We start from the raw sequence: 144,179 nt of genomic DNA, 5'->3' as shown, positions 1-144,179 counted from the left end.
AATTTGTGCTGTTTGTCCTTTGCCAAAAATGCCAGATGTGTTAGATTCAACCTGATGTTAAATATTTTATGTAAGATTGTCAACTCTGCCCCTCAGTGCTCTTGGGAAGTTCGTAATCTTTCATTTTTAGACTTATAAACTGACCACAAGTAAGAAATAAGAACATAGCTCATTCTTTCTCTCTCTCCAGCCTCTTTTTTCTGGGTGAGCTCCCCAGATGTTCTGGCTTGTCTGCAAGTGCACAATTGTTGTAGGGTCCTATAGAAACCTATGCTTAATAACTAAAAGCAACTAAAAAAAGAGAGAGGGGGAAAGGTAGAAAGGTTTTGTTTAAACTGTTGGGAATGAATTATTTTATGACATCAAAAAACCATCAGTATAACAGTCTAACCAAGGTGATAATGCTGCAGCTTGCAGAACAAGACTTTAGATTGATTCCTAAATTCTGGGAACAAGATAGTTTACTATTTCTGTAGTTTTCTGGACTGCTCCGTACAACTACAGTGAAAACCTAATTAATCATTATGTCACTACAAAGTTATGACTGTTTAACTTCAGTAGTTTCATTGAGTTACTCTGATAAATCAGGACCATGAAGATTAAGTAACTTGCAGGCTACTATGAAGGTCCATTTTTTGGACCAAATCACACCCTCTGCAAAACATGAACAGCTGTTGACTACAGAAAATTAAATTCAGAGGTTTAGGCACTGTACTGGATTGACTACTGCTGAGATGTATAGTTAAGCAAGTCAAGATGACTTTCCTCACTACTGCATTATTGTGTAATTGAAAAAGCATAACAGAACCTCTGAAGAAATGAAGAAATGAAGAGGTTTGAGGATCCTGTTCCAAGACAATCACTAGCACTGAAACTTGCTTGAGAGAAAAGCACAGTTAAAAAAAGAAATTATTTCTTTACTCTCCTAGATGATCTTTAAAGCTCTTTCAAGATGGAATCTTCTGTGGTTCTGTAAGCAGAATAAAATCACTATGCACCAGCATTTTGTTTCTTGGAAGTATGTAACAAGATATAGAATGAATTAAAATAAATTAGACATGTCACAACCTTGAAGTTACATTATTATAGACAGTTATATGAGAAACATACATATGGTAATGTTATGTTTGTGTATGAAATAGAGCATAGGAATCTTCAAAGCAAATTGAAGGTATTATGAGAAATGTTTGTTTACAAAGTAATCACTTGAAATAGCCACAAATAGAAATGTGCTCATTTTAGTTTGGAAAATTCTGGTCACAAAAATGTCAAATATAATCAATGAAAGGAGCAAAAGTCTTTTAGAACACTAAATTCCACTAAAACTTTAAAGTCTAACAAGCGATATATATATTTATATACATATATATATATATATACATATATAAAGCAAAAGTCATTGTTTCCTTGTGCCCTCATGTCATACCAATCTTTTAGTGAGGCATATAACAATTTTTAATAGGCACAAGCTTCATGAAGAAATAGTTATTAAACTTCTGTATTAATTCAGGATTTTTATAATACATACAAGTAGACCAAATCTTGCTTTAGCTAAGTATAGTCACAAACTATAAACCAACTTAACGTCTTCTTAAGTTAATAGGATTTCTGGATTTCTGCAACAGCCATTCTGCCTTTCTTATTATGAGGAAAAATAAGCCTACCTTATTAAAATTTTAATTTAATTACAGCACTATTGGTATCTTTAAGTAAAATCTACAAAAAAAATTGAAATTACCTTAGGAAAAAAATTGCAATAACAACTGTTTTTCATCTCTTTCTCAGCAATTTCATTTCAGTTCCCTCTGATATCTCTCACCAATGTAGTGAAGGAGGGGTGCAGAACAAAATCACTTCTGCCAGAGGATTCTATTATATGTCTGGGGCAAAGAACTATGGATATGTGGAACATTACAATACATAAACCTCATATCAGATCTGCAACAGACGCACCATGAAAAACCAGCAGCACATACATCTATGACATCAAACTCACAGAGAAAACCTAATCTAGTCTTTTTGACTAAGAACAGAGTTACAAATTCAAAATAAACACAAGTCCTGGAAGCAATAACTTTACAGCAAAAGTCAATGAAATCAGAAGTATTTCAGTAAGGACCTACTGTAATAGTCTCCCATGTTTCTTCAAGTTTATTGAGCTTTGTCCTAATCTGTACCCTGTATTTTGTGAGAAAGAAGTGTGAGAAAAAATAAATCAACTCAGAATTTTTGATAGTTAAAGCAGTGCATTCCCAACGGTGTCATCACAAATGCAGCCTCTGTGAAACCAAAGGTCAGGCTGACAGTTGGTGGGAGGAGAATCGCATGGCTGGAGATTCATGATGAGAGTGTCTTCAGGGCTGCAAAAGAGAAGGCTACAGCATTTCCACCTTTATCCCTCTATTTACTGTTCAGTCTTCAGACAAAAATATCCTTGGGCTTTGCCTTGATTTCCAGGGATTTACTGTGATCTTTCATGGACCACAGGAGGATTCTTAGTCTATCATTCTGGAAGATCAGAAAATGCCAAGGTTGGTCAGATTCCTTAACTTGTCCTTCCAGAGTACAAATTCTGTGTGTACAAAGGAAGACTTGCTTTATAATTTTTAAAAGTCTGTGACAACAAAAGATAACCAAAGAACTTCTAATTATTCTTTCATTAGTTTTGAGATGGAATTTCATAATGTCCTTGTTGGGGTTTTTTTGTTGGCATTGCTAGATTGAAGGATATAATGTCCCTGATTTAGTAAACTAGTATTCCCTTCCCTTTCTTATCATATTACACTTAGTATTAAAAATTGAGAAATAATTCGAGTAAAAAAGAAACTAAAAAACATCCCTGACTTCAAGCAGAAACAAAAAAAAAGCAGTTTAAGAGACTTTTCTGGGCAATATTTACTTAAATACCCAGCAATGTCCAATAATGTTCAAGGGTAAGAAAATCATTACTTGAAATCAGGATCAGCCCCCAAGAATAATTTTATTTATAAAGTTATCTGCAAGAGCCACTTTGATTCATACAGGATGAATAAACTTGCAGCAATAAATGTCAGTGATAGCCTTACTAAGAACTTCCCTCCCCCCACATAAATTAAGAGAACACTCCAGCCTCTGAACTACATTGTTTGAAACTCTTAAATATTTTTACAAAACCTTCATTACTCTTTTACAAAGTCTTCAATACTCTTCATTACCCAAAGGCACGTAGTTCTCCAACTTTGTTTGGCTAACTTCTTTTTTTCATGGAAACTAATGCAATTAGGAAATAGATAACTTCCATGCAGAATGACTGAGAAGCCCCTATAAAGAAATAAAACTTTGAAGAAGTAAAAGAAATATTTTCAGAAGTTTTTCCTTTTTTCCTGAGATGACTTTTGCTTTTACACAAGGGACATCTGCACTGACATTTAAGTGAGGAACAAAAAAAAAAAGAGGCAATTAGTTATGATTTGATTGATCATCACTCTCAAAATTGTTGCATATAAAAATAAAAATTTTGGCACTTTATATAAGCAATTTTCCTTACGAGAAAGTTGTCTTGTTAAGACCCAGAACTTTACTATGTCTGAAAATGCAAATGGTGGAAATACAAGCCATGTTAGAAAGAAATATTGCAATCAAAACACAAACAAAAGAAAACAAACAAATAATTAAAAAATCAAGAAAAACCCACAAAAAATCCAACACAAAGAGTATATAAGTTCTATTAAAGTTGAAGTTTTAGCAGCTCTTTCCTACTCTCATCATCAATCTCCTCTTTACCATTTCTTTCTGACTGGAAGAGCAATAATTAGAAAGAAAGAAAGAAAAAGGCACAGTTATACCTGGTGTGTCCATCATAATCTTAAAATAATTTCTGTTCTTTTTCATATAAAAATAAAAGTATTGTTATTGTCACTACTGATATTCTGAAATTTCTTTTTTTTTGTGACTACTTAGTTCCCATATAATTGAGATTTCCTTCTCATGTCTCCTGATTTGCCTCAGTTGATCTTGAGATTTGTGAAAATGACTGCAAATCTACAGGAATCGTGAGGTGATGCAATTAGCTTTTTGCTCAAAAAACATGGAAAAAAAATAGGAAGGCCTTCTTAAGTAACATGGAGAAAACCTAGCCTGTAGGAATGAAGGATGTGAGAAAGGAAAAAAAATCATATCTTGATCTTATTTAACATGAAGCTTGATTTATTTTAAAGACCATCCATAAATAAAGCCTTGTTTTTCCAAATGAAAGGCAGTTGTAGGAGTGTTTGCGGACTTAAAAGCTCATTGTTTTTCAAACTGTGAGCCTATTTACAAAAGACTAAATGATGAGAAGTTATCTGGTTTTAATCTATTGAAGGGATAAACAACATCTCTGACTACTCCTCTGAATGCAATGCACCTTGATTATATAGTCCATGCTAGATGGAACCGTGTAGGCTCTTGGGTTTTGCTGGGGATTATTTAATGCTTTTATCAGAAGCAGAATAACAATTAGTCTTTCATCTTAATTATATTCTTGACGAGACAAAGTACATGTTTGCTATTGAAAGGTACATTTCTTTTAATTCTTAAAGATGCTACAATTTTCCTTATCTCTGTAACCAAAAAGTTGCAATGATATCATACATTCAAAGGGTTAAATAAGTATTTGTTTTTGTCATGACACTACAACAGTGCTAGGCAGTAGGTGAAGCCGCCAGTCTCCAGAGATGTTGCATCTATAGTAAATAGCTGTAATATATGAACACTGGAGAAAAATTAGTTTCACATGCCATTTTCCCAGGTTGTATCATGCCATTGGGTAGGAAGCTATCTTCAGCCAGGTTTGTCATAAGCAAGCCTTGATGGCTATATGTGAAAAATGAAAAAAGTGACATTAGAAAATTTTCACATCAAAACTCTTTACTTTCTGTAATAGTTTTAGAAATTGACATGACTTCAGTGTTTTTCAGTATATTTACAGAAATATATGTGCAAATTCCAGCAATTTAGTTTTATCAATGAGGAAAATTCAAATCCCATTAAGTTATATAACCAAAATATCCAGATTCCTTAAAAGTGTTAAATTTTACCGTAATTTTAAGGTAGCTTGCAAAAAAATGTCTTTTATTGGATTTGATGCTGAATATTTTAGTTTTTTCTTTGCTCTTTTTGTTTTGCACTTCAACTTTTAAATTCTCCACAGTAACTTAAGAAATGCAACATTAATATTTCCGCTAAGTCTGTGGGAATAACTTAAAAAATATCCCTGTGTATCAGACACAACTGATGCATTTGACATAAGTTTATTCACAGTACAGTGTACTCTGAATTTTAATGCTATGAAAAGATATTGCAGTGCTATAATCAGAAACTGTGCAACCACAAGTGGCAATGATAATTATGGTAGGTGTCTGTAAGTCACTACTAATTTCTTTTCTGCTTACCTACACAATTTAACCTTGATGTGACAAGGCCACCATTCTCCAAGTAATGGCAGCACAGGAGGAAGTGACAATGTTTATTACCTTTTATGGTTAAGACATTTGTCAAATGGGAGTTCAGCTGTAATCTTCCCTGTCATTTCATTTAGGTGACCCATTAACCAAGTGAAGCTGGCTGCAATGTCGTTGTACAACCTGTGAGCAGAATATATCCTACACAGTGATTGCAACTAACATTATGTAGTTTCATGAAGGTTGTACTAAGCACAGCTAGACAAGAATTTTTTTATTATCATTCAGCCACAGGTTATAAATATATGCCATTCATCCATATTGATTTAGTTCAGTAGATTTGGCTTTGGAAACCTAAGGGCTACTTCAAGCATTTAAGACTGAGACAGAACAAAGGCTGAAGTTGACCAGACCTTTGAACACAATTTCATCCAAATTCCACTAATCTATAGCAATGAAAGGCATTTCAACATATCCCTGATTTTTCCTGTAGGAGACTGCTTCTTCTCACATCTCAAACTTTCTAATAGCCTAGTAAGGAAAAGGCAGAAGGTTGGTCTGTGTGTCTACATTTAGGTAAGTCTTCATCAAACAGATCTTGGCTTTCCTAAAACAGGAGTCCTTGTGGTCTATGATATGTGGGGGGGAAAAAAAGTGTTAGCCGGTAATAGAGCATAAAACTGAAGATATAATCTCCAGAATTTATTTTTACCCTTCATTATACTACCTGGCACAACACCAAATTTTTAGTGACCAAAACTGAAAGCCTTAACTTAGTCTTCATTAAAGTCATTGGAATATAACAGACAATGTAGAAATAAGCCCTAAGGGTAATATAAAAAAATTCATATACTCCATTTATTTTGTTTTATACTTTAAGCAGCTTGGTGTTCTGCCAAACCAAAAGATATAAATCTTGCTTTGCCTTCCTCTGAAAATGCAATTCATTTGTCAAAGTCAATTCTCCTCAATGAAATTTTTTTATTGTAATGGGTCCAAGATTATTTCTTTCCATTTTTTTCTTATAGAATACTTCAAGAGGCTTACCTTCACTGTTCTGCTCATATATCTAAAATAGTAATTCTGTGCAATTACTGTTAGGGTTTCTGATCAGTCAAACCTCTTTTATTTCTTTCTAGATCAGAAACATACATTTTTGTTCCAAGGGAGGAAAAAAAAGCAACAGAATCTAAAAAGGCACACACAAAAAAGGAAACATACTCCAAAACCAAAAAAACCTGTCACTAAAGAAGATCCTGCTTCTTGTCCAAATGTGTTATGTGTAGATAACCTCAAATATCATGGGGGTTTTTGGCTGTTTTGAAAAACTGAAATAGTATCAATCCTTCCAACTACATTTAGTTAGTTTATTTGTTAAACTATAGGCAGAAAACAGAAGGTGTATATATGAATATATATTTATGTAGAAATAAATAAATAAATAAACAATATATATTTGTATATAGTCTATTAGTATATTTCTGCTACCCTTAATTATTATGAAAGGGAAGTTAACCACAACAATTTCAAGATACTGGTTCAGTTTGTTTATATTCCAACAGTAGTAATAAATCTTAACAACCTCTCTGAAATCCTAGGGCAGCTTAAGCATGTAGCATTTACTATGTAATTGTTATGAAGAGCAGTATTAAAAGTGTGGACAAGCTTGAAATGCTTTTAAACCTATGTCATTTTTGATAAACTCCAACTCTGCCCTTTTTATGAGGAAGCTACAAAAATCACTATGGTAATAGACTTCTGCATCACAGGACAGTAATTTCAGCTTCACTCCTTGCCATGAGTATCCCTGAAATTTTGTTACATTTCTAATCTTTCTCTTGGTTTTGTGTGTTTCACTGATAGCTGGCATGCCTATTTAAAGACAATCTATCTGAATTTTGTTAAGAAAACACATATTATGTATTACAGGATGTGTAATCCCTGTTGTTAGGCAGTTGCAGCAAATATGGAAGAAACTGGGGGCAGCAGAGCTTTAAAATGATTGTTATGCTGAAGGACATTGACCTGTTCAACGTGATAAATACTCAGGAAGAGGTGGAAAACATGACTGCTGCATACCTTTACCTGTATTTTAACTTGTGTTGACAGTCATGGAGTTTGCAAACCACACATATAAATCTGGGAAGCATTAGAACATAATGAATAATGATTGCTTAACACAAAGAACTTACTGGGTCACAACTAGATATTTAACAAGATTTCTGTAAGTGAAGTAGGAAGAGCTGTGATATGAAGTGATCATTGAGAGGCATTGAGAGTTTGGTATCAATTCTGTTGGTACGAAGAAAAAGAGTCAAAGGTGAACAATTGCATGAGAAATTGCTTTCTTTTATTCTGCATCTGGTGCAGAATTTCAAGGTTTAAGAGCTTTCCAAACATGATTGACTGCTAACTGAATTCAGAAGGTTTATTACAGTTCTGTTTTGTATGTACTTGACAGTTGTCAGCCAAGCTCAAAATTGATATTCTTCATTTTAATTCTCAATAATGGCCGAGAAAAATAAGCAATCTGTTGTTTTCACCCTCTCAAATTCTTCTGAACTACTTTTTTAAAAGTTTGCTAATGAACTGCAGCTGACTATACTCAAAGATATTCTCTCTGCTCTCCTCCCGCTTTGATCACTGAAGTGTTTTCAGACACTGTAAATTATTTATGGCTTATCTATTACTTCCTTGGGCTCTCAGGGTTTTGTGCTCCAGTGGTTTTCCTGTTACCTAAGCCTTACTTCAGTAGCTCTTGTCATATCCTTCCAGCAAGACCCCAAAATTTTATTTATGTTTACTTCTCTCTGCCCCGCTTGCGCAGAGGTTTCTGTGCTGCCATGCCTCCAATGACTAAGGTCAGTTTCCAGTGCAACTCTCAACTTTAATATATCCAGCTTTTCCCCTACTAAATTTTCAGTTGGATTCTGGCTTCTCTTAGATATTTTAACTATAGGTTTTACTAAAAATATTTGTATTTGCTATGTGTTTAACTGTCTGCTTTTCCAACTGTGAAAAAGAATTTTTCAAATTATAGGCAAGTTAGTATTAGTTATTGTTTTTCCTCAATATGCTCAGCATCCTTGATTTTGTATTTATTCCTACTGGCAATATTTTTGTATTTAATCTAGACTTTTCAGCACTTCATACAGGTTGTTTGTTGAACTCGTGCCACTTTTTATGAACTGCTGTGTACATCCACCTTATGAATGTTTGGTTGTCTTCAAAGTATTCTAGAAAAACTGTGCTGCATGTGGTTGCATCTGTTCCTTTCATGATTTCCTGAATTAATTATACATTTTGAAGAACATACATGCATACAAGAGGCACATATATACATCATACCTTTGTAAGTATAACAGGTTTTCTCTCTTTCATATTCATCCCCAAAATAGTTTCTCTATTTTGTTTAGCATGTATTTCTGTCCTCTGATTGGGTACTACTTTCCCTTCTAAGAAACAAACAAGACATATATCAGCTGCAATGTTTAAAAAAATGACCTGAATTGATAGGTAAGATTATGTTTAACATGAAATCTTTTCAGTGCAATAAATTTCACTTTTCCTGTCAGCTGCCCTACTTATCTTTGTAGTCATGTTGCTTGTCATACCTAATATAAAACTGAAAAGAAAAAAAAAAAAAAAAAAGAAAAAAGAAAGAAAAAAACACCAACAAAACAAACAAAAAAGGAAACAAAAAAAAAAACCAAAAAACCCAACCACACAAAGAGCGCAACAAACCAAGAGCTCAACATAAAAATTCAAATATCTCCTCACATCATACTATATGCCTAAGGAAGACATTTTTCCTGTCACTGTGGTTCTAGCCTCCCACTGTTGAATTAAGCTGGATTATTGCCATTGATTCATCTGGAATAGGTACTGAGTCACTTTAAGGCAATGGGGGAGGTAAAAGAGCTGTGCAGTCTGTCAGATGGATTATATTTAAAGAAGATAAACAGCTGTACACATTTTAGTTATAGCTATTATTAGAAGTTGATGTTGAGGTGATAATGTAATTAGTAGTGTTGTGAAATATTAAACTTAACATGCTGCATATTGATGTTTCTTCCCAGGAAATCCTTGATGCTTACTGTTTCTGTCAGACAAGGTAACATGCCTTAATATTTCATCTGACAGAAACAGCAACTCTGCATAAGCAGCTCTGGAAAACATCCAAACAGTGAAAAGGGACAGCTAAATATTTTTAATGGTGCTCATAAAGTAAATCCATTTTGTCCAGGAACTGTAAGACTCTCTGTGAAGGCAGTCTATACTCACTTGAGACAAAATTTATGGATATAGACAGACAATATACGGAAAGGGTTCATACTTGTTTCCAAAGACTGCTAAACTTCAAACTTCTCTGTGGGAAACAAATAAGCTCTTTAATGATGCTGCTACTAAATAAATGTACAAAATGAAAACTGCATTGTTTGCCATGACTTGTAATAATTAGATTAATAATATCTTTTCAGTGCTATGTTTATGAACTATGTTATGTTAATTTCCTTGCCATGGGAAAAATCAAATGTGGTCTAAACTTAACTTTGTACTAGGTAGACTATGTGCTGTCACAGTCAGTAGGTACAATTACAAAAATACAGCAGTATTTTGTGTACTGGAAGACTTTGGTGTGCTGCAGAAACATATTTACCTACAAGAAATAAAAAGCCTTGCCTCAGTGCAGCAAACATAACTTTTCAGTTAGGTGTTTATGAGTCCAGCAAATGGACAACTCCTTTTCAGTCAACTTCCCACTGCCTGTGGAGGCCAAGACTAAAGAATATCCTGCTGGCCACAAATTGCATAACAGTGAAATAATGGGGAGATTACATTTATTCCCTTACACTGCACATCAAATTGTGAAGACGAATCCATTGAGCACCTACAAGCCTGTCTGCAATGAATTTTAGCTTTTGCAGGAAATTCCACATTTGCATTTAGTTGAGTTTTTTCTTCAAGAACTCAATACTACTCACTAATATTACCAGAAAACATGATTATGGGAAGGCAAGTATTTTTATCTTACTACCCCAGGGGGGCAGAGGGAGGAAATGGAGTTCCCAAGTAGCTGGAACAACAGACCTAGTTCCAGTGTCTTGCAATTGTTCAAGCAAGGTTCTGACGCATATATAGAAGCAAAATATCTCTTTGAGAAAGAGGATTTCAATATATAATAACATCCAGAAGTTATGGGAAACTAAAAATGCTAATACATTTTTTAAGATTAAAGAATTATGAAATAGTGTCTAGTAAGATTAAAGATTATAACACCTCAACAGAAATATTACGCTATTATAAAACACATATTCAAGAAGAATAATTTGATTAATTTCTTACTTATATTCGATTAATGGTTCATTTAGATAGCTAGAGAACTTTGACAGAGCCCATTACAAGATATCAGACAGCGACCAGAATCACAGAAGAGATTTCAGCACCAGATAAAGTAAGGAAAGTCTATTCATCTCTGTCAAACTGGAAAAGAAAAAAATAAATTCATCCATGTCTAGAAAGCAGGCAATTTGTAGCTGTGCTCTGCAGACTGACCATCAGGAAATCGGAAGTTAATAACACAAGTGGAAGAATGAGGAATTGACTCCCTAGAGCAAGCATCTGTTTAAGGAGTTTGAGACCTCTGGTAGGCACTCTCTTCTTTTCCTGCAAATACCATGCAGAACTTCATCAGAAAAGGAATGTTCATAGTTAGCTAAATCCTTCCTCTACCAATACAATTTAGTTGGATATTTGGAATCCCGCTATGCTAAAGTGTTATGTGGAGATCAGAGCAGCACAAATGCAAGTAGGCAGTTGAACATTTTATGTGGAAGAATTTCTAGAGACCAGATATGCAAAAATTAGTTGCCATTTTCTATATTCATTAACTTTTGTGTATTTTATAAATAAATATGTGTGACCATTCTAGACATATCTTATGGTGTAAACCCAAAACTTTTCTGCTACTGAGTGCTTTATCTCTTTTGATAGCTTTGGTGACTGGACTGGAAAGATTCCAGGTTGTGTGGGCCTGACAGTGGGGTTCTGTTGCAATTAACCTTATGTTTCAATGTCAGTATAGCAGAAATTACTGATACATAAAGTTTAATACCCAGAGTAAAGACTGTCTGTAGCAATAAAAAATTATATGCTTGGTCAGAGATTTAGCATATGTAAACTTCCTAGACATTCAGAAGGATGTTAGATATCCATATTACCAGCGAACTTGATTTTGATTGTTTCTGCCATTTGTTTTTCTTGTGTCTTTTTTCAGTCTGTTTTCTCATGCCTTTCATACTGATATCTAAAGGTCATCAGCTTGTTTCAAGTTATCAGGAAATGCTTATCAAATGAAATTTCTATAATTTTAACACTAATATGATCCCAATGTACTATGTATGATTTTATTATGGGACTATTCCATTTTTAGCAATTTCTGTATCGTCCCTAGGAACCACAGTGAGAATCATGTAAACATCTAAACAGAGCTGTCTGCCAGCGCCCTTGCTTCCCATCCCTGACTGCAATTAACAGCAGCACTAAGTGAGGATGGGACACATTAATTCCTCTGCCCAAGAGGGTGCTCTTCACAGCACATCAACACACTGTCTCATGAACCATATGACTCATTGCTCTGTGACAACTGGTACTCTCAAACCCTGACAGATGCTCGCTAACACAACTTGAGAACTGAAACTACATTTTCTTATTGGAAATAGTGAAAATTATGCAGATTTATCATTTCTTCCCAGCTGACAAAGTCAAAAGATCTTTCTGTGTATCTTCTTTATCAATGGTTTTACTAAAGGAAGCCTGAATTTTCTTTCATAGAGAAGAACTTAATAATCCAGGTATGTTGTAATGATGATGTAGCTGAGTCTGATGCGTGATTGAAGTAGCATAAGGATATGTTACTATAGGCTACTGCAGAGTAATTTTTAATCAGGGCAAGAATATTTTAAAGGTTTGACTCATGGCTTTAGTACAATTCCAAAGTCCTTGCTAGCACATGTTATTTTATTCAGGCACACTGAGTGAGTGATGGAAAGTAATATAAAGTTTCCTCAGCACCTTCTGATATCAGGAAGGCATATATTTGAAATCATCGCTGCTGACAATTAAACAGCCAAGACAGAAAGTAGTCTCCAAAGCATGAATATATATTAATGTAGGTAATTATTTGAAAGGGCAATAAGAATTTAAGAACAGGAATGACAAGTCAGTCAAGGCTATTTTTTTTTATAATTAGTGCTTGATATATTTCTCTTCCTTGAATCATCTGTCCAGCTGATTTTAGTGTCTCAAATATCCAATTGACACAATTCTGCTGTTTAAGTGTCCCATTTCAGAAAAAGCAACCTCTAGCTTTTTTAAAACCTCTTGCTGCTATTCTAATTTGGCACTCTATTTATTGGATCAGAAGACATACTGGATAATCTTACTAAGAAATTGCTTTACTTTTTGTAGATCCTTTAAATTCCTGTATCATAAAAAGCATGATTCCTAAAGTTCTGTGTACAGTGAAATACTTTGTCTTAAGGATAGTGAAGAATTTTTTCTCCTTTTTTCATCAGAGGATATAGTTAGGTTGGTCAAAAAGGTGTTTAGCTTCAAAATTTGAAAGTTGATTTTTACACTGTACATTGCACCACATAATACAATACTTTTTGTACTCTCTCATGATAGAAATATCTGCATTTGCTTTTATAATTTACAGCAAGAGAATTCAATAATGTCCATTTTTAAACAAGAAATACCACACACCTCATTTATAAGAAATAAACATTTTTTAGAAATATGAAATGGACGTCATTTCTACAGACAGGGTTAAACAGCAAATAAGATTTAGTTACATTGACAAAAGTGTCAATTTAGATACCAATTTTTCCTCCCTTTTGAAACCAAACCAAACCTTAGTTCAAATATTTTGATATAAACATTAAAGAGCAGCTGCAAGTCTAAGGACAACAAATTTATTGAGTCCAAAGTATGGGTAGGGCAATGTCTCATCTATTAGACAGCTCAACACTTTGAGGTGACAAAGGATGTAAGTGGAAACCTAATTCAGCAAGTGGGATCCTTGCCATGTGGTTTTCTGATTGTTATTGCCTATTACACTAAAATATGTCCAGAAGATCTTATGGATATTGTAACCTTGTTTTACCTGTTTGGAGCATTACCATAATTCGAGTTTCCTCAAAAACATTTAAGGTCCTAAAATAACAGTTTGCATATCATGATCTCTGGATACCAAAAGTCTATTGAGGGAGAAAAGGACCCTCTGTCCTGTCCAATAGGATACTATAGGATACTCATTTTGAGACAGAAGGAAGTATTTTTAGCAATGGAGAAAATGGGCAGCCTCGGGGGATATTGCATTTGCTGAAAAAGGGAGCACATTTGATGACATTAGATAAGATTTTGCAGAAGAGCAGCAGGAATTAAATAGGATTGACCAGACTTTTCAGTCATCTGTTGGAAAGCAGTGTTCTAGAAATGCATTTAATTAACTGAAGGTTTCTAAATAAAACAGCAAAAAAAGCTCTTGGGAATTAGTGATACAAAAGGACAACAAACATCTAACAAAATTCAGTTTTTGGCTGCTAGTCATATTTTGATTCCCTGTGGAAACAAGACAGAAGACAAAAGAACTGTACTGTTTAAAAAGCTAATATCCTCATGTTTGAGGTACTGCTTTCTTTCTGTGTCTTTCACATAATCCAAAATATTTTATTACTATCAAGTAAAATTTTCTTTTCTTGTGATAGCACTGTTTACTACTTCTCTTTGCCATTTTTCAGATCTCCTGGATTGAAAAAATCTTGAACTTCTGAGGGAGCAGCATCTCATCTGAATTACCTCCCTGGTATCTTTTTTTGCTGTTTTAACTAAGTGTGATGCAGTAGGAGATGTAATTAGAGATACCAATGAACTCTTTTACAGCCTACAGATGATTTAGCTATATCACTTTGGCTCCTCTGCCATTTGCATGAAACTCACAATTTCACTCTTTCAAAATATTTCCAACTTTGAGATAAGAAGGTCTTTTTAAGAATCCAGTTGTGTGGGCATGTAAAAAGTCTGAATACAAATTTCCATGTTCTAATTTTTGACTGACTCATCTGGCCACTTTAGTCCTGCATACCTAGATCTCCACCAGTAAGACCAGTCTAATTAATGAAAATTCACTGTGTATATTAAAAATTAAGCCCTACTAGCCAGTGCTATTTAATTGAAATATATCACAACATGTGAGGTGATGACAACTTAATGACAGATGGAATTTAATGAACCACAGAAAAGAAAAATTCAAAAAACAGCTGACTGAATAAGGTGCTGTCAGAAGGAAAAATAAATGTGTGATGTCTTCCTTACATTTGATTAGAGGAAAATTAAAGCACATAAAAGACATCTTCAGAATGTTTTGAGCTCTTAATTAATGTGTTGTTGGGATGGTCAATGAACAGAAAAAGTGAGTCCCAACCTGCATGAGGGACTGGCATTTAAGTTGCACTGAACAAACCTACATGACTTGGATGCAGATTGCAGATGTCCACACACAGCAGAAATCCAGGTGAGTTCAGCCCCTTACAAGGGTACTGTGGGCTGGCACCAGGCAACTGCTGGAAAAATGGCTAGGTGGGCTAAAAGCATAAACTCCCCAACAAACAAACCCTAAAACAGGGAAGCTCCACAGTTAAATTTCTTGGGAATCTGTTATAACAACACTGGTTGTGTTGAGCAGTATCATCACTTTTTAGTATCAACCAAATCAATATCTAGGAACAAGGATTGGATTTGTGAATCCAAATAATTTCTTTCAATTTTAATTAATGTCTAAAGCAAGAACTCTTTCTATTTTTAGTCCTGAATACTTTTTTGTAGTGTGCACAAATGAAAGAGGAGTCTAGCTAGGGTCATAAAAACCTGTGAAATCTTCACTGTTCCTTGAAAGCAGTAATAGATTTAACACACTAAGCAACATTCCAAGTACTGCCCTTGGTAATATAGAGTTAACACCTGTTGGTTTTGACAGAAATTGTACATACAAAATAAAAATCCACTTTCAGTTAGCTCTGCCCTTCAGGGCTGTATTTAATTGACCTTAGGAGAGAGAGCAGGGTTATCTCTCTGATCTCATAGACCAGCTGCAGTGCTGCTTCCAGCAATGAAACATTTCAACCTTCAGGAGAGAAATCCTTCAGTAAAAGAGTGCTGTTAAATGCTCCTGGTAATATTCTGAACAGGATTGTTACTGAATGCCCCATATGACACTGGAATTCTAGCACTGAGGAATAACTGGTGTGAACTAAATTACTTTCACTCCTATCCAGGATATCAGGATCATCTGTAGTAGTTGCCCTTGAGCAAAAGGGCAAAAAAGAAAAAGGGCATTTGATCTTAATAATGACTTAGTAATTCTCATTAATGAGCAGGATATCCTTTGTGAATTATAACAGGAATAATGAAATGAAAGAAAAATGTATTGATAAAAAGAAATTAGAATAAATCCCAAAGAAGACCAACTCATGAGAATATGGAAGTTGGTTTAAGGTTGAGTTGGTAGAAAAATCATATACATATTTTAAATTACTTCACTTTCTTCCCCAGGTTCTAGATTTGTAGATGGTCATGGTATAGTTAATGGGGTCATGCTATATAGTTTTATTTTAAATTTTTGTTTGAAATATCCATATCTGTAGCAGTTTTTCAAATGTTTTGAGAAACTATTATTGCTTTTTTCTTTTAAATAGTCACTACAGGAAGAATTAAAGAATTTCCAGAAAGCCATTCAGATTTTCTTCTGAAAGATTTAAATAGTGGGTAAACAGAACAAGTAATTTTTAACCACATCCCAAGCTACTGAGGTTTGTGCCCACAGCTGCAGACACACACACATTTGTAAATGCTTACAGCAACATTTTATTCTTATAATTCTTTATCCTTATTTAAAGACATTTTAATGTCTTTAAATATTATTTTTGATCCTGTAGTTTTATATTTCCTAATAATTACCCATAAATATTAAACTACATTAAATACTACCTAAATATTAGAACATTAAAAAAAGGGTTATTTGATAATTAGTGAGAAATGGCCAGCTATACAGGAATTAAGAACAGCTAGAACTGTAGTGTAAACAACTTTGCCAAACACATTTGTAAAGACCTGAAGTATTTCTTTTTTCTTTTTCTCTGTCGTTGAATTGGACCATGGTTGTGGTTTAGCTCTGGCAGCCAACAAGCCCCATGCCGCCGCTTGCTCATTGGAAGACAAACAGTGAGAAAAATCATGGGTTGCACTAAAGAAATTTTAGTATATGAAGTTAAATCTGCACATGCAATCAAAGTGAAATAAGGAATTTATTGCCCACTTTTCGTGGGCAGGATGTGTTCAGCCATGCCCAGAAAAACAGGGCCCCATCATTTGTAACAGTGATGGAATAAAAACACCGGTAGACAAACACCAGCAGTCGTCCTTCTGTTTTATCTTTCCTTCCCAAACTTCTGTTGCTGAGCATGATGTCAGGGGGTATTGGATATTCTTTTGCTCAATTGTGATCAACTTTTCTAGCTGTGCCTCCTCTCATGCCTCCATTTGGTAAGCTCCAGTCTGTTTGTCTGGAGGAATAGAGTGAAAAACAAAGACCTCAGTGTTATAAAAGATAGTAAAACAGAGTATAAGAAATAGCAAGTATAAAAAGTATTAAAAAAAATCTGAAAAAATTAAATGGATAAAAAAATGTTGCTAAAAATCCCCTCTATTCCTAACCCTACCCTTTTGAAATCCTAGCTTTCAGTTGTAATCTGTTCTCTTGCTATTACTACTCTAATATCAGAAAAATAGTATTCTAACCATTCTGAAAATAAACCCTTGAAAATGCCTAACCTAATAATGTTGAAAAATTACATTCATTTTTAAAATAATTCTTATTCCAAACCAAAATAATTATATTTTGAAATTGGTCTAAATTGGGAAATAATTTGCATTATGCTTCTGCATCGCACTTCAATATCTAAGCTAATTAGGTAATTTTTTGAGCAGTCAGAAATTTCAGCTATTCACTCTGGCATATCTCAGTCAAATGGGATTCACAAAATTGTGGATGCCAGAGCTGTGATGTCATACTCTTGGTAAGTACCCATGTCCAACATAGTAACTTGCATTTTACATCAGTGCGGGCAGACTTAAGATTTACACAGAATACTTAGTTATCAGGAACTTATTTATCAGGAATAGCTAGGAAAATATCTTTAAGTCATTCCAGTCTAGTAAATCAATTCTGAAAGATCATGCTGATGACTGCCTGATCACAATCAATAATGTAGAAAATAAGAGAATCACAAGGTTCCAAATCAAATCTGGGTGGATACCTAATTTATGTAATATCTATAAGGGACTAAATCTATTAAAATGTTAGAAGCTGTATTTCTAAAGTGCTGCTTCTCTGTTTCAAGGAAGCTTTGAAACTATTGCAAATGATGAAGAAGGAAGGAAATAAGAGGCTTTGTAGAAAACCACAAAATTTTGCAAATAAACAAATTTTATTTCATTTGTTTTTAAAAGTGGCAATTTAGGAGCTCTTCAGTGGTGAAATTCATTGGCAACTCTTAGGCATAAGTTATCTGAAAACTTTGGATAGCTTTGTTTTATTTGCACTATTTTCTCCTAAAAAAATATTTTGGATAAGGCATATTTGAAGTCACATTCATCTGGCTTGGCAAACAAAACTCGTATGTATGTTTTGTTTAGATTATCTTAATTAATTATGCCCATGAAAAAAAAAAAAAGGAGCTTCTGAAAAATAGTTAATGAAAAGCTGCAGATTCTAAATCTTAGCAGAGTTCTGAAATGGCTGTATTACAGAAAACAATTTTAATCAGCTCAGGGTAGATTTATGTGCTATTTATTTGTAAGTCAGCAAACATTCATAACAACCTGGTAGATACTTCTAAAAGAGATTTCAAAATTTAATCACCTTTCAAATTTGATAATGCTGCCATTTAGCTTATCAAAATGACAGATTAAATCCACTTATTGTTGCTTACATAATAACCATTAAAAATAAAAACAACAACAACAAAAAAAATCCCACACAAAAAAGCCCCCAAAACAAAAACTCCAAAGCCTACTCTGAGGGGAAAAAAAAAGGTATTTTTGGATTTAATATTACTAGAATTGTATGCAGATTATTGCAAAAATGTGAAATTTGAACTACTGTTCCAGCTATGGATGCAGAGGGATAGAATACCAGTTTGTTCATCTATTTGAAAGAGCATGCCTGTTTTTTTTTTTACAAATGAGTGAGACTGAATAATTTAAGGAGAAGAGACAAAATTAGAACAGGACTGCATGTGAATAAAAAGAGTGCTGCTGCCAATAGGGAGTGACCTAAACTGGCATCTCGTGTATACCCAAAAGTGTACCAATCTCTTCTTCACTCCTGCTCCTGCACTCAGAGCACCTAGATGTAACCCCTGGTCTTGTGCAGCAAAAAAAATTCCATGCCTTTCTCCTCCACAGCTGATGTGACCAAAAGTCTGTCGAGCTCCCAATTTAGTACAGATTCTTCCCTGGATTAGTAGCTTAATAATTTTACTGCCATGTCATCTGCTTTTCAGAAACTCATTCTAATGCTTCTCAAGCTGGCCTTGAAGCTATCTTCTGGAAAAACTGGTCCTGCAGTACCTGGTTTGAACTTCAGCACTATAATTCCTAACTCCTTGCCAAATCACTTCCTGGTGAATAATATCCATTTACTGTCTGCCCAAAGTCTTCACAGCAGCCCCAACTCTAACTAAAACCACTCTATCTTCATGCTCCGTTCCTTGCGGCTAGAGCAGTGCTTGCCGCCATATTACAATGCTGGAATCCAAGATCTCATTTCTTACAGCCTCAGCCAAACATGGCCAATTTTTAACAGCCCTGAGTAATATAATGCTTTTACATCGAAATTGGAAATATGGCCAGAACTGAGCCTTTCTGGGAACCAAGAACACATAATTTTCTTGCTCTACAGAGAAACTCCATCAATAGCCACAGGAGCCCAACATCAACACAACATGCTAAATTTTCATTAATTGAATGCAGCTGTGAATAGTCACAGTGTGTTTGATCCTGAAACACAGAGTTTTGAAAGGATTCTCAAGGCTGGCATAACCACTGCTTGTTGAATAAAGTAACATTTTGATCAAAATTCACAGTCAAGAAAGAGTTCCTCTATATTTCATTTGATGTAAAAAATTTGAAGTGAATTTGTATTGTTGGTTGTCTATGGGTCAGGTCAGACACCATGGGAAACAATTAACAATGGATGTTGTTTTGACATTCTATTACATTCTGCTAAATAAAGAATATAGAGAATAATTCCAATTGCCGTACTTCAAAAAAACTGTTTAAACAACCAGGTTTCTTTTTCTTTTATATTTACACTTTCCTTGTGCCAGATCATATTGAACTTTGGTTATTAAAGTTTCCAAATAAGTTGCTGTCTGAGCATTTAAAACATTTTTTAATCTTCTGAGCACTGGTAATCTACTTCATTGGCACAAAGCACTCCTAAGCACTGAGAAGCCTGAAGGAAGTTGTAACTGAAGTCTCAAGCTGAAGACATCTGCTCTTCACAAATATTCCCACTCTCCATGATGTTCTTCTGCATACCATTATTCAAACACAGAATTTGATGAGTACTTAGGATGGACTAATAGCAACCATCAAATACCAATAAAGGAAAATACAGTCAGAATTCTAATTTCTTATGACAGTTTATGGCAGAAAGTCTTGAGATAAGGTAAATATTTGCACTCTTTGTTTCCACAACTTTATAACAGATAGAGCAAGGCTTGTATGGATGCAGAATGAATGAAATACATGTTTTCAAGCATCAGAAGAAACAGCACAAAAAGGTTTTCGAAGGTAGCCTGCACTGGGAAGGAAAGGGCACCCTTCCCCAGGCACTGTTCTCTTGCAAGGTACTGAGGAAGATGTTGCTTATGACAAGATGACAAGGCCTGCATTCTGAAAAGGTCACAGCACAGATGACTTCCTAGCTGATGACCACTACCCTCACACAAGGAAGGAAACTAGGTTGCTGCATGCAGTACACACCATCCTGTTTTTTTCCTTGCTCAAAAGAACGGACTATGTGCCTACAAGCAAGTAAAGCATACAATAGGTATCAACATATTCCAAGATTTATGAAAGCATAAATTGGCAAGATTCTGAGATGTGACATCTGGTGACTCCTAAGGGGTGCGAGAGAATTGTCCAGAAACCTTTTTGTCTTCTCCCATCAAGAACTAATGTTTTTCATATTGCATACAAGTATATGAGTGAGAGAGGACGAATGCATAAAATCCCTTGCTTGAGGAATTTGTAAATAGATATCCAGCACTGAGCTTTACTTCATTAATTTTCCCACCATGCTATTGCAGTGTAGACCCACATTATTAAACTAAGCAGGTCATATATTTAAAGACGCTATTGCTCCAAGTGATTACAGCGTATCTCTCATGTTTATTCTCACAATAAAAGAAAGAAGATGCTGTTGCAAGGCTATGTAAAAAATCACCTTACTTAAAATAAATAATACAAAGGCGTCCAGTCATTTTCTTGCCTTAGTTTCAAAAATTGAATTATTTATGTTTATTGCAAATATCCCTTGTTCATATGGAACTTTTAAACTTACCAAGTAAATATTTCACATTTGGTCCGTTTTCTTTAGGTAAAAAATCACCACTTAAATCTGTGCAACTGTATCTTCCAGAAAGCCAATTACTTCACTCTATCTTTGGTGCATCTGAACTCACTTCAGCACTCAAATACACAAATATTAGCAAGAAAAAAGCACAATGAATGAAATAAATTCTCACTTGTGTAATTTCCTGGAAAAGTAGTAATCAAAGTTAACCTTTTCAATAGGATGTGACAGAACATCAATGACAATAGAAATACTGCTGCTTTAGGAAGTTCTCAGGGTTTGCATACCCAATATTCATCATTGCTTTTCAAGAAAGATAAATAGTAGTACGTAGACATCAGCATTTCAAAAGCATCCCTAGGCAAAGCAAAAGAGGTCAACAGTTCCATTTCCTTTATGTTTCTTTAAAGAATGGCTGAGAAATTTATTTCATGCTGCAGAGAATTAGTGTTTTTAATAACTTAATATGCTAAATTTATATATATGTAAAAAAGGCAACAGTCCATCAAACAATAAAGTATTAAGCATTTATAGAATATGCCACCACGTAAGCTAAAGCTAGTAAAACCTACAAGTCAGTTTTGTGTGTGAGCACCGTTTGTTATACAGAAAAGATATCAGCCTAAGGCCCAGACCAGGATCCATTACTGATCAGAATTCCCTTCTATTCCTGTGTAATTTTTTTGGTTACTTAAATATAGATTGACAAGAAACATATGGGTTTTTTAGGTGCTGAAAAAAATCTGAATCTGATTTCTTAAAATCTGAAAATTTCTGAAATACAAAACCAGTTCTAACATGGCAAGGGTTTTGTGCAAAACAGTTGTTTTCATTGCCTAGAAGATATTCAGAAATTATAAACATTGAAATTAAACTGGGACTGCTCTGGGAATAAGTTCATAGCTATTGACTCATTTACTGGTACTTAAATTATTGAATGTTTAGTCTTTCAGGCTACAAATCATGAAAGAGGCTAGATTTACAATAGATCTGGTCCATTAAATCTATTACTCAAAAACTGGTTTTCTGCCTAAAAAAAAAGCCATGCATGTACAGCTCAATATATCATCACCTTCACCAAGGACAGAAGTGGAGTTCAAAAAGACAGGACAGAAAGAGGTGGAAAACTGTTCCAAAAAAAGCAGCTGAAACTACATAGGGATGAATATAAGATTCTGCGCTTAGTCAGAAATCACAAGTTCCAGAGTCACTCAGGACAAAAAAAAAATCTTGAAATATTAAAAGAGGTACAAAATCAGTGCCCTGCTTTGAACATAATGAAATCTCATCTGGAAAAATTTCTTATATTTTGAAAAAATCTCTTTAAAATAGATTTTAAAAAAGAGGCAGCAAATTACCAACTGAGGAAAAGGTAAATAGTGACCACTCTGTAATAGTTTAAAAATAAAAAATAAAAATGTAACCAAACAACAGGATAGATTTTTGGTGAAGATGCAGAACTTCAGTTGCAGTCTGTTTTCATCACTTAAAGCAATGCAATTTCTGCTTTAGAAATAATTTACATCCTTCTCCTTTGCTTGACTATTCTCAAAATGTAAAAGGTTTTCCTTCTATCCAGTGAGAAAGTTTTCTCATTTTAACTCACATTTCTTACTTATACTCCCACCAAATTATCCTTTGTAGGTTTTTTAGGCTGTTATTAAGTTTCCCTGAATTCTTCTCCACGTCTGGTTCCTCAGCCTCTCCTCAAAGGTCATGTGCTGCAACAACAGTGGTCTCTGCTGTGTGATTTCTCCTTCCTGTAGTACATGGCTGGAGGTGGGGGAAGCAAGGCAAAGTCCTAGATGTGATATCCCAAATGCCAGGCAGATGGGCTTAATCTCTTCTCTTGATATACTGGCTCTGTTCCTGGGAATATTGCCTGGGATATTGCTGGAGACCTCTGTAGTCAGGGCTTTATTCAAAGCCATGGAAAGCATATAATCCATTCTTACATCTAAATAGCCGCAATATCTATCTATCCATACATACTAAACTAACACTGAATTTAAAACATGTAGTACTTTTCCTTACATTCTGGCATATCAAAATCAGAGTTCCATATAACTAAGATTAAAACAAATATGTTATAGCCAGAGGCTTATGTACAGCTATAGATTGAATATCAGGACACAGACTTCTCAGTGAGAAATTACTGGTTTTGTTGAAAGTAGAGGCATGAGGCTGTCTATAAAGTCACTCGCTCAGGCTTGTGTGAGGTAAATAAAAGCAGACTGAGTTGCATCACAGTGGAGAAGTCATGCTGCTACAGGGAAGTATTTTCCCTGTAGGAGGGCACTTTGATGCCTGGAGTGTAGAGCTGGAACCTCTTTATCACTTTGAAAACCTTTATGTTACATGTACTTGGTTATGGGGTGGCTACCTAGGTACACAAATACTGTCTAGCAGATGATAACTGGAAAATAGAAATCACTGGGTACTTGCTTTACAAATGTGAGGCGTTCGTGCACAGAAAAGGGAGGGAAGAGTGGAATCAGAAGGAAGCGAAAGACAGTAACCATTATGAGAGAAATTTAATCAGTGTTGCTGAACAGTGTTTGCACCCAAAAGGAAAACTGAGATGAAAAGCAGAAGCTGGAGCTACAAAATTAGACTGAAAATAAAAACCAATTATGATTGCATGTATATCTATACTTATATATACTTATATACACTTATAACTTGCAGTGGAGTGGAGGGTTTCCATCTTGCAGTTAGAGGTTTCAAAATTTTGAAGGAAGGAAACATTGATCTTGTCATCCAGATGTGTAAGAAGGAGGATGTGATGTTGATCCGCCTACATGTTGATCTTTGGGAATGTGATAGATCAAATATTTCTGGAGACCCTTTCCAAATACATTAAGGACAAAAATGTCATCAGAAATCAGCAACATGGATTTACCACAATGAAATTTTTCTTAATCCACCTGATGTGACTGACATGGTTGTTGAGGGGAGGTTGGTAGTTGTTGTTATAAATTAGAGAAAGGCTTTCAAAATTGTCTACTGCTGCATCATCTGAGACAGATGAATGAACAAGAATGGACTGAAAACTGTCTGAACTGCTGGACTGCAGCTGGAGGCCAGTCCCTAGTGATGTGTTCCAGGGACTGACCTTTTAAAATACTTGTTAATGATCTAGAGTATAGGCCAGAGTGTACACTCAGCAAGTTTGCAGGTTGTACCAAACTGAAAGGAGTGACTCACCAGCAGAAAGTTGCTGTCATTCAGAGAGATCTTGACAGATTGTAGAATCAGACAGGGAGGAATCTCATGAAGTTCAGTGGAGGGAAATGCCAAGTCTTGCCTGTGGACAGGAATAACCCTGACAAACAGCATCCAATAGGGCTACACAACTGAGTTCTTAGGTTCAGCATATCCCTATTCATTACCACCCAGAGAAGACTTTTTTGTAATTTTCTGTAAGTAATAATATTTAAAAACTAGGTCTCTAAATTTAAGAACAATTTTAAGGGGCAAGTTGAACTTTCAAAGATGAAAATTTGTGTGCAGTATAGATGAAATTTAAGCTTAGAGATCATAAAAAAAATGCACTCATTTTCCATCAAATCACCATCACCAACATCAAAAATATTTAGGAGACTGTCAATCTTAAAAATATAACTTCAAAAAAGGTCAATCTAAATGGCTTTTTTTGTAAATGCTTAAACACTTTGGAATTAACTCTTGCATTAGTCTAACTTTGACACACATTTTCCCCTAAAAAGCTTTAAAAAATATTAGGGAAAGATATATTTCAAAATGTTCCTTGCCAAGTGTACTGGCTTTGCATGACAAGGCTTTTGGTAGCAAGGGGGTGCTCTAGTGGCCTCTATGAGAAGATGCCAGAAGGTCCCCTCATGTCTGACAGAGCCAATGCCAGCTGGCTCCAAGATGGATCTGCTGCTGGCCAAGGCTGAGCCCATCAGCAGTGGTGGTAACATAAACTGGCATAACACATTTAAGAAGAGGAAAAAAGCTGCTCAGGATCAATTGAAACTGGAGAGAGGAGTGGGAATATATGGGAGAAAGAAATCTGCAGACACCAAGGGCAGTGAAGAAGGAGAGGGGTATGGTGCTCCAGATGTCAGAACAGAGATTCCCCTGCAGCCTGTGAGGAAGAACCTGATGAAGCAAACTGTGCTCCTGCAGCCCAAGGTGGAGCACAGATCCAGCTGCAGCTAAGGCTGGAGCAGGTGGATGCCCAGAGTAGCCTATGACTGTGGGAAATCCATGCTGGAGCAGGCTACTGACGGAACCTGGGACCCCATAGAGAACCTACCTGGAGCAGCTCGGTTCTGAAGGACTGTCCCCCCTGGGAGGGACAGTTTGTGAAGTTTGTGAAGAACTGCAGCCTGTGCAAGGCACTCATGTTGGAGATGTCTCCAGCATGAGAGGGACTCCATGTGTGAGCAGGGGAAGAGTGTGAGGAGTCCTAGCCCTGAGGAAACAGGAGCAGCAGAGACAAAGTGGTGGACTGACCACAGCCCCCATTCCCTGTACCCCTGCATTGCTGTGGGGGCCAGAAGGTAGAGAAAATGGGGAATGAAGTTGAGTCCAGGAAGAAGGGAGGGATAGAAGTTGTTTTAAGATTTAATTTGATTTGTTGTTACCCTGAGAAATTATTTCTTATTACTCTGATTTGTTCAGTAATAAATTGAATTAATTTCCCCAAGTCGAGTCTGTTTTGCTTGAGATGGTAATTGGTGAGTGATCTCTTCCTGTCTGTATCTCAACCCAGAAGCTTTTTGCTATACTTTCTCTCTGTTGTGCACCTGAGGAGGGGAATGATAGAGCAGCTTTAATGAAAGCCTGGACTCCAGCCAGGGTCAATCCACTACACCAACTTTCAGGTATGTTCACGCCATGTTATCACACCATGTAGCAGGCAGCAGAGTATTATTTTTGGTAATTAATAATGTAATACAGCTTTCAAAACTCACCAGTAATATCCCTATTGGTTACATGTGACCATTCTTATACCCTACTGCAGTAGCTCAGGCAAAATAGTGAACTCAAGTCGTTCTGTAGAATACTTTTCACAGAATGCAGGCTAAGGTTTGATCCTGTTTCAGTGGTGCTTTTGGGGCTACCAGGTTGCTAGCAGAGCTCCTGCCTGCAGCTCAGGTAAGACAAAAGATAAAACAGCCACAATACATTGCTTAAGGACTCCTAATAAATGTTGTGGCCCTGACTATTGTATATTGAGGAGTTAGTGCTCCACCAACAGCTGTTCTGAGCGGGTGCTGGGCTGTGCTGGGTTGTACCACGCATATTACTCAGCCTCAAGGACTGTGCTGTGCTGCACACATATTTGATGAAGGATAACTTCAGTTCCCAAAATTTTTTCAGAAGTACATCCTCTTGAAGAAAATGCTAAAAAACTTTAAAGGCAACAGTAGCAGCAAACCTCACCAAAAATATTTTGATTGGAATGCCAGTCCCTAACCATTCCCTAGCCTGTGTCATCACTCCAGGTTTTCATCACCAGGCATATAATGTTTCCAACATACTATCACTTTTTCTGGACTATCAATATGTGGCTTTCTTGCTGGGATCCAAAAAGAACCAGCACATCCTGAGATAGAACAATAAACAAAACTGTTAAGCCTATGTTAAAATGTTGAAGATTGCTTAAAGCTATCCTCTTCCCTTATTCTATTTCCACCACTGTTGTCCCTGCAGATCCCAGTCCCAGGATGCTACTCATTACTAATGTAATATCTTCCACCAAAAGATCTTCTACATCTACCTATTAAGTTAATATCTTTAGTCATGACATGATGATAAAAAGACAAAATTTTTAGTTCTGTGTGACTTTGTTATAACAGCGAAACTCAGAATTGTAACTGATAGTGTTATACAGGACCTAAGTCCTATTGTGAATGCTATAAGAGCAAAAAATGCTTCACAGCATTTTACTATTTCTTTATGTACACATCATGTACCTCTTTGGACTTGCACAAATCCATGTACAAAAGTAATAATTTCATTACCTGAAAAATTCCTAGTTCTCTATTTTATTGACATCCCAGGGCTTCTCTAGATATGCATTTAGTTTCTAACATTTCAGGAAGTTTTTCACTACTAATATGATACGAGATAATTTTCGAAGTCTTTCTGAATATCTAGTTGAATCCTTTTTAATGCAGTGCAGCACTTCCAAAGAGAAATAAAGCAAATTAACTAACACCCCACACATCCCAGTTTATTTCCCAGATTATTAGAAAATAAACAGTTCAGCAAATTTGCAAATAGTTTGATCCTTAACATATCCCTAATGCTATAAGAATAACACAAATAGAATGAGGTATACAAACAGGGAATTAAAGTATGGGAAACAATAAATGGCTCAAGAAAAACACATGGAAAAACCAATTATCCATTTGTTTTTGAAAGGGAAATCTTCAAGCATGAAGTATTGTTTATAGATAAAAACCTCCCAGCAGACTATGAATGTTCTAGTAGAGAGCACTTTTAATGTTTTTGTTTGTTTGGGATTTTTCATAGTCTAGAAAGATCTCCCTTAACTATTCCTACTGGTTCAAAAATTGTGGCAGGAGAAAGCTAGAAACATGTGAGCTGTAGGATGGGCCAGAACTGCAGCTCTGATTATGCTATTAATTCTCAGAGATATTGAGAGATCCCTATGGGTCATATTAAATGCTTATTGCTCTGTTGCTTGCCCTCATGTAGTTTTAATGTAGAGTTCTTTTTCTTGGTAAAAATATCATATAGGTGAGAGAATTTGTCTACTTTGCTGTTCTTCTTTCTTTTGTATCTCTTGTTTCATATAGATTAAATTCACTGCCATTGTGAATTTCTTTTCTCTTAATAGTTAGGTTATAGTATTATTAAATGAATCAACAGTAATTATGGAACATTCAGCAAACAGAAAGCAGGATAAGAAGGTTTAGGTTCATAATGTTATTGGTGACACTGATAGTAGAAGTAATGAAGGGTTTATGGTTTTAGACAATCCAATAAAACTCATGAGACTAACACTTAATTAAAAGATCGTAAAGCAAATGTTCTCTCTTCTTTCAGTATCTGCCTTGAAAACGTTTTAAGTCAACAGACGGAATACTGGTATGAAATATATCAGATATCTGTGGAGGAAAGAGATTCATCCTGGCATATGGGGCTTCACATCACATCAGCAAAATCCATTTCACAATTTTTTTCCCTCAACCAAATTTGTGTAGTATCAGCTCCAAAATGATTGAGAGCTGTTAAAAATGCAAATACATAAAATAAAACCCCGAGACTCAAGGACTAAAAATTTTGAGTAACCTTGCAAAAATACCAACTTTTCCTCATTGTTTTCTGCCAAAATTATATACAATTCTATATAAATTCTTGGTTTTTTTACTTGACTATGTGGTAACTCAAATTCTTATTCAAGACAGCATATTCCCACGATTCTCTGATGTACTGTGGCTTTACCGTATACTTGGGTAACATATCCTCTACTGAGAATTTAGTTGGTTTATTATTTTTTTTTTTCTGACTTAGATGGTCCCAGAAGTAACTAGTGGCCTTGCTGGTTAAGTTACCCAGGCTAATCTCTGAATTTCACTGTATCTAGAGCTGGTTAGCACAGTTTCAGGGGTCACTTCTGTTACAGGGATGTGAAACAGTGATGTTTTGTTCCTTTCTCACTTATATTAAAATATCAGAACACGTCTGGGGATTTTGGCTGCAGTAGAGCTGATTTTCTTCACAGTGGCTATGGGGCTATGTTTTGGATTTGTGCTGAACACAGGGCTGATAATGTAGAGATGTTTTTGTTGATGCTGAGCAATGTCTGCACAGAGCCAGGGCCTTTTCTGCCTTTTGCACTGCAATGCTGGCAAGGAAACTGGGCTGCTTGGGAGGTGGGAAGGAGGAGACTCAGTTGGGACAGGTGATCCCAACTGACCAAAGGGATATTCCAGACTGTGTAACATCATACTCAGTGTATGACGTGGGAGAAAGAAGAAGGAAGTGGGAGAACATTTGGAGTGCTAACGTTTGTCTTCCCAGTCTCTGTAATATCTGATGGGGCCCTGCTGTCCTGGAGATGGCTGAGCACCAACCATGGGAAGCAGTGAATCAATTCCTTGTTTTGCTTTGCTTATGTGGTGGGTTTTGCTTTTTCTTTTAAACTGTATTTATCTCAACCCATATTTTCTTTAGTTTTTTGACATTTTGATTCTTTCCCCTATGTAAGAGTTGACATGAGGGATGTGGGACTCCAGGTGGCTCTCCAAAATGCAGTTTATTCCATCCAAAAGGTTACAGCAGTCCAGGGTCATGGGCGACGGAGCCTGTGCCTACAGCTGTCAGCTCCAGCTGCAGGCAGGCCTGGAGACCCTTTGATTTTGGTTACATTGCATTATATACTTTTCTTTGCTGAGCATCTTAATACAATCTATACCCCAACTATTATCTATAGCCTATCATGCCTACTATAATTACTATATTCATGTTACTATTCTCCAATCACTAAAAGTTATTACATTACAGTTTAAGCTAGAAGTTGTTTTTCAGTTTTCTTGCAGAGGAAAATTCTGAGACCTTTTTTCTACTTGCAATTTTACTGACTTTTTTGCCTGTGCTATCTTTCTGCTTGGTAAAAATATCTTTTTGTTTGAGGTGGGTTTATCCTTTGCTCTGAGTCATAAAAATCCCTTCTAACTAACATACCCTTTGCCTTCTTGGTTATCCAGTAAGAGTGGCTCAGCAATTCTTTTCTTCTATATCAAAACTTGCTTCCATATCTATTTCTTTATCAGACTCTACATTTAAAAATCTTTCTGCTAAGCTTACATATCTGTGAGACTTTCTTGTTAACCCTTCATCTTTCCCAACACCCCTACCCACGGTGAGGAAGTGGGCAAATGGCTGTGTGGGGCCTGGTTACTGGCTGGGCTTAAACTGCGACAGAAGGGGAAATGCTACCCAGAGAAATGTGACCCATCTGCCCCTAACCATGATTCTTTTCCCAGCACCTTTGAACATCACCTGATGACAGAACTGGGTAGTCCAGTCAAGGTCTCATTTTGTCTGATATCCTTTTGGGACGGGTTCACTCGGTAATATTTTAAATCTTAGGTTAGTCCTTCACATTTGTCTACACACATTGCTTTCATGATTGAAGACATTATATACATGTTTTTTGCAAAAACTTCATCTGTTTTCAAATAGGTTTTTGTGACTCAATGAGATTTTAAGGTCTGTATACTATGTACTATATGCAGCTTATATGATTAAATACACAATTATCCTATAGAACATCAAAAGCTTAAACAGTTTAATGGAGTTGAGTCAAAATATATGTACAGTCAGAATATGAACAAATATTTTTGAGAGAAAAACTTTTTAAAAATAGTATTTTCTCTTTCTTCTGAACTAGATCAATATGGTATTTGTTTTACCACACTTGGCAATAAAATACATACAAGTATCCACCTGGTATCATTTCAGTTTGCCATTGAGGTTAGCTGGTTTTTTTTTCCTTTACATTTTTAATCCCAGAAAATTGATCTAATTCAGAGCCTGCAGTGTCCCCACTCATAAAAGAGACTGCTAAAGACTGCCACTTGAATAATATATGATTTATTATATCATGTGATATTCTCCTGCTTTATATTTAAACAACAGAAAGCTTTTAAACATCTCCTCCATGCTCCTATCAGTACAAGAAGTTCTCTGAAGCTTGCTCTATTAGGCTGTGAATATTTCCTCTATTTTTTTTTTTTGTTCTGTAATTCTCATAAACCCCAAAGCCTTCCAGTTATGTTTTTTCCTCTCCAGTTTTAAGGTTCTTAATGTAAAATGGTCAAGCCTCAGTAATGTATTGATATTACTAGAAGAGTTACTTTCCTGGTGTGCAATATTTTATTAGAAAACAAATGTATTTCCAATTTTACACAGACAAAAAATACAAGAGTCAGCCATCTGGATCCTGCTAGCTGTAAACATCCTGATAGCACAGTAAACTAAACACTGGAGTACTTAAATGGTTATGTGGCATATACTACATCCTATTACTTCAATTTGGGGAAGTCAGATTTCACTAGGGAAAGAAAAATTTTCCTATATTTAATAATATGGTTTAGTAAAGAGTAATCACTTCCAAAAGGATATGGTTGGAAATTCCCAAGCTTGCTAGTAAAGAACCAAGAATTCATCTCTTAGACATTCTTTCTTTAATTGAAAATTTCAACTTCTGGAGAATAACACAAGGCTGTAATTTCCTGACTGCAGTTGAGACATTAATTTGGATTCAGTAAATTGTGTTTGTACACTTACCATGTCAGTGAACATCAGCTTCAAATATTAACCATGTACAAATTGTCTACTTTTTAATACCACTGCAATATTTCAGAGGGAAGCTATGGACCACTTACAAACTGCTACCCCATTTGCACTACATGCTTTCATAATGCAGAACTATTTCACTTTCAGTGGTGTCTAAAATTGGTCTAGCTCATGTGTGGTTTGTCATACACCATTTTAGACTTACCTAATTTCTGCATAATACCAAACTAAACAGAGTTAACTAAGCTAACTTTTTCTTGCTTAAAATTCTATTAATTCCCTTTAATTTTGAAATGTAATGTCTTTGCACATTCTGCAGACACATTTTTGTTTCAAATGCAGTTGTTTCCATGACAACCATAATATTAATGTCCAGCATGTGTATCAAGATGGCTGACTACTGACTACCCCTCTCTCTGCAAGACAGTGTCTCCAGGAGGTTATAAGGGGCTGTTTTAGTCTGGTTAAACTCAAGAAACACAGAAGTTAGTCACGTACTGTACACTGTATAACACACCTCATTAGGACACAGTCATAATGAGGTGTATTATAGGACACAGGCACTTACTTCCTTCCCATTAAATGAGTAGGGGTGAAAAATCTGAGAACCTGCCACTATGAGCTACTAGGTTTTGGAATGAAAGGCAAGGCACCCCTGTGTGAAACTCCTGCGTGTCACCAAAGAGAAGTATCAGTCAGAATTCAGGGTTTGTGATGCCTCCTGGCACAGTCTCAGTCTACCTGAATGCTTTTTAGTTTGCAGGAGTTGAGATGCTGCTTAAGCAACTTGTGCATTGTTGGACTGAGTAAGATTACTCACATTACACTACACTCATGGATGTGAGCTCTCCCATATCCTCTAGAAAGACAACCTTTAGGCATAGGTGTATGCTTGATGGACCTTGTCTATACTTACAGGATTTCCTGCACAGTATCACCTACAGGTGTATTGAGCAGCCACACTGGCTAGAGGATGGATGGATGGATGGATGGATGGATGGATGGATGGATGGATGGATGGATGGATGGATGGATGGATGACACTATACATCACTGAGACCCATTACTTTATACTTTCAAAAAAAACCCTACTTTTTTTTTTCAGAAATATCCAGAAGAAATTTGCTCCACTATGCATGTCTAGTAGCCTAATTTCTCCATACAGTGAAAAAAAATGTGCCATTAAAAAAAAAAAACTGCAAAAAACCCCAGTGACTGTATCTGAAGCTTCTTCTTCATACCAAGACTGAGAATTAATATATTCCCTCTCTCCCAGTTCCTCTGATTATGCACCTCTGTTTCACATGAATAGTCAATGTTATTGTTAGCAGGTTCAATTAAACAGCCTTCATTCTGCTTCCTCACTGCCTTAGGCAGTAGGTCTCCACAATATTTCTCAGTTCTGAATAATAACATTTCAATGACGACATCTCAGATAGAACAGAGGGAGCTATCAGCCAACAATATAAGTTAATTTCTTTTTTAGAAGCAATCATCAATCATTCCTTTTTCTCCAAAGAAAAGGAGTCACATTAACAAAGTGCACATACATCTGATATCTACAATTGATTTCCAGGAATAATCTGGGTTAGAAAAAAACATTTTTTAACCCTTCACAATATATCAATTTTTTTAACTAATACTTTCCAATTTTGATTTACAGTGTTCCCCTTATAATCTCATTTAATAGTTTAAATTGTCACCTGATAGATTGTGCATGCAGACATTGAACATAAAATATGTATTCAGGTTTGGGCAGAAGAACATTCTGATTAAAAATGCTAATCCAAATCTATATAGTCATTAGTGAGCGGGGAAGGCCCACAGCTCTAATATCAGGCTACACTTTGATAGAAATAGATTAAGTACTTGTTCAGAAGGTGGCCAGTCAGTGTTTTCAAAGGACATATCCTTTGAAAGGAAATATACATAGTTTCAACTTCTATTAGTGACAAACCAGGTACTAATAAAACCTGCTCACAAAGTAGACCAAAACATTGGCTCATGCCCTGTGGTTTCTTCTTTATCCTGACCTTGTGTAGAAATATTTCATCAGCATATAGACTGTCCATTAACTTTGAGGGCAGTGTTTCTGCAGTATATGACCTTTCTAATTGTCTAATACTTTAAACTAACTCTTCTTACTGTAATACTACCATAAAAGTCATCCTCTTTGTTCTCTTCTTCAACATCTTGACATTTGAATTCATTAAAAAAAATTAAGATTTTGCCCTTGTGAATGCCAGGACTTAAACGGGAAAGCACAATTGTGGAAACCATCCTTTGCTGCTATGTGTGATCTTCTCTTTTCAAGTATCTTGCACATCTGTCACAAAAATGAAATAAACTCTTGTTCTTGTCCCTCTCAACATGCAAACAGTTTGGGATCAAAAGGTCTGTAGCAGGTAGGATGGCACAGAGACCGTCATGCAGATCATCTACCTGTGACTGGTGCATGTCCACAGAATCAGCAAGGCCAAGCACACCTAGTGTGAAGGCATTGCACAATCCCACCTGCACAAGGAATGACTGAGCACACTGCTAAACCCATGGAAAGTCATGCCCTTTCTGTCCTTCTTTGCACCCATAGGCCCCTGCAGAATTTCTGCAGCAGCTGAAAGGTCTTCCAGTCACAAATCCTGAAGGCTGCTGTTAGGCTATCAGTGAAGAATCACACATATTCTGGTTAGTTCTGCCCAAAGCTTGCAGCCGTTCCAACAATAACTACAAGACCTGTTTTTGGATTAGGACCTGGGGTCCTGTAGAATTTCATTGCAGTGTTTGACCTGCTGATTTTGAAACAGAAAATTATGAGGGGCAGGTTGGACTTCAGCATGCCCAGTGGTGCAGAAAACATCTACCTGGAGCATCTTAGTTGTGACTGAGAATGCAGGCAAAGTATTTCATAAGGAGGATTCACTGCAGGATTGGGTCCTTTAGCTCAAGTAAACCTTGCCTGACTTCACTGCCCTCATCTAGTTAAGGGGTTTTTCACCAAAATATTCATGAGGATTGCAGCAGTATTCCATCAGCCACATACCAAAAAGCAGGTTTTAAAAATAGATCTGGGCTCTCTCCCACGCTCTATATGGCACTAACATATTTTCTTGATGTACATCGGTTCTTTTGACTTAAAAAAAAAAAAAAAAAGAAAAAACCCACAACAAAATGAAACGCCAGAAGAAACAGACAAACTAACCAACCCAAAAATCTATAATAGGTACTCCCTCTAGACCCAATCATATAACATTGACCATTTAATTCCAACTGCCTCACTCTCCATTGCCACACCATCTGCTTGGAACACAGATCATCTGATGAGGTGCAAAATTCACTCTGCTAAACCACAGCCCCTCCCCAGCTGTTCTAGCATGTTCTCCACCCACCTTCTCTGTATTCTCACACAGACTTTCTGGATGAGCCCTTTGCACCTACCACCCACACTCACCTAAACAGTTTCTAAATTCCACTGTTTCAACCTGTCTGTACGATACCCTTCAGCTTGTAAGTGTTGAGTTAGACTTTGCTTGCATCTCTATATTAGGAATCTTAAGTGCTATTCTCCTCTGTCTAAACATAGGTGGGCATTCTTATGCAATGTTTACTTTCCTATCATTGTGATACAATGGTGTGTTGGTGTTGCAAAAACCTGGTTTTTGGTAGCAGGGGGCCATGGAGGTGGCTTCTGTGAGAAGCTGCTGGAAGCTTCCAGCATGTGCAGCAGAGCCAGTCCCTGATGGCTCTGAAGATGGACATGCTGCTGGCCAAGGCTGGGCCAATTAGAGATGATGGTAACACCTTTGTGATAACAAATTTAGGAAGAAAATAAAAACAAAGTGGCGCACTGACTTTTTCTAGTCAGAGGAAGAGGGGAAAACACGTGAGAGAAGCAACATGGAGACAAGAAGGTCAGTGGAGAAGGAGGTGGAGGAGGTGCTCCAGGTGCCAGAACCAAGATCCCTCTGCAGTCTGTGGTGAGACCATGGTGAAGCAGGTTGTCCCCCTGCAGCCCATGGGGATCCACCAGGGATGTGGGGATCCACCTGCAGCCTGTGGGGAAGTGGGTGGATGCCTAGAGGAGGCTGTGATCCAGTGGGAGACCCATGGAGACAGAGGGCCCTGCTTCCAGGCTGGAGCCTGGCCTTGGAGGACTGCACCCTGTGGAAGAGTGACACACACAACAGCAGTTTTGGGAGGACTCTGTGCCTGTGGGAGGGACTCATGTTGCAGCAGTTTTGGGAGGATTGCTGCTCATGAGAGTGGACCCACACTGGAGAAGTTCATGCAGAACTGTCTCCTGTGGAAGGGACCCCATGATCTCAGGCGAAGGACTCCTCTCCCAGAGCAGAAGAAGAAAACCTTGGGTGACAAAATGACCAAAACACCCACCCCTTGTCTCCCTGCACTGTCGGTAGGAAGGAGGGATGGGTTAGGGAAAAATGGCGGTCTTAAGGTCTTATTTTACTTCTCATTATCTTCCTCTGACTTTGTGTGGTGGTTTGACCAGGAAGAAGTCGGAATTCTGGGATGTTGTGGTCAAACCAATGGGTGCTTGGATTTTGATATTGGCACCTGGTGTAGCCAGTGGGCCTTTGGACACACCCCCGAGAACACACAGGGGTTTAAAACCAGAGCTTCGGCCCTGGGAGGCTCTCTTGGGACTTGGAGGGACGGAGGTCGGATCTCCCTTCCCCCGTCCAGCCGCTGCTGCTGGGCGGGTGAGGGGCAGCCATGTGGTAGGCCTGGGCCTGGACAGAGATGGGAGTGAGGAGGCCTTGGAGGATGGAAGGGTGGAGGAGCCCCAAGAGACATCGGGCAGCCATTCCCCCCCACTTGGAGACAGACAGAGAGACAGAGAGTGCAGCCTGTGTCATTATCTTGAAACTCAGTAAACATGTGCTGGCAGCAGGCAGCCCGGCTGAGGAGATGGGGGGGGTGCAGCCAGGAGTCCAGCTGCCTGGAGGAGATTTTAACCCTTTTTGGATAATGAAAACCTTACAGAACATTAACCCTTCCTAGATGAGGGATAAGAGTGGAGGAGGATGAAGGAAATGAGCGAGTGATGGAGGTCTGGACCAGAGAGAGAGAGTGAGAGATGTTGAAAGAATGGAGAAGATGGAGTGGCATTTTATGCTGGACTCTTTCATGTAGCCACGGACAGAGCCATGTTTCCGTGTGATACAGAGACTGAGTCCAGGGGGAGAAATGTCCCAGTGCCAAAGAAGATTCAGTGTGGGTACCCCTTGGCCCCAGGGGGTATATAAAATATGGGGGGGACAGATGTCCCAAAGGTGAGAAGGTGAGATACTGTGCTTTTCTGGAACTGGACAAAGCATCCTTAAAAAGACAACCCTGGAAGCAGCCCTGATCCCTGTTTGGTGGTGAGAGCACCGGAACAAGGACGGAAGAGGCCACCACGACACATGGAAGGACTCCCTCTCCTCTTGAGGAACTGAAAGTTTGAGCATTCTAAAGGGTGGTGTTGGACCCAGAACTGGTGATTTTGGAGGATGTATTGTATTGGGAATTTAGGGGGGAGGAGGGGGAGAGTGTTTTTTGTGAGGTTTTCATTTTCCTCGTGTTTTCTTTTTTTTCTTTTGTGTATAGTTTAGTAATTGTTTGTGTGTAGTTTAGTTAATAAACTTTTCTTTATGTTTAAGCTGGAGCCTGCTTTGCTTATTCCTGGTCACATCTCACAGTGGACACCGGGGAGAAGGTGTACTCATGGGGGCTCTGGCTTTGCCAGGCCAAAACCATAACACTTTGCTATTAATAAATTCACTTTTTTTACCTCTAAGTTGAGCCTGTTTTGCATTTGAAGTGTTTTCTCCTAGTCTTCATCTCAACTCATGAAACCTTCCTTAATTTTTTCCTCTCCTCTGCCCAGCTGTAGCCGGGGAGGGCAAGTGGCTTTCATGGGTGCCTGGAATTTGGCCAGAGTTAAACCACAACAAATGGTTTTAGGAAAATTCTGTTTCTCCCCAGTTTACCACATTGACCTCTACTGCATGCATCTGTTACCCAACATACACCATCACAACAATCAAATTGCAACACCCAAATCATGAACTTAGGGAAGAGACAGGAGGGAGGATAAAAGTTGGAAAAGACTCAAGTATGAACTGCCCATCCAGACCTGCAGCCAGTCAGCTCATGGCAAGTCTCACAGACTGCAATTGCAGAGTGCTTTCCTTGAATCTGAAGATCCCTTCCCCTGCAACTCCACCTGGCTGTGAGAACGAAAGCCTTCTCTCTGCTCCAAAGGCTGGAAATACATGGAATGATCTTTAAGTGCTCCTCCAGTGCAACTGTAGAACAACACAAAAGCATGAAGGAGTGCATGGAGTTATAGTTTGGTGGAGCCACAGTGCCTGCTTGGATGTTGTTGAAAGGCAGAAACAGGTCCCAAGAGACATTTTAACCACTGAAATATAGCTGGGAATTATTTGCAAAGATTGGTACCTAGCATGGGCCAAGCTGATGCAAATAGCATCTCTAATAACCTACTTCCATAGACAAACTTATTCTACTTATGGGGATTTTTCTCAGCCAATGTAATTTAATAATGTGGCTATAGTCCTAAGGTATATGCAGAGACAGCGATGATTAAGCTAGCACTTTGATTCTATTTTCCAGCTGTGCTAATTTTATTCTGGTAAGCCACAACCTCTGTGTCTTTGTGAAATGGTTGTAGAAATTACGCTCTGCATCAAAGATTAACCCAGAAAGAAGATCAGTGGGGAAAAATACCATCATAACCACACCACTGTATTTATAGCTCCCTCTCATGGTACCTATTCTAAAAAAGGCTTTTCCAGGAAGAATTAGATCAATGTAACTATAGTAGTAAAAATGATGGCAGTAAATTTTCCATGCAGACAAACTCTAAAGAATTCATATTGAACGAGAAATGTGTAAGAGTTGCAATATTCTTATGACCTTGAATTCTTGAGAAAGGTCATACTACATCTGTGATGATGCGTGTAACCACAGTGTAGTTTTTTTAGTTTTATTGTACTGTTTAGTTCATTAATCCATAACATGTGATTTTCTCAGAGACCTTTTTTTTGTGGCATGACCCTAATATTTACATTGTGGATTAAAAAACAAAAGGCAATCACATGCTTTGTTCAAAACAGATCTTTTTTTTTGGTTTGTTTTCTGACTTATAGTAAAATTTCTTAAGGTTGTTTGAAGTAGGTAAGGGAGATAGAGTAAGAAGAATTTGAATAGGAGTGGTAGTGTGGTGCCTCTTTTAGAGCTACATTTTTTACTTGAAAGACGTGCATAATAACAATTAAGTTACCTCAGCACCAGTATTTTACGGCATAAAAATAAATAGAAGTTGATTCAGGAGAAAGAAGGGAATCTCAAGTGGTCATGAAAGCTCTTTTCCAAAACCTTGCAAATATCTTGCAAATATTTATTTATGTTCCCTTATGCAACATTTGTAATTACCACAAACATGCTTGCAAGTAAATTTATACAACCAAGTGTTTATCAATAAGCAAACAAAAGGGGTCATGAATAGGAATGAAATTATATGGTAGCATCTATTTATAACTATAGTTAAAAGACAGCTTTAACTGCAATATACTTGGTAATTAAGTGGATGTTTACTTCTGTTGTCTATAATCAGACAGCAGGCTGTGGAGAGAAATCTAGATAATGATGGTCCTCATTCTACCACTCCTGCTGGTACTGATTTCAAAGGGAAGCAGCCAAAGGGGTATTTTGAAGAAAAAAATTAAGATTCTGAAGCAAATAAATGTTCCAAATGTTGTATTGTGAAGATTTATTTTACTCTACATTGATTAACAGTAGAGCAAAGTATTACTTCCATATTTGCAGCAGAACATAATCATATACTTCACTCAGAGAAAAAAAAAAGAGGCCATTTAGGTACAGAACAGAACAGAACACAAAAATTCAAAATGTCTACAACTGATCACAAGAAACTAAAACTCAAAGCTTCAGGTGATCAAGTACAAGGAACAAGGTTTTCTTGCACTAAGATCAAGATGCTTAAGCACTGTACAACTATTTCACAATAACCGTGTTCACAGGAAATCACAACAGGAAAAAAACTGAAATTTTGTCAGATGAAAGTGATTTGTGAGGTATGAGATCAGAGATGACAGTGCTGATTGAATAAGCCCAGCTGCTCCCTGCTAGCTTACTCATCTACAGAACTCTCTCAATATGTTTTCAGATTGTCAGGTTTCAACTCCTGTGAACTATTTTCCTTTGAAGTAGAGACACATAGCTGGAGATAAGTATAAAATCCGTGCACTGTGCCATTTAAATTAAACCTTAGGAGCAAACAATTATTCTGTAGCAAAAGTGTTACCCATCAGTAGGAAATTCCATCCAAGAATTAAGGATTTGTCCTGATGCCAAGAGAGGCTACCTGGAACAGAGGGTAGACAGAGTTAAAGAAATAAAGTAGGTATTCATTAAAGGGCTTCAAAGGATACAGTGTGGGCGGTACAAGAGCCTGGCCATGGCTCTACCCAAGATGGACCCAAGATGGACTCAAGGTCACACGTTTTCACACTTTTATATGTTTTGGTTCATTTACATATTGGGGTTAATTGTCCAATTACAGCTTCAGGTTATGAAGTCCCATCCTCCCAGTGCTTTCTTCATCATTGTTTACCGTTGTGTACACTTTTTTGTGTCAGAAGCTGCAACGATGCCCTTGGTTCTCAGGCTGGGAAAGGATTGTTTTGTCCAAGATGTGAAGAGAACTTACTAACACTTTATATGAAGTTCAGAGTTACACACCAAGGCAGTACAGAATCTGAAAAATACGATAGCTAAAACTTAAGGCATCACCCCCACAAAGAAGGTGTCAGGATTAGTAGCCCAGCGGAAATGCATCTACGCTAACACATGTGTATGGGCAACAGACAGGAGGAGCTGGAATCCTGGAAACCATTGTGCAGCAGGAAGACTATGACATAGCTGCCATCACAGAAATACGGTAGGATAACTTGTTCACAGTGTTGAGAATTTACGGGTAAAAATCAGGGAAGGACAATGAAATGGATATCCTGGTGGCAGTGTCCTATAGACCACTCAACCGTAATGAAGAAACAGACGAAATATTCTAATAGCAGCTGGGAGAAACCTCATCATAGGGAACTAGAACTTATAGGATGAGATATCCGCTGGAAATAAAGTACAGCAGAGAGGAAACTGTTTAAGAGTTTCCTGCAGTGCTTGGAAGATAACTTCCTGACACAGCTGGTAAGTGAGGCAGCAAGGGGAGGTGCCCACTTGACTATCTTTGAACAGAGAAAGGACTGGTGGGTGATGTGATGGTGGTGGCTGCCACCTTGGGAATTGTGATAATGAGCTGGTAGCTTTTGGTTCTCAGAGAAGCAGGAAGAGTCACCAGACCTGCTGCCTTGTCCTCTGGAAGGACAGACTTTGGCTGACTGGCTGGGAGAGTCCCTTGGGAGGCAGTCTTGAGGGACAGAGGGATCCAGTAAGGCTGAGCACTCTTCATGAAAGTAATATGAAAAGGACAGAAGCAGGGCATCCCCAGGTACTGAAAAATGAACCAATAGTGAGGAAAATGAGGAAAAGTATCCTGGCTGAACAGGGAGCTGTGGCTGGAACTCAGGAAAAATAAGAGAATTTTTAACCTTTGGAAGAATTGGATGACAACTCAGGAGGACTACTAGGATTTAATTAGGTTATTCAGAGAAAAAAATTAGAAAGCCAAAACCCCAAACAGAAATTTATCTGGCTACTGCTGTAATAATAAAATAAATAAAATTAAGAAAAATAAATAAAATTTAAAATAAATGTTTATATAAATACATGAGTCACAAAAGGAAGTCTAAGGAAAATCTCCATCCTTTTTTGGATGCAGAGGGAAATATAGTGGCAAATAATGAGGAAAATGCTGAGGTGCTTAATGCCTTCCTTGCCTCAGTCTTTAACAGCAAGACCAGTTGTTCTCTATGTAGTAGCCCCCTAAGCTGGAAGACAGGGAGCAGATAAAACTCCTGTAATCCAAGGGCAAAGGGTCAGTGACCTGTTAACACCACTTGGTCTATGGGACCAGATGGGATTTACCCAGGGGTACTCAGGGAGCTGGAAGAAGTGCTCACCGAGACATTTTTTATCATTTGCCAGCAGTCCTGTCTAACTAAGGAGGTCCCAGGTGACTGGAAGTTCACAAATGTGACATCTATCTATACGAGCTGGACAGAGGATCCAGGGAACTACAGTCTGACCTTTGGTTCTAGGGAAAGTCACAGAGCTGATAATTTTGAGCATCATCACACAGCACATGCAGGACACCCTGGGGATCAGGATCATAAACTCAAGGTGAATTTATGAAAGACAGGTCTTGCTTGAAAAACCTGATCCCCTTGTCTAGCGAGATGAACTCATTAGTGGATGTGGGAAAAGCTAAGGGTGTTGTCTACCAGGAATTTAATAAAATCTTTGTTACTGTATCCAATAGCATTTTCGTGGAAACAGTGGCAACTCATGGCCTGGACATATGTACTGTTTGTAAGAAAAAAACTGGCTGGACTGCCGGGCTTAGAGAGTGGTGGTAAATGGAGTTAAATCCAGCTGATAGCATGCCGCAAATGGTTTTCCTTGGAGCTCAGTGTTGGGACCAACCAACATCAATACCTTTATCAATGACCTAGATGAGCAGATGGAGTGGACCCTCTCTCAGTTCACAGATGACACCAAGCTGGGCAGGAGTGCTGATCTGATGGAGGGTAGGAAGGCTCTCTGGAGGGATCTGGACAGGCTGGACCAATGGGCCAAGTCAATGGTACGAGGTTCAAAAGGGCAAGTGCTGGGTCCTGCAGCTGGGTCACAACAACCCCAGGCAGTGTGACAGGCTGGGGCAGAGTGGCTGGAAAGCTACCCAGTGGAAAAGGACCTGGGAGTGCTGGTGATAGGGGCCAAACACGATCCAGTGTGTGCCCAGGTGTCCAAGAAGGCCAAGGACATCCTGGCCTGTATCAGCAATAGTGTGGCCAGCAGGAGCAGGGCAGTGATTGTCCCCTTTACCAGGCCACACCTCGAATCTTGTGTCCAGTTCTGGGCCTCTTGCTACTAAAGAGATATTGAGGTGCTGGAGTGTGTCCAGAGAAGGGAAATAAAGTTGAGGAAGGGTCTGGAGCACAAGACTCAGGAGGAGTGGCTAAGAGATCTGAAATTGTTTAGCCTGGAGAAAAAAAGAATCAAGACAACCTTAATCACCCTCCACAACTATGTGAAACAAGATTGTAGTGAAGTGTCTCTTCTTCTCACTAACAAGCAAGAGGGATGGTCTAGTGTTGCACAAGGGAAGGTTTAGTTTGGATGTTACAAAAAAATTCTTCACCAAAAGGGCTGTCAAGCATTGGAACAGGCTGTCCAGGGAAGTGGTGGAATCACCATTCCTGGAAATATTTAAAAGACAAACATGTGGCACTTGGAATATGGTTTAGTGCTGCACTTGGTTGTGTTGGGTTAATAGTTGGACTCAATTATCATGAAGGTCTTTTCTAACCTAAACAATTTTACAATTCTGTGATTTTGTACAATAAACCAAAACCCAAATGGACAACCCCAAGCACATGAAAACTGAGATCAAGTAGCTCTTGTTGATTGCAGTTATCCTTTAATTTGGATATACTTACACAAATTGAAACTGGAAAGCAAAATTTCTTTCTTTTCCAAAGCAACCCCACACAAGACCCAAACTCACAACTAAACACTGCCACCACACCACCATCCATTCTTTTTAGCCTTGTATACTGTGCAATAATTCAGATTATCCAGGTGACCTCAGAGAAGAAAATATTGTTGAAATAAAATCAACAAACACTTTTTTTTCTTAGCAGTAGGAATCTTCATGTTATGCATGCAAAATAAGTGAGACTTCACAATCCTTTTCAGCAGCATTTCCTGCTGACTGTTGCAGGTGGGAGAGGGAGCTTCACAAAGCACTGCAGCTGAGTCTCTGCAGGTGAAGGTAGCAGGTGAGGGCAGCAGAGCTGGCTGCTGAACCTAGTGGATAAAGGGCATTTGAAAGAGATCAGGAAAGGCAGAAGGGAAGGCAACCCTGGGTGAAGGAGATTTTAAAAGGATTGCTTAAGTTAAAGGCTAAACACAGGGTGGTAAAGATACTGAAACTACGTGTTTGGTATGAGAATTTGCAAGAGCATTTTGTGCTGGAATAGAAATTCAGGTGCTGAAATAGAAATGCTTTATATTGGATTGTGAAAGCGACTTCACAATTTTCCACTCAGTCTTTGTGCACTCACTCAGGCAGGGATTTTGCACACCATAAGATTAATGAATAGAGATTTATTTCTGAAGACACTTTATTTGTACAAATTCACATATCCATTCTATTATGATTGAATTTCAAAGATCACATATTGGAAACAGAAATTTTCCATTTTACAAGACTTCATACCATTGAAAAAAATGTTCTTTCTTCTCTTGATGGGCCTTTAGATTAAGCTCGTGATACTATTTTGGACATAATTTTATAATTTAAATATGCTGATTTAATACGTACTCTTAATAGTAGATTAGAAAAGTCACAAGATAAAGCAATGCCCTAGATATCCAGCATTCTGCCGACATTAATATCTACATGCAATGGATAGATACCTTGTATTTTATTAGCTTCAGCTTTTAGCTTCTAAATTAAATTTGGTATGAAATACCAGAATATGTCAGTGATACTGTGAGAGGAGTCATCATACAGATGGTTACTAAGTGGTATGTCCCATCTAGATAATTTGAAAGTCACAAAGGCTCATTTCTCAGAAAGAAACACAATTATTTTTTCAAAGTATAGATAGTAACTATGTTTCAGGAATAAGGCAAATATTTACAGTGCAGCTCAATGTAAAAAAATATTAGCTGAGCTGAAAGAGATCTCACTCAATAACTTGAAACAAATATGGCAATGCTTTGTTCCAGTGCTCTTAAATCTAACTCCTCTCTGTAACTTTTATTAGGATGCAAAATCTTTCATAGTGATGTCTACAATATTCCAGATTTCTTCTCAGCTCACTACTAAGTCCTTCAAATAAAACAGCATTATAGATTTCACTTATTTTCCAAAAAATATTAATCAATACATATATTTTAAAATCTGTCTATATAAACAGTGATGGTCAGTTATGATTTAATTTCAGTATTTTTTGTACAAGATTAAAAAAAAAATCACATGTCCACTGAGAAGCCTCAAGAAGTAAATTTAATGTCCACTGAGAAGCCTCAAGAAGTAAATTTATCTCCTAAAATGAAGATTGAAAGGTAAATCATCCCAGTGTGTTTGTCTGTAGTTTGTTATGCTCAAGAAGTGGATAAGTACACATCTAAATTGCACATGAATAATGAAAAAAAAAGACGTTTTAGACAGGAGATGGACACAATAAGCTGAAAGCATTATTGTTCACATAGATGATGGAAGATTTTTTCACCTAAAAACAGTTTCAAGAAAATAAACAAATGATTCATTTCAGAGAGTTTTGATTTATGAAAAGATAATTGAAACTTACATCCTAATGCATGGTTGTTAGTGTCTTCTGTTTCTCTTAAAATAAACTTGTTTTCGCACTTCTACAGATATAGCTCTTTGGTCCTTAATATACACAATTTGCCTGCTTTTGTGACATAAGTACACAGCAGCTTGCAGTCCCTACTCAAATTCCAGCTGAAGTGTCTAAGTATTAGGAAAAGAAAAGAAAAAAAATCATAATTTCATTCTGAATTGGGACTTGCAAAGGGCATTCAGAAGTCCAACTGAGTTACAGCAACACTATCGTGCAATTCTGTGGTACCTTTAACAAAAAATCTCTGAGTTCTCTCCAACATAGCACAATTCAAAACGCATTTAAGTAAAGTTTTTCTCAGCAGGTATACTTTGAAACAGCTTTATAAAAGATGCTAAGACAAAGACTTTTGAGTGCGAACGTTGAATTTCTTCTGCAGAACAGCAATACTTGCTAAAATATCCATACCCAAGATGTCCATGGTAGGCTCCAAGCAATGAAAGAAATGTTTCCTTTAACAACAGTTATATATTAAACTGAAGTCATAATAGAGAAAATATCTGTAGGAAGCCATAATAGAGAAAATATCTGTAAGAAAATAGCACCTTTTCCTAAAGAATCAATATAAGATGAACAAAAAAATATATCTAAGAAACACAGAGTACTGTGTACTGTACTGTGTTGGCCCTGATCACCAAGAACAGTATTGTGGTGGAAAAGATAGCAGTAAATGCAGTAAGGAAAACTTAGAGTGCTATGACTGCTGAAGAACCCTCAGTTTTCTTTCTCTGTATTTATTTCCATAAACTGCCAATGTGATGCAGAAAGAATAACAAATAAACCATTTTTATTTGAAAAACTCCTATATCTCAAACAACCTGTGAGCAGTGGTCAGGATCCTTGAGGGGACGTCACCGACCAGTTCCTTTCCTCATCCCACTAGTGATCAGGTTTTCTTGTTCTTAGCTCTCTGTACCTTCCAGACGTCTTCCTCACAATTATCCTTTGGCGCTCAGGTGAAATATTACCCTGCTCCGTTTCAGTTAGTGTCATCACAGCTCTTTGAGACTGCTTTCATCCAGAAGAAGGAGGAGCATAGAAAGATTGGGCTTTTCTCCAGAGTTGTCAGTTCAAGAGTTTCTACATAAAACTCTGCTGCAGTAACACCTTGATAGCAGAGAATTGGGAGGTGAATACCATAATGCCTTTATTCATTTTAAAGAAGACCAGGAGAAATATAGCTGCCAGTCCTGGTTTTATCACTTGATAGGAAACACACAGGAAACTAAAGTCAGCAGCCACATAAAAATAATAATGTGGGAATCAGCTGACACAGTTTTTTGAGAATAAAATGTGCCTCAGTTCCCACTGGCATTTTCTAGCAAAATTATCAGACTGACATTGCCTACTCAGTTATAAAGGGAAATAAATTAATGTATCCATCTTCTTATAAAAGAGTGAAATGTGTCCAAAAAATGAAGAACTGTAATAGAGCTTTTTTTAATATTGAAAAATTAAACAGAGGGGTTTTCAGAACAGATGACTTGGTAATTTCCAAATTTTTCTTATATTCATTTTCTCTGTTTGCTTCTGGATGCAAACCAGGATCAAGTAAGGAAAACTAGGTCCAAAGAAAAACACACTTCTCAATATTCAAGTTGAATGCTAGAAAGAGTCTTCTTAGATTTCATTTTTCTCAAAAGTGTCCTTTTATGCATAAAACACCACATTACAATGGGGAACTTCTAATGGTAAAAAACAAACAAACAAACAAACAAACAAACAAAAAAACCCAACAAACAACCCATGGAATATTTTGGAAGTTTGAATGTTTCATCTTTGAAGCCATCACTGAAAACATGAGAAAACAAATGGCAGTTTCCATTTTACTTCCATTTCAAAGGTCAGAAGACTATCTTCTGTGTCACTTGAAAAATGTGACACAGAAGTTCACAAGACATGCACAACATATTTAGAGACCTCTAAAAACAGATGGCAAGCACCGCTGGCCAACTCAACTGTCATAAAAGAATGAGTGGCATTTTTCTGCAATACATATCAAATGCCACAGAACTGAAAAGTGCTAGGGTGTGCCATGTCCTTGGAAAGTACTATTAAAAAAACTCTAAAGACCTTTTTGTAAAATCAGTAATATGTTTAAAGTTAATAATTCTTAAAATAAATGGGGGAGATTTGCTTTATTCCAAAAAGCAGCAGAATTATCATAACCAATAGACAAAGTCAAAAATCCACACAAATCAAAAATTCAGTTAGCAAAAAAAGATTAAAGCATCTTAGATGCTTGCAGAGTGCTTTCTGACACAAAGGTTAAATTTGTAGTTTATTTGTAAATTTAAGCTGGAGATACCACTTTAAGTAAGAGCAAACAAGGAAACAAAGATTTCATTAAAATTCAGAATTTTTTGTCAAATGCTGAACAAAAGAATACCTTTTACACTAATGGTGAAGAAATAGAAAAAACATCTAAATCCAGCTTTTTATCTTGTATGGAGAACAAAAAGTAACCAAACTTAGGGTTGTTAGCTTTCAAAATAAGTGTCTCTAATATTTGAACCATTTTAGGAATACAAATGTTAAATTTTTTGAACTGAATCTGGAAAGCAAAATTTCTGATAATTTCTATCAAAGACCTTATTGTGTTGTTTTAAGGAAAGTTTTATAACAAATTTACAGCCATTACCAGGAGAAGTATCTCCAGATGTTCATATCAAAACAGTCTCCGTCAACTGTAATTTTTGCACTCAGAAAAAGCTTAGTGTACATTGCAATACAATGATCCAAAGATGGCTGAAGAGTGTCACTGCTTATTTAATCAAAAAGGGTAAGATTTGTCAGTTGCAAGATACTTTTCACTCTTGGTCTTCCAGGTGTTTTGGTATAATCACAGCTACCAACTAATCAACACACAGATGTTTGCTCACTCCTTCCCTCCTACCCTCCCCTCTACCCTCTCCCAGTGGGAAAGGGATGAGAATAAGAAAAAGATAAATCCTATGGGTTGAGATAAAAACAGTTTAACAATTTAAATAAGGAAAAATGTAATAATAGTAATAACAATCATACCAATAATAGAAATAATGATTATGATAAGAAGGGAGATAACAAAAAGAGAGATTCACAATACCATTGCTCACCAGCCTGATGCCCAGCCTGTCCCTGAGAAGTTAATTGCCTCTCCTGGCCAACTTCCCTCAGTTTATATATTGGACATAATGTTCTATGGTGTGGAACATCCTTTTGGCCAGTTTGGGTCAGCTGCCCTGGCCATGCTGTCTTCCAGCTTTTTTTTGCACCTGCTCACTGTCCGAGCAAGGGAAACCAAAAAGCCCCTGACTTAGGGCAAGCACTGCTCAGCAACAACTAAAACATCAGTGTGTTATCAACGTTATTATCAACCTAAATCCAAAACACAGAACCGCACCAGCTGCTAGGAAGAAAATGAACTTTCCCAGCAAAACCCAGGAAAATGGTACTTTTGTTTTTCAAGCAGTGAAGAGTAAAAGGTGTGGTGTCTTCAGTGCTAGGGGGTTTGATTTAAAACAGATACAGTTTGAAAATGATTACTTGGTTATTTTCAGAGAAAATCAAACACATAAATTAAAGCTATTTTTAAGAGATCAGCAAAATTGTAAACATTTCTGGAGTGGGGTACATGATATTTCATAATAAACTGCTGAAAAACTACCCGACCAGAGTGCCAAAAAAATTTCTACTAGTTACATAACTTTTTATTATTTACCAGGATTATAGACTATAGATTATAGTTATAATATACAAACCATATGAAATACAATCCCAACTCTGAAAAGCTTATAGTCTTCAAGCAATCCACATTGCCAAATGCAGGTAATAAATTAGTATAAATATATATATAAATATCTAGCATAAAGGTCCGCATGTTGGTAGTCTGGGTTGGTTTTTTCCTACTTGTATATCTACCCTGAGGCTTCCAATAGATAGTATATACATACTTTGAAAGATAGTTTCTGTCTTCAACAATTTAACAACAAAAACATATTTTCTGCCATTTCTAAGAATTCTTCAGCATGAGGGTAACTATGACTGACTATTTTGTATGAGACTGAACAATGTGTATCCTAACCTCCTTTTCATTTCATATGACAAAGTTGACAGTATGCTGTAGAAATTAGATGAGGCCAAGTTGAAATATATATAAAAATTCAGTAGCTAGAAGATACAAAACATTCCTCATCAGCAAGTTTCTGCTGAGATAGAAGGGCATCTTTATCTGTCCACTTCCTATTTGCTTACTGCCTTCTCCTTAGGAGTCTGAGTTAGACTTCTAAGACTCCTTTTCCTTATCACATAGGAAAAAAAAAAAAGGATTACTTTAAAGAGTTCAATTTTATCCAAGTTTATTCTTGTTAAGCTTGACCACTGTCACGCTCAAGTTTGCTGAATTAAGAAAAATAGGAAAATGTTTTTTCCATCTAATATCACATTCTCATTCCATCTCCTTCTATTCCAAAATGCATTTAGAAAGAAAAGCTACGTATGAAACCGGAAAATTAAGAAGAAAGGTAAATGTAGTAGTGGAGAATCTGCAAGAAGGAGTACTTTTGTTTTTGTGTAAGAATTTCACATTTTTTTGTCTAGTCAATGACTTTAAAGAGAGCAAGAAGCACAGACACCATAGGAAGTGGGGTGGCAATAGACAATATTTCCTGCAGTCCTTATGGTCTTAAACATGAGAAAAAATGTAGATAAAAAAATTTTGTCTCAGCAGATACCGCTGGCAGTCAAAAGTGCTCTTCATTTTCATGATTTTCTTTGATGTCAGCTTATTTTATATGGATCATGCAAAGTGGGAAAGAAATGAAAAATAATGAAGGAAGGAAGAAAATATCAGGGTTTGGCAAATTTTTTTGGAAAAGCCAGTACCAGTATAAGATTTTGTGCACTACAGTTCAATGTTAGTTGCACTGAAAAAATTAAGACAAAATGTGTACAAAACTAAAAAATCCTCTGGCAAAACATCCAGTTTTCTACTTGAATGTTTTCATAGTAAAATTGTGAGAAATCTTTGAAATAATATTTAAAAAGGACTTAAATTCACATGAAGTTTAAGAATTGATTGGAAGAAGGATAGACATTTTTTCTTGGGACATACAGACACTCATATCCTTTTATTCACATGAAAACAATTTTTACACTATTTTGCACTGAACAATACCTTTTCTTAGTTGTCAAAGTGAAAAAATATGAAAGGGCACTCCTCACATCAGTATTTTCCATCAGCAAGATCACAAGTCATAACATATTCACTGAAAATTAGGGGTATCCTTTGATGATAGAAGTTAGATAATTATATTGTCAATACCAAACATATCACTGTACCAAACATATCACCAGTACTTTGAATACTCTCCTGTCAAACTGGCTTAAAATTGAAGTATTTTTTTAATTAATTAGTTTGGGTTAAATTTAAATTACTGTTTCTTTGGATTAAATATGGGTAGTAAAGTGAATGTATGGAAACAGAACAGTCACAAATAAATATGCACAATTTCAGGATGTGGTTTATGGAAGAAGATAGACTGACCTGAAAGCAACTTGAGTTCAAATTAAAGCACATGGTTTGTAACAGAATTTAAACATTAAACAAACATTTCCTATCATGAATAGGAACTCTCGTGCCTAATGAGAGTTTCAATCTAATTTCAAGATAGGGATTTTAATAAATCCTATTTCATGTTATGAACTTTTCCCAACCAATAAAAGCTATCTTTATTTTTGTCAATTATTAATAAATTTTGGTATCCAAACAGCTTCAGAAAATACAACAGCAGCTGAGCAAGAACTTATCATGGATGCCAACCTTTCAGAATAGCGTGTCACAATTTAAAAAAGTTACTTCTACCCTTGAGACCTCAATTATAAAGAATAAAAATTTTCCTATTGTGAATTGAACTAACTTAATTGTTTGAATCTGTAACTTCAGCTTTGTTGTCCTGGTAACTACAAAAGTGGCCTTGTCATGTAACTGTTCCATTTAAAGTGATTATTGTTTATGTGAGTGTATGGAAAATGACTAATTTCCTACAGTTAGTTCTTCTCACAATGAATACCTGAATATTAAAATTAACCCTAAAATTTTGATTTCCATGAATATTTTGCACATACTTAAGTGATTTTACCAGAAAAACTTCACAGAAGTAGTTTGACTAAAAGCATTAAAAACATATGGTATTCAACAGAATATATATTTCAGAGCTGTCACTAAATGACTAATCCTGTAGCCTCCATATTTCAGTAGACATATAATTTATGCAATTTTTATTTTATTTCTGAACTGTGATAGCTCTGTTAGAGATGGATGAATTTGATCCAGGATGAATCCAGATGTGAGTTGGCAGGAAATAAATTTATGTCATGAGGAATTAGATTATTTTTGTTCTGTATTTGACTTGTCATTGATTACTAAATTCTCCCTATTGAGTCCTATCTTCACCTCACATACAGCACAGATTGACATGGCAGCTTTTTAGCCAGGGTATTACTTGAAGTCTAATGTTGTCTTCTTGTTAGGAAAAAAAATGTCAACTTTTCTAATGCTCTTCAGTGAAGAAGCTTACCATTTCTTTTGAAAATTATGTATCCAGAGAAGATGAAATAAAGCAGAGATTTAAGATGAATGTATTGTCCTGTAAATTCTTAAGCATCTAAAAGTTAGTTGTAAGCTAGATAACCCTTTAAAAATATCTTTATTTAGCCAATATTGGGGAAAAATATTTAAACCATACTTGGCTTGTTTTTTGAGATATATCCTCCTTGTGACACTGCAACAGTAATCTGCACTGTTGCTGGTCAAAACCAATTCTTCTTCCATCAGAAAAAGAAAAGAGAAGGTAGGAGAAATATTTGCAATTAGTGTGTTATTTGTACAACAAATACCTTTCTATTCCCAGCCCCTCCTCTATTAAAACAAATTCACATTTGCCTATCTGTAAGGTGTATTATACATATATCTTACATTTCATATGTATTCCATCACAAATGATTTGGCTTATTCCATTGATAGTGTACAGGGGAAAAATAAATTGCAACACTTGACACCGAATAATAGTTGTAAAAACATCTAAGTTTCTGTACCACTGCTATGGAACTCTGATCAGTCATAATTGCCCATCAGACCTTTACATCTCAGCTCCATATCGAATGTCAGAATGCCCAGGCTGAAGTTCCAACACTGAAAAACAAAATCTGGCTGCTGTCAGGGACCCTGTCTACAGTATGATGCTGGACATTGATCAAAATTGATACAAACAAGATGCACAAAAGAAATACATTTGAATGAATACACGAAAGTTATAGAACTCTTTATATCAAGCTGCTAATTAATGCATGGCCACTCTGGTTAAACACTGCTCCTTTGCATGTCTTTGGTGAGTTTCATCAGGTGATTGCAGAAAAACATGCAATGATCTGCCCAGTAGCAAGTACCTAAGGAAAGGGCACTGAGAGTGACACCATAATATCAGTCTTGGCATCCTCTGGAGCTAACAGAAGTGAGTTTGACAGTGCCATATTCTGAGGAATGCAGGAACTCTCAGGGGATAACAGGTGACCCTCACTCTTATCCTGGCAAAGCTAATATTTCAGAATTATTCAATAAAATATATTATTCAATAAAATAAAATATTCAGAATTATTCAATAAAAAATTATGCCAAAATGTTTTTCTGCAATATCTGAAAAAGTTTCGTTTGCACAGACAAACGTTGGAGCGGGGAATTTAGCTAAGATAGACACAAGATTTCAAAACAATCCCTGAAGGTCTTTTAATTCACTTTGATTTTGTTCCAGAAGAACTGTGAAGTTGCTGTAGAATATTTGGTCAGAGTTCCTAAAAGAGGGACTCTGATTTGCTAAAAATTAAGTATAGTAAAAATCCTGGAGCACACAATGAGAAATAAGTAACATTAAATCTAATGCCTTAGTGATTAGGAGAAAGGGATGATTTAGGAAATGTCTAGATGAACAACTGAGCAGGAATTATTTTAAAGTATGGAAATATAACGGTGACCTCTAAAAAAATCCTAATAACATCCAAAAAGATACTTTAGAAGTATTTCCATCAACATTTCATCAACATTTGAGTGACTCTACTCACGCAGAGTTGTAAGTGAAACACATTTACATCTGCATGAGACAACTTGAATCACTGAGTCAATATTCTCATTTTAAGAAAAACAGACAAATCTTCTGAAAAAAAAAGCAACCCTTTCATATTTCTAAATATGAGACACAAAAAGTACAATGAATAATCAGCTGTATTCATATTATCATTACATTACTTGGCTTACAGTGGATTCTATAAAATGCAACTGAATTTTGGGAAAAAAAATCACTTTTAACTTTATAAGAATCTAGATCCAATTCAGACTTCTCAAAAGGTCTTAACATATCAAATCTCAATAGACATTGTATCCTAGAACACTAAATTTCTACTTTTCAAAATTTAGATAGCGTAAGCTTCTCAAATGAAAAAAAATTATCTAAAATTTTACTGGATTTTTTCATTCAGTTAGTTTTTTGGGTTCTTTTCCCTTCCAGGTAAAGAGCAGGTTTTATGATTATAACTACTAGAAAATGGCAAATATTATTTTAAAAAAATATGACAGCAGACATGCATTGAAAGTTCTTTCCATTTTGCAGAAAAAAGCACAAAATAATTCTTATTATGTAAAAGTAAATGCAACTGACAAAGTACATCAGGAACTTGAAAAAAGACTGAGATTTTACTTTGTGTAAATTGGATAAATAGGGGGAGCTCAGCACAGAACTAGAATATCATTTAAAAGCTCTTTATCCTAGTAGTCATCATATATATATATATATATATATATATATATATATGCACACACATATATATATGTATATTTATATACACAAGTTCCACAGCCACACCACTTATTCTAATTTTCTTTCTACTGAAAACTTTACTACTTCTTCCACGTTAATTTCAAAATTTAAGATTTCAGAAGGTGGAAGGTCTGTTTCTTTAAAAGAGATATGGGAAATATGCAAGGTCTGTATATGGTGGTGAAGTGGCAGAAAGAAGTGCTACATTAAATCCAGAATTAACAGAGACTACAAAATGTGGGGTGTATAAAAAGAATGAACAACAGGAATCTCATGTGGAGTTTCTCCCATTCTGTACACAAGTCTGGGATACTGCAGTCTCTGTAAAAAGATGCTGCAATCTCTGTAAAAAAAAGAAAGGTCAGCTTTTAGGTGTTTTGCTGTGCAGTTTCATTGGAAAGGCCAAAATATCTAAACAGGAAGCATCATGAAATTTATTTTCAATGGCTCAATGAGAGCGCACACTAGCAAAAACACTTGAGCAACAGCACTGACAGCTGCCTGCTGAGAGAGAATTCTGCTAACAGAACAGTTGGCTGGGAAAGGTAAAGGAAGAAAATAACTTCAGTGACTGGAAGCCAACCATCTCTCTCTTTCTCAGAATCAATCTCACTCAGAGTTACAGTAAGTTGTCATACTGGGAGACACCACAGAAAAGAAAGAAGTTGAGCAGCAACAGCAAGACTGGAAATCTCTCAACAGACATACTAAAAATGTGCTGTGAAATATGAACAAATTTTCTCTCTGGGAATTGTGGTCTGTATAATCCAAAGCCAAAAAGTTGCATATTTGCAAAAGTTATTGAAGAATTTTACTCTAACCACTAGGGTTTTATGTTTTCAACTGGAATCTTAGAATCATGGGATTGTTTAAGTTGTAAAGGACCTTTAAGATTATCAAGTCCACTGTTAAATTACAGTTATGATTAAGAATTTGTTTTCACTAGAAATTGTTACATCATTTCCTATTAATACATTTGAAGTAGAATATTGAAGTTAATAAAAATAGCAGTACATGATTAATCAAATCAAGTATCTGGGTGGAAAGGAAGTTTATTTATATTAGGACATGAATGAGAAAGAAGTTTGGATGAGTATTTGAAATCAACTAATGAATGTTGTCTCTGGTGACAGTCAAATACCAGAAAATAAGTATGTGTGTTTGTCTTCTTTAGGGTATTCTGTGTATTTGTGATACACTGGTTATAGCATGTAAGAACATATTTTGAACTGTAACATCTTATTGAGTTAAAAAGAATAAGGGAGTTTTAACTTCAATGAGACCAGATGTCTACCAGCTGTTCGTATTCAGGGATGATCCTTACTCTAGAAAAGATACATAAATATCTTTCTAAAAGTAAAGCAATACTTTTTGGCTTTAGCAATATCTGCTGTAAATACCAGTAGATTCAAAGACTACTTAGGATGTTTTAAACGAATATTTCATTACATTTTACTTCACCCTATCTCAAGGCAAATTGAGGCAACTAACTGTTAAAAGCAAAGTCTAAGACACAGCCAATCAAACAACAGAAACACTAAAATACACCATGTGTTTTGGATACCTAACTAATTAGCTACTATATTCAAAGAGAGATACAATGGGCCCTTGTTTGAGTTCTGTAGCCCAGAGAGCTTACCAGAAGAGGATGAGTTTCCCTCACATTCTGATATGTGCTCTGGGATGCATGCTTGAATTCTGAAGGCCACAGAAAGTGTGCCATAGGTAGGAGGAGGGGTGGGAATAAAAGTGGTAAATGAATGATTGTATCTGAGAAAGAAAAAAGTTGTGCTTGCTGAATGTATTTATTTTTCTATGACAACTGTTCCTGGACAAATCTTCTCCCAGACCTATCTGAAATTCATGAAAAACACTTCATACCCCATGGATATTGTACTTGAAAAGAACATATAGCCACATTGGAATAAGATCAAGCACCTCTCTTCTCTTAGTTCTAATGGGACACTTGAAATATTCCATTTTAATTTTTTCTGGCCTGGGAAAATGGAATATTGTCATTTGGAACTTCCTTGGGTACTGTCATTTTTTCTTATATATTATGAGGTTGTACTACCAATCTTACAATTTTAAACCACAAGGAATCTTAAGACAGGAGTCAGTATCACTGCATATGTCATAAGCATTTTCTCCTGGTTTGACTTCTTTTAGATGGGTTGGAAAGCCCCACATGGGCTTGGAAAACTATCTGAGATGTTTCCTATTTGTGGCCTGGATAAAGAGGAGAAGAAGCAATCTTAGTCCAAAGAGAGGGGTGAATTGATAAATAAGAAAATATGCTTACAGTTAAATTTGAAGAACAAGTCTAGTTTAATTAATTGCATTGTCTTATTAAAATAATAAATGTCTCTGTTAAGTGAATACTACACTGACATGATTAATTTTCTGTTAACCTAGATGGTTTTAACATTCCATAGACAGTGCCAATTTATGCCACTCATTCCCCGAGGATTAGATTTCATTACGTTTATTCGTAGCAGTCAGTGATTTGCTATGCATGAAGATTAAATTATGCTAATGAGACCATTCATGAAACAAAGAAAAAACATCATGAGAGAACATGGCAGAATATGACTTCATGGTGATACTTAAATCCAGTACCTAAAGATTTTCCTCTGCTTGCCTTCCTTCCACTGGCAAACTTAGATATCCACTCCCATCTTTAAATAGCACACTACCTTCTACTTTAAGATGTTCAGGCTGCTGTAAACTTTCTTAAACCAGACTAAAACTTAGGTAGAAAAGGAAAGTCTAAGGACATTGGAAGACAGGATACGTGACACAGGAGGGCTACAGAGATTCTGTTTGCCGCTGTAGGAGAAAAGTTCATGAGGCCATAGCTTGAGTAGAGTTCAACCTGTGAAGGCCAAAAAAGGCTTTTTGGCATCTTTTAAAAGCAAAAGGAAGATTAGAAGTAACACTGATCTAGTGTTAGTAACACGAACATCATATTATTAATTTGATGAGGTTAGTCCACCTTAAAATAGGGACAAAGACAAAGCACAAAGGCTAAGTGACTTATTAAAGGAGGTGATTGTCCCACTCTGCTGCTCTGCAGCCTCACCTCAAGGTCTGTGTGCAGTTTTGGGCATGACAATAAGTGAAGCACATGAAAAGCATTTTAGAAAGCATCCAAAGGAGGACTACTCCAAAGGTGGTAAAAGGTCTCAAGGGTTAAACTGCTGAGGAGAGTTTGGGATCACTTCATTCGTTCAGCTTGGAGAAGGCTGAGGGCATCCTCATCACAGTCTACAACTTCTTCAAGGGACCAGCAGAGGAGAAGGTTCTGAGCTCCAGACTCTGATGACTAGTCACAAAGAAATGAAGTGAAGCTGTATCACGAGAAGTTGAGGCTTGGTATTAGAAAACAGTTCTTCACTGAGAGGGTGATCAATCACTGGGACATGGTCTCCAGAAAAGGTTCTGCCAAGCCTGCCCGAGTTCTAGAATATCTAGATAATTTTATTCCCATGGTTTAGGGTTTTTTTCATTGTAGGTCATTTTAAAAGGAGTAGGAAGGTGGACTCAATGATTCTTATGGATGTGTTACAAATTGATGTATTTATTTGATGAGTTTAAAATTTACCTATAACAAATATATTAGACAAATACTAAAAAATCTAGTAAAAAATTAGGATGGAAGATCAGTACAGCTCTAATGTAAACTCAGGACTAAATATTCTGGTATGACAGCTATTTCTACAGCAAAGAAACTTTCACAGTTACGGTAACAAAGCAGCCATCTGCTCTGGGTAGCAGGTTCAAGCTTACAAGTCTTTCCTCTGTGCATGTGTGAAATGTTTGACTCATGCAATGATTTCTTTAGTCCCTGTTCGCATGAAAGGCTCTCAGTCATACCAGTCAAGATATTTTCTGATGCCAGATATTGTATAAGGCAATGGGCAAACTTGGTTTTACTTGTGCAGTTTTCCTTGTAGCTCTCACTGATCCCTTTATAGTTTGCTACATTTAGCTATGACCAACTGAGACTCCATAAGTATAAAAACCAGTTTCATTGTGGCTTTCCTTCTTTTTCTTTTTACAAATACAGAAAATGAGGCTGATATGTTTTACTTCTTTTTGGTTCTCTTGTTATTGATGCAGGGCTTTCTCCTCAATAGAATGTAACTCAGTTTACAGTAGCTAAAACTGTGGCTCCGGGCAGTATATTCTGGGATTGTTTTTTGGCACATGTTGTTTCACCTTCTTTCTACTCAATCATTCTGTCTAATTCCATGTTCAGAACTGACTCTTTCCAGAGTCATAATTGCATCCATGCCTTGAAATAGCTAGTGTTTAAGCTTAGAGTATTCTCCTCATAAACAGACTCAATTCACTCTTGTTAACCCCATCCTTTTTTATTAATAGGTATTAATACATTGACTTCTGTTGGGCTGTATTATCTATAATAGTTGACAAAATGTTTGAAGTGCCATCCATGTTCATCCATGATCTTTCTCATCTGTACTAAGCTATTTTTCTGTAGCACCTTTGGGACTTTCATCACAAAGATAAGTGTTACTTCAGCTATAGAAGCTTTCAAGCATGCTAGAATGAGCAGGACATAATACGCAGCTCAGATTGCTAATACTGCAGCATAGGGATTGTTTTTTTATTTATAGGAAGTAGAAGTGAACTAATAACTCAGGGTTTTTGTAGTGAGGAAACCTTTCTCACATTCCTTTACCTTCCTCCTGATCTTGAACCATATTCTGCACATTTCTGGGCCTTCTGTAAGCTTCTTTAACATTATCTTGACAGGAAACAGTCAGAAAATTTTCCCCTACATAATAGTATTTAAAGTGGCCATGAAAGGATCTAAGATGTGAAAGAGCTGCCAAAAGGTTGCTATTGGAGGAGAAAGGCTGACTGAAACACCTTGTCTAGCAGCGGCGGATTATCATATTACCTGTATAAATTTTCTGGAACTGTGTCATCTTTCAGGTAAGCTTTTTAACAAGTTTTCATAGCAAAATGGCAGATAGAATCTGTTTTATAAATGACAAATGGCCTTGCTGAATGTGTGACAGGGCTGATGCACCCAAATGGCCTTGAGAACCAAAAAGACCTCTACAGGATCAGGAACATCAACAAGTCTTTTTTTCTTTCCACAACTCTACCTTTTTTTTCTTGTGGAAGGACAAAAGTGTAACCTATGCATCAACAGAAGTCACTGTCATATCACTATACAAGGGGAAAAAAAATCTGAACTAAAGAGACAGGCATGCAATTAGATTTTAATGCATCCCAGAAAATGCACTCAGTCTGTCCTTTCTTATGTACAGCTGAGTTTATTGTTTCCCCATGCTTGTATTCTATTATATAGTTATTTTTAAAAAAATCTTTCACACTCAGAATACATTTTCAAAGAACCAAATTACAGCAAGCCTTTTCATCTGAACATGCAATATATATTCATGCAATATATATTAATTCATATTCTTTACATGAACACACATGAAGTCTCAATTTCATGACACATTCTTAGCTAACACTCTGTTTTGCTTAATTATAAAGAAAATTGAACTGATTTTTCTTCACTAAATTCAGGCAATCTCCCATTCTGTTCTTTGTGTACCTCACTCTACAAAGTTCTGCACATCATGTGTTTTACACTAATGGGTTTAGTTTCAATCATTTTTCTATTGTGAATTTATAAGCTGAAAAAGCACTTAATCAAGAGGTCTGTGACCACTCTAACCTGACAAAAAGGGCAAAAAGACAAGTGTTACATCTTGACAATTTTCAATGACTTAAATGGATTTGAAAGTGAGATGGCAAGGTAACCTTTGTTCTCCTAAAGTTATTTGATCAAGTTCTGAGATTAACTTTTGTTAAAGAGCTCTGATCTCCTCATAACATTTTCAAGTTTTAGGTTTATTTTTTTTAAATGTGAAGACAGTTTTGGTTTACCCATCTGAAAGGCTGTGTAACATAGAAGTCTGATATTTAATGTGAATTTAAGGATAAGTTTGAAGATATCAGTTAGGTGATTGGTACCTGCGTTTGTTACTTTTCATTTAGCTGATTGTTTTTCCAGGTTGATCTTTTCTATCTAAAAGTCAGTAAATACCTGGTGTTAAATTGGACTTATTGTTTTCAATTTGAACTTATTGTGTCCAATCAAGTACTGCACCGTGTTATTGAACAGTGTGTTGTTTCTTTTTGCTTTGAGTACTTGGCAGTGTACAGAAATATTTTCTCTCACTGTATGTTTCCAGTATGACTCTTAGAAGAAACTTAAAAATTGCTTGAAGTTTTTTTGGAAAAAATACATTTGATAAAATAAAAAGAGATTGTTCCACCTTGTAAAATCCAACAGTCGAAGGCTTAAGGAGTAAAAGATTAAGAAATTAAGGAGGAAAAGGTGAGAAAATTTATTTATGAGAAGAAATTATAGAAATTAATCCATTTATGAGAAGTTCGAATATTGAAAATCTAGCAATTGCCAGTAAAAACTTTCAATAAAATGACAAGCTGGAATTAAACAGAATTTCTTCCATGTTTTTATCTTCTATAAACAAAAGCTATGAATGAAATTGTTGCACTTGAAAGAGAATATGAGCACTTAGTTCATGGCATTAATTTATGCTTAACATCAGAACACATGGTAGCAATAGGAATGAACTTAGAATAAAAATATTTCACATAAAACATCAAGATTTAAGTTTCCACATTATTTATTTACTTGAACAAAGCCTCCTGCCATTAAAGAAACACATTTATAGTCCTTCAATTTACTTTTTTTTCTCCAAACATTCACAAATGTACTGATCACATGTTACTAGAAATAGTTACATGTTATTAGAAATAGTGTACAGAGTGTCATTAAATTAACGCTGTGCTTAAAAATTTTTCCAATCATGTCTATCATACAAGGAAAAATCTGACTTTTCCTAATAATTATTATCTTTCACTCTTTCCAGGCGAAAGTCTAAAACTATGTAGCAGAGACATTTTTCTGATCTGATGTCTCTCTTCAGTTAATCAGCTGTGCTACATTTTTGTATTAGATTTAAAAGAAAAAGATGTTTTGTTTTATTATGTGGTATGATGTGATTAAAAGGCATAAAAAATCCATGTTTATGCATGTTGTCTAATTACATTTTCTTTTCTCTCTTGGTCTTTCAAAATGTATGAAGAGGGCAAAACTACTGCTTGCTGTCTCCATAGAGACACCATGACAGTATCAGGAGAAAATATTTTTATTTCAGTTCCTAATGGATTTGACTCCTGAGTAAAACCACTCAATAAGGAAAGTGCCAGGAATAGAAAAGCCATTCATTACAGTGCGCAGCTCATTGTGATCTGCATTGGCTTGATCTGTGCTAAGTGCTTTAGCACATTATTTAAAAATGTTGCAGAAGTAGATTTCTTTTCAGACTTGTTTACTGTGCCAGATTCAGGGCTTGTTTAAGTTCACATTCCAGTTTAAATGACACAAAAGAACAGTCTATTTCTCTCAACATAGGAAAATTATTATTTCGCTTGGATCTGGAGCTAAACTTGGTTAAAAAAAGTGATGCATTTATTTCTGGAGAAATTCTGTATAATTTAACTGATAATTATCAGAAGAAGTTTGGTTGGGTTTTTTTTTTAATTCATAATGTAGACCTGGAAATATGTGATGGCTGCCTGCAAGATTACCACTCTAAACCATAGTTTGCATGTGAAGTCAAAATTGTCCACAAGTTAATATGTCAGAGCTGAAACTTTATGCTATGAAAGACAGAAACAATAAAGAATTTTAACTTCTTTTTTACTATTTTGAATACTCAAATGTTTAGAAGAAGTTCATCACCTATGGATTATTAAATATTTCTACTTCCCCTTCAAAATACAGTGTGGCACTACATAGCATATATTAATATACAGCAGAGTTTTATAGTATTGATTATATGAATGAAGTCAATTCATTACATGAACAGGAAAAAAGAGACTAAATCAAATTAACGTATATGTCTTTCCAGGTAATTTAGACATCTTAAAGCAAAACTGATTCAGTAGGAATATGTGATTTGGAATTTTTTAACTTCTTACAATGTTCTAATTGACTAATAATTTTTTTTAAGTGTTTAAAATGGATTTTAGCTCACTGGATGAATTTCAAGTCTTCTGAGGTGTCAATTTCTTGTTGCAAGGAATTTCAGTTGAAAATGTATATCAGACTGATACATTTGTAGTTATGATGTTATAAAAAAAATAAAACACATGAAAAATCTAGAGGTCTCCTCTTTTTGAACTAAATATACAGTGATTTTGGAAGGGAATATTAAATCTGATTCTACTGTTATCATCAAGGTTAGATACCACTCTTTTCATTCCCATTCCCTCTCATGATTATGAACATACTTATATAAACCTTCTGCAAAAAAATACCAAACTCAAACCAGCCCCATTCCTACACCATCATTCATTTCGAAGCACTGAGACGTCTCTTTACATCAAGTTCCACTCCTGTTTAGAACATCATAAAATAAAACAAGTTTGGTCAATACTCCTGAACTGGAAGATGAAAGATGGACAACTACGTTTTCTCACTCTTTTTCCAAATGTTTTAGAATAAAGATGGATGAAAACACCTAAAAAATTAGCAAGAGCACTGAGCATCCCAGCCAGGTTTTCAGTAAGACTGACTACTTGTTGAGATGTGACAGGAGATGAGTAAATGACTCGAGCCATGACTTGCCACTGTATTATGGTTGCACTGGCAGACTCTACTGACTGCAGTACAGTTTTAAGTAGTCTCTGTTATTTTAGTAGTGTAAAGACTCAAAATTTGTTGTGAGATAGTAGTAGAGGAAATAATTAGGTGTGAAGCATTAGGCAGAAGCTGAAATTTTCTCTGGAAGAAGGGAAGAAGTAAATAAAATATATTCCTATTCTATCTGGCTTAAGAGAAAGTATTAGCTATATTAATTTAGTTGTCTAAGGAGGAATAAAGTAATACTAGTATTAGATTGATTCAGATCTTTACAAAATTATAATGTACAAGTGACTGCATTGGACAAAATCCCATAATTTTAAAGTAAAAAATAACAAAAATGTATTATTGTCATCTCCCATGGCTTTCTGATACTCTGCTAAATGAAAAACTGATAAAAAAGTTGCACTTCGAGTCTTTCTGAACAGTGATCAATTTAAGTCAAAGGCCAAATAGACATATTCATTTGGGAAGTACAAAGGAAGATACAGTCTTTGATTGCATTAAAGACAATTTTGCTGTTTGAAAGAGACACTTGAAAATGCAACTATTTTATTTTCTAGTAGCTCACAGATGTACTTTGTTAGTCTGTTTTCCATTAAGTTGCCAAGTCTGTGACAGAGTATTTAATGAGAATTTTTTATTTGAAATTGTGTGCTAAGAATCATATTCTGTGCTAAGAATCACTTTCCTTTTACATAGTGAAATGCAAAATAAAAATGGGAGAAGAGAGTTTTCAAATAGGTGTCATAATCTAGGGAACTTTTGAAATCTCCTTCTGTAGCATCTATAATTTCTCATATTATTTCTATAATAAACAAAAAAAAAATATATTTACAATGGGACTGAAATTACAAAATTTGGCAAGAAAAGATATAGCTTAAAAGAGAAAAATTCTTTTTCAATAAAGAAATATTGTTGTCTTAGCAAACTTTAAAATGAGGCAGATAATTGAGGTTTTATTCATTTTTTCTAGATTTTTCAATTATTTCGCCTTCTTTATTTGCCCTGCAAATACAGATGACAGATGAAGCCTTTTAGTCTCTAAACATACTCATTTGATGTAGGGCTAATTTTTTAAAAGTTGTTATCTTTTTATCTCCTAAAAAACTTATTTTTATCTCCTAAACCCTTTATATCCCCAAATTTTTTACTGTCCAAAGCATCTTGATCACTTCCCTTGCATATTCTTTTGTTCCTTCTGTATATCATTTCATCCTACAATGCTCATAAAGAAAATTATTCTCATAAATATTTTGCTTGATTAAAATTATATGCTTAAAAGTAGGAAGAAGATTTGAGATTCTTACTGTAAATTGTTACTTTTTGGGGCTCTTTTGGAATAATAATTGAGATTGTTCTCTATAGAAACTCCCTTTGCTTTGAAAATGTAGTTTCAGAATACAAATATTTATTAGGTACACTATATAAGTATTTCTATGTCCTTAGTGCTGAACTGCTTACTTTCTAGGTTAAGAAGTTATGCATAAGTAGCAGTGGCTGCAACAATCATGCTGAAGTCATCACTTCATTTTCCCTTTCTAAATTAAAGCAGATAAATGCTTCTTTCTGATGCTTGGGGTATAATTGTGGAAATTATAACAATGGCAAAAAGGATAAAATTTTAGTGAGACAAATTCTGAATAATCTTGATCAGACTAATTTCTTAGCTTTGGATATCCACTTTTATGTGTTATTTTGATGTTCTCTGTTGAGGAAAATTGTGGTTGCAATGAGAATGTTTTCAAAAACACTGGATATGCTGCTTTAAAAAAACCCCAATAGGAAAGTATGCTCTGTTTTTTTCTGGGTGGGAAATAAAATGATCCCAGTAAATTGGATTCCAGACTGAATTTCAAGGACAATGAGAGTGTAAAATATAATGTTTGAAACCTGGAAGTATTTGGAACTCCAACAACAACAAAAAAGGCAGAATTGCAGACCTAAACAAACACAATGTTTTATTGGGAGCATGAAATATTTCGCAAACAGTACAGTTTGCTGGAATATGTGGGATCTCAGCACCTCAGGATGAAGGTGCAGAGTGGCCGAGACCACCCTTGGGGGGCTCGGGAGTCCTGGAATGTTGCCAGAAGTGTCTGGTGGCTGGACTTTGATCCTACACAGGAGATGACACCTGTATGAGGACTGGGAGGATTTCACTGGGGTGAATGGTGAAGGGATAAGTTAATTAAGGTGTAGAACACAGGGTTTAGGATTTCTGTACAGGGGGGTCTAGAGAAGTAAGATGGAGGAATTGGGGCGTGTCCTGTCCTTCTTCTTCTTCTTCTTGACCTCCATCTTCTGTGGTGATGGTGGCACTTTGGGATTGGTCTTTACTAGAAGTGCACCGGTTAATAAGGGGAGAAGGTATTGGGGAAAAATTATAAATATTGTACATGTAACTTCGGGTATAAAGATAAGTGACCGCCCCGGGGGCTCTCAGTGTGCCCATGGCTGACTTGCTGTGCAGACCTCTGTTGGGCTGAAAGAAAATCTTTTAGATAAACAATTAATAAACACCGAGACCGAAACAAGATCAGAAGTCTCTCCTCGTCCTTTGAAGCACCGGGCTGCCCAAGGCCACCCTGGGCCTTTCCAGGCCACCTAAACAGCCGAGAAATCCACAGAATATAATTTCTGTTGTGTCTCTCTAAATCTAGATTTAGTTGTTTGAATTAAGACATCAATATTTAAAATAAAAAATATAATATGTTCTCAAAGAGGTTAAGGTTCCCAGACATAAACAGTCATTGTCTAAAATTAAGGTTTTGTTCCAATACAAATAATCAATTCTAGAAAAAGTTCATGCCAGACTGAAGATTTCTGTGAGAAAAGGTGCTCAATACCTATAACGTGACTGAAGCTCAATCTCTCTGAATAAAAAGATGGGACATTTGAGCTGTGGAGTCCTATTCTGCTCTAAGTGTATCTTACCAGGTTGGGATTTCAGCACCTTTATTAACAATTTTGTAGCCTAAACTCTTCTTTTCCTCAGACTGCATTACAGATATATAAAAAAGGAATGTTCCATTTTGAGTAGAAGAAAAAAAATGTTCATTGAAAGAAAAGAAGCATTGTTTTTCTTCCAAGAACCTTTATATCCCTTAGAAGCTTTTTTTTGCAGTTTTTATGACATTCAAAACTTAGTATAGTTTTTTTTCTTTTTCTGCTTGATGATTTTCCTTTGCAGCCTTAATTTGTAATTTAGCTATTCCAAATATGTTTCATATGAAGATTTAAAACAGGATCTACCAAAAATTTTCTGTATGGCTCTTTCTCTCAGAGGAATGATAGCAAAGGGAGCAAGAAGACATTACATTGGCTGCAATAAATATATAGTAGATAATAAGTAGACTTATAAATCTATAATGACTTATATTACACTCTTCCAATAAGGTAAGAGCTAAGTCAGTACTGCTAAAAGAATACAAATCCATCACTTAGGTCATGAAAATTGGAACCTAAAGGCTTTTAGCAAATACTGATAAAGATAAATGAGTACTTGCTCAGCTGTTGGGATATGCCAATTTTATTCAGTAGCCAGGCAGCAAAACAGCAGCAAAATTATTTTATGTGCCACAGAGCAATGGTGAGATGAACCATGGCTACTCAAACAGACTTGAAGTTATGTGGTCTGCTGTCCATTTTTTGTCTAAAGGTCTTAACACATCCAGAGAAAGACAATAATTAAGGAGAAAGACATAAAGAAAAAAGGGAAACTTTATTCTCTTATTGCATCAGTCCATGCAAAGCAGATGTTTTTTCCAGTTCAGGTTGACATCGCAGAAAGGGTGCAGTAGAACTAGCAGAAATTAGAAAAAAGCCTGTGAGAAATATCAAGTGTAGGAAATGGCTTCTGCTTTAAGACTGACAAAATTTGCTGTAATCATTCAGCTTTGAAAACTGAGAACCAAGAACTTTGAAAACTGAGGACATAACAAAGGCATCTGCTTTTACCTAGGCATCATAGAAATTGACTGTGGTCAATTTTTCACCTTTTACTAGGAGGCCAATGCACTTTTACCTCACAGCCTGGAAAGAAAAGAACATTGATTGTGCAAGGAAAAACAAACTTCTGTTAAAGTGAACTTTACAAAGTGGAAATAAACTTATTCTAAACAGAATCTGAGGTCATCTTAAGATCATGATTTTTACCTGCAGTCAGAGTACCCAAGAGGTTCTAAATGTAAGCATACATTTTTCAATATGAATCTTGGTATTTCAATACCAAATAAATGGTATGGGGAATTTATTATAATAAAATAGAAAAAGGAAAGTAAAGCAGAACTTTTGGCTACATCTGACAACCCTAAAAGACACACTGTTTCATTAAAAAAATGCATATTTTCTAAATTCCATGTTTTTATGGAGACTTTCCTTTTGGAATCCACGACTCTTTTGTTTTGTATCATGATATTTCACTATGTTGAACCAGTCATTAAAATGGGATATGGAATGGAAAAAGTGCTCTGAAAATGTATTATTAAGTATTGAAAAGTTGTAGGATTTCTAAGATGGCATTTTCAGACAATGTTAAATGGAGCAGGCTGGCAAATACTCCTTAGGCTATTACCATTATCAGCCACTGACATGAAATAATCCTGTAAGAGTTATTTCTGCCCTAATATTTTCAATCAATGACCCAAGTTTTTATTTCCAAAGGGAAACAAACAGCATTCTAAGAAAGTTACTGAAAATAACTAGTACTCAGCATTTTCTAACAGTCTTCAAGCAATACAGAATATTCTGAATGTTACTTTAGTCTTCAAACTATAAAAAAATACTTTGCCATTAAAAATTTAAGGCTGTCTATAACCTATAAGCAATCCTTACTTAGTGTCTCTGAAACAGCTACTTATTCAGCAATGTTAGTGAAGAAAAAAACCATCAATCTTTGTGTAATTCAAATGGCAAAGAAAATATCTGGAGGCAAAAAAGTGTGCAAAGCAGACTTGGTCAAAATATATGGACTAAGGGCAGACCTAGAAAACAGAGTTCAGCATATAAGATAGGTGAGTTTTGCTCTGAATTTCAAATAACTCTAAATTTTTAGGGTTGAGACATTATTGTGGGCCACACTTACTGACAGCTGTGCTGGGACTAACTTCAACTTTTTTCCTCTGCTTCTAATACTCTAAATATTACTTTTCATAACTTTTCCCATACAGAAGGTACGGTGTTATGAAGCAAAAAAAAAAAAGTCAGGAAAAAAATGAGCGGTTTAGGACAGTGTATTCCAAATTTTGATTTATTCACTGATTAGGAATAGATAAAGGAAAAAGGTATAGGATTTTAATTTTTCTTTCCTTTTATTTTTAATGGAGCTTACAAACACAGAAAGAAAAAGGTCTTTATTGAAAAATGTCACTTTGAGAAACACTTTTGAACAAAATTAGAAAATATTACTGGTCAAATATGGCATACTCTGCTTACCATACCATTTACTCTGCTAAATGGGAAAAGAAAGGTTGTTTAAACTAACAGTTATAAATATATAGTCTGAAGCTATATATTTATTATGCATATAATATATTTTAATCTCATAGACATTTATCGTTATAGACATATTTATTGTTATTGAGTATATATTTATTAACTATAAATGCATATGCATATTTATGTATAAGTCTCTGTTTTTATATGAATGCATATGCTTTAAATAACTAGAAGCTTTCTGACACTTCTCTATGAGATTTGGGAAAATATCCCCACCTATCTTCCACTTCTTTGAAGAAAGGAGTTATGGAACACAGGACAAGTTTAGGTCCCACTGAAGTTCTATGTTTGAGAGAATAAACACATCAGCAGACTTTAAGAGATCTGAAGCTCAGTGTCTACACTACAGCTGCTTCATTCCCTCGTAAGTGTTCTTATAAATAATATTTTTTTAATGATTCTTACTCTAGTAATTCTCTCTTCTACTAGTATGCTTATATTGATAACATTGGTCTGTTATCAGCATTGGTTCAGTCACAGATATAAAATTTATCAAGTGACTCCATCCAAGCTGGGTCCAGTGCAGATATGAAAGTCTTGCCACTGCATAGTTAATGTTTGAACTGTTACAATCTGAATATTCAAAAAGGTATCTCAGTACTGAAAAGCTTATCTTTTTACTTTAGTTTCTCTCCATGTGAGGTTCATTGTGAAGGTTCAATGAAATCAGATCACCATTTACTTATTTATATATTCACCCAAGATGTTATATTATTTATAATTATGAAATTAATCAATTTAAATAATTTTGTTTGATCTTCTAATACATTGGATCTCCCAGTTGATATTTCAGTCCTCCTCAGAGTACACTAGTAATCAGAAACCAGGAGTGTGGTGTGATCAGTAGGTAACAAAGTCACAGAACAAAGGTCACTTACATACTTATGTAGATGGTAAAAACAGAGAAATGTCCTGACCTTAAAAAAAACAACTCCATCTATGCTATCTCACTATTTCTTAAAGTTATTACTCCAAAACCAGACAACTTCTCTGAAGCATGCTGTGCAGCTAATAAAACAATTTTATAGAACTTTCTCACTTTATGGTTTTGATCCCAACCTTTGCTGATGAAAGTTGTTTCTTTCTCTAGACTACAAAAAAAGCGCACAAAAAAATCCCAAAAAACATAGCAGCAAAAACCCCTTCCACAAGTAGAATCTTCATATATATACCAGAACACATGCATGGTTTAAGGCTGTGCTGGATTTTCATTTAAGCTTATCTGTTCAGGAGACAAACACGTCACTCATTATCTCTTGTGAGAAAAAGCCTAAAGGTATTATACTCCTTCACATAATAGGCAAAATCCCTTGGAATCAACAGGAATTAAGTCTTTAAGACTACATAACTTTCCTTTTTTGTTTTCTTATTTTACAGAACAACTACAACAAAAAAAGTTGTGACCTAAAATTCTCACTTTCAAAATCATCTATAAATTTTGTGTAAAATTTACATTGAATCCTGGAAAATTGCATTCTATGTTCATGTCATATAATATTCTAAATATTCACGTCATATAATGTGTACAAAATTTCACCAACATAACCTGCAGTCAATTTAAAATATTTTTCTCCCTCAGCCATTTACTGATTTATCTTTGACGATACCTAGTTTTCTCACACAAGAAAGATAAGATCTTTCTGGGGGGAACCTGACAAAGACACACAAAGATGAGAAAGTGGGGCATTTCTCATATGAGAAAGGGCTAAGAGACTTGTCACACTGACCTGGAAAAGAGGAGGCTCAAGGGGGGTCTTCTCAGTGTATACAAATACCTTCTTTTGAGGGAATGGAGATGAGACAGACAGAGTGGTGGTACACAGGACAAGAGTCAATAGGCACAAACTGGGATACTGGAAATTACATCTGAACATGAGAGAACATTCATGCTTTGACAGTGATGAGACTAGCATGAGCTTCCCAGAGAAGTGGTAGGGATATTGGAAACAATTCAAAACCCAACTGAACACAGAGTTGAGCAATCTTATCAAGTTGCCACTACTCGAGCAGGGAAACTGGTCCAGATGACCTCAAAAGGTCCTTTCCAACCTCGATCATTCTGTAATTTACTTTTTTTTCACTTCTTCCTGCTGTGCTTTTCCTTTTCTCTTCCAATACTTTAACTTATCCCAGTCTGATTTTCTTCAGGCTGCAGCTAAATTTCACAGAAAAAAGAATGAGACTATGCTACAGGGAATTTTCTGATTCATAAACTCTCTTCAAGAAACACTTTGATATGAATTTGACTGTTTTCTTTTAAGTTACTTTTCATAATAAATTGAATCATGTCTTATAATTAGGCTCAGAAGTGAGGCAGCCTAGAACAAAAGTCTGAAAGGACTTGATGCCAGAGGTTGCTGCTCTATAAAGCAGTACAAGTAACCTTTCTTTCCTCCTCATCCTCTCTGGACCTTCCTGAAGTTGAAGCCAGTGTCACTGTTGACCTGAGAACATACCACCTCTCAGAAAAATGAATTTTCCAGCAGCCCAAATGTACAAAGCCTGCAATTGCTTCATCCCACTTCTTGTTCACGTGTTAGAGCATGGAAAGAGCAACCACCACTCAATGGGAGAAATGCATCTTCCACTGAACTGTGAAGGAAGCATTTTTTTAAAGTGAACAATTCCATTACTTTGTCTTCCACATACTGCTTAAAGATGCTGCAGCATAGAAAATGTGTTTTTCTATGACACCCAGCAATAACAGTTTGCATTCATCCTGTGCCACTTCTAGAACCTCAAGACACTGATAACTGGAAAATCCATGAACCTCTGAAAATTACCCAAACACTTAATTTACAGGAATACCAGTTGGAACATCTTTTAAACCTGTTCTGATTGATAAATTTCAGTTAAATATTCTAAATTTTCTAGATATTTGGGAGTTTTTTAATGGTCATTTTAGGATAATTTTATCATGTCTGGTACTTAGAAGCGCAAACAGGTGCTAGGCAGAAAGACCTACACCTAAATAAGAGCATGCATCTTAAATAAGTATTAGATAAAATATGTGCATTTTTATTCTTGATGATAATCAGAACTCAGTTTAATTTGGCAGACTGTGTGGCAGACAATTCATTCCATCTCCCTCCACATCAATTCCTCTACCCACTAAATCAAGACACCCAGAAGATTTTTTAATCAACAGGTTGAGATGCCCATACAGCTTTTCTTGAGCAAGCAGTGGAATTGCCAATTAGAGGTGACAGGTATTTTGAAAACATGCTCACATTGACCAGCATTTGCTCTGACTGCATTTTTCTTACTAGTATCTTAGGAAAAGAAATCTCATTCTGCTGCTGCAGTACACTATTATTCAGTGCAAATTTTCATAAAATATATACAAAGCCTAAATACAGAACTTTACTTCAGAAAAGCAAGACTAAGCATATTGACAAAGTAAAGGATCATTTAAAATTATTTCTCAATCCCAGCTACAGGGATAGTGCTATCCTTGAATCTTTGGATCTAAGCAACTATATTGGTTTAGGGCTCCCAGCTTGTAGTGTTGAAATATAGTTTGTGTTTCATTCAATGGGATTGAGCATATTTATGTGTTGATTCTGTTAAAGAACCTGTAGAGAGATACATTATTGATTATAGTCACTGCTCCTCCATCTCTCTGCTGACTTCAGTCAAATCAAAGGATCTGGGAACTAATTACTCATCTGAGAATAAAGCTGAAAGTCACAAGTTTTTTTGAGTACAGTGAAGGGAGAAGGTAGTTTTCCTCTTAATACTTTAGCATATGCCTGAATAAGCAGAACAAATGTACTTTTTTTTTGCATGAAATTTCAAGATGTTTCTACATTAGAAACCTGAGTAACATAGGACAAGTATAAGCATTGCTCAGTTCCAGTAATATTATGTACAAAATAATGACAGAAATATGTCTAAATTTCATTATACAAGATTTATGCATAAAACATGCTTGACATCACACAATTATTTCAATTCCTCTATTTCCCTACATGTACCTTGGCAAGTTGTAATACAGTACAGCACAAAATTAGAATAAAGTTAGTCTGCAGCTAAATTCAGTTTAGTTACAGTAACAACTGCTCTCTTGATCTATTAGAAATTAAGAATTTAAATGTGCAATTATTTAAATTTTTAAAAGCTAAACTAAAAATCCTAGAATGAATTATAAAATCATGAAATCATAGACTGTTTTGAGTTGGAAAGAACTTTACACATCATCTGATCCCAACCTCATTGCCATGGGCAGAAACACTTTCCACTAGATCTCAACAACCTGGGGCTGCTCAAAGCCCCATCCAGCCTTGCCTTGAACGCTTCCAGGGATGGGTGGTTCTTAGCTTCTCAGGACAATCTGGATGCCTCACATCCTCACAGTAAAGAATTTGTTGCTTATATCAAATATAAATCTGCCCTCGGAGTTTAAAATGTGTCCCTTATCCTGTCTCTATAGGCCTCGTTAAAATGTCACTCTGACTTTCTTACAGACCCCATTTTATATAAAAGGGGCCACAATAAACTCTCCCAATAGACTTCCATTAAGTATCTCAACCTGTCTTTGTAGGAGAGGTGTTTCAGCATCCATTTTTATGACCCTCCTCTGGACCAGCTCTAACAGGTCCATGTCTTTCTTTATCCAGAACTTGCCTGCAGAAGGGAATGCAGTACTCCAGGTGAAGCGTCCTGAGAGCAGAATAGAGGCGGGAAAATGCTGTTGATGCTTCATTTTATGCAGCTCAGGGTACAATAGGCTTTCTAGGCTGCCAGGGTACATTGCTGGCTCATGTTCAATTTTTCATCCCCAGGTCCCCTGCAGGGCTGCTCTGAATCTCTTCCTTCCACAGACTCTGTTCACATTGATGATTGCCCGGACCATGTTGTTGAACATGAGGTTCCCAGACACTCACTCCTCAAATCTGTCAGGGTCCCTCTGGATGGTATCCCACCCCTCTAACATATCAGCTGTGTATTCAACTTGGTGTAATCTGTCAGCTTGCTGGGTTTGCACTCAGTCACACTGTTTATGTGGATGCCTTAAGTTTAAGATTTCATATTTTCCAGATTCTGTACCGCATAAGTATATAACTCTAAACTTCATACAGAGTGTTAGCAAGTTCTCCGCACAGTTTTCATTAGACAAATCCTTTTCCAGCCTGAAAACCAAAGACAGCCATTACAGCCTCAGGCCCAAAAAACATAAACAGCAGCAAATTGAGGAGAGCAAACTGAGAGGATGGGACTTCATAACCTGGAGCTGTAATTGGACAATTAACCCCAATATGTAAATGGACCAAAACATATAAAAGTGTGAAAACTTGGGGCACGCCATCCATCTTGGGTGTAGCCATGGCTGGGCTCTTGTACTGCTTAAGGTATATGCTTTGAAGGCCTTTATAATAAATAGCTACTTTATTCCTTTAACTCTGTCTAGCCTCTGTTCTAGGTAGCCTCTCAGGGCATCAATGTCATTAAGCAAAGTTTTCGACCTCTATAATGCAAGTCTGGTGAACTGGAAGTAACTTTTCAGAAAAGAGATCAGTTTGGGCCCAGTAGAAAAACAGCACCTTTTTTGGCATAGCTGAAAGATTCACGCCAGCCAATTTTGTCAGTAAGAGAAAAGAGTAAAATCTTGTACCCAACAAATGCTTTTTTGTTTGTGAAAAAAAGCCCAAGGAAGAAAAGAAAATAAGTACATCTGAAAATTACATTGCAACTGGATTTTGTTTATCATCCCTAATATAGCTATAAAGAAAAATTTTAGTAGAAAAGGGCAATTATAGTCACTGGATTAATTCTTTTTATGGTAACCAAATACAAATTTAAATTTTTCTCTTGAATAAAAATAAAGATCATACTGTTAAAAAGATTTTCTTTAAGTACTTAAACTAATGACTAGTGAAGAATTGCCTGAAGCATTTCAAATTTTCTTGCAGTAAAATATGCTTATTTTAACTTTACAACGTCAGACTTGGAGAGACACTGGTGTAGCACATGACCTAAAACTGAAGCAGTTTGAGAAGCATTAAATTATTATTATACTTTTCTCCTGCTAAATTCAATGCTTTTTAAACAAGACAACTAATTTGGTGTTGCTTGATTATCTTCTCCTGAAGCTTTTAAAATGTCGTCATACAATATAAATAGAGATTCCGTCAGAATTCTAATGCAACTTTTTCCTGTATATATGACCTGCTTCCCCTGGGACGAAACCAAAAATCCTCCTGTTAGTTCTGTGCCTTTTCAAAACCTGCTAGGTTTATATTCCTCCATCAACTGAGATTTGGTTGGACATCACAATTTCCAGTCAAATTCAGGTATAAAAACTTGTTCTCCACATCCATCCAAATAGACTCATTGTGTATTGCAAAAAAAGGATTACATCACATTTTTGCTAGCTCCCTAAAATCTCCAATGAATATTAAGTAGACTGTCATGAATATTAAAATAAACTTAAAAGATGTTTTCTTATTCACTGAAATGAACAGAAGCAACTTCCTCTAGCAGCATGGGACTACATTAGAAGATATAATTCTATACCTTTAGCAATTCATTAGAGGTTTCTAACAAGCTGTTACACTTAATCTGTCATGTTTATTCAGATTAAAATACTCTGAACTATTTTATTATGTATCTCTAAGGCACAACAAATGGGCCCTGGTAAGAATTTCACAAGTCACCAGTTTATAAAAATGTTAAGAACTAGATGACTAGATGGATGGCCAGTGCAAGACTTAGAATTAACAGAGGACCTCAGATTCAAAACTACTTCCTGGAAATCCCTTGCCAAGTGGTGCATAAACCTAGGAACACTTGGATGCTTGCTCTTTATTGTATACTTCCTGTGGGTTGTGATGTGCAGATTGGGGCAAAATCAAAGACAAAACTTGCCTAATGATAGAAGTGGGGAAGTTCTCATGCTCTCGCATGGAAATGAGGTGTTTAACGGAGCAGTGAGATTGAGTGATATAGAATTGATTGTTTAAACTAAGGTGGGGGGATATGACAAAGAAACAGCCAAAAAATTGCGTGGAAGTATCCACCTAGAAACATGCCTATTACCCAAATGGTTCATATTCGCTTTTGGAAAGGCCCAGGTATGAAGCAAAGCAGTGATACAGAGAGGATCCCAGCAGAGGAAGAAGATCAAAAGCTGTGCTGGGACTGTCAGGACTGCCAGACCTCCCCAGGGCACAGAGAGCACAGCTCCATGAGGAGCCTGCTGAATCAAATCACCACCAGCAGTACAAGAGACAACTGTCCCTGGAGATGAGATGTGTGTGCTTGTGTGTCGATATGTTTAGGCATAAAATAATGTGTATCGTGGTCCAAAGAATGGTTGTATTTATAATGTAAGCAATCTTTGTAGGGTTTTTTTTTTCAGATTCTTATATACTTCTGCAGGCTGGAGGGATATTCAGAGAGGAACATTTTTCTTTTATTTGCCTAATGTTATACAGAAGTGTACAAATTCCTAGGAACTAAAAGAAAAGTGAAAACCTCTTTTCCACCTCAGTATCTCAACAAAGTTGTGCTCCAGTCCCTATTAACGAGTTTTGAATTTTTTATAAAGTACAAACTGAGAGAGTTTTTGTTTTCAAAAACAGGTGTTTAAAAAAAAGAGCTGCATGTTAAAATCCTTCAGAACAGAGATGCCCATGTCTTCTAATTTATCTCAATAGTCTGCCAGCAGCATTTTTAGCGTAGCTATCTGAAACCATTCTTTTATAGCTAGAGCAGCTGGAAAATTTTCAGTGATCCATAATTACATTTCCCAGTGGCTAGCTGTAGGGACACCTCTGTAGTATAGTGTTGGGTTCAGATCTTTTTCTGCAGTAAAGAATGACTCACAGGTAAGTTTAAGACATGAGGAAAGCTGCTGTACTCCCAGCTAATCTTTAAACCACTTCCTTCTCCACGAACCTGCTGTAATTTCAGAAGGAACTTATGAGCCATATCCACACTTGCTGGTAAACTGAGCCTGTAGCTAAATTATCACTATTCAACACCTCTGCAAAGGTATTCTAAAAAATCTCCTGGAGATCCTTTTATTAGACATGGAAGTAAAGCAAAACTGAAAGCAGGGGGAGTGTTATGCACTTTAATTATCTATCAACCTCTGAAAGAGGCAACCTAAAGAAAGGCTGGATTGATAGATCAGGATCGTGTTGCCTGCTTCTGTTGTCTGACTTGCATTTGTACTCTCAAAGTACAAATGCATTCTTAATGCACTTTTTAGATAGACAGGCCACCCAGACTATAGTTCTGGTCCCTGGGGTATGCAAGAAACATTCAAGTTGAGCAATGTATGTTCAAATAGTTCTGTAGATGTAACTATTAATACAAAGGTATCTACCCAAAATTCTTGAATCATCAAAATGGAGAAAAAAAAATTAAAAATAAGGTATCTGAAGCCATAATGACAATGCTTCAACAATACTGCCACAATAAATGAGTGTCTGACAAAATGTTGCTAATTTAATTTATTTTAGCTAGAATACAAAGAGAAAAAAAATTAAACTTAATTTAAAAAATATTTGAAGATAAGTTACATTTCCATTTCCATAACCTTCATAAGCAAAAAAGAACTTGACTATGGGTTTTTTAACTTAATTTGAGTTATTGATAATTAGCACAATTTTTGATTATTGGTTCAGGTATTGAGGAACAAAACTCACGCAATTATACAGACACATAGGGCAATAGCCTTGCTCCTGGCCTCATAGGCTCAACTTCAGCTCAACACTTCTCCTTTTCTAGCCACAATTCCCACAGTTTTCAGCAGCTGACTCCACCATAGCCTGCAGTACCTCAGGGGTCTCCTTGTTGTCCAGTCCTTAAGGGCTCTTGCTGTCCTCAGACCTTCTCTGGCACAGATCATCCCCTTTCAAGAGCTCTTTTCTAGCAGTATTGCTAGCAATGTCTTTTTCCCTGTGTCTCCTGAATTTTCTTCTCTGGTTTCTGGAAAGTATTCTCTTCACATCTCCTGGTGTATTTCCATTTTTGTCTCCTGTGCCTCCTCCTCATCCTCCTTCCTCAACTTTCCTTTAATTTCTCCTACTCCCCACAACTACTGGTATTTCTTAATGGTGTTTGAGCAGTGTTGCCATGTGTTCCTCATCCTGAAATTCTGGTGTGCTGTGGATTGTTTGTTGCCAAGTCAGCTGGATGTGGCTTAACTTTCACAGGGTCGCTCCTGATCTCTTTCCACACATGGCATTCTGCAGTGCTCAATACCCAAACCCTGTCAATAATTGCCTGTTTGGGATGAAAAGGCCATAACATTTATAAATAACTGGAGACAAGTAATAATCTGCCCTGAAATTTTCAGGAAATTAAATATTCCCTGATTGCAGATGCAGGTCTGCCCTGGAACATCAGCTTTGACATCATTGAAAAGGTTGTTTAGTAATTAACCTTAGGTAAAACATTTTCTCTTTCTAGATTTTTCTATTAACATATGAGGAAGGTAAAATAAGAAAAAAGAAACCAAAATGTTTTGTACCATAACACCTCATGTTTTCGCTGCCTTCTGAATATATCCCAAGACAAATCTTCACACAGGTATATTTATCCCCAGGATTTAAACAGTTCGTAATATGCATAATTTTTATCAAACATGAAAGACTTTCAAATTAATTAGACAGCTGATTAGTTGGTAAGCCTGTTTGTCATTGCTATCACCCCCAACATTTTTCACTGCATAACTGATAAGTTAAATACCTGATTACACTGAAAGTTAATTGGTTTTTAATAGAGCATCTGCAGAAAAAAGAAGTTGTAAGCTCTGAGGTACATGCCAATCAAAATGTAATACAGTTTTTAACTGAAGAAGATTAACACATGCCACTTCACAAGGTTTGAACCTGCCTTCCTCCTCCCTGAGGTTGCTTGAAGAGATAAAATTCTTGGCCAAGAGTACACAGTGTGAATAAGATGCTTTGCTTCTTTCTGCCAGCACAGTTTCTTTAACTTCAGTAGAATTTTACATGAGGGTAAGGCAGTTAAGACTACTCTACAACACTTTTTTAGATAAAGATTCCCTATTTTGGTAAACCTCTAGAAAAAAACTTCAATTCAAGAAGAAATTGGAGAAATGGAAAATCAATTGATCATAATTTGAAAGAGAATATAAAAAGGTATGCAAAAGCTGTATTTCCAGTTTCTGCTAAAATGAAGAAAAAACAAGAGTAAGGCTTTTTTTTCAGGGAGGAATAAAACACAGACTGACTAGTAGCCTTATTCTTTAAGAATAAGGAGCAGTAGTTATAAACAGGCATTTTTCATTCATTTTTCAAAAATATTGTAGACCTTGCGAACTGATAGGAGGAATTCTAGGCAATTAAAATACTCATAATCTAAAGTTCTTATAAGATCCTGTATTTTTGACGTAAGTCATGTAGAAAATAATTGTCGGTAAATACAGTCTTTAAAAAACATGCTTTCTTATGCTGGATTGCTCCATTATGCCTATGCTCCATTGAAATATGGTAAATAAGGTTAAATAATTTCATATTAAGACTTCATCTGAGCATCAATTACCTTGTAGGAGCAGTGTTACTCTCTAAATCTACTTCCTGCTCTATCCATAGAAAAGAGTTTAAAGTTCTGCATGCTCATATTTAAATTCTGTTCTACTCCTGTATTACCAGCTTTAAACTCTATTTTAGAGTTCTGTCTGGGGCACTGCTTTGCTCTTTTTACTCTTCTTTTATATTTCAGAGCCCTATTTTTCAGGTTCTTTAACTACTGCTCTTGTTAGATTTTAAAAATATCTTCTCACCTTGATCAGTCTTCAGAAAACCAAAATGTTAACTATGTACATTACTGCATCACTACTGCTCTTCTATCTAATGCCAGCCCAAGATATTCAGAATTGGTACTTTTGATGTTACTTGTTAAAATTCTTCGCAGAAAAAAAAATCGATATTCCTGAAATTTTTCACATGACCTAAATATTCCCAATTAGTCAAAATTAAAAAGTCCTTAATTATTTTATATGCTTATGCTTCATTTTCAAATACATGCTATTTTTAGCTGTCCAAATCATTCATTTTTCTGCACAAAAGAGCAAAAAAACCTATGGTCTTAGAGCTAGACACATTTTCACTGAGATATTTTTCCATAGCATGTTGGATTGCTCTGGTAAGAAAACTTCACCATAACAGAATAGATATAATAGCATTGAGATACATGTTCAAATTCATTCCAGTGATATCATAATAGTAAAAAGAGAAGAAACCTAATATGGTAATTTTAATTAGTTTTGTTAAATCTCCTGAGTTCTACTAACGCTACTGATCTTCTTGTCAGATCTCAATTGTCTTAATTGCAGTGGTAAGATTCTGATGTTCTAAAAAGGCTGATAGTTTTATGAGTGTATATGCATGTATAAAAGCCATACATCATAACAGATGCCTTTTCAGAAAAAAAAATAATGCATCAGCCTGTTTTGTACAAGCCCTTTCTTCTCTAACTAGCAGCTGACAGAATAATCACACAGAATAGTCACCCTTGTTCGGTAACTGCGGCCTCTGAGAAACAAACACAAGAAGATAGAAATGGTCTGAAAATGCAGGTGATAACAGAGATCCCTAAGGCTAAAAATATCAGTAAAAAAAAAAAAGTCAGTGTTACTTTTTGTTGAATGCAATCCTCAGAGCTGGGATGATCAGTTTTTTGGCAACAAGAATAAAACCCATGTATCTGGCATGCATAAGCATGCTTCTAGAATGAAAATACAAAATACATAATTAGGGACACAAAGAAAAATATGCCTATTCCCAGCAAGGCTTTTTACTGCTTGTTGAAATACTTTTTTCTTTTTTCCTTTCTTGTGTTAGATATGTATGGCAGAAATGCTGGCATTAAGCCAAACACCAGAACAGAGAGCGTACAACGAAACCACGTGTAACTAGTCCTTACTCTTTGAGATCCCCATCAGCTTGGAGGAATTAGAGGCTACCATTGAGAAGATACAAAAAGATCATGTGTGTACATGCCCATACATATGTATTTCCTGCTCTGTAACAGCCCCACAAAGTGTCTAATACGGCAGCATCAAGTCCAAGTAAATTCAGATGCAGCATAGCTATTTGTTGGAATGGTCCGTTTACATATAAAAAGACGTTTTCTCTGATGAATATCCCTAAATATTCACCAGCTGCCTTAGATTTGGCATGTAAGCATTCATTTGAGCCCATCTTTACTGGAAGAACACAGCATCTGTTTTCAGATATATGCAGTTAATATCTTAAAGGAGACTGTAAATAGGGAGTCAAAAACAGACAGAACTAATCAGATTGTAGTCAATTTATAGGATCACAAACTCAGAGAATCATAGAATCATAGAATGGTGTGGACTGGAAGGGACCTTAAAGGTTACCCATTTCCAAGCATCCTGCCATGGGCAGGAGCACCTTCCCCTAGACCAGGTTGCTCAGGGCCCCACCGAGTCTGGCCCTGAACACTTCCAGCAATGGGGAGTCCACAATCTCCCTGGGCAACCCCTCATTGCTTCATCATCCCCACAGCAAAAACACTCTCCCTTACATCTAATCTAAACCTGTTCTGGCACTCTCAAGGCCACATTACTCTCTCCACCCTCTTGTAATCCCTATTTGCCTACTGGAAGGTTCTCTAATGTCTCCCTGAAGCCTTCCCCAGACTTAACAGCCCCTACTCTCTCAGTCTGTCTTCAAAGGAGAGGTGCTCCAGCCATCTGACCAACTTTGAGTCCCTCCTCTGGACTCACTCCAACAGGTCCATGTCCTTCTTGTGCTGGATGCAGCCCTGCAGGTGGGGTCTTACCAGGACAGAGCAGAACAGAGCCCTCCCTCCCCTGCTGCCCCCGCTGCTTTCGATGCAGCCCAGGATACAATTGGCTTTCTGGGCTGTGAGCGCACCTTATCAAGTCACGTTGAGCTTTACATCTGCAAACACATCCAAGTTTTCCCCCCTGGGCTACTCGATATATTCTCCTCTGATCTCTAAAAGTAGCTGATAGGAATTTAATCCCTGAAAGTTTAATGACTATAAATAGCTGACATGAATTTTTTTCAGCAGAATCAGAATTTCATATGTTTTCTGGAATTTACACATTTTCAGTTTGCAGGAAATCATTTGGGGAGCATTGATGACTGTAAGAGCAGGTATTCCTGTTCAAATTGCTGAAGAGTACTGATCATTTTCTTTGCATTATATCTAGAGGAGAATAGTCTGGCTGATTCTTTGTTTGGCCTCTGAATAGTTCAGAAACTCTGCTGTTACACTTGTGGAGCCATGGGCAGATCAGAAACACAGCAGAGGGAGCCTACAGAATCAAAGAGACTGGCAGCTGCAGCTAGGGGTGCGAGTGTCGGAAAAGTTTCTTCACTGAATAAGAGTGGGACAAAAGAATAATGTTTTTTTTTTATTCTGTTTGCAGACTCATGGATATGACTTCCATCTCCAGTCCTATGCTAGGTAGCCCAATTCTTCTTTTGATTTTAGTCACAATGACCCAGTACTGTGGAGGAAAAAGAAGTACTTCACCTTATAGCTCATTATGATACCCATGTGATGAAGAACTAATATAATTTTGTGGGGTTAAATTTGTTTGTCTAAAAATCTTCTTTATAGTAAGAGAGATGAAACATTGCAAGTATCTCAGAGAGGTTGTGAAGTCTCCATCTTTCATGATATTCAAAACACAATAGGGCACATCCTTGCACAGTCTGATCTAGCTAATACTACTTCAGTAAGGATATTTGTCTAGTAATCTCCAAGCATCCCTACCAACCTCACCTGTTCTGTGATTTTGTATGTGATTAGAAGGGCCTGATTTAACATGAATTTAGATACACTGGTCCAAACAGAGCAGGCATTGCAACTAGAAGTATCTACCAAATGTCAATGAAACCTCAGCTACTGGTAGGATTTTTTCCCATTTGAAAAACTATAATCTGATTTGTGTGGTATTATCAACTTCACCATGTAAGCCTTGTTAAAGAATTGTCATTATATTACAGCACAGTGTCCTCATGACGACCTCAGCATGTGATTAGAAGAGAAATCTACAGCTGTTGAACCAGTAATTTTCAAAGAAGCTTATTCATTGACTTCAGTCCAGTGAGTAAGACTGAAACAATACATCCAACGAATGTGTTTGGATATCATTCTAAAAAGACAGAGGCAGTAAGCTGACAGCTTCAGAAACAACAGAGTAAACCTTTGAGAACCTCCTGGCATAAAACCAAACATAACTAATCAGAACAGCTGTGCAAATAAACTCAGAAGTCCTATTTTCCTTGACATCACACAGTAATCAAGAAATGCGGCAAAATGAGCAATCAGAACTGAGACACACTCACTGCTATCAAATCAGCATTTCAGAATGACTGTCAGCTCCCTTATGCCATAAGGCAAGAAAGGAAGATTATATAAGGACAGTTTTGTGCTTTGTCATAGCAAGATGGATTTTCGACAATACACCAATTAACACATACAATATTAAGGTATAAAGTTTTAGAATTTTTTGGAGGGGGAATTTGTTTATTTTTGATGAGTTGTTTTGTTCATTGTTTTATACTCAAAAATTAGGAGCACCAGCCATCTTTAACACAGGGAACACTTTTCTGTTTGCACATTTTGAGACATGATGCTTATTTCTCCCTTAAAATTAAAATTTCTCTTCCACACCAAAACTTTTAGAAAAAGGTATCAACATTTCCTTATTTCTTTTTTCTGCACACTGAAAGTGATTCTTCTAGCCTCAGTAGGAGGACTAATTGCAGAAGGAGGTGCAAGTACCTGATGGCAATTCAGAAGGCTCCAAGCCATCCTACCAGTAGGTGGAGCAAAAATGTCATTAATGTAGAGACAAACTGAATTAGGACTCTAGTCACTCACAGCAGGTGTTCCTTTTCTGTTCTTTCTTTTAATGCTCCATCCTAGGAAGTCGGCCCAATGTCTCGAATTATTTTAGATCACGTCAAGAGTAAAGAGAAGATTATGTCTGATGCAGCATTCAGAGGCATTCAGAGGCATAGCAAAGTAAAAATTTCTCTGCTGGTTCCTGCCCTCCTGCTTGCTTGGCTTGTTCGAGTATGTGGGCAGAAGGACTGGGGACATGGTTCAGCTCAGCATGGCTGTGATGTATATTCATGGACTTCTGTTTAGCTGGCAGTTTCCTTGCTTGTAGACCCTGGGTCAGTCTAGCAGATAATCTCTTTGTCCTTTAGCTCTTCCATGTGCATTGCTTTATTTCCCAGAACACAGTTGTTTCATGCCACATCTGCGATAACAGTCACTCACTGAAAAAAAGTCCTTTCCCTATGTTGGTTTTATTTAGTCAGGCAGGTATGTGCCTATTCTCACAACAAAAACATGCCACAAAATCATAAAATCTATCAAATGCACAGTCCCAAACATGAAGCTAAAGGGTTGATAGATTTTTCACTCAGACAGTACTCAAGAAGCTATTAGACAGAGTACCTTACACACAAAAAGATTTTGAAAACACCTTTCACCTTTTTAAGCTTCTACAAGCTATGGATTAATGGAAATTAACATGAGACTTTCCACACAGAGAAGAATACCTACAAGAATTAATGTTTAAGCAGAAAACTTCACAATGAAATGCCTTGTCATCTCCTGACTGAATTGTGCCTGCTGTTTCCATCATTCACAACAAAGCAGTATTTTACATTAAACCACAGCTGAGCACCAGGATGCAAATATTCAAGACGGCCTTTGAAAAGGACCATCAGAGACTTGAACAAAAATGCATTTAGAAGTTTGTTATCAATCATTAGGAACTTCTTGTCACTAAAATCAGGTAATTCCAAACTCAAGTATCTCCTGATCAACTTCTAATGTTTTATATCTGACTCCTCAGAAAATATCATTATTGTAGCAATTATTTTTCAATTTTAGGTCAATTTAGAAAATGCTAATGGGGCAAATTCACTGGATTTAATACTTTAATTATCTTATCAGCCAATATAAATTTCATCTTTCAAAATCAAAGGTATTAATTTAGCTTTGTTTCAATTAATTTGACCTATTTAGAAAAACCCTACCTTTTTACATAGTAGTATTAGAGAAATTCTAAGTGAAAGGAATGATACTGAGAGAAATTCTTTCATAATTTTAACAAAACAGTGAAAACTTAAATATAGTGCTACTCATTAGAAGAGCAATAAACCTGATAAAGAGTCAGGAGCACAGGTCTTAGGGGGACCAGCTGAGGGAGATGGACCTATTTAGCCTGGAGAAAAGGAGGCTCAGGGGTAAACTTATCACTCTCTACAACTGCCTGAAAGGAGTGATTTCCTTCCCCCTTATCATGCCTTACTTATGGAAAATTACACACATAGAAAGTTCCCCAAATAAGTGTTTTACTGGCACAACAACAGCAACAAAATACCCCAAATGTAGAACTTTGTCTGCTCTCTCCTGTCAAGCCACACGTTTAAGATTCGAAACTCACATGCACAAACTTCAAAACCTGGTTCTGTAAAGGTTTGTGATAGTTTCTAGAGCTATAAAAAAGGACAGTAAAGGGCCCTGGGGTAGGTGGAGATGAAATAAATTGTTAATGTCAGCATTTTGACTTGCAGTGGAGGGGAATGATGCTTCCATAATTTTAATAGCAATTTCATTCTTTATTTTATTTTCCTGTTTCTATGCCTTGGAAATATATATATATCTCACTAGTCTATTGCTCCCTCTGGCTCCAAACAGCCACTGACCATAATGCGACATCACTCACCTACATTTGACAGAGCAGTGACATTCAGCTTTCTCTGCTCCCAAGCAAGTACGAAAGCTTTAAGAGATCATCAAAACAGTCAAACTACTTAAAGCACATCACAAGAAGTCAAAAAAGGATGAAGGAAAATTTTCAACACTGATTAAGAACTAGAAATACATAATTCTTGCAAAGAGCGCTCAATATTTCTTTGAAACTTGGCTTGCTGTAAGTATCTGGAAGTAAGTTACAGTAAGTGCATTCCCTTAATAAGATTTTTTTATTTTCCATGTTTTAAAAAGAAAAATAGTCAAAACTTATCTTCAAATTCAGCCACAAGGATGTAAAATATTAATTTAGCAAACAAATTTCTAATAAAAGACTACAGCTTTTACTACAGTTAAAAACATTAACATATTCTATTAATTTTTAACTGTAAATTTATTTTGGGATGAAAATAGAGAATTCAGCAGTAGTCTTATAAATACCTTTCATATGTGCCCAAAAATACCATAATAATAATATGAAGACCATGGAGCTCAACATCTGGGAAAGCAATTTACACCCTGAACCATATAACAAAGAACAAGAACAGGTACTTGTGGAAGGATATGAAGGACAAGAAAGTCAGTGGAAAAAGCCAACATCAATTTGTCAAGGGTAAGTCCCATTTGACCAATCTGGTTGCTGTCTATAAAAATTATTTTCTAAGAACAGAGGTTGTCATTTTCCTTGATTTTAGCAAGGCTTTTGACACAGTCTCCCTGATAGCCTTCTCACAGATAAGCTTCTAAGATCTGGACAGATGGACCAGAGATGGGTGGGTGTCTGGCTAAATTGCCAAGCTCAGTGGGTGGTGGTTAATGGCTCAAAGTCAAACTGGTAACTGATCAGGAGTGGAGTTCCTCAGGGGGTGATGATGGATCTCACACTGCCATGGGCTACAAAAATCCAGATGAGCTGGATGCTTTAAATCATTTTTTCACGCTCTTCTGGTGGGTTGTTTATGTCTTCTTTCCTTCTTAAACATGTTTTCAGCTAAAGAGCTTCTGTAGGAATTAAGGTATAACTGTGGCAATTTTGAGATTATCACAATCTAATAGCCCTCCTTTGCTTTATTTTGGATTTGTTTGGGAACCCCTAAAGGCATAGCAATCTCCCAATCTTTATTTAATAAAAGCTTGGCTAAATCCATATGAATAGCAGAACAAGTATAGCATATAGTCTTGACAAAATCCTTTAAAAAAAGCCATTTGAACATCACAATTCCTTGTTAACATCCTTTTACTGATTCAAAAACCTACTTAATCTGAATTCAGCTGGTCAGGAATCATGCTCATCTATGATTTTATAAAGGGGGCTGTTCACATAATAACAGTAGAGTTAGTTCTTAGAACTATCCAGGTTTTATGTCATATTTCAGGGAACTGCTACAGAACTGAAAAATTGATTTCTTAAAATGTAGATATACACCTGCATCAACATTTTAACATTGGCATCTTCTCTTTTTTCTCTCTATATGTTTCCTTTTCTTCAGGTATAGTTTAACTTGATGTCATTTCTCAATTCCAACACTTTAAAGGATAAAAATGAAAAAGTCATTGGCAGTAAAAGACTGCAGAAATTTAATGCCTCATGCTTGCCTTAGCAGGTGACTGTAAGGATGTGTGATACCTAAATGAATTATTTGCATTTAGTGCTTGCTGCAAGCAACTGATTTCTGCTCAAGCATTCCAGCATCATGAGTCAGCATGAGGGTAAATGTTTTATTTCAAAGGTAGTTGAATGGTCTCTGATGTTAATTACCCATGGGTACTTTTACAGAAAATTTTGAAACTCTATAGAAAATAATTAGATAGCTTTATTTCATTTGTGTATATGACATGACTATCTCTGACAGACAGTGGATTACATCTCTGACAGAAAACAGATTACTTATTCTATGTTAAAAAGCTCCCAAATTCAGAAAAGTGTAATTTGAATTGAGTCTTAGAACTTCTGTCCATCAATATTTTCACTCCATAACAGGAATATCAATAGTTCACCAGCAGTGTTTCAGAATTTCCCTTCCATTATTTGCTCTGTGGAGTTATTTAATGGTCTGCCTCTGCTTGTCTGTGGTCAGTTAACTTTCATGTTTCTTTGGCAGGCATCTGTTATTAACAGTACGAGTATAACCTCTGTTGAATTTTAAAAGTGGTAGCCATTGTTTTTGTAAAGAGAATTGTTTGGTTTTTGTTTTCATTTTTCACTGCTTCTTGCTCTTTTCCACCTGGTTCATGAAATGCATCAAAACACTGGATTAAGAGTTGAACTGACCGCTTTGTTCCACTACAACTAATGAGCATCCTCTTAATGATTTTGCTATATATATTCAGCCATGCCGGGGTATTTTGGGAACAAACTCCTGAAACCAAATTTAAAAAAAAACCAACAAAAACGCCAACAACCCACACCGCTTAAGAGCCTAACTTGGCAACCTATACAATCTCATACTGCTGAAGTTTTCAGAAAAACATTTAAGAAGGATAGCTTACTATGTCTTTGAAACTGTGGCTCTGGTCACAGAGAGTGGAAAAAAACCAGTGGTTTCTACAATGAGGCAACTGAACTTCTCTAGTTCTTAGTATCATTCTTCTGTGAGTCAGTATAACTCCCTCAACATACCAAAACAGGAACAAATGAACCCTAAAATAATGTTCTGGTTTAAGGCAAAAATTGAGAGGAAACCTCTGAAATTTTCTAGAGGTCCCTGTAGAAAAGCAAATTCAAGTGGTCCCTCCCCCAGCTAGTTTGGGAAAATATTTCCTTGGAGAAAAGTGGAAAAAAAAGGTTTATTTAGCAAGCTAAGTATTCACAAGCATAAAAAATGAATAATATTGAACAGTAAAACCTCTCGCTGTTCTGAAGACATGGCAAATTCAGAAAGTCCTTGTAGAGGGGAGTAGCTCAGCTGACTCAGTCTGCAACCATTCCCTCCTGCACTGGAAAATGCCATGTCCCAGGCCCCAGTGGGCCACAGGTATGAGGTCCCCGTGTTTTTCTGGGTTTTCAGTCCAGAGCAGGCTTGAACAGCTCTAAGAAAAAGTAAAACTACAGTCCAGAGTACTTCTCTGCCTCAGCTAGCTAAAAAACTAACTAAAAGTTAGTTGTTGATATTGGCTGAATGCTCCTCCTGGCTTAAAACGTAAAACCAAGTTCATCTTTCAGATATTCAAAAATCCAAGGTCTTGTACTGTATTTTTGCACCTAGGCACTTGGAATTCTATCTATATATTGAAGCACAATTTTTAGCATGACCATTTTATGTATTTCCTGCTGTCATTAATAATTTGGAGCTAAATAAATCATGTGTAAAAGATGTTACAGAAACACTTCACTGGAAGAAAGGCTATAGCATTACTGTGCCAGGGTAAAGTAGCCATGGACAGCATCCTAACATATATGCCAGGATTTATTAACTTATCACTAAAAAATTACTTTGTTATATCCTATTAAATTGCCTTCAATTAAGACCCCATTGGTAATGGTTGTTTTTGTAGGATACTCGCAGAAAATCAGAATGCTGATTTATATACCAAACAATATTCATTAAAACTATAACAACTGTAACTAGTAGTTTGGTTTATAACACAATATGCCACTTAATCTTTCTTGAGTTTTTCAAAAGTTAGATGAATTTAAAACTCATTACAATATATTTGTTTTTTTAAAGCCAGTATATTTTTAGAAAGCTATGAAGCAATGAATCTAAAAGGCATGAGAAAGTGCTTCTTTACACAGAAAGTGGTGAAATTATGGAAAGTATTGCTGCAAGAAGCTGCAGAGGCAGATGTTACCAGCAACTTCAAAAAGAATTTGTAAACAATGGCTGTAGGATCAGATACTAAAGGGAAGAGAAAAACAGGTATCCTCTAAAATTCTTTTGTGCTCTTTCAGCACCCACAATCTTGTGGGGAGGAAGCGATGATGTAAAATGGGAAAATGGTAAAAAATGAAACAGTTCCAAGCCATGGCCAGTGAGCCAAAGCTCCTGTCTAGCACCAGTGCAGAAGGGGATCTTAGGAAAGGATGTTTTTGCTCACCTTGTGTACATCGAGGAGTACAGATCGGTGACAAACGCTGGCCATCCACACTTCATCTCATCTTCTCCTCAGTTACTCCTCCCCATCATCTCTTCCTCAAAGGAGGGCAAAGGCTTCACTCTCTCCTACACAGCGTTTTGCTGAAGACATTCTACAAAACTACAATCATGTACTTCCATGTTGAAAAAATGGGTCTGGAGATTTTTTTTTTACTTGCAATTATTTTTTAGTTTTATACAAACTATTACTTTAACAAGTGATTACTTAAGTGGGAATAGTCAGCGCATTTTCTTTTGATGCTGTTTTTCCATGAAAAGGAACAGAGGTCTCATCATCACTGGTGAGTGATTATTCTCACTTCCAAATTCGAACTCTGGCAATAACAAGTACAATACAAGTCAGGCCTTTTCTAAAGTGGCAGATGTAATGTGCAGGCCCAGAATTTCCTTTCTTCACAAGATTTTCTCCACACTATCACTACAGGCTGGGTTTAGCCCATTGCTGCTCCCTCACAGAAAGGCTGGTGGATGAGGACCAAGGTGATGCAAAGTCAGCTGAGTGGAACAATGCCGCCCAAGACCTCTGGGAACCCCTCCACTGAGAACCTGCTCACACAGCTGGTGCTAGCAGTGTGCACAACTACACTCCAGGACAGACTCAGTCTGGACATTGCCACTGCCTGGGCCCAATTCCTGGAAAGCTGGTATTCATTCTCCTGGTGAAGGGAACTTCTGTGATATGGGAAAAAAAAAACAAAAACACATAGCCTGTATTGTGTGTACACATACCTCTCATTTTACTCCTCTCTTGGTGTGCTACCAAAATTACAGAATTCCCTTGCCAGATTCATCCCGATCCCCTCCAGTACAACTGTCTGGAACACTGTGGGAAGAAGATGATGTGGGGGTGGGAGGAAGATTATTTACAGTCACTTGGCTTGTCACATCTTCGGAAAAAAAAACAACATTTCTTGCATTTCATCCTTCTTTGGCTACTTATAGGCAACAACACATGCTGCCAAGGCGTTTCACTCTGTTTTCCACTGGCATTCTCCTTATACTTTTAACCACTTAATCCTTTAGTGGTGGGGTTTTTAGTTGTTCGGTTAGGGTTTTTTTGGTTTGGTTTGTTCATTTTGTTTTTTTAGCTACTCCTCATAGTAATTTTTCACCCTCATTCTTTTCAGGAAGAGCTTTTTTGATTCTCTCAGAAGAGGTGGGTCAATTCAGGTGCAGCAAAACCTAACATTAGTCATGAGCAGATCACGTAAGTCCCTCTGACATTAAAACCTTTCTATAACAGAATTGCTTTTGTGTAACTAGCATACAGCATTAGCAATGTCCAGCTAATACTGTGAAAATTAAGTGGCAGAGCCACAGATGTGGAATCACCAGGGACAGCACTTCAATGTATATGACAGATTTTATTGCTCAAAATTTATTTCAGTAGAGTCTGTCTGATTGCCTTAAAATTTGAACATCTTAGAAAAAAAGTTTTATTTCTGAGTCACCTCAGCATTTGACATCCAGTGGCACTTCCACTTTAGTTTCTTTTAAGAAAATTTGAATCACACAATGTCAGTAGAAATTGGTCTCTTTTTTTAGTGAATTTTTTTTAGCCATAACACTTTATCATTTTCCCTAGTCTGCCTTAGTTTAAGTCTCTGCATCCTTCCATTGGTGTTCAGGTTTCTCCTATAGCTTTGCTATACAGAGAATTATTTAGCCACACTATGTCCCAATCCTGTCTGTCCAATCCCTTTGTGTTTCTAGACAGGTTTCCAGTGCCATAAATTTGAGATATCTTACTCAGGCTAAAAGCCAATACTGATCTCTAGAATGTCAAGATGTGTTTTCTGTGAATTAATATTGTCAATTAATTCAGAAAATAAATTTTAAAAACCCATGTAGTTCTGTGCACTGGCTCAAACATGCTCTCAATATTATCATCTACATGACCAAATAGTCCATATCATTGCAAAGGAAAAAAATGCTTGCAAGAAAAAAATATTAATTTGCTAAAATTAATTAAACTATTTTAATATAATAATCCATGGAGTATTTAACCTCATTTTTTCAATATTTTCTTGAATTTCTGGGTAGGCCTGCTGGCAGCAGTCAGGTCAGTAGAGGTGGTCCTGAATACTAGGTCCCAGGAAAAAAAAAAAAAAGTTGAGTCATTAATTAAAACTTGTATTTCAGCCTATGTGTTCCTATACTCAAGAATTATGGCTAATCAAATTTCTGGAAGAAAACTAGTCTTTTCAAGATTTATTACTTGGCATGCCACAATTACACAATGAAGCAGAAGGGACTGGAATATTATAGTATTTGCATTATTGTAATAAGTACACATGTATAAAGGACTAAACTCTAACCACCTCCCAGGCCTCCTTATTTGGAAGGGTTGAAAGCAATCCTCCCCCCCCAGGAAACTTACTGCTCTGTTACTCAATCTTAGTTGTTTCTTTTATTTTTTTAGCAAGTATTTTTGGAGGTGTCAACTTTTTAAAAATGAGCGCAAACATACCTACAAAGTATTTCTCCATCATGCAGAGAACGTCACTTCTGGATTAGATTTATTGCTCTTCAGTAAAACACATATCACCATAAACAAAAAACAAAACAAAATAAACAAAAAAAAACCCCAACAAACCACCCCCTGCAAAAAACCCCCAAACTCACAACCAACCAAGATCAACAAAAAACCAAAAAAATCCCACACAACACCACCAAAAACCCCAGTAATATGATAAAAAAAGAGCTAAAAATTGTTTGGACAGTGATGCCAAAGTTACTTACTGAGGGCTTCAATGAAGAATTTTTTTATATTTGTTGCATGCAAATTTATACATCCACTGAAACTGACCCTACTAAAATACTAGGTAAGAAATAGGAGGCAGCTAAATAAATCCCTATGCAATCAAGTGAGACAATATGGAACAGATTCCACCTCCATCCTTTACAGTTAATCCAAATAAAAAATATTTTCTTACTAATCAGGTGAATCTGCAAATTTGAAAAGGAGCAGAGGTGTAATTTCAAACTCTTGAAAATTCCATTGAGACAGGTAATTTCTGGTTGTCCTATTTGAACAAGTTGCAAACTACTTGTAGGGGAAGCAAGCATAGATAGATTGATGGAGCATATTATGCAGTTTCTAGAAATAAACAGGTTATACTTAATGCTTGATAGCTCCCAAGGCAGCTATCCTTACACTCAGCACAGAACTCCAAGAAATGGCTGCTCATCAAAGGGTGGAGAAATGCAGATATTTCTCATTAAACAAAGGACAAATTTGAAAACTTTAGCAGTACCATTGTCATAAGTCCAGGGTGACAGAGAATTGTTCCCAAGAGCCCTTCAAAACAACATGCGTGGATCTGGCTTCATCGACTGTGTTATCCTCCCCAAATATAAAGGAGAAAGTTTTTTATATAAGCATATTAAAACTGTCTTAGTGGTATGGGAATATACTTCTATATTTTTTGAAGGACATCAGCAGACAGAGGACTTAAGAGCAGTTAAGCCTGCTTTATGAGTGACACAATTCCTGAATGGGAGATAATTTTCAAGATGCAACAACTTCAAAGTGTCTCTTTTGAGAGGAAAAAGTGAGGGAGCATTCCCAACTAACACCATTAGAGGAGAAGTCCTCATCAAAATAATTCTTTAAAACAGCAGCTTTGAAGTTATGGCAGTGGTCTGTTGGAGATACTCTGACCAAGTCATCATATAACCTTAGCATCCTCTTTCTGGTTGTACAGAAATTGTAATTCTGTGAGCTCTGGGATTACCAATGACTTTTTTTCTGTGGATACATATTTAAATTTGACCAAACAAGAGTTTTACTTGTAATAAATTATTTCTCATACCTCCCTGGCTGCAACTGTCAGTGAAACTTCAATTTTTATATAAGTTCAACATTTAGAGACTGCTACTTTTTTTTTTTTTTTTTAGATTTGGCAGAAATGGCCCAAGAGTTTTGACAGTCAAAGAGATACACGAAGTGACTTGTTTCTCTAGGGAAGAAGCTGAGAGTTCAGGAGAGACTTAAAGCTATTCAATGTTGTACAGAAGATAATTTAAAAATTCACTACAGAAAAGTGTTCTTGTTAATAACCTATTCCACATATTTTAATATTTATGGTTAGTATCTGATATGATCAGAAAATGTGACACCTGTGCACCAGTGACTGGCTGTCCTTTTCTAGATTATTTTTCTTCTGTTGAATCTGTCAGATTCTTGGAAGTACCAGGAGGGTTCAAAGAATAATATATTTATTTAATCCAAGAAACTCATACATCTGTGGCTACATTTGGTGCCACTACATAAGCCAAAAATCTGTAGAAGCCAATACAAGTTGTTACTCCATTGACAATTGTGACACCCACCAGTTTGTGAAGAGTGGTTCCACCTTCCTGGGAAATAATCTGGAAGGAAAGATGCAAACTTTGCTGAGAATTTGTTTTATATTTATTTGTTTTATATTTATTTATATATATATATATTTATTTATTTGTATTTATATGTTCCTGCTGCAATCTATTACATTCTAAATTTAAGGGGAAAGAGGCTCATGAACACTGGGGGTTAAGGTATTATACAGTAGTTGTATACCTGAAGGACACCTTAATTTTGCCTCCCAGTAAAGGGCCTTACCAAGAGAAAAACAGAAGTATGGACACACTAAAAATACTAAGTGCGTTCTTCATACAAGCTAAATGGACATGAGCAAAGTCTCTGTAAATTTTGAGGGCTGAGAATACAAATTAAGAAGAATGGGAAGACTTACATTAAGCCTATAATAAGAAGATTAATTTAATATCCTTTCCCCATTTCTTACTATCTGTCACAAGAAAGGATAAATATTTAGCCATTTTCTCTTCACATTAGAATATTTGTCAAGAAAATGAGATATTGCAATTTTAAATGACTCATTTATTAAAGAGTCCTGAATTATTCTACTTGGCTCTTTATGCTCTATATTTAATTGGCCAGCAATTTGATTCCTTTCTTTGTAGCTCTACTAACTTACCAAGAGAGTTTAGCATTTATCAAAACACAGCATTGTCAGGTCAAAGAGGAAAATGAATTACAATTTTATGTTAATCTTGTTAATATAATATAGCTATTATAAGCATGTTTATAAGAAAATACAGTCTGCCATATTTACAAAAGCAATTCTTTGGAATGAAATTGCAAAAATCTTCAGGAAATTTGAAGAAACATGTATCTGAAAGATGTATCAACATCCAGAAGTATAGAGACCAATAATGAATTTTTCAAACAACACAGAAATTTATGTCAGTATAAGTGCCTTTTATGGGGAGTTAAAGACATTCACCATATGGCAAATGATTTGAACATTTGAAGTCCTGCATACAGGTCTTTTATCTTAGAATGGATAAACAATAAATAGAGGAACTAATTCAACCTAAAATGTTGTAGAGCATAAAATTGTGGGGAATAAAGTGCAACAGTACAAGCAAATTATATAGATTTTTCTGATTAGATGCATGTTCAGATTGCTTTCTCTAGATTTATTCATCACTTAGTAAGTATCAGAATCAAGATTTGGTTAACTTGGCATGCTTTCCAACCCCCATCTGTTACAATTTGTTTCCCACTGTACTTACACATAGCTTGTCTTAGAATAGTTAGCACTCATTTTATTTCAGTATTTAATTTTCCATTGTTTATTGTAGGATATATAGCTTTGTGTATTATCTGTGAATTCCAGTTTAATAAATGGCTTGGTTCAGCAGTATTTCCATACAATAAATCGCTAAATGCCACAAAACACCAAACCAAACCAAACAAAAAATACCCCACAAAAACAAAACCAAACAAAAAAACCCCCTCAAAAGTCCCCACAACCCAAACACAACAAAAAAACTTTCCAATCAAACACTAAATTGTGACATTGGAATAGAAAAAGCAGATATACTCCATTTTGGATGCCCAAACTGAGACTAGTATGCTTTCTAATACCAGAATAGTAATTTACTGTTATCAAAGTAGACATTTCCTTGATAAAGTTTCTGTTGACTTAATTTGCAGCTGAATTGCTCATGTTGCTGCCAAAAAGATTTCAAGAACAGAGAGATAACATCCTTCAAAAATCTCTGCATCAGGGTCTGTACAAAAGGAAGAGACCAGATCTCTGTGGCAGCCTTTTTCTTTAAAAACCCCACAAATTCAAATATTAAGAACAGCAGAAATTTATTTTACAATTCTACAGATAATGTGCAGATATTTACCAGAGTAACTTGCACAATTTATTACATGACTTGGAGAAACTGAATGTTTTCATTCAGACCTTTCCTAAAAAGATCAATAAGCAATGTCTTCCATGGCTGTATCTATACTAATCTGAAAGATTAACCCAACTATTTGACATATTAATGTAAAGTAATTTAACTTATAAAGAGGCTGCCTAACAGCATAACTCTCTACCAGACTTCAACTGGATAAAGAAGTTAAAAACCTAGTAAGTATTAAAGCAAATAAGTATTAAAGATGTCTCTCCCTTCTGCCTCTTTTTTTCTTTTAATAAATTATTCAAGATATTGCCTTGCATGAAAATGGGGATGCAGTACTATACAACTTCATTTTCAAAAAAGTTATCAAACAAGATTTTAATCATACTGTTATAACAGGTGCAGAATAAATGAGGTCAGGTTTTTTTAAAGTGGCTAAGATTTTGTCTAAATAGCCTCAATGGCTCAGTTTTCTCAGAGGGAGCTTGATAATTGTAAACCCATTGTAAACTCTTTCAGGGGAGGACTGCCTTGTTATGCCTGCTGGAACAGAGCACTGATCAGTTTTTGTATGACAGTGTTTTCCGTACTACACGGTGGGCTAAGCTTTGTTAATTCTTTTAGTAGATCTAGAATATGCGCAATTCCATTATTTGAAGAGATTTTTGTACAAATTGTTTCATAAATCTGTATTAACTGGCTTCACAATGGTCCAAGACATTGAGAAGCCAGACAGAAAAACAAAGCAGTTCCTCATTTATATCACTGAAAACCTAACTTCCAACAGCAACAAGCAACTGGGGACTGAAACAACTTCAATAAGATTTGCTGTCAGCCATCAGTCATGCAATTGTACTTTGATGGCATTTTCTCTTTTTTACCTCCTACAAGCCATCCTTTGAAGTCCTGCTCAAGTCCACTTTTACTCATGTATGCAATATATGCCATTTTCATTCAAGCAAAACCTTAAGTAACTAGCAGTAATCAAGGCAAGTGAAAGAAGTTTGTTTGAGTTGGAATACTCAGAATACCAAGATAATGTCTCATGTCATAAGGCATGACAACTACTTTTAAAGGAATGTTTGAAGCATTACATGAAATCAGATTTTTACTGTGAATCTCCAAATTGAAGAAACAAGATAAATTCAGCACGTTTTTTTTTTTTTTTTTTTTTTGTGCATGTGTATTGTTAGGATTTTTTTGGGTTGGTTTTTTTTTTTTTTAGGTACCTCAAAGAAAGCTGACAAACATATTGCTCAGATTTGTAATTTGTATGGATGTCCCTGCATTTCTTATAAATGCAGAGACTTAAAATCTCTGTCTCAAATCCACAAATAAATATCTGCTCACAGCAGTCTCCAGGAAAACAAAAATCTTGAAGTATGTCACCACAGACTGAAATATATTAGAGGGAGGTGTCTAAAGGTGAAATACAAGCACTTCTGCCTTCTTTTGCTTTCCCATAGTTGAAGAAGTATTATGAAATGTAGATAAGCTGAGAAAATGGCAACATCTATATAGCTTTACTTTCTCAGTAAAAGCAGGCTCAGAGTACAACTGAAAATGAGTACCACTAAGTCAATATCTGTGCCATATCTTGAAATATAGAGAAGCACCAAAATTTATCTGGGTAACAAAGAATTTTTTTTCACTCTGGAATGTGTCAGTGTTCCTATGAATCACAGATGACATGTACACAAAACTGCAAGGCTTAGGTTGGATAAGCTGCCAGAGGAGCAGTAAATGGTAGCATATCAAAGTGGCCAGAGCTACTTTGAGCAAGTTTATTCAAAGGAAACATTAACAAGTTTATAAGTAACAGAGCAGCACACAAAAATGTAGTGAGCTGTGCATGAGAGAAAAGGATAAATGGTTTTAGGCTTATGCTTGTGAAATTGCTCGCTAAAATACTTTTTGAGTTTAGTGTGATGTAAATATTTAAAAAAAGAATACACTAGTATCTGTATAGATTCTTTCCCTTTCTATATGATATATTATCTCAACAGTGTCCTAAAAAATGCAAGTCTGTTAATATTAACTTCTCTAAACTGAGAGAAATACTAAAACCAAAATGGAAGCAAAAAATCACTAACAAAGAAAAGGTTTATGCCTGTACATGTATTTCTGTCTATCACCCAGTTAAATAAATGTAACTTTGCCCTGGTGGAAAGAACACTGCAGAAAAGCACTTGGGGTTCTTGGTGGCCAACAAGCTTTCCTTGAGTCTGCACTGTGCCCTTGTGGCCCAGAAGGCCAATGGTATCCTGGGGGCATTGGGAAGAGTGTGGCCAGCAGCTCAAAGGAGGTGATCCTGCCCCTCTACTCAGCTCTGGTGAGGAGCATCTGGAATGCTGTGTCCAGTTCTGGCCTCCTCAGTATAATAGGCACATGAAGCCCCTGTAGTGAGTCCAGTGGAGGGCAACAAAGGTGATGAGGTCACAGAATCATCTCTCTTACAAGGAGAAATGTAGACTGCTGGGCCTGCTCAGCCTCAAGGGGAGATGACAGAGAGGAGGCCTCATCAGCGTCCGTAAGTATCCGAAGGAACAGTGTCAAGGGGCTCTTCTCGGTGGTGCTAACCCAAAGAGCAAGAGACAATGGGCAGAAACAGATGCACAGAAGTCCCACCTGAATCTGAGGAAGAAATTCTTCTCTGTGCCAAGTATTGGAACAGATTGTCCAGAAGGGCTGTGGATTCTGCCTCAATGGCAGATATTCAAGAACTGTCTGGATGCAATCCTGTGCCAGGTGCTCTGGGATGACCCTGCTCCAGTAGAGAGGTTGGACAAAATGACCTCTGTGGCCCTAGCCAACTTGACCCCATTCTGTGATAATGCAAGAATTATAAACAATTGTATTCCACAAAACCCCTTTAGGAACAATGCTAAATTATTAGCAAACCACCTTCTGCATTTTGGTACTTTGTAGAAATATTCCTCAGCTTTCAGAATCAGCAGAGCCAAAGCAAACAAGCAAAAAAAACCCAAACCCAAAAACTCAAAACAAACAAACAAAAAAACAAATAGAAATCAAACCTTTTAAAGGAAAAGCATCTAGTTCTCCCAGTAGATGCCTAATAGTCTTGCTTAGATCTTAAATTAGGAACTATAATCTGTATTTACACTTGGCAACATGCTCAGAATCTAGTTGCATTCAATTTTGAATGGACTTTTTGTATTAAATGGCTAAAGTATTTAAACAGCTCACATTACCTTGGATTATGAAAAGCACAAATGAACATTTCATACTATTGAAGCCAGGAATGAAGTAACAGTAACATGCTACGGACCTTGGGGCATTGTGACTTTCAGGGATCCTCTTCCTCTACTGGTACTTGAGGAGCCCTGACAAACCCGATACCAGTAATTTCAGGAAGCAAGATAAAAATAACTCTTTGAATCACTTTTGAAGATACACTAAGGAAAATCATAACAATGCTATGGGTCTCAATTTAAATACTCAACATCTTAAATTACTTAGTTCACAGAGTAACCCAAAATTAAAAAAAACAAACAAACAAACAACAACAAAAAAAAAAACAACTAGAGGAGAGGAAATACTACAATTAAATTATATTTTAACATTCGTTGAATTGCTCCAATAGAGACATATGCTTTTCCATGTCAACAAGATAAAGTCTCACATCATTGTTCCTGTTATGTTAATGTTTAGATCTTCTGATGTGGCTTCTGCCACCATGACAGGATATATTTGAAGGATTGTCACCTGTTCCATTGAAATGACTCACCTTTTGTCAGATAAGTACTTCACAGACCACTGTGGTTTTCCTCTGCTTGTGTCACAAATATATGCTTGGCTTGTTCTAATGGAAAACATTAGATGAAATTCTGTGTGTGTCTGTGTGCACATACTGTAGAGTAGGAAGCTGTGGGAAAATTCTTCCAAGAGCTGGACATTTTCTAGCAAAATGCTGGAATTCATTCAGTTATTACTAACTAATAGTTAGCAATATTAAGTACTTCTATTCCACAGGATGATTATGAGGCTGTTTTGGTTTTTGGGTTGTTTTTTTTTTTTTTGTATGTTTAGCACACACATAGAAATAGAAAGCAAGGGGGAAAACTTAAAATCTCCATTTTTTGACAGAAGAACCTGGAAAAAATATTTTAAACTATTATTATCTTCTTATTATCTTTCTCTCTCTTGTTTGTACAGCAAGCACAATTGTTAAGTAACCATAAGATTCTTCAGGATTATGACAGGTTAACTGGAACTACTATTTTTTAGTAAAAATATTGTTTTCTTTGCCCTAAATTCTGAATCTTAAATAACATATTTTTTGCACATTCATAATACTACTAAAATACATTACAAATTGCAGATTATAAACAGAGCAACTTTATGCTGCTTTATCATGTCAGAATTACTTGCTCTACTCTTCCTAAATCTTAAACTGCACCATCTCAAAAAATAATTTCTTCCAAGTGAGAGACAGATGTGTCACAGATTATTTTCTTTTCCCTGGCAAGTGACTTTATAATCAGGGAAATTATTTTGACCATTGTCACAGTCCTGGCTCTACAAGGGTATTCATGCCTTATTGGCTTTAAGATTTAAAATCCACATGTCAAAAATCTGCTCTTAGCTCCTAATGAGGTGCACATGTCTTCAGGCAAGAAATATAACCTTTTTCTGGAATATGTGTGCATATATCTCTAAGTGTATGCATATGTTTGGCAGTCAACAGCACAACAAAGTGAACTACAGTTGATTTAAGAGCTGTGCCAATTTACTTTGGCCTAAATTATGAGATCCATTATTGTGGAAAGTATTCAAAGGAGCTTGCTCCCTTGAAGCACTGGCCGTTCATACACCTATGGATTCAAGGGAGAAAAGCATTTATTCTTGAAGCATATTAGTGTTTGTATTCTAAATATTTCACCGCTGGAATATATAGTCACCAAAATCCAATAATGAGATAAGTGTCATAAAATTTAGTGAAAAAGTCAAAGAAACAACTGCTAAGATAAGGATGGCAATGCAGGGACATTCCAAAAAAACACACAGAAAATGAAAAATCAGAAATAAGTTAGAGTTGAATAGTTAAAATAGCTAATTAAACAGTTATATGAGTTAAAATAGCTAATTAAAGCCTTAAAGTGTTTCAAAATATTTTTTGCATATATGCCAATAAACAAGTTTTGTAGCAGTATTAACTCTATAGACATCTTAAATTGTGAAATTTCAGATTATTTTTCAGATTACTTAGGTAACAACTATAATTTTAACATCTGAAAAGCTGTAAAAATGTTAAAAATGACTCTTTTTTCTTAAATAGGTGCTAAAGGAATGTCCAAACACTTCCAGGGAAATCAGCAATTTCTGGAAAAGTATGTACAATATTAATGAAAATTGGTTTTCATACTTATTCGTCAGATTACAGAGACTGAACTGAGCAAACTTTATGTAACTACTGAAGAGTCAAAGTCCAAAAATAAGTCATAGCATAAGTTTATATCAAACATCTGTACAGGGAAGAAAGCAAACATCTGGAGCAACAAATGACTGTGTTTTATCTTTTCATCCAATTTCCTGAAACTGAAAGCCTGGCAATTGCATTTAATCTTCTATGGAGAGAAAACAGAATGATGTGTTTGACAGAAAGCATGAAAGTGGTACCCAAAAATCTTGTTACAATTAGGGAGCAGTAAGTACATCTTCTCTCAGATGTAAAATTAGAAATCATTCTGAAGTCAATTGGCTTTCCATATATATACATGATTTTCCTTTAAGACGCAAGGGAAACCAGAACAGCAGAATTTCAAACACCGTAAGGATCCAGCTGAATCAAATTGACTAAAGACATCCTGGAATATAAAAACTCCATTATATTGAAATTTTTCATAAGGAAATAAAAATTATGAGCTGAGAATATTTAAACTCAGTCTAAGAAATATTGTTTTGGGTCTGTGATTCCCCAACTTTTTTTCTCTTATTAAGGAAAAAGGACTTTATATTATCTTTCTACAATGTCCAAGCTATGAATACCTAAAAAGGAGAACATAGCAGTTATAGCTTCCAAGATATATTACACACTAAAAAATATTAGAAGACAATATCAGATGATTGGTGAAACACTTCAGAATATTTCAGCCTTTTCCCACACTATAGAAATTCAGTTTTACCCAAAAATTAGTAGACAGTTTTGGGATTAAATTTCCTCCAATTTGTTACCTTTCATCTAGGGAGGCAGGTACTTAATTTTTAGCAAAGTTTGTTGCTTAAGAAAAAACTGTTATTAATATCTTAAGCAACTGAATACCAATTGTGCAATACTGTCCTACTGCAGACTTAAGTGGCACTGATGGTTTTTTCAGGGTGTTCCAGCAGGATTATTGCATATTCTTTTCACAGCCCACACAGCACTTTGTGCTGGCTACAGCTCTTTCTTATTTTCAGTCCTTAACTTGAATTAATTTTAAAGCACATCCTTAGGCACATCCTGGAACATATCCTACTTACTGTAACATGAAAGAGTATGTCAAATTGTAATGAAGATTATGGGAAGCATAATTTAGAATATATGTTCTTCCCCTTCCAAAGGAAAATAGTTTCTAAGAGAACTCAGATGCAAATTTACAAACAAAAACCATTTTGTGTGCAGCCCAGGATTTAATGGGTGAGAGCTTTTGTCATTAAAAGAAAACAGTTACAGAAGCAGCAAAATTTGAAGTCATATATATATATATATATATATATATATATATATATATATATAAACTGTACCTAAATTTAAGAATATAGTAGTTTGCTTCTTAATATGTTCTGTGCTTGATAGTTTAAGAAAGGAGAAGTTCCACCTGTCAGTTCCTGCAGACTGTCCTGTGTCTGGAGACAAGCGTGTCATGCTGACTTTCACCCTCACAATGGGAGTACACAATAGTGGATAACTGATTAGAAGTAAAATGTCGTTTGCTCTCCTTTCCAAGAACTGAAAGGATTATTAAACATGGCTTCCAGCACTGATTTTTCCCACACAAAGCAGCTCCAAGGGGTGGCCATGAATTAATTTTAAGCAGTGTTATTCACTGATCAAGTGTAATACTACAGATAAGTTCCCATTCTTATTTGATGTAACCATAGAGGAAAAACCAGTTTTTTTAAATGGCTTGAACTGCTTAGGAGGACTGTGATTCCCTGGAAAACAAGCAAGGAGGGGTTTTTTGTGTGGTTTCGTTTTTTTGTTTGGTTTGTTTTGATTTGGAGTTTTTTGCTTTGTTTTGTTTTGTTTTTTGTTTTTTGTTTTTTGTTTTTTTTTGTTAAAACAGACATTTCAAACATTGTCTACACTGTGACAATTACTTTTAGTTTTGCTTACAGAATAATTGTTTCTTTCCAAAACTGACTGAGGTATATCTATAGAAGGCATTAACCCCTTACACAGGATCTTGCAGGTGAGAGACTCTACTAGAATTCAGTACTCACATGCCCAGATGAGAAAGGCATCTTAAGTGCTTAACTGAAATTACGTAGAATGATTTTGTTTATCTCATTGCATGCTGAAATACTGATACACTTCTGAAGTGTGATTTTTCTATTGAAAAGGCATGTTCCAGATATATCAGCTTCAGAAGAATGCACTCAATTTGAATAAATAGTTGGATTTGAAAAGCCTGACAAGCAAACTTAGTTCATAATTACTGAGAGGATTTCACACCTTTTAAAGTTCTATTACTTCACCACTGGCATTCTAGACAGAGACATTGTTATAGATTCATTTTACAAGAAAAACACTGTTATATCCCTCACTGTTATATCCTTCTCCATCTTTTACTTGTAATTTATCATTAGCAATTGGGATAAAAATATATATATTTAAGAACTATCCAGACATTTCAAAATTAATGGAAACAGTTTTATGGAAACAATTTTCCTGTAATCTTTATTGCTTTTTTTTTCATAAACTAAATTTAAAACCCTCTCACCTTAACTGATAAATTAAGCCATAAAAATTTACAGGGTTGAGGAATATCACCAGGAGTATCATGGTCTTCCTTACAGCACTGATGCCTGATGCCCTCCCTACCCCAGACTGCTTCAACTAGGACTTAGAAAATTTTAGTTTTTTACTAAATGAAAACTACAATTAAACAGACAAATTATTCTTTCATTATATAATTGTTTTATGCAGCACCAGACATGGATATTGTTCTGGATGGAGTCTATTGAGTGCCAAAGTAGAGGGGAATAATAGTTTTTTCCTACTTAGTTGCTGATTTCTTTTAAAGCAGCCCAGCATACCTCTGACCACTGATGCTGCCAGGTTCATTTTCTGACCATTGAACTGCTCATTCATTTCATCCTCTCTCTGCCAAGGCACCAAGGTCCTTTCCAACAGAATTCCTCCACAGCCATTCAGTTCTCAGCCTATACTGTTGCAAGGAGCAATTCTTCCCACCAGGCTGCATTTTGCATTTTCCATGTTGAAATTCATGAGACTCTTAAAACTTATTTTTGCTATGAACAGATAAGATCATTGGCACTCTCTTCCATAAGACAGCCTAAAGTAATTCTATTCCTGAAGGCAGGCTTCTTCCCCCTACCTTTAAGACAAACAAGGTATTTTGGATATTTACTGCTGTTGTTAGCAGTTACCCTTTCAAAACCAGTCATCTCTCAGTACTGCTCTAAAACATAAATTAAAGTTATGAAGACTTTAGAGCAAGGTACACTACAGGTAAACAGGGATTTATTTTTGTCAACATGTGTCAAACTTTTGACTAGTTAATTCACAAGCTTGACAGAAGATTTGCAGATTGCTTCAAACACTGCCTGCTAGCTACCCTTAACATTTCAAAATTAACCTGTGAATATTATCTGGAATTACTGCTACCCTCATCTTCACAAAAGCCACAAAATTCCACTATGTCCATGACAACACCCAGCTGTGTGGGGTAGCACTTTAGTGGAGAGTTTCTGAATTTACAAAGATCAGTATCAAACAATAAAAAGTGCTATGATTTAAAAAAAAATTATCTATTGCCAGGACATCAACCAAGTCTTGAAAATCGGTAAGGGCAGGAGTGAAAATAAGACCTTTGGCTGGTGGCTCAGTACTTGCATTCTGCTTGGCTTTGCATTCCCCAAAAGCCACAAGATTATTTCCTTGTTCCAGGTTGAGTGGACTCAAAGATAGAAAATACTCACTTCTCAATTAAATAAAGAACAGTATTACTCTATATCTCTAGCAACTAAGTTGCACATTTTCAGCATTGTTCAGCAAAACTAATTCTGCAAAACCTGTTTCAAAGGAATAGATACATGAACATCTGCATCTGTCACACTAAGTGTGTTTACTTCCGTTGGTTAATTTTTGAAAGGAAAAAGATTGCTTCAAAAGAAAAAAAATGTTTGAATAGAAACAAGTTTCCTGACTGCTAAAAGATTCTTTCTCATGGTAATTTTCTTTGAGGACATGGCAATATTGACCACATATCTGTAGGAAAAGAGAGTCCTAAAATTACAAAAGGTCACTTCTTATCAGGATTATATGAAAACCATATGAAACCATGTATGGTATTTAGGAGTTGAAAATTGATATGCCTGTTTGAAAAAAAGTAATCCTAAACATTTTATTCACAGAAAGAAGGTTAAAATAGATAACAGAAAGTATAAATTTTGTTTGGGCCACTTGCAATAAATTGTACCTATCACCAAATTAGACTGTGACTGTATCTTGCAACTGGCCAGTGTAAGCACCATCTTAATAACCCACTTCAATGTACCCCACAAAATGTACACCTCTTGTAAAGTAAGTCATGCCAGGACACAGCAATATTAATACTTCATCATTGACTTGTTTCAATATTTGAGGTCCCAATGCAGTGTGACAATTAACAAGTTCACTTTCTTCCAAAAGTTTGTTTGAATTTGAGTAGAGGCCAAAAATCTATTAAACAAACATAAAGCCACAGTCATGGTCACACTGGGAAATTCTGAGAAAAGTGAAGTAATTAAGCGCTATGAATATATGAATATACTATGGTCAAGCTCTACATATACAGATAATTCAAGATACTTGCTCAGGGCTGCATTGATCAGACTACATATAAGATTACAATTTCTAAGCTTCACTGTTTCTGATCAATGCTACAATTGCATTGATCAGACTACATAAAGATTACAATTTCTAAGCTTCACTGTTTCCAGCATGTCTTAAACTGTGACAGCTTGCAATTGTACAGTGAAAAGCAGATCTGATGGCACTCTATAACTTCAGGATATGTCAATTAGGTGAGATAATGGAAACCTAGATGCTCTGGCTAGGCTTAACAATTGAATTTTGGCTCCCTTTGTAGTCTTGTATTTTGAGAGACTTCTGAGCCATGCAGCACATCTTGCCAACCCATGGCCTGAAGGCAGCTTTGTTCCTCTGTTAGGATCAAATTAGCTCCAGAAGCCGGAGTTGTGCTGTCTGTAAGGCTGCTACAAAATTCATCTGCTCCTACCTTAACTTAATGAGTCGCTAAGACTAACTTTGTAAAAAAACCCATCTGTCCCCAACCCTCATCCTCTACAGGCCAGAAACTGTTCCTGGTCAATGACCTACTTGAAGGCTCTTTCCCTTTTAAGATGAAGAGAAAGATATAATCTTTAGAATTATGAATTGCAAAACGTAAAAAGAGGGAGTCATGTTGCATATAAGATTTCTTAGATTTTATTCCTAAGCTTGATATATAAACCATTCTTTTCACCTTCAAAAATGCAATAAACATTCCCAGGAGCTCTATTAATAAAAATATGTGCATTACAACTGCACAACTTTTAAGAGCTTCACAATGCTTACTCTTAGAGGACTATACTCCTGCAGGAGAATTAGCCCCTATTCTTCTTACTCATAAACTGGCAAAGCCTTCAGTAACTTTTAAAAATATTTTTACACAACTACCAGTAACAAGCTAGCAAGAGCATATGGTTTTAACCTTCCTTGTTAAAAAAAAACTTTTATTGTGGTTTACATCCAGAATACTTTTTCTCAAAAAATGTTTTTTGGCTAACTGTTATACTGCTCAGTTAAATTGTGTGAGCATAAAATTCTGTTATCAAATATGCACATGCATGTAGAGAGGTACAAATTACACAGAACACTGGATTGGAATCTAATATATATAATTTGAAGATGTTCAATAGCATATTTAACTAATTGAAAGCAAAATTTTAAGAAATTGATTTTTTTAAAGAGTTTAGAGGGGAAAATGATGAAATAGGTGTACTTAGATTTATACTTTTTGTCAAAATACACCAGTTGTCTTTAAATTTGCATTGACTTACAGGTCTTGCTGAAGTAATTTTGAGTGAGGTGTGTCATAAGAAATAAAAAAATAATTATAGTTTAAACACTTATACACCCATACTGGAGGATAACTCCAGTAATTTAAAAAGTTGAAATAGTTATATAGTAATATTTTTATACACCAGGATCCCTAAGAGAAACAAAATACTTTATATATTCAAAACCCCAAGTTATAATAATAGCAATATCAATTTGTTTTAAGTGATAGAGAGTCTGAATTCAGTGAATTAATGCCTAAAAAAAGGAATTCCTGTTATTTGACATATTCCAGCTTGATTTAAATAAATTTGATTTCTTTTTATTCCATGATAAGACCCAAATCCTTCTCTAAGGCCATTAATCAAATTTCTTCTCTCTTTTTCAGTATCAATGAAACAAGGATTTATTTAGAAGTCGCTCTATATCAGATACCATGTCCTACCAGATATCATGCTATACTTTTCTAAGATTTTTTCTCCCCCTAACAAGCATTTTCTAACTGGCAGTTTTACCAAGGAATTTAGAAAATTCTTTCCTGAAGAAAGTTACCATACTAGGGATTCCTTCCTCAGGTCTGTCATGTCTTGTATTCACCTGACATTAACCTCATACTTGTGCATGATTCTTAGCAAGTGTTCATGGGATTTCCTTGGCACCATCTTCTATTGTAAAAGTATTGATTTAAATAAATTATAAGAACGATAAAACTTTCTTTCTGAGAAACTTTTTCTTTCATGCAGTTACTGTGAAAATTCAATTTAATCATCAGCAAACTAATTAGCTTGGTCTGGACCTAAACTAAACTGTTGAAGAGCAACCATTAACTTACAAAGTTTAAAATAAAAATTAAATGCATATATGCAGCTACAAAGTCTTAAATATTAACCTCTCAACATTTCTGCATTGCTTTAAAACAAATGTTTAGATGTTTAGACATAGAAAATTACTATCTTTAAGACAAAGATGCCATAAAAATTAATTGCAGAATAGTTTCAACTCAGATGAATAAAACACTAAAGAACTGAAAACACAAATGCACCAAAGAAATTTTTAAAAATTGTGGCCATAGTAGCTGATTTCTGAACCTATTAAAAACCACCATTTTATTTCCTAGATCATCAGACTTAAAAATAGAATTTTAAAAGTTAAAAAATCTAAACTCTTGAGACAAGAGTAAAATATTGCAATTCATAACACTCTGCAGCTGTTTTATTTTGACCAAGTTTGACCACAGTATTAGAGAGTATCCTCCAAATCCACTGAATATTGATCTTCCTTTCAACAGTGGAAATCAGATACCCTTCAGTTTCCTCCATTGTGTAGTTGTGACTATTTCACACCTTCTGCAGAAACTTTAGCATCTTGCTGGAATGGAAAATAACCTAGGCATAAAAAATTACACTTTCCTACCTATTAGCTCATTCATATCTGAATAAGCATAATCAGTCTCTGAGGATTAAAGAATATAGTTCACCATTTTTTTGTACTTGGACTAATTTCTAATCCTGTTTATTGCAGCTGAGTTGCTGACCAAAGCATCTGATATTGCTAGAAACACCATTTTATTAATAGTAAATGTTTACATTTTAGCTGCTTCTCTGTTTAATGAGGGAGTTTGCTTTTCTCAGAGACAGTTGTGATTTACCAGCTATACAAGGTAAATGAGAGAGCTGAAGAAGCAGGCAGTGGTCACAGCAGCAACATTAATCATATGCCATAGAAATCTCCCTGCCATACATAACTTGACACATTGTCTTTTTCAGAAAAATGTCAGGGTTGCCCTCACATAACCTTTCTTGACCTGTTGTCATCCTGTTATGTTCCTCCTCTCCATAACAACACTGTTTTAAAAAGAGAAAAATAATCATCACAATGCTACTCTACTATGGAAGTTCTTAAAGTTTTTAAACATAAATTGACATTGGACGGGAAATTAAAACCCAATTATGTAAAGGCCGGTCCTTGAGAAAGCCCTCTATTTACTGCAATGATTGTTATTGGCAAGTTTTCAATAAGAAAATACCTAAAGTTTTAGAACATGTCTAATAGCAAAGTAGAAGGTTCTTTTTCCCATTATTGAGAGGTTTTACTCTTCACCCACAGAATACTGTGAGTAACCCACAAGGTTCTTTCTGGTGAAAGTACTTCAGAACATCAAGTGATTCAGTTGAATAAACTCTGTGCCCCCATATCAAAGTGTCATCTTCTAAAAGAAAAGCAAAAGGATAAAAACCCCTTTAGATAAATTCAAAATACCCTTACAAAGTCTATGTGATCAACTCTATTTCAGCTGTTATAGCATCTTTCCTTCTTTTCTGACATCAAAACACAATACACACACAAAGTACACTCAACTTGTATCAGTCCTGACCTAAAACACCATGTGTCAGAAGAACCCATAGCTTCTCCTGCCTAAGCTCTACACATACCTTCTAAAACCTGATATATCTGTGAGGTTCAAAGTTTGTAAGACACCTGCCTAACCTTTCACATCTAACCCTGTGCAGCTCCTTCCCCAGCTGAAGCCTGATAGCCCCCACAGCCATTCAGGGAGTGTATTTTCTGTGCTACCCCACATTTTCCTATCAGGATCACCTCAATCTTCATGAATTAAACTACAATTGTTATTAACTAGCTCAAAATCCATTTTATGCAGTGAATCCATTCTTACTTGGGTATTTTTTGCATTCTCTTTAGTTAAAATTTCTAACAGTGCTGTTCAGAATGTTTTCTGGTATTGAGGATTCATAATTGTCTAGGCTGAAATATGCCTTTTACACAGCTCTAAATTTACTGTACTCCAGAAGAGGTTATGAGGCTTCTCAGGCAGTAGTCTGCATTAAAAAAAAAATATTAAAATTCACTGTTACATACAGTAGTCAAAAATCATGCTTCATATTTGCTGTTAGCACTTATATGCATATTTGTTTTATTGTTCTGGCCTGAATCCAGACAGGTGACAGGTATGATTACCAGAGGCATTTACAGCAGCTCAGTTAGCACACTCTTCCCAGTGAGGCTGACTTGAAAAACAAAAGCATTTCAGGGACAGTGCTGGCATTAATACTCAGGACTCAGTTTCATGAGCTCTGAGAGCAAACCTTCAGAAGCTTTAAAGACTTCCAGCAGGAAGAGAACTAATAGCAAAACCAGTAGGAGACCCAACTGTTACCTTCTGTTCTGGCCCAAAGGCTCTGAAGAGGTTCACATTTCATTGTTCCAGAGCAGGAAAAAAAAAGTGAAGCTAAGGTAGGGCAAACTGGGAACTGCTTCCTTTGGTGCTTCTCGTGTCACAGAAACAGCAAAGACATGAAAATCAAAAGCCAATTATACGTTTTTAGCATGTGACAGCCACAGCACAATAAACTGAGCAGGGAACAGAAGAACATTGATGTGAACTGATGTGAACATTAAAAATGGCATGATGAAATACAGCCTGTTTCTTTTTGTTTCATAGATATATTGTTCCATAACTATGTATACAAATATGTATACATCTACAATGCACAATATTGCATATAGAGATGATAGATATACAGCTGATTTAGACAGGTTTTTGGATTTTTGTCTTGGGATATATGAAAAATATGTACTTTGTTTATTTTATTAAATTTGGCTTCTTAACTGAACAGAGGACTACATATTGCTGGAATGCCTTCTTAAAATTTATCAACTGGTCCTTGGGTTAGTAAGTTATTAAAATTTGGCCTTTATTCAATTTTTAACTAAGCAAAAGTAAAGACACACTGGTTTCTGAAAATATGTCTATTACTAAAATGATTTTACAGAAGAGCTTGGACCAACAGTAATCGTGTGGTGTATAATTTCTAAACAGTTTTCATCACATGTTGTCTATTCATTGTGCGCTTTGAATTGTAAATCACATAAGACTGCTTCTGTTCCCTGAGGAGAAAATATTAAATCTGAGATCAAAGGCCAGCAGATGCACAATAGAAAAAAATACTATGACAATTTCTTATCTTTCTTTTCCACTTATAGTTTCATATAATGCAAATTCACTGTACACCATATGATATTTGAATCCACTCTTTATTTGCAGTAACCATTCAGTATTTCTTTTTTTTTTTTTTTAGTAAACATAAACCCCCAAATATGTACGGTGCTTGCTATTTTTAAATATACCTGTCCACTTTCCCAGCGAGCCCTCGGTTCTTAGCTTCCAGGTTATTTTCTTTCAGTATTGTTATTTTCTGCAAGCAGTTGAAATTATATGGAATGGGACACCTTCTACTTGGCAGCACAATTTTGAAAATCTTGAGTGGCATGAGCTATCGTTGAGCTACAGGACCAACTTTTTTTTCACAGTGATAAGGGACAGATTGCAAATGCATTCAAACAGGTAAGCTTGAAAATAGGATGCCTTGTGAGATTTTCCAAATGCATCTAAACGTCAAACTTTTGGAAGCAACTTAGAAAACTCAATTTCTGCTTATTCCTGTTTTCATGCATAACCTTGAGCACATGATTGTGCATCTCACATTGCCTTGCTCTTAAGTGGATGAAATATATCTAAATATAATGGCCTCATCTCACAGGACAAAATCATTCATTGTGAAGTTGCCAGGGGATGATCCCCTTCACTGGGGATGACTTTATCAGGCAAAGCTGCATTTGTGGAACAAGGGACTCTGAGCACCATACACAGAACAATAAATTCATCTTTTAATTGCTTAAAATGCTAATGGCAAAAGTAGAAAATTGTAGAGATATCGTCACAGAATATCTGTATGTCCTTGTCTTGTATGAATGGTACATTTCTATGAATTCCTTTCTGAGCATGTTTCAGAAAGTAAAATGTACATTAGGTTTATATGTTTCAAAATACCAACTTTGTTCTTATTTCAGAAGACATAGTTGCATGTAAAGAACAAACTTTACTTAATTTGTCTTGGCCCAGATGATCCAACCCAAGGACAAATTAGTTCTTTTTTTCTTAAACCACAATAGCTCTTGTTTTCTGTTATAAAAGTTCAGAAAATTTTAATTGTGAATACACTGTATCTGGGGGAGCAATGTGCAACAGTTTAATTAATTTTCATGCTATTGAGACATGCATGAGAAGCAAATCTATAATAAACAACACTAATTTTCACTTCTGTAGAAATCAATGCATCTGTGATCACAGGTGTGTACTAATCTATAACTACAGTGAAGATCTTCAGTTACCCAACATTTTTATATACATAGGAGATAGAGAAGCAGCACTGCAGTGATGCATTTAAAGTCAAGGTGTCATGCAAGGCTTTTTTGGCTCCTCTTTCCTCAAGATATCTTTTGAGATTAATTGGTTTTCAGCCACTTGCAAAAGGGAGAACCAGCTGGCTTACAGAAACATTTTAAGGTCCACAAATTATTTCTTATCTCCCACTGCATATTCAGCACCTCAGACCTATCATTCCCTGCAAAGACCTTGTCCTGCAACTTTTTTTTGAAATGTTAAAAAAAAATACTCACAAAAGAAAGCATTAAAATGCAGTGAAGATGGTGGAAATACCAGTCCAAAGGGCATACAGATTTGCTTCAGTATTTATAGCACATATATTAATTTACAATCCCCCAAACAATTATTGATTTTAAAATGAGCAACATAAAGGCAATACAGTCCATAAAATTCTAAATTCCTAAGTAATAGTAGGAATATATGTAATAGAATAATCTGTAGCATATTTACAAAGTTTTGACAGTGCATTTAGCCCACATCTCTGCACATACCACAAACAAAACTGGGTGAATTTGTACTTGTATATATTTCAAAAGGTGGACTTTTCTGAAGGATTCAGTTGCATAATCTGCCTCTGAAAAATTTGTTTCGTACTTGCGTGACCTAATGGGAATGAACTGCACGAACTGAGTCTGGATCCCGTGAAAGCTTTGTGAGAAATGTTGTGACCTCCAGGCCACAGAGCCACTGCTGTGGTGGGATGTCGCTGCTGTGGGAGATCCTGGACCCCAAGTTCAGAAGGGCACATCCAAGAGTATGAAATAGTCTGAGAAATGTCAGCTTGAAATTTTCTTTCTTTAGAAGCCTACTTATTTCACTGGTTTCTACTGTCCCTTTATCTCCGGTTACAGTATATACCTTTTAGAAAATCAGAGTAGAAATGGGAGATCCTGAGCAGAAAAAATGCAAGTTCAGCAGTGAAGCTTTACTCCTGTATATGACCTCAGACTCATATCCATTGTAATCCTGAGCATGTGCTGCCAAATTACGTAATCATGCCGCCATAAGGTTAATTCCTAAATGGTTTTGTCATGAATGTTGCAATCATGCTGAGATAACAAGTCTTTTAAAAAACAGCCAGATTCTCATTGCATAGCAAATACTTTTTCCTATAACCATTATTTTAGAAATAAACTCATAAAAATGCATTGTTATAAATTAAATCATGTCTCCAGTTTCATTCTGAAGCTACTAGTAAATAAAAATGAAGAATTTTATTGAATTGTATCGGACTAACTGGAAAATCACAACATATAATTGATATGTCGATACAGCTGTCTGAGTTCTGTCAAGCCAGCCTACATTTTAGACATTTGCATCTTGTTCAGAAAAAGAGAAAGACACTGATTGCATTTAAGATTACATTCAAACTGTTTTATTGCCTCAGACTAATAGTCCTGTAAGGCTCTTCTTTTGAAAGCTGTATTATTTTCAAACAAAATACTGTGGGCTAAGAAAGCTGTTTGTCACACAGGGAAAGGTAATTGGAAGCTTGCTTTACTCTGTCACTGTATAACCCTGGTTACAGAGAAACACATAGAATATAAAACCATATATTTTAGTTAAATTTAAGAATATATGTATTCTAGCTAAATAATTGAAATAGAAATTTTGTGCTATCATACACATTTTTGTGCTGCAAAATGTGTAATTTTTTCTTAAACTGAAACTTTGTTTCCAAAAACTCTTCCTAATAGCATCCATCCACTAGAAAGAGCAGTCTTTCTAGTATTCTTCTCACTTAACTTTGGGTATTTCATCCCATTTAACTTTGAAAAAAATAAGATATAGGATCTCCTATAGTGATAAAAGGTTAAACTTAACATTGCAATGAAGCAGTGTTGTATAGATAAATAACTGATAAAATAACTCACGTTATCTTTTTAAGGAACTGATTTCTTTTAAAGTGGATGCAAATGCTAGACTAATAATATTGAGAGATGGAGAGAATTCGAATTATTTCTTTACCGAGATTTTGTTTTCAGAGAGGAAAGTAGGAGACAACAGTAATTTCCCCATTTTTCTCATCCTATACAAGAAATGGACACTAGTTTCTGGGCTCAGCTTTGCAAAGCTGGAATTATTTTCCACTGCGCATCAGAGAGCATCATTGTGGTACCATGGACACACAGCTACCATTTTCAGTGGGATTTCTCGTACACAATGTAACCAGAATCTCAACCTGGGAGCTGAGGAATGATGGGTCCATGGATTGGAGGGCCCAACTGCCCCAGAAAATCACAGTTTCCCTGATGCTGTTTGTTGTTACTCCATCACCACCACACATCTGCTGTGGAAGCACTGTCGGACTGACCATGCTGGGTTCAACAGGGTTTTTCTAACATTCTGAAGCAATGCTGGACTTACAAGGAGAAAATCAAACAAAACCAGGAGGGTTACTGTGACTGAATGGACTAAAATTTAGAGAGAGCTCCTGGCCAGTGATTAGAGAGACACTTCAAGCATTTCTTATTCTATAAATGGTAGTTCTCCACTACTTTGTCTTGGAGTCTTCTTTAAGCTCCTCACAGAGATCAAATAAAGTTTGTTTTCAAATCCCTATGTACAAAAACCTGCTTCTATATTAGACCTAAAAGCAAGCCTGTGCTAAGCTCTCAAAATCCTGTTAGAAAGATAAACGCCTAAATCTTCTCCTCTGTCTCTAGAGTCAAGCAGTAGCTTTTGCTATTCTCTTTGTGACATTACTTTCAAGCATCGAATTGAATATGTTAAATCTACCTGCTAGATATTTTGTTATGTGTCTATTTAATCTGAAAATTGCCCCTTTCCAAACTCTCCCATCCTCAATAAAAATTCATTATACTTCTATATATTAGTGTGGCTGTATTAATTTATATTTAATGTGGAAATTCACCTGTACTTTGTTTATGTGGAGCACGTTCTCTATAAAAATCTGAAACTACTATTTCTGTCATATACATATATATATATACACACAGTATTATTATATTATATTATATTATTGTTATATTGTTATGGTGTCATATATACACAATATTTCTTAGACACACATAAGTCTATATCTATATACTTATCTATAATTATACACTTCTGCTAGTATATACTTATATGCTGTTTTGTGTATGTATTTGTGCCTATACCTCTATATTTCTTGTATTTACTACTTACCCATTTCATACATATCATTGCTATACATTTTTGGAGATTTCAGCCTAGAATGGCTATGCAAACTGAACTACAAATCCACAGTTGGACATAGTGAAGCTGTGTGAAGTAAAAAGGCAAATATCTGGTTATTAAAGCAGCAATGACAGATGTTCTGTTGTGCTTTTCTAAATTAACTTGTGTCAGCACCAGTCCAAAATGCACAGATATATAATTTTTTTCTAACCTTCCTGTTCATTGTTTCAAGAACAAGGCAGACTGGCTCACAGGTGGGGTTTCTGGGTATAGTGAAATATATTGCCCAAAGTCCAATTATCTGACCAGTATGCTTCTGCAGCAAGTGGAATTTCTACCCACTCTGCACTCTCCAGAAAAAAATCCAACCAGCATTTCTCACTCTGTGTTGCGAGAAAAGGACCAAGAAATCTACCACAAAAACAATCTGCAGGAAAAAAATTGTTTCAATAAAAAACTGTAGCAAGGTTTGTGAGGAGAAACTGTATTGTGAACTTTTATATCCTTATAGTGCTACAACACTATTATTACTTTAAACTGTACCATTTTTCAAACCGCTATAAGAAAGGCAGAAGAAGTGCAGAATAAGATTTTCTTTTTTCCTTGTGGCAGAAGCAACGCTGTTGTGGTCACATAGTAATGTCACTTGGAGGAATGGTGGAAGCATACTAATATAAAAAGTTTAATGGGTCATTTAAGTATGGGAGTTCACTATGGGCATAACTGTCAACTAGTGGCAATTTTCTCCCTACATTTCCTCACAAAAAGGAGGTTGCTCTTAAAGTTATTTATTTGTAAGCAACATAAATGCAATTTTGCTCATAAATAAATGCTGAATCCATGTGAAAATAAAGACTGCATTACTCTAATGTAATAATAGCCAGACTAATTTTTCAAAACTTCATAAATTCCAAAATATTAAAAAATTACAAGAGATGTTTTTGTTTAAATAGCATTCTCATGCTTTATGTGGTTTTGTTTGAAATAGTTCTGTGTCAGCTTAAAGATATTTTTCACTCTTAATTCAATTTAGCATACAAACAACAATTTATTCATTGACCAGGAGTGAATCCTCCAGACCACAGTATGAGAACTTCAGCCCTGTGGGTTTTGCCAGTGTTTATAATTTGTCAAAAGCCACTCTTAAGTTCTAGGGCATTTTACAAATTGTGAACTCTGTCTTCTTCAGAGTTCCTAGTTCCTGTGTTGTGATTTATCACCATTAACAGTGCTTTGACAGAATCTAAATTTCATTATACAGCAGAACAGTGATGTCCTAATGATCATGAACCTTGCATTGTGCTGTTTACAAAGCATAGTAATTGTAAACTAAGATGTTGTCTGTTATTAAAACTTTTCTGTTGTTCTCTCAGCACTAAACAATAAGATTTTGAAGAAAAAGAAACAAGAAAATTTTATTAATTTTCCTAACAGACATCTATTCCTAATTCTCAGTGATTGAACTAATGTTCCATTTGAAATAAATTCAAAGGAGAAATAAAGAAAGAAACCTCACAATATTACAGACTAAAGATAAAGTAACAATCTCAATTCTCTCTACATTATGGCATCTAAGTTATGAGATATAAACCCTACTTTTCAAAAGCATTGAAACAATGGGTTTGTAGTAAAAATAAAAAAGGGGAAAAGCTGTGGCTTTAAAGAATGCTTGGATTAAGGAGTATACTATGAAATAAAAATAATAGGAGTGCTGTGAGAACTTGAAGTTGAACTGCTCAGACACTAGACTATCACTGTCATTATAAATCATATAGACAGATTTGAAGCCTAGGCCATTTTTTCTAGACATGAAATGAAATCCAATATTTTCAGAAAGTACAGTGTTTTGGATTTCCTCTCTGAGTTCTCATCTGTGGGCATAATATCTAAAGAAATGGGGTGATCCTTTCCTGAAAAACATCTCTTTAAGCCTGACACAAACTGACACTATCATTAGTCACTTCTGAGCATAAGAAATACTGCAACTTTCTAAGAACCAGAGTTTTCTTAGTAATGCAGGTCTGTTCCTCTTGATAACTTTTGACTGTTGACAGACAAAACATGATTAAAAATTACATGGCTTTGAAAAATAAAAAAAAAAAACAACTCACAGAATTACTATAAAGGATCTCTTGTAATATAATTTTTTAGGTAAGTATCTAAAAAACCTGCATCTAGCAATTACTGAAAAAGGAGTCTATCAGCCAACCAGGCCATAAACATGTCATATTTGCATAAAATAGTTTCCAGAATTTTTTAAACTTCCATACTAATAATGCTGTATCAGTGAACTATGGGTAGCAATACAAATTCTCTCAGAAGAAAATTCCATCCTGTAATTGTTCACAGCAGTCAAAGTAATGAAAAATAACATAAACCATAATAAAGGCCAGGGTGTATTTATTGGCTAACGCAAACACATCTAAAAGTTTGAAACTGAAGCCACTGCCTCTTGAAAATTTCGAAGCCAAAGTTCATCCTCGAAGGTCCCAGTTTCCAACAAATGCTCAATTTTTTGGTTTATTTTCTTAATGAATTGACACCAAATAAATTTCCTGAAATGTGTTGAACTCAGGAATATTCTGAACTGAAATACAGTTGAACTCAGTAATATTCTGAACAGTGCATATGCTTATAATCTGTAGGTATTGGTGGTGCTGTGAAGCATGAGTTAATACTACCAGAATAATTAGATCCTCCTTCCTAGTAGGAAAAGAATTAAAAAAATCTTACTACAAAATTTCAGTATGCAATGAAATAATAATGAGTTCTACTATAAAGAAATACATCATTAGTTGTAGCCTTTAGAAAATGAGAGAGATTTGAGTATATTTTTTGTTATAGAATCATTAGAAGCAACAACTTAGAAAAAATAATGCTAAGATCTGTAAGAAAAAGCATCTCCAGTACAGGAAGACATTAAATCATAACTACAAAAAAACTCAGGGATTACCTTAATTAGTATATTCTGTATGATTCTGAATATCTGTTTTCAAAACCAGGTTAACTAGAGGCAAGAATAAAGTTGGATGTTAGGGTGGTCAGAAAAGGAGCACCTATTAAAAAAAATTTAAATCACTGCATAATAGAATGGTTTGGGTTTGAAGAGACCTTAAAGATCATTTAGTTCCAAACCCTCTGCCATGGGAAGGAAACCTTCCACTAGACCAGGCTACTCAGAGGCCCATCCATCCTGGCATTAACACCTCATGTAGTTCAGCTCAAAATGACCAAGATGGATATTGTGTCTCTTTAGGTGTGTTTGTGAGTAACAAGAAGGATGGGGGTAGGAATCATGTGACTAGTCAAATGTGATGAGATGCACTCAAAGAGTCCAGTGGGAATTATTAGAAACAAGTTGTCAAGAGTGCAATACTCACTGTCGGCGTTCTTTTATGTATTCCACAATTGAAAAGTACAATGTTTAATATCAAATTTACTTATTTGAAATTATCTGATATTTCATGGGGTTTTAATTGAGCAAAATGATACACTTCATATACTTCAATAACAATATGAGCCCAAATCACAGTAAGCAGAGTATAGCAGTGTATTTATTGGTAATAGATTTCAACAGAAAATAAGAACAAAAATGTTTAACCTATGAGTAAGCTGAGTGCTAGAATGATCATCTGAATGAAATAATAAAAGGAAAGAGCTTAAGTTTTTCAAGATACTATTTGCTTATTCAGGAAGGAATTTAATAGCAGGACAGGAATCATCTCAAAGGTGGACTATTAAGTCTGGGAGAAGAGTGCTCAGGGGGACAATTTACTATAATCTCAAAAATGTAGCAGAATTTTTTTTTTACTCTTTCCTGTTGCTTGTTTACACTGTGGTTTTACTGCTACCAATTTGTGCGTTAGGATTGTGGCTGATCAACTGCCGCGGACAAGGGCGCCCCCATCAGTGCATCTGCCCGGAGTTTGTCATCTTCTGCTTACCTGTGCGATCTGTAACTGCAGTTCCGGGCTATGTAACTCTCAAACCTGGAGTTTGCTACTTGTGTTAGTGTGACCTGCTCTTTCAGGCCAAGTCAGTGCACACAAATTAACTATTCCACAGGCTGTTGGGATTGCAGGTCTAGCTCCCTGCAGACCCTGCCTAAAAAGCCAATGGAATAATAGAACAATATCCCAATAGACTTTAATGTATCTTTCTAATGAAATACTAAATTTTACATAGGAAAAATATTTTTCATCCTGTTAATATTATCTTAGGTAATTCTTAAAACTCTCAGTATACTGGAAAGAAATGTAGGTGCCTTTCATTTACCCTAGTTATTGGATTTGCAGTAAAGAATTTGTCTCACAAAGATGATAAAAACAATTGAAAAAGATAATTGTGTGTGTTTATGTGGAGGGGAAGGAGAAAATTTTCCCACCAAATATTTGCATGTGACTTTTGGCACAGAGTCACAGGAGAGTGGTATAGGAGAGACCCCAGGTCAGCTTATTCTACTATCTTTAGGGTCCTGGTTCCACCTACTCATGGTTTCTGATCTATATCCATGAGTTTTTGAGAGACCTAGCAGTGACATGTCAGAATGAAGGGTCTCAAAGTTGTTTCAGGATAAAGCACCAGTGTTCCTGTAAGCACCAGGAAGCTTACAGGTAGCTTAGCCTGGCAGAGTTTCAGCGATGCTGCAGGCCCTGTGATCCCTGTTGAGAGGGCAATTCTGAGCTCAGCTTGCATGATGGACAAGATGTTTTAACAAAGCTCTTCTCAGATTGTAAGCAAAAACAGTCCCAGGGGTACCTTTTAAAGGTGTTGACAGTCTATGTTTTCCCGAACATTAATAGCACTTTTAGAACGGCTTCTATTTCTTTTCCTTTCTCTGCTGCCTGGTCTATAACCTCTTGCCATTTATTCTATTTACTTTTCTGAAGACAACAACATAAAATGGGGCAGACATATTATTCATCTCAGTAAGAACCTAAAAATAACATTTATTCTGGATAGTATAAAGATTTCTTTCTGATAGCCAGGATGTAAACATGTAGAGTGTTTGTGTGTTGGGGGGGAAAGTAGACGATTGCTTGCTGAATATTTCATGCTTCATCCATCCTAAGGTACTGGGATTGCACATCACTAACGCCAGATGTACTCCATCACTCTGTGCAGTGAAACACACTGAGAATAAAACTAAATTAAAGAATTCAAGACGTTGAATTTTTGTTGCCCACATAAGCCTGAGAATGTCCCATCCTTCCAAAGCACACTGAGTGCTGATTCAAAATAAATTATAACAAAGAGTTATACAGAAAAAATTAGTGTCATTTTAGGACATGCAGCACAGTTCCCAGTGTAAAGCTTGGTATTTATGGCACACCATCTTAGAGAGCAGAAATTGAGGGATGGTTTTAAAGAAAGGATTTCTAAAAAATATGAGATATTCATCAGATACATTCAAGAGTTACAACACAACTGCAGAAACACAATGTCAAATAAAATCTAATATAATAAATGAAAATGTAGGATGTTGTATAAACTATTTGCATAGAATATATAAGCTTTTTAACCAAAAGATTTGATATTAAGCTGAAAATATATAAATAAAACATGACAACAAAATCTGTCACCTGAATAATAGATGCAAATTGTTGTTATCAGCTTAACTTTATTTGTAAAAAAAAAAAAAAAAAAAAAAAAAAAAAAAAAGCTTTTCTATAGTAATAGCTTTTTATTTTAAAATTTATGGTATTTTCAGTATCAGTGACAACATTGAGATTTAATACAGAGATATGTGACATAATGTAAGCCTCTTAAATATTTTGAAACAAATATTTAACTCTGAAATATTAATATATGGTCAATTTGAAGTAAAATATAATAATCCATTGCCAAATATATCTTATCTAGATAAAAGATTTGTTTTGAATTCTCATTCAAACTAACCTCAGGTTTCTCTCAAGTACTAGTGTGGCTTCTCTGGGAATTTCAAAACCAGATGTTGTTTTACTTTATTTGATTGGGATGTCAGAACAAAATTTTATGTACTTACCCGTACAATTCTTGTGGGATCAGCTCTGCATGCTCCTTTTCACCATGGCATCGGATCCAGGAACAGGTAAAAGGGGAGCAGAACTATGAGAATTTGGTTAAAAGAACTATAGACATTGCGTTGAAAACTCAGTTGCCTTCACAAACACTTCTTGCACGTTGAAAAAGTGAGTATCTTCTTGCAAAACTGTTAACTGACAAAATTGAAACTCTTCAGGTATTCAGGCACTGTTAATTGAAGCTGCCATTAATTATATCAGAGAAGTGATTCAGCCATTAAAGAGGTCTGAATAACTTCATTTTACTTCTTCTCTAGTTATGTCATCTGAATATCCTGATGCTGATGAACCTGGAATGTTTTTACACTGGAATTCCAATTATGATTCCTGTGCCATCCTTAAAGTTTCTCCTAGAAAGCTTAACGGCAACTAAAACAAAACAAATGAATATCCAACCACAAATATTAAGATTTCCTAGAATATGGATATTTAGGAGAATAAGTTTAGAAGGTGAACAGTTTTCACTCTGCTGCCTCAGAGAGCAAAGTACAAATATGGAAGTGCAAAGCTTATCAGAGAATCACTAAATCATTAAAGTTGGAAAAGACCTTGAGATCATCAAGTCCAACCTGTTACCAAACCCCACCATGTAAATTAGACCATGGCAATAAGTGCCACATCCAGTCTTGCCTCATGAAAGTATACAGAGAGGTGTTCATGTGTGTATATATATATATATATATATACTTTTATTTTTTTTCTGGACCCAGAGACTGCTAAGTACCCCTCTAGTCACTTGGTCTCTCCCCACTGCAGGAGGGATGGCGATGAGAGTCACAGAAGAAAAGGTGAGAAAACTTGTGAGTTGAGACAGAAACAGTCTAATAAGTGAAGAAAGTTGTGTGGGGAAGAAAGCAAAATAAACAATTTATTTACTATTTCCCACCAGGAGGCAAATAAAAATATTCCTTCTTCCTCTTCCATTCTGTTTCAGCTTGTATTACTGAGCACAACATTGTGCAGTATTTAATATTCCTTTGATCAACTCTGGTCAGCCATTCCCTCCCAACTTTTTGTGTTTGCCCATCCTGCTTGCCTGGGGAGGCAGAGTGGGTAGTAGATAAAGTCTTGATGTTGAACAATTTCTGCTCAAAAATAGCACAAATACTGCTTTGTTATCAACGCTGTTTTTGCTGCAAATCCAAAACACGGCGCCATACTGACTGTTGTGATGAGAATTAACTTTATTACAACCAGAGTCATTGTGATGCATATGTAGACTGAAAGTGACACAGGTAGAGAAGTAAATGCCAACATGATACATTTTTGCCAGGCTTTTCTGGTATTTTGCTGTTGGGCATTCTCATTCTAAATATCAATAATTTTAAATAGCTACCACTAAAAAAATCCTGTAAACAAAATTGCTTTTTCTTTTTTAAGTTTGAGGAATGATGTTTCCTTCATTTGTGAAATATTTTTCTGTATAATACAATTAGTTGATTTAAACCTTATATATTTCAGGGACTAAATTATCTGACAGCTTCCTAGATGTATTACTTTTTTACTTTTTTTTATATTAAAGAGCTTTTCCCTCACCATTCAGCTTTAGAATAAACTTGAAAAAAAATCAATATTATTTTCTTCAATAATTTAATCCATTAGACCAAGACTTAGAATTTTTTATAAAAATATTGATTTAAGTATGAGGAAGATGTTAGCAAGACAACATTATTTCAGAAAACATCAATCATTTTCAATCTTTAACAGGGCTCATACAAGCTTTTACATATTTAACTATTTTGGAGTGCGAAAGGGAATAACAAGTGGTTATAAATTCTTAAAAGACTCACAAGCAATACGAAAGTAAAGATAGTCAGGTCTACAGTGAGAAATTCTCCCTTGGACACCTCTCTTAAACCTCTCTTTCACTTAACTCATTCCGGGTATTAGTGATGTGAAATAAGATAGCTGGATAAACCATAGAGTTGAAAAATCATGCAGGATATGTGGGATTTTTGTACAAAACTACCGAAGTACTTTTGAAATGACAAAGAATTTATTTTCTCAAAGCTTCCTAAAATATTAATATTAATCTGTAACTGTTACAAGGGATTTAAATAAAATGTGCTGAAAGTGGCTAATGAGCAATGTTTTGATTCAAGTATAATGAAATCAGTCAGAATGTTTTAGAGACAAGTTCTTTTCTTCTACTAATGCTACATGGCAAAAGCTGGCTGTTAATATTTATGTAATAAAATATCATCCTGTACTAGCAAAAAAACACTCAAAAACCTTTTTCATTAAGAATATTAATGAATTCTTACTCCCCAAGAATAAAAGAGCTTTTGTGGCATAAAGTTTCAAATATTAGTCAGCACACTGTAGATGAACAATGAAAGTTCATCATCAGGATTGCTCATGGAAAAACAAAGGCAATCTCAAATGCTTTCTTTTATCGAGTATGGCACTATCTACTCGTAAGACCACCAACAGTTTAGTGTGGCATTAGAAGGTGGCTGCCAGCCATGGATCCCTTCTTCCTGTTCATGGAATACTTTGTCATAAGGTCAGTATTTCTTAAAACAAAATATGTTTCAAAGTGCTGTGAAGTCATTCTCTAACCACTTAGAACTTCTTTAAATTAATTTCTACTCCGGTTTTAAACTGCCTAAGTCATGCAGAGAATGATAATCACATTAATTTGTGTGCTCTTTGGACCAAAAGAATCACTGAAACAAACAATTTCTTAACAAATCAAAGATCCCCAACCTAGTTATATTCCTCACCAGTAGTAGATGTTTGAATTATCAAAACATCAGACAAAAGGGAAAGATATGCTTGATGTGTTGAAGACTTTTCAGTAAGACCTTTTCAGTCTTTCAGCTTTTACCCCACTCATGTTTATAGTATAATATTCCCTTTGACCCTCAAAACACTTGCATTCACTCTGGCAGCCTGAACCTAGTAAAGCTTTGCAAGTGTAATTGTAGCATGAGGTTGAATTGAAAAAATTAAATCTGAAGAATGGTTCAAAATACTTGAAATTTTTATGTACATTCCCTATTATAATGGGACTGTGTAGTGTGGCAAAAAAGATACACTTTTTTTGGTGTCTCACCAGCTTCTATCCTGTGAATTTCTGTTAGGAAAATGGTTTTTATTTCAGTCATCTCATCAATCAGATGCACTATCTTACATTCAAGTAAAATCTAAACAAAAAATAAATTGAGCGACCTCCACAGGTCATCTGGTCCACCCTCTACTCAAACCAGGGCTGGCTTCAGTGACAAATCTCTTTGCTCAGGATGTTCTTCAGGTGAGTATTGAGACCCTGCAGCAACGGAATTTTCACAACTTTCCCCCCCCAAGGCAAAGTTTTGCAACAGTCACATGCTCCTTTCATGTAGAATTTTTGGCTTATGTTTACTTTGAAATCTCCCTGTTGCAGCTTTTGATTTTTGCCTGTGTGTTATTAAGATACATGCTGGAGGAGACCCCAGTTCTGCCTTCCTTTTAGCTTCTCTTAGGTAGAAAAGGATTCCAGTCAGATCTTTCCCCAGCTTTCTCTTCCACAGCTTAAATAAATCCAGTTCCCTCAGTTTCTCCTAGTATGTCACATGTTCAAGTTACATACCCGTCCATAACCTTCCTCTGAACTCTGCAGTTTGTTGATAATCCTGAATGTAGGGACCAAAAGTGGTTTTTGGATCCCATCTCTAGGCATGAAGAGACTGGATAGCTTTGTTTGAGGCTGACAGTGAGTTATTCATAATGCTATCTGACTTTGTGTCTTGCTAGTTGTATTAGCTTCCTCTCTCCATTTTTTGCTACATATCTCCTATGGAGCTTGTATCCAGGTGGCAGAAACTTTCCAGTGAAGAAATGCTCTTTTGGTAGTAATTATAGTGGTATCAGCAAATCAAAATCTCTGAAATATTGCTGATTGAATGTTTGCATTAGTACCATGACAGCTGTGTACCATGTTTATACTAAAGATTCCCTCATAAATAAAAATCACTATGGAAATGTTATGTGTGAATAATGCTGCCTGACTATGGAAAAATCATAATAATGATAATGCAAAATCCTAGCATAATAACTGAAAGGGCAAGATGCATTTGAATGGATAGCTGGAACTTGAAATATCAGCAGTGAAGCTGTTGTTTTATTTTGTGTCATTCTTTTCATCATAAAATTTGTTACTTTTCTCAAATAGCCTCTCATGCAGATTTTTTATTGTACGTCAGGACATTTTGATTATAATACATTAATATTTAAATGTATTTTAAAAACTTGACAGTAATCTCATTCTATTGTGAATTCCTTTAGAGCTTACCCTCTTCCCCCTCACTCTCTATTTGATCAAGAAAGTTTTCAAACAACATTTGCCTTCAGAAGACTGAAAGTTTAAGGATAGATACTGTATGTATAATTACACTAATCATCTTTAATTTCTCTTCCCTACATGCCTTTGAGCTCAAAACCAAAACAAAGCAACCCGGAACAAAAGAAGACAAGAAAACAAATGAAAAAAGTAACAAACACACTTTCTTTTCATGCACAAATTAAATTTATCATTTGTTAGATGAACCCCTAAACACATACTGCCCTGTCTACCAATCAGAGAATTTCACTGCAAATATCTAAACTTCTTGGAAGAGGTATGAACAACTTCTGGAAAATCTTTTGTGAAGCAATATTATGAATGGCGCACACAATTACATAGTGTGAATAGAGTTACCTTGCTTAGAGTTTGTAGGATTTACAGAAAAGCTATGATTGCATTCATGACAATATCTCACACCAGTTCTAAAATAAATAAAGGTTTTTTGCATTTAAAATGATACTTACTGCACTTGGGCACTGTCTGTATTCTTCGTCTTTTCATCTAGTTAAAATGCTGCCCTTTCTTTTCTCCCTATTTATACTTTACTTCCTTTGATGCTTTGAACTGTAAAAGTCCTCAAAATATTTACAAAGATGAAGATTTTAGAAATGTCAATATCAACTGCTTTATATTCTCTGTGGATTTGACTCCCTAATGACAATTTAAATTGAGAAGAACCAATTGCTCAACAAAAAAGACACCACTTCTGGATTTTTGCTTTGTTGCTCCAGTGTTTTTGAGAGTAAGACCATCAGATATATGACTCTGCTGCAAGATGTAATTACAAGTATGTGCTCTCGACTTTTTGCAATCATTGTTTTAAAGGAAAAAAGACTAATGAGTTTTTTCTTAAACTTCTTAAAGCTTCAGAAGCTCTAAATGTGGTTAATTATTTATAGGCTTACGTTAGTACACAACCTTCAACAATTTAACCAAAATTTTGCTAAATTATTCGCTTTTTAAACTTACTAAATTTCAGAAAAAATAATTCTATAATTTGGACACCATTCCACATTTGTACAGCCACTACTTGTAATGGCTGTAGAGGTTTTTCTTCCCCAGACTTTACAGGCATATATTGTATCTATGAAGGAAATTTGTTGAGCACTGTTTGCCATACCAAAAAATGTCCTAAAGCCCAGAACAATGGTACATTCCAAGATCTTTATTTTAGCTGCAGACAGTGCCTTCTAACTTAATGCACTCTATATTAATCATAATCTTTGTGCTCAGAGATTTTCACAATATTATTTTCTCAGTAGCAATAAAGCTGCTTGATAGAGCACTACATGTGTGGATCTGTGTGTGTCTGCAGACCTGTTTGTGCTGGGCAGGTTTTCAGAATGAACTAGAGGTAAAACAAATTTTCAAACAAGAGCAAGAGTATAGCTTAGCTTGCTAGTGAGACAAAACAAAACATGTGATTGATTCCAAGTCTATGGGCCATCCAAATGGCACCGAAGCAATACATGCATGTTTGTATGCAAAGATGAAATGGTTCTAAAATGGTTCAGCAGGGATTTTGCTGATGTATTCATCCCTTCTAAACAGTACTTAAGAAATATTGAGCAAAGAAGTATGTTTCACATATATCATTGTTTTCTTTTCCCGCCTTCTTTTCTTGTTTCTACATGGTTTAGCTCACAAGGGTTGTGTAGGGTAAATTAAGAATCATTAGATATATCTAGTTTTTCAAAGTTATTTCTAATATTCCTGGGATTTTAAAGGATTCATTCAATATATCAGCATGCACAAGTTGTTCAGGACAGACAGGATGTGTTTGATCATAGGTTTTCATCAGTCCATTATCATTAGATACTTAATACAAAAAGTGACATCGTCCAGGAACCTATGAAGATGAAAACAGTACTTAGGTATGTTCTGTACACATATATGTGTATAGCCATGCAAGTGGGTGAGTGCAGCTGAATATCTCATGATGAATACCATGTAATCTGGATTCTAAATTTACTTTTCTCTAAGAGAAAGTATACATATGGGGAAAAATAAAAGCAACCCTGGGCACATTAATGCCAGAGCAGAAGTTAGAGGTGATGGAGCTCAAACCAAGGCCTTTTATGCTTCACATTTTCATGAGAGATGACAAGTACTATGTAAGTAATTATTTAAGACACCAATTTACAGTCCTTCAATGCTTTCCAACACCTTATAGTAGAGAAAAACAATGTCTAATTGAAGACTGAGATAATCTTTCTCAATGCAAGGATTCCCTTGTTTGTTTGCTTAGATAGGTGAATTATTGTCAGAGAGTGAGTCCAAACTCAAAATCATGAAGAAAATCTTTGCAATCATTTAACTTTTTTTTTTCTATAGTTTTCTGGAGGCTTACAGTTAATATAGATTTTTTATGCTGCTACGTATCTGAATATATTTTTGTATTTCAAAGTTTTGACATACTGTTCATAGCATTATAGACAAAACCTGACACTCTTTTTCTGTAAACAAACAGATGTCTCAGTAGTCCTTTTTTTTTATTCACTTGCTAGTAAATTTAACCTTCATGCAGCAATACTGCTGTTTTCAATCTACTCAATAAAGCTGGTTGGAAGGAGAGGCTTGATAACTTGCAAAGCTGCCTGAAGACTTACTAAGATGTTGAATTATGCAGACTGTATGGATTGAGCCAAGAGACCTGAGATGGGGAAGGTGTCAGTCTTACTGTCAGACTATAGAAATAAGCTGAACAACATAGCTTAGCTGCTTGATAAATACACCTGTGTTTGTTTGGTTTAAGTTGGGTTAGGTTTTTGTTTGGAGAAAACTGAACGGGTCTTTGAAGTGTTAAAGCTACTGAGACACCTCAAAATTTCACTCATGCCAGACAGCTTGTGAAAGCTGGTTACAGGAGGGTTTTTTCATACTACCTGCATTTCCATTCAAAATGAAAATCTAGCAAAGAGACTTTTCAGATAGGCTATTAAATGCATGAGGGTTTTGGTTTGCTTGACTATTTGGTTTTCATTTCTTCTTTAAGTGCTATGTCCTCTTCCTACTAACGTTAAAAATGCTTATTTTGAGTATGCCCAGGTATAACCTCAACTTCTCAGAGTGTGAGGAGTACCTGATAGTGATCATCTAAATATTTAAATTACAGTTTGCTTATTATTTCTTTCTATGAGGAAAATTTTCTTCTATCTACAATGTAAGGCTTGTCTTTCTTTTAAAGCTTAAATTCATTTTTTATGTCAACCTGGAAGTATTTATATTTATGTAGATGTATGCTTTATATAAATTTCAGTGGCTAAAGTGTGCACAGTTTATGTTGGTCTGATTTAGAGATGTACTAATATGAAAGCATTTTGCCATAGCACAATATTTGAAGAGTGTGATTTTAACTTGGCATTAGAAGAGTATTACAAGAAGTGCCAATGTGTGTTAGTACCTTGAGTAGCTATAGCCAAGATGTTTTTATAAGAATTTGCTGCAGGCATCATTTTCACTGCTTTTTTATTTCCATCCAAACTTAGAGTTTTAAGATTTTTCTTTTTTTTTTAATTACCTCACCCTGGGATCTACTTTAACTAAATGTGTTGTTGGAGTCAGTGAGTCTAGTTCTGTGCTATTGTCAGACATCATCTCACAATCTTGACAAATGTGTTTTGAGATAAGCTGCAATACTACTGGTCATGTACTCTCCAAGAAATCTGTCTTCTGGAAGCATCACCAGTAATAAATCTAAAAGTGTTAAATGAACAGATGTGGGGAAGAAAAGTAGCTTGGGAGAACCAAATAAAAAACTCTTCAGTCAGAAAGTATCAAGTGGCACAATAATTTTCTTCAACGCAACCACATTTATTGTTTTGTCTTCTATTCCCTACCTGTCCTTGAACAGAAGGCAAGCCCTGCCACTGGTTTGCTCAATCTGATTCCACACCTTACAGGCTTAAAGACTTGCTCATCTATATCTAACGCTCTTACTACTTTGTGAAATCAAGAAGTGTATCAAGTAATCTAACATTACATTAAAAAAAAAAAAAAAAAAAAAAAATCTAAGCAACTTAAGTTTGAGATGTTTAAGCACACAGTAACAGAGTTGCCCAGGAAAGACAGTGGATGTAGCGCTCACTGAACTTTTTATGATACATGGCTATTTGTTTTTCCTATTGCTTCAAATTATTTGGAATAGAAAGCAGCTATATCTTAGAGACCAAAAAGGGAAAGTCAAGTCTCTGCCTCCCTAGGATCTTGGCCTCTATTAAAAGAGAAAAATAAGAAGCTGAACTTTGAAAAACTACATTCATAATTCTTCAAAACCTGAACTCTCCTTACAAAATAGCAAAGCAATCAATAACTCTAAACTATAACAGTGCTGTTAACTAGTTGCACTAAATAGAAACTTTCACTTTAAAAGTACTTGCTTTACTGCTTCATGTTTCAGTAACACTAATTTAAGACAAAATATCTTTTTGTTTCCTTTCAGTCTATGGAGAAATATTGTAGAAAACCTTCTTTTTTATAAGAATCACAGCTGCTGTCAGCAGATTGCAGTAAAATTAAGTATTCTAGGAGAAATCTGGTGCCTGGGAGTCCCATGACAGCATTTTCCAGCAGCTAGGGCTTGTCTTCCCATGCATTGCGAGTGAGGAAAGGTTACTCTAGATTTTTAATAGCTGTTGTTTTGAAAGCCAAAAGTATTTCACCCAGCACTGAGGAGTCTCTCCCTAAAACTCCATTAAAATACCTGGGATTACACCAGCTCCAGAATCTGCCATGGATAGGTTCTCTGGAAGTGTGAAGGCCGCTGTGCTTAAATCTATCTCATACTGAATGTGTATAAATAATTAAAAAAAAAAAAAGCAAAAAAAAAAAAGCAAAAAACCCAAACGTTTAAGAACAAAAAAAACCTCCACAAAACAGTGGGGATTGTAAAACCCTTGAAAATCCCTTGAAAATCCTTTTGAAAATTTTCAGTTTAGACTTTGATAGCTCAGTCCATGAAGCAGAGAAAACACGCTTGCTATGACAAATTCTAGGCTGATCTAATTAATTCTTCAGAGTGAACTTCTATTTGTTGGGAAAAAAATTATAATGATCTCACTAAAGAAAGCATGTGTTGTGCTTCTGGGTATTCATAAGTCTTTGACACATAGATAAATATTTTCTGCCTCAACCAAATTTGTGGTTGAAAAAGATAGTATGAGAAATTCAGTTTTTAGTAAGCAAAAAGTCAAACCTCTGTTCCTTGAGTTATTGAGGCTTCTTATGCATAGTTATAGGGCTCCTGTTCTCAGATTTTAGCATATTCCTAGAAGAGATAAAGCCTGCATTACAGTTACTTAATGTTGAAGGAAAAAAATAAACTAAGGATACTAAAACATGACTTTGTGATGTTTTTCTGCTCTAAGTTCTCCATGTGAAATGGTCAAACCAGTGTAATTTCTTAGAAACCTTTTACTTATACTATCAAAAATCTTCCTGGAAGAGCTGAGTTTAATATATAAGTTATGCAATACAGATTTAAAATTTTGCAGTAAAGTTAAAGCCGCACAAAAAGAAGTCATTGGGGTTTTAGTTGTTGTTTGCTTGGGTTTTGGTTTTATTTGGTTGGTTTGGGGTTTTTCTTTTTTTCTACATACAATTCTATAGAATATCTGAAAGATTAAAGCGGTTGCAAAGTCTTAAAATTAAGCTTAGCAATAAAATGATATCTGACAATGTTTTATTCCATTGGGAAGTTATTTAAGTAACTATGATAGTATGACTCTGTCAAAGAAACTATTGATATTTTTGGCTCTTTCTGAAGTCTTTTGGTGCTGGTAAATTGTATGTGTAAAACAACCCAGGGTGCCAGCACAGATATATCATAATTTCTTAATCCTGGGTCTCACAATAATGGCTGCTGACATGGCCAGACATGCCCAATCTGTCAGGGGTTTTCTGGCACTCTGATAGGATGGCACAGTGGTGTCAGTAATTATTAATTTTTTTTTAATTTTTTTTCCCAAAACCAGTTCTTGAAAACTCAATCGGTTGTAACTTGGGTTGATTCTTGACTAAGGGGATCACTTAGGCATTTCTCTACCAGGCCCAGAGATATCTTACTAATCTTGAAATTTGTAAAATGATTTTTCTGCTATGGGAAGGCCAGGAACAGGTACATTTTCAGGATCTTTGAGTATGTGGTTTAGGAACAAATTTTATTTTTCTGTGTGTCTCCTCTGTCAAGCTTGGGCATCCCCATGTAAATTTTCAAGATTTCTTGAAGTTATTGCCAATACTGGATGATTTTACTGTTCTTTCTGAAAGTTTTAAACCTTATTTGTAAGAAGGAAACAGCATTTTCTTGCTCTACCATGGTGTGGCTATGCATTTTCATATATATTCTGGGTGAATATATGCATAGGAATATATACCCAACTGTATAGATATACGGTGTATATATATATATTGTATATGTACAGTAACTTGAATGTCAGTAAGATGGACAAAAAGAAAAAGCGAATGCTGCTGTGCCTGGAGGGTTTGAAAAGGTGGGGTGTATGTATTTATATATGTGTGTGTGTGCATGTAGGCACATATACATGTATGTCTGTGACTAAACATATACACATACATGTGTGGATTTGTTGAGCTTGTGCTGCAGAAAGAGTAGATACTGAAAAAAAGAAAAAGAGCAGGACAAAACTACCAAGTTTCAAATAATTTCTAAGTATATCCCTAATTCCTTACTCATAAAGATCTTGATAGAATTTCATTTAAGAATCTCTAGAAGAATTAGTTTAGCATAAGAATATTTCCTACATACAAAGAAAATTATGGTTACTTCTATCTATGCCTTCCTCACCCCCATGTTTTTCAATCAATTCAAGTAGCGTATGCTTTTTAAGAGTGAGCCTTCCTTACGGCACACGTTGTTTCATCACTTTGGTGCCGCTGGTAGGTGTCCAGCTCTTCACAAAGCACTGAATCTTTAATACAGTTGTGTTATTCACACAATTGCTTTTCATGAGCTGGCTCTGAGCCCATGGGTATAAGTGTCTCTGTTTGTGCTAGCTCAGTGGTGCACACGATGACATAATTGTTTCTTGACTAATAAGCTATAATGCGAACCACATGGACTGTGGAAATTTAATTTACAAGGTAAATGGTCATTTGACCATGAATTTAAGATGCTGCCACACAGAAACAGAGGATCTGAACTACACAGTAGTGAGAGGCTGCTCTCTGCTACAAGAAAAAACTCTGTGCTGCTGGCAAATGAAAGGGCTTCTGGGAGACCATTGCAGGAAAGAATTCAGGATTAATAGTGTCTGTCTTCTTGATGCAGAAAAAACTTACTGGTGACAGTGGCAAGTTAAACTCAGATTTTATGACTGTTTTCATTCTGTTCAGGACACACGAATAAACTTAGCAAAATAAAAAACCCAAATGTACAAAAAATGTCAAACAGCTCTCCTTTCAGTGATACTTGTAAGTAAAAGCAATTTAAGCCTACTTAATCGTTGGTGACTCTTGGATGACATGAGATTTTTCCACTTTTATGAAGAATATAAAAGTGAAGGTGCAGTTAGATATTTAAGATGTACAATTTTTTTTACACACTTTGAGCTTTTGTTTAACTTAACACTACAGCAATACCTTTTCTTGCACCTTACTTTAAAAGATGGCTAAACATGTAAGAGACATCTTTCCAGACTCCTCTGGGCAAAATGGGAAGTATAACTCAACTAGTTTTCACACTCTGAATGTCATCACTGCTCAAGTTAATAAAAAAATTTGGCACTTTGTTTGTTTTTATTTTAAGAAACATGGTGTTTTACAAAGACTTAGTACCGAATATTAACAGTTATATGCTTATTTGCATTCAATTGCAAATTTGTTAAGCTGTGAAGAAATTAAAAAAATGTTTAATTAAAATACTGATAGTGTTCTTTTTTAAAAGCTTTTGTTTACACCTAGTTCTTTTTCTTGGAAAACAGAAAAAAATCCAGTTTCTACGTGTTGAGAAGTCTAAGCTGAAAAAAAACCACAATGGAGATCACATGACTTTCTGGACACAGTAGGACTCTGAACCATTGAGCTGTTGTTTCAGCATGTTTCCTAACAGCTGACATTGAATCTTCCTGAAGCTTTGAATAAGGAAAAATGGGGGAGAAAAAATGGCACATTTCATTGTCCAGTTTCAGGCCAAAATAATTATTCTTGCAGGGAGAAGTGATACAGACTGGCACATTCTGCAGAGAAATTACCCACCAGACTGAACACAAAGCAGAAGCCTTTATTTGGGTGTGCCTCTCCAAAGAGGCATGAAACAATGAGTTTATTATAAGAGGAGAAATTCAGTAAGTCATCATTTCTATTTCCAAATGAATATTTGCATGTTTTTTTTTACTTTGCCTTGCATCATGCTCTTTGAAGAGAATATCACCAGTGGTTAGGGACTCCACAATACTCAGCTACAATTTTTCCTATTTTTAACATATCTCGATAAGAAAACTTTTTAGCAACATTGCCTCATATTTTTTACACACATATATATATATATATATATATTCTACGTATGTGTGTATATATATATATATATATTCTATATTCTATATTCTATGTTATCTGTGGATCCAACACTGTAAATTTCCTTACCTGAACTGACCTAACTGCTTCTTGCTGGTTTCTTGATCCAGATTTGATATGGCAGATTTCGGTTTTAAACTCCTAATCTCCATGAGATCATTCTGCTATCATAGCAATTTTTCTGCTATAAGAGCTATTAAGCCAGAATAAATATTTAATTGCAAACACACACAGCATGGGTTCTTAATATAGTTTCATCAAGAAGTCACGGTATGACAAAAAACTCTTTCATGCTTTAGTTAAAACACACATTTATGTGTGAGTGAAGAATGTAGTTGACAACAGGAATTAGAACAGTGTTCTAAGGAATAATGTTAAAAAAACCCCAAAAAACAAGGAAAAACCTACTGGTTTTTACACGGCAGCTTTTGGGAACATATGCTGCGCTGAAAGATCTCAGTTTCTTTATTTAGGAGTCCAAACAGACCTGGGTTTTTTTTGTGGTTTTAATCTGAGACTCTTGATCACTTTGATTCATCTGAAAAAATATGATGATGATGATGATGATGATGATGATGACAACGACGATAAGGAAGAAGAGCAACAGCATTGCTCACAGCAGAAGACACAGGTGAGGTCTTCAGTTTTCACATCAGCAGCTCACAGTGTGCAGAATAATTAAGTTTTGCAGGGACAGTTGGAAGTCATTTGATAAAATCCCTACTCAAACAGAGTGACTCAATGCAGGCTGGCCAAGACTATGTCCAAGTAGATTTTTAATCTCATTGTCTGCTCATCCAGCACATTCTCCATCAGCTTCTCTGTATAGGAAATTCTTCATCTACCAAGCCAGTTATAGAAGTTAATCAAGTTAGTCACTCATTGTCTCTAGGTCCTTGTATTTCTGAGGGCAGGTTCTGCTACTAAAACCTGAGGTGAGGAAGACCTTTGGTACATCAGCTTTTCTTGTACCTCTGCTCAACAGGATTTTTGACCCATGTAGCAATTTGTTCATGCTTTCCCTAGTCTTCCTTTTGTTACTTGTCTATATATATATAGAATTCTTTCTTTCTGCCTTTGCTGTCTTTCACCAGATTCAGCCCCAGGTGGATGTTGGCTTTCCTAACTGTCTCTCAAACAGAATCTCTATATTCTATAGTGTTTACTGCTTCTACTTTCTGTATTATTCCTTCCTATGTCTGAGTTTTGCTCGGAGCTCCTTGCTTATTCATGCAGGTCTTCTGGCAGTTTTTATTTTTGCTCATTGGAGTGCACTCCTCATGAACCTGCAAGAGCCAATCCTTGAATTTTACACAGTTACCTTACACCCTTCTTCCCTCCAGTGTTTTTTCTCACATGGCATTTCCAGTGCATCCTTAAAGAGGCCAGAATCTGTTCTCTTTAAGTCCAGTGTTGTGATCTTGCTTTTTGCTCTCCCCTCTCTTACCAGGATTCTGAAATCTACTAACTCAAGGTCGCTGCAGTTGAGGCTGCTTTCAGCCTTCACATCCCCAAGCAGATTTTTGCTTATAAGCCAGAATTTTTAAACTTTAAGCCAGAGATCTGCTCCAGAAAGGTCAACATCTCCTCTGGCTGGCAACCCAGAATATTCTGGTTTTGCCCTTTTGTCCTCTCAACTGTATGTATTGTGAATGTCTAGAACTATGCACACTGTTTAAGCTCTGCCCACACTCCACTTCTATCATATCAAGTCCCATATAAAAATGGTTTTGTTACCTGTCAGACTCAGAGGTTCACTTCTTTACTTTTACTATGGATTTGGGGTTTTTCTGCATGAATTTTACAGAGTGCTTACACTGCATTGTTACTTGTATGTTTCCATTGAGTGTAGAAGTTTACTCCCACAAGCAGTGATTATGTGGGATTGCTTAGACAGCTTGTAAACAAAATATATCTATTGTTTCTCTGATATAGAGTCGTAGATGTGGGTGTTCATATATTGGGCAATGGAGTGGATCTACAGGAATTCATTGGACCAATATATTATATTTGTTTTTTTGGAAATTATTAATTTAAACAAAGGATTGTTGGGATCTTTTGCTAAAGAAAAAAACCTTCAAAATTCTGGAGATATTTTATTTCATACTGAGTTTTCTACTAAGCAGTAAAAATGGTGATTATTGTTATAATCACCTTACCAGTTATTAATAAGTAATATATTTCTAAATTGGCCCTTCAAAGCTAAATTTTTGTCCCATAAACCATTGATTAATTTTTTAATGATAAATGAAGACTTTTATGTGTAAAAGAAAAACCTTCAAATATCTAAATCTTAACTGTTAAAGCCCAGTCTTAATATATCAGTTTATGCTTGATTTCTATCATCCTGCAACATGCTCTATTTTCCCAACAGACTTAAAGTGACCAGCATGATGGATGCTCTTAGAAGATGGTTCTCTTTATTTTCAATAAAAAGGAATTACAAGCATGCCAGGCCTTGTACAGGAAAACTGGTTCAAGTTTCTAAATGCTAAATGCTTTAAGTAATACATTACCTCCTGAAGAACATGATAGGATAAATTATTCTCTAAAGGCACCATTTACAGAAACTATGAAAACACTAATTCTCACAAGGCTGAGAGAAATTCTGCTGTTGGAGTTTTTCAAGGATATGTTACCATTAACATACCATTGGACATGACTCTGAGAGGCCAACAGTTCAACATGGTGTTTTTTCCAAGTCATAGAAGAGAAGTTTTTAGTTTCAAAAGCCTTAGTTGTCTTCTAGATTAGGTGCTCCTTAGTTCAGTCTTAAACCTAACTGTGTTCTAATTTTACATTTAATTAGTTTGCAGTAATGTGAAATATTGATTTTATTTTCTTCGAGTATCAAGAGCAGAAACATCTGTTGAACAGAAGTTTCTTCTTTTTAATGCCATAATTGATGGAACACTACCATCCATCTTGTAAATATTAGAAATAAACTTTCAAGTGCTTGCCCCTGGAGAGTTTTTAAAAGCCTAGTCTTGTGCATCTGTTAGCCTCACAGCTCTTTCTTTGTGTCTGCTTCTTTTTCTTGCTCTATACTTCTGTTGCCGTGGGAGCTTTTTTTCCCCCCCCTCTTTCTTTATTCACTGCTTTCCAGAAACTTCTCCCAGATGTACTTGCTTGATGCCTCATATATAAATTAGTGTCCCTCCTCTGCAGAGAAATCTGTGCAATCCAAGAAATCAAAATAGACAGCAATTTTCTCTGTTGGTTAGCCATACATTTTTAACAAAACAGAACATATAATAGAGGTACCATAAGTGAAAACAGACAAACAAACATGCACCAGCATTAATATCTAATAAGGATGCCTTTAAGAAGTAAGAGAATGCCTAATGAGAAAAAGCTTGCACGCTAGAAAGAGGGCCATTCAGCTTTGTTAACTAGAACTTGCAACACCTAGCATAAAAGCCTGTTTATACTTGATTTAAAAAGTCTCTGAATTCTACTTTTAGCCCACATCTCTGGGTTCAATGTGCTATTTTAAAGGTTTCGTTGGGCTATTCCTCCAGGATCTGAGCCCATGTACTTAAAGATGTAATTGAAGGAAAACACTGGTACACATTTCTTCCAAGATGGCACCCTGAGAAATCTTGTATTGCCTAAGCCATGCTGCTGCCAAACTTCAGAATATGGGAAGTATAGCTGAAAAAGTTTTATTCTTAAATCCTTTGCATCAACCGTTACTATGATAATTATGCTCCACATTGAGAAACAAAAGAGAAAAAATGTAACTATAAAATATTACATTGTTTTTTACCTGGCCTCACTAGTACCACAGAAAGGAATAATATTCTTTCCACACTCTGCCATGGCACAGAGTTTCCATTTACCTGGAAAGTCCTGCCCGAAGAAATCTTGTCCAAAGATTTAAGGGACTTGATGCAGATAACAACTAACATTGCCTCATATTTGTGCTAAGATGGAACCAGGATGAAAGGCATATTCTACTTTAACACTTCACATTCTTATCAATGTTTTTTTTGTCCCCCAGAAAAAATTTGAGGTAGTTTGAAAGACTCCTCTCATGGAAAATCATCCTTAGGCAGTGTTCAGGCTCATTCTTTGACTCAGATACCAGCTGTATCTCTCCTGCCTCCAATCACTAAATAAAAAAAAAATTCGTATAGCAGTTGATTTGCCTTTAGGACCCACAAGGTCCACATAGAAATTATGGATAGCAAGAATGATAAATGTGTTCATAAAGCTTCTTCAGTCTTAGTTTCTAGCACTGATATTCAAATTTTGACAGAATCTAAACAAAGTTGGTTTTGTATTAGTTGTATTAGTCACATTTCACTAATCGGAGTATCTGTATTTTTACTTCTGGACTAAACATATATTTGCAGTGCATTATATGGAAGAATAAGGATCTTAATATGTATGCTCTCATTTAGAGTTCAGGGGCAGATCCATTAAAAAGAAAAAAAGAAAAAAAGAAAAAAAGAAAAAAAGAAAAAAAGAAAAAAAGAAAAAAAGAAAAAAAGAAAAAAAGAAAAAAAAAGAGATAAATTCAATGTCTAAGAATAGACTTAATAGTATATATATATATATATATATATATATATAAAAGAGTACTATAATATCTATGCTTGGATCTCAGCATAACATAAATTCATCCAAAAGTATTTTATTACACTGTGTTCAATTTATTTCTATAACTTACCCTCTCCATTTATTATTCAGGAAGCCTTTGCAGGGTGAAGAACTGTTTATGAAAGTATAACCCATGGGTACAATTCTACTTCCTGGGTCAGCACCACAGGCTCTCTGTGGGAATGCAAATGACTTACTAGGGCTTGAAATTTTTGTTTTGTTTCCAACCAAAACTTGTTTAACACGCCAGGGGACGTATTGTGATGCTACTTGTAGTCAGAGTTTCTTTCAAATGTTTTTATGGTAGAGATTCTATGTAGGTTTGAATGCCTAGCCTATTCTGTCAAACTGAATGTAGCTATGCTGACTTGACCTTTTTGAGATTTTTGCTGTTACTCACAGGGTCATGCAATTGTAAAGAACAGAGGTGGTTGTCCAAATCACAGAAAGCTGAAAAGGTCAAAGTAGCAATGCAGTCTTCCCTGTTTCTCCAAGTCTACGATGTTGGAACTGTAGCCACATAACACTTAAGGCTAGACTTGAAATACACCTAAAAATTACCTTTGCAAACTCTTGAGTTTGATGGTGAGACTAGTGACAACGCTAAATCATAAAAATGCTGAAAAGATTCTTAAGATTTTGTTAAATATTTTTGACTCCTGACATGTCAAATTAAGGTTATGAGCAATGTTTCCACCATAGATATTTTTGTCTTTCATATAGTTTTCCCACAGATAAATCAAGCATTACACGATTTCCAGATGATGGTAATGAAATGCAGTCTGTATTGTGCAAGACTTGTGAAAGAATCTTATTCTTCTTTAATCTACAATGCTACCATAAAATTAGAATGTATGATTTTGGGTTCTAATTTTTTTCCCCTCAACATTACAACAAGTTTTCCCATCCTTAGAAAGCTTTATTAAAAAAATTCAATACTCTTGCAGACTTATGTATTACTATTGACTAGTATATTGCAAGTAGAGCAATTACTTTACATATTTGGTATTCCATGATCTTGTACATAACGGCATATTATATGACCCTCACTGGCCACATAAATAATATCAGATGAACTACATGACATTTTTAGTGTTTCATTTGCACATGAATGAATTTCAATTTCTACAAAAATTTCCCAAAATCCTGAAATGGGCAAAGAAACTCTACACATTGCAAATCAAACAAAAAAATTTCTTAGTTCAATTAAAATTTCAACAGCCTTATCATAATACAATAGTTGATATAAATCTCCGTACAATAATTTGAGCATGGTCCAAATTTGTACAGAAAAGCCTCCTGAATTATAAATGTACAATTGGTTTAGGTACAGTTTTTATTATCTGCCCCTTTTTCCCAAGTTTTTTAACTGCCTTTCTGTAGCCATATTTCTCTTCACAGAGAAAAGCAAGGCAAAATTCTTCCCAAGAAAATTTCTGGGTTTCACATTCTCTGAGCCTCAGAGAAAGAAAAACACAATTCTTATATCATTTGCTGTGCCTGTGCTTGTGCCAAAGTAGAATGAAATATGGAGATTGTTTGCCCAAGGTGATGGTGTTTTTTTTCCTTGACCTATCCGGGCCAAGTGGGTATGTGTGTCAGGACAATTGGCTGACAGTCACGAGATTCTGTGCAGTTGTGTGCAGAGTTGAGTGCTTGTCAGATTCAGTTTAGATGTAATGTAATATAGTGTAATATAGTATAGAATAATATAATAAAGAATAGTACAATAAAGTAATTAATTAGATGTAGTCAGATCCATCATTTCTCTCTTCCTTTGTTGGGGTTGTCTGCGAATTCTACACCTTTCCATTGTCCCCTCTGAATCCTAAGTTTGACAACATCTGTCTTTCCAAAGAAGAAGAAGGGTGATGGCAGGGTTACAATCAGTCATCATTGTCCCAAGTCCTTTACATGAAGATACGTCCGTTTCATAATGAGACATTCCCCCTCCTCAATTTTGCATTTGTTTGGATTTATTTCTTATGTTATCTAATTTATTCTGCTTCCTTCTCTTTGACTTCCAGCTGAAGTTCAATACCTCTGTGTAATAGTGTATCCTGACTAATGCAACTTCTTGTTCTTTGCTATACAACTTAAAGCAAACCTTACCCTATGAAGTATCTACAGATCCAAGCTGAAGCAGGCAAGATGAGAGTCCTTTGATCATTAAAGCACCATTAAAGCACCTTAACACTGGCTCTGGACAGCATAGACCTGATCATGTCCTGCAACTTTACACCATCAGGTCAGTACAAAGCCTTTTACTAGGGATGACAGAATGCTGAAAGTTGTACCTGTGAGTTTTAGGAAATATGCACACGGTTTTTTGAAGTTTTTGTAAGAAAAAAAAAAAAAAGTATTTCATCTGAACTTTCACCAGAACAAAAGGAATTATCTGTTGTGCAATTAGTCTTAATAAACAGTAAGATCGTTCCCCTTTCAATGCCCAGGGTAGTTAAACTTTTAACCCCACTCTTTATACAATCTATGTGTGTGGCTATGATGTGATCTCCTCTGATATTATATAATTCAGTGACAAGAGACTCATAGTTTATTAGAAAACTCGGTGAAACATTTTCTGGGTTGGGTAGAGCATCAGCTATCTTGAAACTTCTGTTAGGAGTATTATTCCAAAGCCCTCTTTTCTACTGAAGGTCAGAGGCAGATTCACAAAATGCATTCACAGCACCCACCACTTTTCCCAGCAACAAGGCTTTTAAGGAACTCTCTCAGGGTAAAACTCAAATGTTCTTTTTTCTCCCTTGCCTTTCTTGTGTTATTTTTAGCTGTACAGCAGGTACTAACTGTCATTCATTCAATCAAGATTGTTTTAATATATTGAAAGACTTTTACTCCTTTTGCTCAGAAGTTTAGTGAATATGTCAAGACCAGTATCAGCACTATGATGGTTTTGAGAATTTTTAAAATTTTCTGCTTAATTCATTTGGCAGTTGTTCAACATTCACAGTCTAAATTCAGTTACTGGAAGCTGAAGAAATTTGAGAAAAGTAAATAGAGCAAAAATACTATAGGTAAGAATAAAAAACCTCTTTCTCAATACAGAAACAGTTGGATACTTCATAGAGTAATTTCAATCATATCTTAATTTAAAAATTGTAGGAAGAAAGAAATTGTAGAAAATAAAAATTGATAAGAAACTTATTCAAGGAATATGTAATTCACTTCATGCAAGTGAAAGCTGAATAGCTAAAGTTTTCATTAAAACACTTGGGGCTCTTAGACTTTAAAAGTCTAATCATTTTTAAGTTGAAATATCTGACAAAATGAACAATTGGTGCTAAAAAAGGAATACTTAGAAAACTGTAGTCATGCCTGTATTATAGGCAGGAGGGAAAAAAACACAAAATATGACAGAGACCTTCAGTCTCAATTGTTTTTATGGCATGTATATTTGGATATGCTTTGTTCTTTCTCTTAGGGCTTTCCTCAGAGCTCTGTCAGAACATCAAGAAAATTTCATCTCAGCTGTAATCTTGGTCTGGGTGTTTACATATATACAGAAAAGGTATGATACTGGTAGTGATGAAATTTGGTGTCATGTGTCTCACAGCAGGAGTGCTGGGATGGAGGGGAGGGCAGGGCAGGTGAGTTAGAGGTCTCGTACTCTATGGAAGGGACAGGTTTGATTATAGATTTCTTACAGTTATCACTGATGTGGTTGAGAGACTCTGGGTAAGTATTAGGGGGATGGAGACCAAAGAAGAAGTAGTAGGGGATGTTTAATACTGATCACTCAGTCAGGATGTAAGCACTGATGAGTTATTTTACAGCTAGTCTGGAGAAATTCCAGGATCAGCAGCTCTTGTCCCTGTGTGAAATTTTAACTTCCCAGACACAACTGGAAATACCACATTGCTTTGATAAACAGGCCTTGGAAACATTTCAGGCTTGTAGCAGATAATTTCTTGTCTGAGATAATTGAAGTACCAGCTAGAAAAGATGCCCTCTGAGGTTATCTGCCTGAGAATAAGGAGGTATGTGATGGTAGCTGTCTGTCTTAGCCACAGTGATCATGAAATGCTTGAGTCTAAAATTTTCAGGGTAATGAGAAAAAAAGACAAAATAATTACTGTCTTGGACTTCATGAGAGCAAATCTTAAGCTATTCAGAGAGCTTTATAGCAGAGTACTCTGGGAATCTGCATTTGAGTGCTTAGGATCCTCAAATGTTGGTCAATATCACAGAACAAGCTTTGAGAATCACATGAGCCAGTAATTCCCCGGTGTCCTAAGTAAGTAGGAAAGAAGACCAATTTGGCTGAATGTGGATATCAACAGTAAAAGAAACTGTATGATCTCTGCAAGCGAGGTCAAGCTTTGCAGGAAAAGCACCGAGCTGTGCTTCATATATGCAGACAGAAGACAAAAAAATGGCCAAAGTTCAACCAGAGTTGAAACTGGCTAATTTTTTTTTTTTTTTAGGAAGACAAGAAGGGCTTTTCTAGTACATTAATATTCTCTTAAAAGAAAAAAAAAAAAAAAAAAAAAAAAAAAAAAAAAAAAAAAAACAAACAGAAAAAACCAAAACCCAACACCCCCCCCCCAAAGCACCACCACCACCACCAACAAAACACAAAACAAACAAAAAATTCTCAGAAAAATAATTTAATCTGTTTCGGTTTCCCAGGGATATGCTTCTATTTAGTAATGTCTATGTTAGTTGATAGAGGATGTGTTCTTCTTTAACAATTGGTATTACCCACAGAATTTTAAAGAAAGGAAAATCTATTAAGTTTTTTATCTTCTTCACTCTTAAGACCAACATGGAGAAGGGGTGGCTAAACATATTCTCGTCTTCTCTTATGATAGTGTGATTACCTTAAATTTTACAACCATTGTCTTTTGATTGCAAAATTAAAGATGCTTATAGGTACATGTGCCGTAATGAAGCTATTCTCAACTTACACTAATAAAAAAATATCGGGGGGGAGATTCCAGTATTCAGTCTTCAGGCAGTGTTGAGGTGATCAAATGAAAAAATCATTGTCTTACTGTAATAGTCAGACATTTTTCACTGAAGATCTATGTTTATATTAGTGGAAAGGATAGGTCTCCATAGAAAATGAACTTGAAATATACTATAGAAGAAACTCTGTTTTTTACAAACTTTTCACCATTTGTTGCAAAAAATTGCAAGTGAAGGAATCAATCCATGGCCCACTCTGTTTGATTATAGTTTTTTCCTATACTGAACAATGGATTCCTTAAGGGAACTACTTTGTGTATGTCTCTGAAATCTATATTTATGTCTCTGTTTTTATTCAGAGATATATGTTGCCTCTTGGTCTCTGCATTGTGTTGATTTTTTTTTTTTTTGAGCAAGTAAAGTTTTGTGAGAACTTATGTTCAAAATTGGTGGATACTTCAAAACTCTCAGAAGATAAATGGTTTTGAAGTTTCTCCAAAAAACAGGTGACCTGAACTGTAAGTGAAAAGGAAATAGTTGAGAAATAAATATTCTGCATTAGGAATAGGTGATGACTTCATGTATTTAAGAAATGGCTGTAATTTTTAACATGCAGGAAAGGTCTGGGTAACAAATCAGCAAAAGTACATCTGCCTACAACCTTTTTTTTCTAGATATCTATGTTATACTGCATTTCAGATCTTGATGGTACTACAAGCTTCTTATATTTCTTAATTTCAAATAGAAACCCTTAATTTTCTGTTCTTCTTGTCCTGAATTCTGTTTGTGTCACAGAAATTCCAAACTAAAAAGCCCTTGCACTTTACCTCTGAGTTTGCTTCACATCTCTTCTAATTAACAAGAAGAAAAAAACCCTC

The sequence above is a fragment of the Melospiza melodia genome, chromosome 1, assembly GCF_035770615.1.
Source record: "Melospiza melodia melodia isolate bMelMel2 chromosome 1, bMelMel2.pri, whole genome shotgun sequence".
Classification (NCBI taxonomy): domain Eukaryota; kingdom Metazoa; phylum Chordata; class Aves; order Passeriformes; family Passerellidae; genus Melospiza; species Melospiza melodia.
Note: the sequence above shows the minus strand (reverse complement) of the source record.